Source organism: Gadus morhua, chromosome 9 (assembly GCF_902167405.1).
Source record: "Gadus morhua chromosome 9, gadMor3.0, whole genome shotgun sequence".
Taxonomy (NCBI): domain Eukaryota; kingdom Metazoa; phylum Chordata; class Actinopteri; order Gadiformes; family Gadidae; genus Gadus; species Gadus morhua.
Window position 1 is genome coordinate 21,848,028 of NC_044056.1, and position 125,000 is coordinate 21,973,027.

Sequence of the window (125,000 nt, forward strand, 5' to 3'; positions counted from 1 at the left end):
ATTTGAGAACCGTGAAGGCCTACAGCATTTGTGTTGTATGCATTAGAATTACAAACAGTGACTCATCAGTCACAGGTTTGGTAGCTTAGCCCAAATATTTGAGGGTAAAGTCATTGTGTACACACGTGTAACTGCTGGTCTTTAACGGTTTCTAAAGGGGCAGTATTGCGATTGTCAAGGAGGATCAAATGCTCCCATTCGTTCACAACGACCTCGGTTGAAAGGATATTACACAGACGTGGTACAGTGTGTGAGCGGTTCCGAATAGAACATTCTGAAACGCTTCTATAGGACTGTTTCACATGGAACACAGACACGCAGACAGACAGATAGACGCCTGCCGATCCCAACCTACTTTGTTACGTTCTGCAGTCTTATATAACCTGGGCAGCGTTCCATCTGCCCCCACCCCTCCCTGGTGCTGATAGGACTTGCTTCCATCAAATCTACTTCTCCATTATTTTAATGGCAGCCATTAAGTAGTATCATTTTATTCAGCTCCAAAAGAAACAGGCTCCGGGGTACTTGTTTGTACAAAAGCATCATGAGGTATACATCTAAAAATACAGCATACATATATAAATTAAACATCTCGGATATTCTTTGATTTTTTTCTTTTATGAGTAAAAAATTGGTGTCAAAGTCATGTGTACAAATACAAAGTTCGTACAATCCAATACGATAAAAAAACAAAATACATTACAAGAAGCATTTGTATTATAAAAAACAACCATCAACAATGAACCTGAAAGAGAACCTTGCACTCTGGTATCCGCAGTAAGTAAACTGAGGGAAAGCATCAAGTAGATTGATTGTAAACGTATTTCCATGTTTCATGTTTCTCCCAAGCCGTAATGCTGTCAGTCTAAAGAGAATGGCCTGAAGCCCCCATACATTGAGCTGCATCCTTTCCCTCTCTGCTCCCTCCCACCCTATATTTCTCCCCAACCAATCAAGGAAGAGATATCCTAATTGGTGAGAAATGAGCTTGGAGCGGTCTAAATCCTCAAAGGGCTCACACAGAGGCAGGCCCATCCCACAAACAGGAGATGGACCTTCAAGCTGCTCTTTAAAGCGGAGTTCTCCTTTGTGGACCTAGTTGAGGTACCCCTGGTGGAGATCCCCCAAGTGGAGGTCCCTCCAGTGGAGGTCGCCCTAGTGGAGGTCCATAGTGGAGCTCCCCCTAGTGGAGCTCCCCCTAGTAGAGGTACCCCTGGTGGAGGTCCCCGTAGTGGAGGTCCCCCTAGTGGAGGTCCCCCTAGTGCCGGTCCCCCTAGTCGCGGAGGTCCCTCTGGTGGAGGTCCTCCTAGTCGAGGTCCCCCTAGTAAAGGTCTCCCTAGTGGGTGTCCCCCTGGTGGCGTTCAGGAGAACTGCAGCAGCTTCTGCAGCGTGGTGCTGAACGTCAGGCCCTCCTCCGGCCTGCTGTCGGGGACCATGCTCCCGCTGCGGTCGGCGCTGAGCGACACACCGGGCCGCCGCTCCCGGACCAGCCGCAGCCCCGCCCGCGTCACGTTGCGGCAGAAGTCCACCCGCAGCTCGGCCAGGCAGCCACCGTGCTCCGCCACGGCGTGGAGCACCTCGTCCGTGAGGCGGCAGCAGTTCTCCAGGCGCAGGCGCCGCAGGCCGCCGCAGCTCCGCAGCACGGCCGTCACGTCCCCGTCGGTGATGTGGGCGCAGCCGGACAGCGTCAGGGAGTGCAGGTGGGGGCACCTGCAGCAGAGCGGGGGGGGGGGGGGGGGTTACGTCAGGGTAGGGGACCTTGAAGGGTGGGGCCCATGGGGCACGCTGTCACAGTCCCGGATGATACTGTTTGGTGCAAGCTGTGTGTGTGTGTGTGTGTGTGTGTGTGTGTGTGTTTGTGTGTTTGTTTTTGTGTGTGAACGTGTGTTTGTATGTGATTGTACGTGTGTGTGCGTGTGTGTGTGTGTGTGTGATGCGTGTGTGATGTGTCATGCACGATTTACTTTGTATAGAATCGGCTGACGGGTGCCTTCCAGCCTGTTGCCATACGCCCGTGCATTGAGTGTGACACTAGTTCAGACAGAGGCAGTAATCTGACACAGCAGGCTCTTATGTAATCCAGTTTATTCACGTGTTGCACACCATCTCCCTTATGGCCATACAGTTGGAACATCAAGGCTTTGAGAACAAAGAAGGATTCAGACCCTAGGAGAACAATGGCAGGGTGAGTCGGAGCACAGCACCGCCAGCAATGTTCACCACTGATCTCTCTCTCTCTCTCTCTCTCTCACTCTCTCTCACTCTCTCTCTCTCTGTTCACCACTGATCTCTCTCTCTCTCTCTCTCTCTCTCTCTCTCTCTCTCTCTCTCTCTCTCTCTCTCTCTCTCTCTCTCTCTGTTCACCACTGCTCTCTCTCTCTCTTTTCACCACTGATCTCTCTCTCGCTCTCTCTCTCTCTCTCTCTCTCTCTCTCTCTCTGTTCACCACTGCTCCCTCTCTCTCTCTCTCTGTTCACCACTGCTCTCTCTCTCTCTCTCTCTCTCTCTCTCTCTCTCTCTCTCTCTCTCTCTCTCTCTCTCTCTCTCTCTCTCTCTCTCTCTCTCTCTCTCTGTTCACCACTGCTCTCTCTCTCTCTCTCTCTCTCTCTCTCTCTCTCTCTCTCTCTCTCTCTCTCTCTCTCTCTCTCTCTCTCTCTCTCTCTCTCTCTCTCTCTCTCTCTCTCTCTCTCTCTCTCTCTCTCTCTCCCTCTCTCTCTCCCTCTCTCTCTCTCTCTCTCTCTGTTCACCACTGCGCCCCCAGGCGAGCCGTCTCCTCCAAGCCACTCCTAGCAGGGCCCACGCGCCCCTATGGAGAGAGATACAGCTGATGGCAGCAGTGGCTGGGGCGGTGGGTGGTGCACGGCGGGGGAGGGGAGGAGGGGGAAGCGGGGTCATTGCTGTTCACTGATTACGTAAAGACTTACATAATCTTAGCATTCGGCCACATGTGAGCCAAACACATTCCAGTGCTACGGGAGTGTTACGGGCAGCGTCCCAAGAACCTCTGTACATGGGGGCCGGCAGGCGGGACACGTGCAGCGCTGCATTGTTGCACGGAGCGCTGCCGCTGGGCTGGCGGGGAGGGCCGATCGGCGCATGTGATTGCACGGTGTTGACATTTAGAAGAAGGACATTTGTTTTTGCACTGATGGGATTAACATTGTGGCATTCTCATGATTAGTTCCCCTCTGGCGACTGGGAGCTGTTATGATTGGGATGAAAGGTTGGTACACTCTTGCAAACGGAGGGAATCAAAGGCTTAATCGCTGTGTTATGCAAACGCAGTGTCTCTCTGTCCTGGCCTGCCTTGCCCCTTTGTATGTGCGGCATTAACATCCAGGCAGGCTTGACCCACCACACACGGAGTCTGTTTCAATACACTGATCAGGATGGTCCAACAGCAAACACGGTCCATCCGTTTGTTCAAAGGTGTCCAATATTGCCCAAAAGTTATGTCTTTCAAAGCTTGACGCGCATCCCGTTGACTAAACCTGGGTCTAGTGTTTGCTTTCTGATCCCCTCTGTGTATACAAGAGCGGGGATTTGAAAGTGAACAAATGTACAAATATACTGAATGTTGATCCAAAAGCTGACTTCAATATAGGCCTACCAGTATTGAAGTGACTATATATACATGCATATATATATATAAAAAGTTATATACAGCCACCAGAACAATGACCTTATACCGAGCAAATTAAACTGATCCATCGTAACCGGAGGCGGTTTTCCCACAATGAATGAATGAATGAATAAATAGCACAAACAAACATCTGAGCTTGGCATCAAATGGCCGGGTGAGGTCTTATCCGCTGGGAGGCGGGCCCAGACAGATGCACATGTTCATTACTGGCAGCAACAAAGACCTGATTGTAGTCCCCACCTGCCTGTATAAATTAGCAGTCTGCACTAGACTGGGAGGGTTTGCGGTCCAATCGCCGCCTTTATCTCTCCCCCCCCCCCACCACCACCACCACCACAACCCCGCCTGTCCCCACGTGCCGCGTGTCCTCAGTCTCTCTCCCATCAGACCAGTACAGGGCCCCTATCGTACGCCATTCCACGGTGGCGGCGAGGTATGTGATACAGACTTAACAGGGACATTGAGATTTTTCTTGTCTTACTCGCTCAGCACACGGACTCCTCTGCAGGACGGCGAGGAGGAAGGGGGCGGGGCTGGAGTTATACACAGATCTCTTTCAATGAAAAGCCAGCGAGCCAGCCAACTGTCCCAGACAGCTGCGGTGGTGGCCGGGCCAGGCGTAACTGGCTGCCCAGTACCCAGAATCCTTCCTTTCTTTTCTGCTGCACTGCATGCAAACAAGGTGGCCACATTCAAATGAATTGACAGATTTTACATTCGAATTGGAACCAAACATGAGTCTAACTCACTCTGTGGTTGTTGTGACTCGACAAAAACAGTGACTCGACAAAACAGTGACTCGACAAAAACAGTTGTGCCTTATTGACCCCAGATGTCTTTTCTTATTTTTTTTCTGATTAAGCTATGCTCACTTTCCCAGTTGTTGTCCTACAACGTGAGTGACCATTTTCTCATGCATGCCATTCTTGTTGCATTATTGAGTCACAGATTGCTCAACGTTTCCTGGGCTTTGTGTGTGCCTGGCTCCCTCTACATTCCTTAATGCTATCATTCTCCAGGGCAGGGCTGTGATGTGGCTGCATGTTTAAATAAAGCCCCTCTCTCTCTCTCTCTCCGCGTGAGGCTTCAGGTTTGTCATTGTGGCTGATGCCATGTGATTGTGTCTCGTGAACCACAAGCCGGCCTGGGATTCCCCTGCTGCCGATAAGGTCACACACTCAATCCACCACACTGGCGCCGGTCAAGAGATCCATCAACTGCACAGGTGAGAGCGATCAGACACACAGAGAACCACTCACGTGAGGCAGACGCGGGCCAGGAAGTCGCTGACCAGATCCTGGTGTTTAGCGCAGATGTCTCTCTGGAAGGGCGTCTTCATCCAGTCCTCGATGTTACACACGCGCAGCACCCGGCTGGAGTGCCAGCAGACCGACAGCGAGCGCAGAGAGGAGCCCAGCAGGAAATTGTCCCACCTCAGCTGGCTGGGGGAGCAGAAGCTCAGCAGTGTCCACAGACGGGGGTCCAGGAAGACCTGGCGCAGCGGCTCGCAGGTCAGGGAGAGGCTCCGCCTGCTGTCGTTGTCCAGGAAGGAGAAGAGGTGCAGCAGACACTCGCGGTTCAGCTGGGTGAGATGCATGGCCGCGGTGGTGATCGGGAGCAGGGCTCGGAGAAGGAGAGGGCCTCCAGGCTTGTGGCGGGGTCCCCGTGTTACGGAGCTACAGTGTGCCTTCGGTCAGAATATTCTGTGGCCTGGATACACAATACCTCCCCAGCCACACACTGGAGCCTTGCACATATAAGGTGCTGGAGAGGGGGGCTATTTTAGGAAGGCAACTGCCGGTACGGTCACAAGAAGGGAGCCAGACGCTCCCTGTCCAGCTGTCATCGGCCTCTCACAGGGCAGCAAGGAGGCCAGCAGACTGACAGATGTTTAGGCTTGGTCTGGCCTACTTACATGTGTGCATATACAACTTAAGTGATGCTGGTCTTTGTACTTCTGTATATATTCCTAATAGATGTAGATGAGTATGTGACTCAAAGTGGGTTTCTGGTTTAACTGTTGTGTGGTTATTTGGTGGTTAGATAATGCTGTTGCTGGGTTTTTGTATGTTAAAACAATGTATTTCAGAAGGGTTATTAATTCAGTACAAAAGTGCAACAAAAAAATAGGTACACCGACTTGAGTCCAGCACAACTAACCTTCTAACACTTAAGTACAGAATCCAAATTACCCTATGTCTACCAGGCCTCACCAGGAGGATTAATGACTTCCCTCGTTTCTACAATTATTCTGTATTGGGCAGTTAACGTGATCCTATCGGCGGCTGTTGCTCATAACAAAACAAAAAAAATAAGGAACCCCCCCCCCCCCACACACACACACACACACACACACACACAAGCGCGATAAGATTACGCCACTTGTTTCTTTAATGAGAACAGAGTAACATGTCGACCGCCAGCCACCTGCGAGCAGCCCACCGTGAGCAGCTGCTGCTGCTCAGCATACATGAGTGGCTTCTTCCTGCTGCCGCGCCGCCTGGCTGGCACACGTGTCCTGGGGGGGGGGGGGGCTCTTGTTTATATTGTACGCTCGGCCTAAAGCGAGCAGAAATACTAAGTTCAACAGAAAAAAAGCTTATATTTTTTTCTCAGCAGGTGTGGCGAAGGTGCAGCTATAGGTTAACGATGTGCATCTCCCACGTTCATCAGCAGCCAGTGCAAGGAAGGGCTGTTTAATTCTCCGCCGCAATATGAACACATTGGGACCAGTTAATAACCATTTAGTTTATAACAAGACTCTGAAGTTCAACTCTTAACTTATTTGGGAGAATGCACAATATTACTTAACAGTGAATCATATTTCAAGCTCTTTCCACTTGGCCTTTTAAAAAATGACTGTTTTAAATTAGTATTGATATACGTCTGATATTGTTGTAAGCCAAGAGCCTATTGTAACCTATAGTGGTAAACTAATAAAACTTAACGGTGTTAAGGTTATTACGGTTACTACATTGTAACCTACGGATAAAACCATCAGGCCGCTCCTGTTCTGCAGAACCGTAATATAAAATGAAGATAACTTATTCTTTGCTCATAATAACTACATGTATTTAAGCACATATGAATGGGTAGCTAGCTACTAGCCATTGCGCTTAGCTGTGACGATCTACAAAGAAGGAATAAGGATTTGAGGATGTAAAAAAGTAAGGGTAATCAATTGGTTGAACAAGCCATGATTTTAAAACATGATTTTGTCAATTTACATTTCTAGTACAACAACAGTCATTTTTCAAGGCCAGTTTACCAAGTTAGGCCATGGGGGTCAATAGACTAATACATAGGGTTAAAAATGTTTTTTTTTATAAACAATTCTCATATGTTCTAGTTATGGAGTCACATTAACTTCATATTGCTCTAGTTAAGGCTATTCAGTCATGTATTGGTGGAATGCTAATGTAGCCATTCTCTAATTATTGAAAATCTATACCTTTTGACAAATAAAAAGTACAATCTAAAATTGATCGAGCAAAAAATAAATGAAAAGCATGACACAAGACAGTTATGTTCAGTCTTAATCTGGACCTAAACTGTGTGGAGGTAATTACTCAACGTGTGACTCACCGCTATGACAAAAATCTAATTAAAACATAACGCTCAAAAACAATCAAGCAGCACATTGTAAAAAAAATAAAATAATGATCCAATATTTGCCATGAAGACACATTACATAAATCCATACAGCATAGGTAAAAAAGAGAATGAATGAAGTCCACAGCTGGATGTTGAAAAACTCTGTCGGGCCCTTTATTGAGCAGCAGCGGATGCTAAAGTGAGGCTATCACTGTCTGCAGTCACCGTGTCTGAGGTGGCCTCGCATGACTGGTCCCCGTCCAACGCCTCCTCTTCCCAGCCAGCACTGGCCAGCTGGCCGCCAGCAGCATCACCCAGCGCAGCCCGATCCCTTTCCGCCGCTCCGGTGGTGTCCGGGTCAGAACCCGCTCCAGCGGTGACCCCCTGAGGGGAGGGGACCGGGTCAGACCCCGCCCCGGGGGTGACCGCGGAGCCCGCTACGTCCTCCTCCTTCAACTCGTCCCTGACGGAGACCATCTCATCTGCTGACGCCGACGCAGTGTCGACGGCGACGGTTTGGGCGGCGGCGCCTGCGTCTGCGGCGCCGGCCTTGGCGGGACGCTCCACGTAGAAGAGGATGTAGGCCTTGGCCTTCCTCACCGTGTCCTCGCTGCTCACCGTCACCGTGCTGTCGTTGAAGTGGTACCAGCGGCCCTCGTGGCATCCGTACGCCGTGTAGTGCCCCGAGCCAACCCTGCAAACAGCAGCACACGGTTACTTCCCTTAAGGCTTTGAGAGAGGCCACGCCGCAATGCAACACCACCACCTAGTGGTCGCTGATTTAACTCTGTTTAAAGGTCCCATGGCATGAGAATCTCACTTTGAGGTTTTTTAACATAAATATGAGTTCCCCTAGCCTGCCTTCAGTCCCCCAGTGGCTAAAACTTGCGTTCGGTGTAAAACGAGCACTAGGTGTTCTGCTCGCCTTTGAAAAAACGGAGGCTCAAGCGCGCTGATTTGGAATGTGGTCCCATATGTCATCATAAAGGATATAAGCTCCTCCCCTTTCTCTGCCTTGCCTGCCCAGAGAATTTGGCCCGCTAATGAGACACCACCGTGCGAGCACCACATGTGCGTGTGTGTGATTACACACACTGTAACGCATGTGTTTGCTGTTGGTATTATGGCGCATAACACGTCGGTTCTTTGAAGTCTCTTGTATTTCGAAACGAGACTGTAGTTGGGGTTATCTCAGCCATGGTTGAGAAGGAATTGGGGGAAAGGAACTTTGGCTTTGACTCCCTGAAATACATGAACTGCGACATGCTGCCTGCCGCCAGCAGGCAGCGCGCGGTTCAGTCTACTTCAGATTCATGTGGTGTACACATGAATCTGTGATTCTGCACCACGGCTGAATTTCAGGAACGTCTTTAAATACTGTGTTTGGGACCTACCAATATCTATATTAAAGCATCCATAAAGCAGCATGCCATGGGACCTTTAATCATTACCTTCAATGTTGTCCGTGAGATTAGATATATATTTCATCATGAAATGACGTGACATGAAATCGCTGACTCTTCACTAAGGCTCATTTAAATTCGTACGAGTGATATGAGGTGAGGTTTATGAGGTTAATTTACAACCACAGCTTACCCAGATCCGTGGTGGACCACAACAGCAACAAGGTCATAGAGGCAACTCCCAGGCAAAGATTTTTCTGGCTGCAATACAAATCAACAGGTATGAATCACTACAACTAGGTGGAAGACTGCATTATTCATCATCAGTGTGTGTGTGTGCGTGTGTCTTGTCTTGTCCGTCTGTCAGGGAAGAGCAACACTTTGATCCATACTTAATTTGTGTGTTTTATCAAAGAAAAAACGTTCCTACATGCTAAAAGGCCAAAGGCATGTGGAAATGGGAGCATTGGCTGAACCTTAGTGAGGGTGACTGGTGACTCACTAGAATACGTTTCCTGATCCACAACTGAAGCAGACCCTGGCCTCCTTACATACACGACCCACATTCAACTAGATGGCTGCGGACACAGAGGCCCTCTTGGACTGCAGCCCAAGGCCTCTCTGAGGCCACTTATCATTCTGATTTTTTTGGGCTAAATTATAAAAAAAACGGAAAAGTGCCGGAAAGCTTTCAAACCCAATTCATTTCAGACTAAAGTGATTAATTATTGATGTACCATTAATCCCTGTTCACTTAAATGCAATACTATTATGTTTTATTATCATAATGATAAGCTGCACACATTTCTATCCAAAGCCGAAGTCAACCGCTGCCCAGACAGAGCTCCACACGTCCACACACACCACTGTCCGGTGCCCCTTGGTCGTTATGTCTTAGGCCCAATCCCATTTCTACCCCTTACCCCTTCCCCTTACCCCTCCCCCTTGTTTTGAAGGGGTAAGGGGAAGGGGTAAGGGGTAGAAATGGGATTGGGCCTAACTGTATAAAAAAGGGGGCACCACCACTCAGCTCTGAGTCAGTGCAATGCTCTGTGAGAATATCCATCTCAAGAGACTTCACCTGGCTCTGTACGAACCTAATGCGTTTCTTTAGTCTGCCTGTCAATCACATGTGTGTGAAATGAACACTTCTCAATGGAAGAGAAATTAAGGAGCAGAGGGAGGGGACTTATATTTTTGTAAATTAATTTATAAATCTTCGGCTCTTTTCTGCTCACACTCTCAAATTGTACCTACAGAACCTATATGGAGCCGAGCTCATGTTCAAAGGGCAAGACCCTAGACTTATGCTCAGAGTTTAACTGGACCCAACATAGCCTCCCTCCTTATCCCCCACGCCCCTCCTCATCCCTTACTCTCATAAAAACACCCCTAGTACGCATTTATTGTATGTTTGCACGACCTGGCCCTCATGTATGCACTTATTGTATGTTGTACGTCCTGGCAATTAAAAATAGTACTTGGCATCGTTAAGCATCTTATCCTAGCTCCCTTTGTTGTACACGGGAATGGGTTAACCTAGCAATTGTAAGTGTAAGTGGCACATCCTTACCGTACCGACAGCAATATATTGCTTCTCTTTCTTCTGACAAATGTACTTATTGTAAGTAGGGTTGCCGCGGTGTGGACATTTTCACACCAAGTAATACGCTCGTGTCAACACCGGTATTACCGGTATACACGGTATTAACATTGAAACTAGGTCAACCGCCATCTTCTCCGTCAACTCTCCTCTCACACTCGGTGACAGCGGCTGGCAGCGCGCCAATTCTCGACGTCTTATAACGTTCTATATATAATAGCATAATATAATTTTGCATATCATAATATCACGCCCAAAAGCTCTGTGCGCGTCCGGGTGACCGTAGCGCGGGTAGCTCATGTAGGGATTGGGCTTCCCGGCGTTTGTTTACCGGCGTTGCTATGGTTACCGGTCTTGAAGCGCGCCAATTCTTGCGGCAATTCTCTTCCGCACAGAGCAGAACTGTGGCCTATTCTACACATTTTAATTTTCTTAATTATAATTATATTATTCATTTTTACTGAATTTGTTTTTTATTACTGAAAAAAAAAAACTCGGTGTTGCCGGTGTGCAACACTGAGTAATCGGTGTTGGCCTCAACACCGGTAACACCGGTAATACCGCTGCAACACTAATTGTAAGTCACTTTGGATGGATGCGTCTGCTAAATTCCCTAAATGTAAATGTAAACGTAATATTCAGTCGAGATATGTATAAGATATTGGGTGCACGATACGCAAGTCTGAATGAATGTTGACATTCACAGCCTCCCACTTGATCAAGGCATCGTTTTCTGAATCATTTGAGGGTCCCTCGTACCTCCAGCAGGAAGGCCCTCATGTCCAGGCTGTGGAGGGGGAACTCCACGTAGGTGTCCACCTTGTTCCTCAGAAAGGCCGTCCAGTGGAATCTTTTTAGATGGAGACACAAAACCTGAAACAAAACCACACAAAGATAAGATAAGGCCTTACCTCAAGTAAGGTAAGGCCTCCACAGTGAAGCCGTACAAGGGACATTCATTGAAGACAACGCACTTTTGAACGGGAATAATGCTCCTAGAAATGGTAGGTTATTGGTGCCTTATATAGCATCATAACAATTCAATCGCATATAGGTTAATTGTTGCCAAACGAACATGCTTGTAAAATGATAATCAGACCTTTGGCAGCTTCTGGATCCAGAATTTCTTTGTGGATTTCTGTCTCTTTATACACTTATGACACATGTAGAGCTCTGCGTCGTCTAGCTCCTCAAGGTCTGTGAAGCTACGCAGGCAATCTGAAGATGGAGCCACATACGCATTAGCCTACACAATCCCAGCGTATCAAGCCTGAGGGGTCTCCTCAGTTAGCTGTCACAATCAAACTACCCACGCTGAGGTGCTGTGGAATGATGCTCACCACTTAAAGTGCAAGTAGGCCCTGGTTCCTGGTCCTTGCTCTTCTTCTGTCTGAACTGACTTGGGATGTCCAACGACAGATCTAGAAATAAAACAACCCAAGTCTGCTCTAAGGAGATCACTTATAAGAGAGGAGTATTTAGAAAGTATGAAAAAAGCTCTTACCAAGGAACGGGTCAAACTTCCGGGATTCTGTCCCACAAATGAGACAGTTGACTTCATTCTGAAGTATGCCTCCAAAGATGGAAGTCACGACAGTGGTTATTCCATTTCTGCAAGAGGCGACACAAAATAGACTTTTACACATCTGTCCGAACCATTCAAACAAGGAGGCCCAAACGATACAGGGGTGAGAGCCGTTCAGTGAATGAACAATCCCACCCAAGGCAACAGCGCATGTGAGATGCAGCCGTCTATTAGAATAATCAGACAACGTTTTAAACCTTTCTATCCATGTATCCATCTTTTCACTATCCATCTACACCAGGCAGATAGTCTTTCAAATCATCATTTGATATCCTTTAATTTAATAAAAATATTCCAATTCACAAGATAATTTCAGTTATTTCTTCTTTGATTTAGTGAATATCGCGGCTCTCCGCAGATGACCTGATCTAAACATCACACAGCTCATTCTACATCTAATTAGTGATTGGATGCACTTTCCAATAAAAGGATGTGACGGGACTGAAGACTATCATCAAAAAGTCTGCAGGAGCTAGACCGGGCTGAATGGAGTCGCTCGTATTGACGGGTTTTGAAAACAAAAAACCAACAAAGGTTAGTATATCGTACATGCAACATTTGCCTGCGGTGGGGGGCAGCCGGACATGGTCTGGACTGGAGGCTGATGAGGGGACGCCGTTATGATTTCCCTGAAGTTCCCGGTGGAGGTGGTCCAAGAGGTACCGCATGAACTCGTGAGCGTCCTGCTGCTGGTAGCCCCTGGAGGTAACACAGCATGTACTGAGTGGAGCGTTTTAAAGTCATTCTGATCCAAAGGGCACGGTTTGTTGCTCAGAATTCAACCAACACCATTTCTTGAGAACCTATTTTAAATGAAGATCATTTTGAGTTGAAGGAAAACTTTGGGTTTTTTCAACCGGCACCCTATTTTCATATCCAAGGGACTAATGAGGACAGAAATTGTTGAGATTGGTCCAGCGACGAGCAAGAATGATGCAGCATCCTGTTAATGTGTCACCTAAGGTGCTTGTTTTTGCCACCTAAAGGGTCAGATTTTGTTCCATCATTATGGATAGGATGCCATGTCTGTTTGTTCTTGTGTCTAACCAAGTCTCTCTCTAAGAGAAGTCTTGTGAGGGTTGAATTGTTGCAGAAAGAGAAGAGTTGAAAAGTGAGAAGGGCTGGAGAGAGCAGAGTTTGATGTGTTGGCCTACAGAGAGCATAGCTTAGGGTTAACTGAAAGATTCAGGTGGAGAAGATTTGAGAGGGTAATGAATATAGGCAAATATCATGCAACAGCGTGATTTCAGAGCTTCTCCTTGAGCAATACTTGATTAGACAAAAAAACTTCATCAAGTAAAAAGTAAAGAAACAAGTTTGATTCTCTCTAGGGATCCGTTCCATAATGTTAGAATATAATCTGAGCCTGTGAGTGACGAAAACAAGCACCTTAAGAGGAGGTTCATTGACTGGGCGCTATTGCCCCAAAGGATTATATTGGAGTCTGATTACGGCAGCCGCTGTCTCACAATACCGGACCAATCTCAAAAGAACGTGTTTGCATCAGTCGCTTACATCCTAAATGATCAGAGATTTGGGATTTCAGGTTGAAATATCTTGAGGTTTTCCTTTAACTGCCCATTAGTTTGCTGGTTAGGGTTCCAAACATGTTAAGGTAACCTTGCTACTCTGGGGTATGAGCATAACAAAAGGTGAGTTTCAGTCTTTCAGTCCTCGAACAGTACATTAAGGATTAATGGATGGATCCCGGGTAAAAATGAATACATATATAAGTAGAATCGTAATAATAATTAATACAACATTGTTTTATATACATATGGGGAAACTAACAGGCAACTGAATACGAGAGCAGCAGTTTGACAGTGGTGGATGGACTTTAGCCTCTAGATGGCAGCAGAGACAGTCCCTTTCCAACTACACATTGCGTGCCCCTCCAGTATGCAAGTACCTGAAACTTGGCATGATCTTCCATATGGCGTAGAACAGGGAGTCTGGACTGAAGGCTGTCTGATTGCCCTGCCACAGAGAGCACAGCGTCTTCCTCAGCTCCTCCACCAGGGACCTGTTGAACCACACAGAGACGTCACGGTGTCTCTCTTCTCACTGCCAAAAGCACACATAAAGAAATGCAGTACATATCACAGATCCTAGTATCCAAGATGAAAGAAATGCCACTACAGATAAAACCAGGTATCGGTTAAAGCTGGGCAATATGTGGATATGAGCAGATGCCGGACTAGGCGTGAGTGTTTCATGGCATCAGCCCTTTTAAGAAGGAATAACTGACTTAAACTAAAATAAACAATGAATTCCCGTAAAATGTGTTTTTGTTGTCCTTAATAGATGATGCTAAACAACCAAATTGTGCCAAGTGTTTGAGCTACGGTACAAATTGACCAGAGTTGTGAGCAGGCTCAGGACCATGGTAAGCAGGCTGGATGCAGGGTGCCCGGGGGAGCTTACACACTGGTGTCTCCCTGGCTGCGGGTGTGGTACATCCTGCGTCCGGCCGTCTTGCCGCTGCGCAGTGCCACCGCCGGCAGCTCTTTGAAGTAACGGCTGAACTGCTGGATGTTGCTTTTGGGGAAATAAATGTTATGAACAAACATTATCTTAACTACATGATACAGAATATTTAACAATTATTCGCCGTAGAACAGGAGGTGAATAATTGTTTTAGTGTTACTACAAGTGAACACTCACTTTTTGCCGCGGTTTATTAGCGGGACGAGACGACATTTTGCGAGGAAAACAAGAGATAGCGAACCAATCAAATTGCGCCTTCTTAGGAGGTTCACGTGTAGCATATACTTAATCATATTATACATTGATACCACAACTATACCTTCTTCGATCGACACAAAATAAAATAAAAAGCATTAGACAATGCTTACAGTTTATCATGCAGATAATTACAAATGAGGCACGTTAAGTAGATATATCTTATGTTTCAGCACAGGCTGCATTTTATTTATTTGAACTTAAGACACAATAATAATAATTATCATTGAAAGACTCTACAGCATGGAATACAAATGTTTGTTCAAAATTGACATGTCCTGCCTCCATGCCACACCTACTAAATAAGCAGGTTTGTTATTAAATATGCTATATCAAAATCAGGACCAGCTTACTGATTACCTGAGAGACTGCAGAATAGCGTTCATGAAACATGTGTTGCCAAGGTTACGCAGGCCTGTGGCGCACAGAGCCAAGGAGAGACCCTGTCAGGATATAATAACAGTTAGTAGTTAGTTAGTTAGTCATCTCTCCATTTGAAAGCTTAAGATGCACAGATTCTGTTGAAATTAATAAAACATGTCACTTGTGACGCATACATCATCTTTGAACACCTTGCTGGGGAAGGCTAGGTTTTCCAAGTTCTTTCTTTTCCTTTGTCTGTCACCCATCAGTGATGACCTATGAGAAGAACAATGTTTTTAAATAAATCACCCTAAGTGGATAGTATTACCAGTATGGTAAACAATATGGATATGCAAGTTTCTCTTCTTCTCCATACTTACTTTTCCAAACTTTGAAGATGCTCTCTGACTTTTTGCACTTGACCGAGTTTGGTGTCATTAACTACAAAATCATCACACCTGTAACTGCAAAACAAATGTCAGCCAAGCAAACAACTAAATAACGATCACCTAAATAATACTAGTATATAGAGCATAACAAATATTAGTATGCTTAAAATTAGTATGCTGTGTACAGAACTTCAACAAGGAAAAATAACTACCATTAGCTAAATCTAAAAACTAGTTTTCCTCCTCCTGTACACCAGTCCACGCTGGTTATCTTGTGGTTGGGTTTGAAATGCCTGGGGATTTTTTACACCTGTGAGATGCCTAAAAGCTCCAGAGTAGAAACTGGAAAAGTAGACGACTTGTAACCATGACAATACACCTGCCATCCTTTTGTATTACACTATTCTACGAGTGCCCCGTACAGTGACCCATTTCACACTTGTTACCAGCGTTCACAGGGTAGAGCCTCACCAGTATAAGCTGTAGTTGCTGCAGTCCATACAGACTGAGTGATGGACCTTCTCCTGCTTCTCACAGGTCCTCTGGCTATTGCACGGGACTTGGTTCTCCTCAAAGTGTTTCTTTGCATGTCCACTGACATATCTATATGGGGAAAACAAGACATCTACTCATCACATTTGTGTTTGCATTGTTTAAATAGCAATATGTAACTTTTAAAAATGCATACAATGAGTAATCAAAAGAAAAAATATTAAACACACAATTTTGATACTTTAGACAGTTTAGACAAAAAAATAACCAATAGCATTTACCACTAAAACAATGATTAATCTTATATTACTAAAAGGTAAATGCCTTCCGAAATCTGCAAAGCTATGCATCAAAACAAATGACCTAGTTATACGTTATTTATTGAGGATCTGGCGATAGACAAATCGCTTTGTCAGTATATGTCGGCTGTGCATCTAGTTTCAATACGATACAATTGGAGAAAACGTCAGTTTGGGCGTATCCTATGATTAAAAGGATGGAGAAACAGGTCCTTCTCTTCCTCCAATGTGTTTGGTACGTATCTGAAGTCAGCCTAATCTAGGTTCAGGGATCAGCCTGATCTAGGTTCAGGGGTCAGCCTGATCTAGGTTCAGGGGTCAGCCTGATCTAGGTTCAGGGGTCAACCTGATCTTGGTTCAGGGGTCAACCTGATGTCGGTCCAGGTGTACTTGCCTTCCACAATGCACCAGCAGACAGGTCAGGCAGACCCAGGGGCTTTTGTTCGATCTGCAGACTGAAAACAACGCGACACGTCAAATACATCCAACATCAACTAATTCCGAAGTGACACACAAACACATCGCTCCATGCTTTTATCATCCTCCCCAAAAACGCCCAACGTTACCAACCTAAGAACTATGCTTTAATAGAGCGTTTGATTAAATGTTAATGTTTATCCTACCGTTGCAGCACCAGGACGACGGGATACCGTTGGGGAACCTGGACGGGTCGACCGTCAGGCACACGTTGGAGTGTATGTGAGGGCACTCCATCAGTGTAGGTAGACAGTACCTCTGTCTATTATAACCTGTTAGCCGAGGCTTATAAGGGGCTATTGGTTCTCCAGCTAACAAACCTACTAAGGGTAACTAACTCGTTGGCGCTACCATATGTGAGCATACTAAATGGTTAATTACATAGTCAACATGTCGAGTAATAACGTGATTGTATGGCATTCCGACATAGATTTGCACTGTTTTTTTCTTTTTAATGAAATTAAGATAGCATTCGGTAACTAGCTAGCGCATCGGGCGTAGCAAACCGTATCGTAGGGAAAAGACGTCACATTGACGGAAATGACGTTGTCATTGAGAGATTGAAACTACACAATAAAAGTCCTTCCAGTGCTACCCATTGTGTTTTAGGCTATGGTTTTAGACTAGGAGAGTCGAGTGTTTGGGTTCGTCTGTGTAATGGCTGCGGCGATTTCACTGCCAAATATGTACCTTGTTTTTCTCTTGAACGGAAAAGATAAACTGGTGTTCATTTGAACTTGTATAACTTTTGTTTGTGTGACATATATAAGGAAATGTACTAATGTTTTGGAGGATAAGCTCAAAATAGGTCCGTAGGTATCATAATCAGCAAGGTTCTGTCTGTATTTTTCCTTTGATCGGCTCAATAAAATGTGTGAAAACAATTATTAACTAGAAAATGCATCTGTGAGTGCTGTAGTAGGGCTACAAAATGAGGTTGAAAATATTTTTAAATAAAGCCACAAAGACATAAAGAAACGTTAAATGGCTTAAATCAAGTGAAGGGATTTAAACAAAAGTTCAAAAGTCTAAATGGAGTAAACAAGCACACCATTTAAGAAAATATAAATGGTTGGAAACAAATAAAGTGACACCTGAATGAAAAGCGCAAAGCAATGCTAAAAATGCAGAAATGTAAAATGAATTGAACTGAAGAATCTGAAAGGTCAAATGTATTACACTGTGTGTGTGTGTGTGTGTGTGTGTGTGTGTGTGTGTGTGTGTGTGTGTGTGTGTGTGTGTGTGTGTGTGTGTGTGTGTGTGTGTGTGTGTGTGTGTGTGTGTGTTTAAAGGGACACTGTGTAAAAATTACTCCCATCTAGTGGTACAATTGTATATTGCATTCAAACTAATAGTGCTCGCTTGTTCAAAAACTACGGTGGGCAGTATGTGCCAAGAAGCTGTGTCATGACATCCAATACAACCTCATCGAGTCATTCGAGTGATGATGAGGTTCGTTATTTCAAACAAATGTCAAACTGCATTGAATCATTATTGTAAGCTAATGATGTATGAGTAATCATTCAGTCATCATTCACGCTGGCTCAGAGTGAAAATGCGTTTGCATTTCCTGTACCACGTAGTGCTTTTTGTCCCTCTCGGCAGTTCATAGACCGGAAGAACATGGAAGCCTCCATGAGGCTTACCGGTCCTATGTTACTTATTAATTATTCTTCGCTCAGGAGGATGAGTGAGATTTTTGGCAGCAATAATTTTATACCAATGAGGACTTATTTATGAATGAATACGTTGATTTTAGGTAATAACTGACATAAAATATTACACAGTGTCCCTTTAAGAGAATAGTGAGCCAGTGCGTGATCAAAAGTAGCCCAATAGAGCGGGAAAAACCGCCCAATCTGGCAACACTGCCTGTACGTCCTCCAAAAGTAGCCAAATCTGGCAACACTGCTGAACGTCCTCACGCGCCAGTGTCAACGAAGCCGGTATGAAATTAAAACTGTGATTTTGAATAAAGTTTAAACGATATCGAAATTCCGTTTAGGTATTATTAAAGTGTGTATTTTTTAAATGGTTTGAACGAAGCTAAACGGTGGAAAATGTATTTAGTTACGATTTAAACAGTTGAAGTAGGCCTACCAGAGCCATCCTCCCTTTGACTCCCATGTTAAAAAATATATAGTATTCTAAAAGTAGATTATCTTAAAAAGTATATATTTTTTCAAAAATCTGAAAAGATGCGCCGATTCCAAGTTATTCTAAACATTTTCTATTAAATGGTGTCTCTCGGTGAAAATTTGAGGAAGGAGATAGGTCCCAAAGTTTGTAGAGAATTATAAAGAGGAAAGAAAGAAAGAAGAAAACTTATGAAGAACAATAGAGCGCTGCATGCAGCACTCACCTATTGATAAAAGTGCTGTCGGACTGCTCTCCCTGTCCCTTCTTTATGTTAATTGCAACATTTGTGCAACTTTTATCATTTTTCTTTACTATTAAGATCTCATCCAATACCTTCAGAAATCATTACAACAGGCCTTCTAGATGTAAACCCACTTTGTTGCTTCTCTATCAATGTTTACTGAACATGTTTTGTTTCAGTTATGATGGCTGTGATTTAGTGTTTTCGAGTTCCTTTGAGGCATTACAATATTCCTGGGTGGGCGACTGTAAACCTAGATTGGCTGGAAGCTCGTCTTGATTCTAAGAAGCATTTGACTCATAGACAATATTTGACGACTGTACATGCAACAGTTTTGTTTTCCACCTGGCTCCGCCCCTTATTAAGCAACAGTTATCCATGGGCCCAAATATACCAACCAATCCAACTGGTAATAACCTGAGCACCGTCTGAGATGATCACCTGGGAATGAGGTTCTCAATGATATACTATCTGTGTTTATAATAAAGAGGACAATAATAAAATATACTATCATATTATGCATTATCATATCATAGCCATATACTTATGTTAACTTAAGTTTTTTAATAAAGTCAATCTTACAAAGACATCCAATACAGAAGGAAGGTCACATATACCAACAACATATTAACCTACAGTACAAGGATTCCTGATGAATTATCCAAATTATGCTCATGATTTAAAGTCAAACCTGCAGTGGTCAGCGATGATATGATGGCAAGATATGACTTATGCAGATGCAGACACACAGGGCATGGGTTTCACAGCTGATAACATCGATGCAAATATCAAAGAGAAAAGTAATACGAACAAATTCCAAATAGTGTAAGTGCTCTACTACAAACCACAGTTCTAGACCTGACACATTTATTTTCAACACCTTTTTAGGACTATAGCACGGTCTAGGTGTTGCTGTAGGAGATGTAGCGATGTCTTCATTCCAATTCAATAGCACTCACTTGAAGAGGGGTCTCCTCACGTTTGGGCTTCTTCGGTCCCTTCTTCTTGGGTTCATCCCTTGAGGACGCAAATATATCAAGAACAATCACTATTGTTCTCCTCGACACACATACGTCCTCATGAAAACGATAGGGTTTCATCTTCACTGTTTTAGGGAAATAGGAACCATGTTGTAAAGTAATGTCTTACTTTGACTTGACCATCAAGACAACCACTACGATGATGATGATGGCTCCGAGGATGCCAAATGAAATCCCGCAAATGAGAGCTAATGTATATGAAAAAAACAGGCATTCTCATATCAGAAACCAAGTTCACACATGATAAAACACTGTTCTGGAGACTCAAAAAGAGAGGATACAGAAATTTATCTACAAGGGCCTACATATTGTAGACCGTGCCACAAGTAAGGGTTATCGAAAAGTCTAGTTATGGAATAACTGTCAAACTTACAAATAAAAAAAGAGGCCGATGATTTAAAGGTACAACAACGACGTGGTTTGTAACCATTTGAATGATCCTCCTGAATACATCTACAATCGTATTTGCCTGTGTATGTTCAACAAAAATATGATTCAGGTTTGATATAATCAATTTTTGTTTGTTTGTGGCTTAGTGCAACGCGACATTGTACAGCAGTTTGGTAAAAACTGGTCAAATGTGATCTATAAATAAATGTGATTTGAATTGAAAAATAATGAATTGTCTTCAACAATACAGTACAGTATATGAGTACAACCATAGGATGCGGGGCAAGCATTGATGATCTGACTTGTCTATACTTACCAACGGGGGTGTCTGATTCAGCCTCCTCCTCACCTTCACCCTCATCTTGGAGATAAGATATTAAACTATTACGGCTGGTCAACCACCAATACGTAGTGTAACACACATAAAGATAGCAATGTGTATGTAATACAATATAATGCAATATGCATCCTCACCATGAATACCATCACAGGTTACATTGCACATTTGCTGGCTCAGGAAACGGTTGCCATTTCCAAGGCATCCCTTCCACAAGAACGGTTTGCATTTGTCATGAATAGAATCATAGAAGAAGCGCAAAGAGTAGCTCGTACATACACTCCCCTTGGCTAAGGGAAGGTGGCAGGCTTCTCTTTCTGTGAAGTAAAATAAAATACACATTTAAATTATGCGACTACTCTAACTACTGCTCCAAACGGCATCACAGCAAAGGACATCTTCAGTATTTTGACAGTGTCACATAATGGCCGTGTAGATACACAGTGTGTCATTGACAAGCGACTCATCAGCCTAACGAGTCACACCTCCACCTGAATTGAGCTGAGACCATTAACCTCTGCTCCACATCACCCTGCCATCCAAAGACCATTCAGAGATTGATACGCAGGCCTCCTAGGTTGCCCAGATTAACTGCTGGACTGTGACTCTTTTAAGTCCGTCTTTAAAATCTTTCCAACCTTTTGGTTGGTCTGTTGGTGGTTGTGGGGGTCGGCTTAGCTCAGGAGGTAGAGCAGTTGTCTTGTAGCCGTTAGGTTACTAGTTCGATCCCCAGCTCCTCCTAGCTGAGTGTTGATGTGTCCCTGAGCAAGACACTTAACCCCAACTGCTCCTGAAGAGCTGGCTGTCGCCTTGCATGGTTGACTCAGCCGTCGGTGTGTCAATGTGTGTATTAACCCATGTAAGTCGCTTTGGATAAAAGTGTCTGCTAAATGCCCTAATTGTAATTCAAGTCAGTTGTCCTTTCTTACCATCCTCAGGGTATCTCTGCTCCGCAATGGCGGAACAGTTTCTCACACAATCTCTCTCGTTGGTGAAGCGGTTCTGGTTCCCGCCTTGGCCTTTGTACATGAAAGGGTAGCAGTTGTCATCGCTGGCATCGTAGAAGATTAACGTCGCCCGGTCGGAGCCTGTGCCTGCATCCGAAGGCAGTTTACAAAAATCTGTGGAAATAAATAAATGCATTTTTCTTTGGTCTGTATTTTAAATTGTATATCTAAATGTTCTCAATATTTATTTTAAATGAGAAAGCTTTTGTTTGTGCGCTTTCAAACATTGGCTGTAGTGCGATATGGCTTCGATGCATAGGTAATATTTAACCCGGTTGGAGGTCCACTCCTATTTATGACTGCAGTAAAATATGTCATTTACGATGTCTTTGCTCACCCACTCTTTATAGATTTAACCGTTGGCTCGGAGTTTCAAACTCTTCCTCTAACAGTGAAGGCTTACAAACTTAACATCAACTTGAATATTTCAATAAAACTAACAATAAAGCCACATTTTTACCATCCAATGCAACATCTTGGTGTTTTTTTTTTTTTTATGTGCCATTAGCTACATTTAGTGTTGAAATAAGTGAGTCTTGCATTGAGTTCACCTTCTCAGAACAATAACACTCAGAAAGCAGTTTCTGTTTTAAGAAGGCAGTTATTATGGAATACGTTCTACATGATCACGGGTACAATTCTTTTTTCAAAGCAGACGACGATCTTTAGTCGAATCTCCATTGCTTAATTGGCTTCAGAATTTCATACAGGAGATTGTAGTAAAGGCTGTACTTTTAAATCCTTCCTAATAATTGAATTAGTTTTTTTCTGCGAATTCATTCATCTAATTAATTATTTAACTGTCAAAATGCATAAAGTATCCACAAAGTATGCTTTTTTTAAAATTAGGAATTTATTGGCTACATAAGGTTTTTCCTTTTAGACGCAAATACAGATTGAACAGGAGTTGACTAAAGGAGTTGTAAAGGGTCTACCTGGAATGTATGAATGGCTGGTGTGGAATGCTGCTAAAAGGATTCCACACAGTAGAAGAAGCTCCATCTTGCTGCTGCTCTAGGCTCGCCTCGCAGAATGAAATGGAGTGCTGGAGAACTATGGCAGTTAGATTTCAGTTATTGACCTTTGGACGTTTAGCTACCTATGTTTTACAGCTTTGGGACAAGCCTATTTCAAGCAAAGTTCATTCTTGTGCATCACCAAATCAAAAGTGGCCGGATATATAGGCCAACATATATGTTTTCGTTTTGTATAATTAAGCACAGAAAATAAAGCGTGAAATTGTACAGCAGTTTTGTAAACACTGGTCAAATGTGATCTATAAATAAATGTGATCTGAATTGAAATATATGAATTGTCTGCTACTATACAATACAGTATATGAGTACAACCATAGGATGCGGGGCAAGCATTGATGATCTGACTTTTTTCTATACTTACCAATGCGGGTGTCTGATTCAGCCTCCTCCTCACCTTCGCCCTCATCTTGGAGATAAGATATGAAACTATTACGGTTGCTCAACCACCAATAGGTATGAGTGTAACACACATTTGCTCACCCAATCTTTATGGATTTAACTGTTGGCTCAGAGTTTCAAACTCCTCCTCTAATAGTGAGTGAGGGGCCTGGCTCCAGACATCCACCCACACATACTTCCGCTGCAGACCTCCACCCACACAAACATCCACCAGCACACCGGAAATTGCAATCCAAACAAATAACAAATAACGTTACACCAACATGAAGCTGTAGAAGTTGTTTTAATCCACACTGATGGTGGCTAACGCTAGCTAGGTTTTATTTTTGCATGATAGGCAAATGTTTTTTGTAAACGTTGTGTAGCCTATAGTCGTTCTTATTAAACGATTTTACAGATTTGTAGATATGTTGCGAGTGTAAACGTTTTTAAGATGTTGACTTTTGACAGTGATCTGTAGTCCAAAAATCAGTTAAGTTGTAATAAAATAATGAGCACGAATTAAATTGACGCAACTCGTTCTGCTTTAACTAGAGTTGCACCTATCAGCTGTGAACATTTACATTTACATTTAGGGCATTTAGCAGACGCTTTATCCAAAGCGACTTACCATAAGTACATTTGTCATAAGAAGTGCATCAATATATCGCTGTCGGTACAGAAAGGATGTTCATAGAACCAAGTGCAAGTACCACAATCGCTAGACTAATCAATTCCCCGTGTTACAGCCATGAGCAGCTACTGCAGTTGCTACACAGTTAAGTACTATAATACAATACAATACAATACAGTGTACAATGGTGGCCAGAAGGGGGAGGGTGGCTATGCAGTGTCGAGGTGGACTCTGAACAGGTGAGTCAGTCTTTTTCGGAAGATAGTGAGCGACTCTGCGGTCCTGAGAGCGGCAGGGAGCTCGTTCAGCCACTGAGGTCCCAAAACCGAGAAAAGTTGTCACTTTGCTGAACGGCCTTTGCTAGCTCTTAGCGATGGCGGTTCCAGACGTCCAGCTGAGGTAGTTGAGCGGAGGGATCGAGCTGGGGTGTGTGGCTTTAGCAATGCTTGGAGGTAGGCAGGGGCAGTTCCATCGACTGCCTTGTATGCCAGTACCATCGTCTTAAATTTGATGCAAGCATGGGAGAACTTCGGTAGGTTGAACACGAGGCGCGCTGCCGCATTCTGGATGCGCTGCAAAGGTTTAATCGCAGAGGCAGGAAGTCCAGCCAGGAGTGAGTTGCAGTAGTCAAGGTGGGAGATGACCAGTGATTGGACTAGAAGCTGAGCTGCTTCCCTTGTGAGGAAGGGCCGGATTCTGCAGATGTTCTAAAGTGCAAATCTGCGGGATCGGCGACCGCAGTGATGTTTGCAGTGCAGGATAACTGATTGTCCAATGCCCCACCGAGGTTTCTGGCAGTTGGAGAGGGAGATACAGTGATGTTCTCGACGGTGACCAGTAAGTCCATGTATGGGCAATCTTTCCCTGAGATTAGGAGGAGCTCGGTTTTGTTGAGGTTAAGCCTCAGGTGATGGGCAGTTGTCCAGGTGCAGACGTCCGCCAGACATTCCGATATGCGTGTTGCACTCAGGATTTTATCAGATGAGGGGAAAGAGAGAAATAGCGTGTCGTCAGCATAGCAGTGATAGGAAAAGCCGTGTGATGTAATTACCGAGCCCAGAGATCTGGTATAGAGGGAGAACAGAAGAGGCCCCAGTACAGAGCCTTGAGGGACACCAGTTTCAAGCGTGCAAGGTTTGGACAAGGAGCCATTCCATGTCACTTGATAGGTGCGGTTCGTCAGGTAGGATGTGAACCAGGAAAGAGCAGATTCAGCGATGCCAAGTTCGGCAAGAGTGGCAAGAAGGATCTGGTGGTTCACCGTGTCAAATGCTGCGGAGAGGTCGAGGAGAATGAGAACCGATGAGAGGGACGAGGCTCTGGCAGCATGGAGGGACTCAGTCACCGTGAGGAGAGCCGTCTCGGTGGAGTGTGCCTTCTTGAAACCTGACTGGTGAGGGTCACCAGTCTGTAAGCCTTCACACCCAGGGGGTGTGAAGGCTTACAAAGTTAACATCAACTTGAATATTTCAATAAAACTAACAGTAAAGCCACATTTTTATCATCCAATGCAACATCTTTGTGTTTGTTGGTTTTTTAATGTGCCATTAGTCATATTTAGTGTTGAAATAAGTTAGTCTTGCATTGTGTTCACCTGCAGAACAATAATACTCTACTCTTCTACATAATTACGGGTACAATTCTTTTTTTGAAGCAGACGACAATCTTAGTCGTATCTCCATTGCTTAAAAAACAAATAACAATAAAACAAAGTTGAACAAGAATCTTTCACAAAATATTTATTTTATGATCTTGATTTTGGGTTACCTTTTTTTGTTCCATATTTTTTGTTATCTAAACAACAGTGGTGTTTACAGCCAGCAACCGGAAGGTCAAGGGTTCACCACTTACCATTGGCGACAGGGTGCTTGTTGTTGCCAACAAGGTGAAAGAGAAAGAAGGAAGGTAGCTGCCAAATGGGAGTCGACAATGTAGAAAGCTGTGGCTGCTAATCCTGACATCAATGTTTACAAGATCAAAGACATAAACTCTGACAAACTGAAGTATCTACTGCTTCCTGTGAACTTCTTACCGATTGACGATGGACAAGAAACCCACACCAGTGGCATTGGTGAGGTGGTTCCTGAAGTTCACCCTTCAGAAGAAGTAGCTCACAATGGCAAGGTGGCGCCTGAAGTCGACCCTTCAGCTGAGATGGATGTCAGTGAAGAGATGGTTCCTGAAGTCAACCTCCCAGATGAGATTGATGGCAGCGTTGACCGGACTGTAAACTGGGTGCTAGCCAGCCCTGATGATTTTGAGATGGAGGATCAGCAGACACGTCTCCATGAAGCCCATCTGAAATGGTGTCAGAGCCGTTTGACTCAGCTAGTGACATCAGGAGTGATCAGAGGATGCAGGACAGGGACGTACCCCCTGCAATCAATGATCAGATGTCCTTACAGTATGCAGTCAACCTCTGGGTTTTAGAACACAGCAGCCCCAACCAGACGAGGCATGGCTGTCAACCCTCTAAAGAGACTCATTTGCAAAATGAATGAGCAAGTGCTCGACACTCCAGAGTGAACTCTTTCATTCTTCTAGTTAAAAGCTTGTTTTGAAATTCAACCATAGGTACTCGATGTCAGTCTGAAGACACAGTTAAAGATAAGGATCAGACTATCAGAGAAATAGCAATATTTGAGGTGTAACAGGCATCTCTAGTCTACTTTTAGTTTTGGGTAAGGCGCCATCCCAATCTTTAAGTACTCCTTAGTTTGAGGTCTCCTTAATCGACAGCTAGTGATTATTTTTTAAGTGACAGCCTATTCTTTCTCTTCTCTTCTTCACAATCTTGTGGCCTAAGAGATATTTCTCTATCTCTCTTCCTCTCGCTTTTAGTGAGTGTTTTACCGGTACGCAATGGCGGTTCTACATGGAGGCCTACGGGGGCCAGTGCCCCTGTAGACATGTCCTTGGCCCCCCCTGTGCCCCCCCCCCGTGCTGACAAAATAAAACAATTATGATTTTACACGGGTAAATTAGAGTGGCGCACCCAAACAACATGCGGCTGCTGCTCGGTAAATGAGAGCTCAACGACTACACTTGGAGAAAGGAGCCACGATTTCTCCTGTTGCAAGAGTCGAAGCTAAGCAAAAACGATTTAATTTCGTAGTGACTTGTTTTTCTTGCACATAACCGTGTTAATTTAGTTCCTTACACAGATGATGAAATAAAGTTTGTAAATGTCTGGTCTCGATATATTTAGAAACTTAATCATATCTAAGCAAACTCATCAAAGCAGAAGCGAGTATACAAATCTCAGTATCCTTGCTAGGTCTAGGCTACACAATGCTGTGATGTTAACCACGCATTTTCATCCGTTTTTGCTGCTGCATTGGGATAACAAATGCATTTGAGTAAAGAGTAGAAGGCTATATGCCTGTGTTAAGTAGGGAGGGATAGCTATGCAACGAAATTGTATGCCTGCCCCGACGTTTTTTTTCTTTAATAGCAGCTATCATGACATGAAGAAACAGTAGAACAGAAGAACCCTTCCTGTAACCAAAGCCTCTTGGGAACACAGGTTCTCCACACTGAAACAGATTAAATAAATAGGAAATGGCACATTGTTTTGGAATTCGTTGTACCCTGGAGATTTTTTTTCACATTGACACACTGTATTTTGTACCCTGTACTGTATTTTCTACTTTCATTTTTTATGGCCCTACCTCTCTTGCACGCTTGTGCAAGAGAGGTAGGACAAATGTTTATATGATTTTGATGATTTAGGGCATAAGCTCCATCAATTTAATATAGTTTGCCAGAAAAATACAGACTGGTGAAGTTATAAACTCTTGTACAATTTTTTTTTTTATGATTTTAAATAAATTAAAGTTTATAATCTTTAAATATCCTTTTTTGCGCCCCTCTGGTTAAACACTGGGCCCTCCTTGGCCCCCCAAAATGTGTCAAGAACTGCCACTGCCGGTACGTCCCCAATTTAGCAGGATTTAAGGGGGTTGTATCATGTTACGGAGTAAATGTCTGCTTGTAGTTATTGTTAAATCCTGTATCATTAGCTCAAGACTCTAAAATATTTGTATACAGTGTTGGATTATGGGTATCCTGCAGCAGGAAAGACAATATAAATAGACGATGAGCAAAGAAACGGGTTAAAATGAAAAGTCATTAAAAGTCATTGTTTATCATTGTATTCTAAATGTGATTTATTTCTAGACTTTTGATAAATGCCATCCTATAAATAAATAAATACATATAAAAAAGTGATATTTGGCACATTATTGTAACACTTTTATTTGATTTTCTATTTTCGTTTAACCTTGAAGCTATTTAAATTGTTGTCGTGCAACTCGTAATATTACATTATTTTATGTCTAGGCGGTTGCTCATGCTCTGTATTAATATCTGACGAACCACATTGTGCAGGTAACCAATTCGATTTGTTGTTTAAAGGTTGGGTAGGTGATTTGCGAAACGCCAGCAGATTTTGAAAATACACAACTCAAATGGTCCTACCCCCTCTCCTTCAACGCTGACTCTGACTCCACCCATTCCAAGTACCTGGACGCGCAATCATGCACGAGCGCGAACAGAGATGCGCGAGAGCGAGCCAGGCTAGCGTAGGTTTTCGTTTAACAACATGGCACTACATTCAGCTGTAAGTTGCACCCAGTACCGCAGGAAGTAGGGGTGCTGGGGGTGCTGCAACACCCCCTGTCCGAGGCCCTGTCTTATCACAGAAAACGATCATTTCTAAAAACTCCGGCCAAAGTGGAGATTTCTGAAAACGCCGGTTATGTGTTGTCGTGTCAACGGGGAGAAACAGGATTTTAGGTTCTGAAGCGTCACATTATACACCAGGAAATGCTTAACGTCATGTGAGCGCCCGCTGTACCGTATTGGTCCGAATATAAACACAAACCCCATTGTAAGACGACCTATATTTGGAAAAAAGATTTGAAGACCAGATCCGGTTTTTATGAATAAATAAATTGTATTAATTGAAATAATATACGAAAATAAAAAGGCATCGAATAAAACACTGCATTGCCACTAAACAGTAGTGCAAATAGGCCGTACTGATGTGTACACCAAAGACTATTCCTGACACTCCTCTGCCCCGCTGTGTTCGCTCTGGCTGTGGTCGCTCCGAACTGTTTCGGCCCGTGGCAAAGCGAGTCATCCTCGCTGCCGTCCAAGGCATTTTGAGACGCAGCATTTATTTAATGCTCATATGACCTAGTGCTGAAAAAAGGTTATATGAAAAAGTGTGAGGGTAGCGGTGGTGCGCTAAACTTGTTCTGTGAGCAGCTGGATGTGAACAATCGATTTTCAACTGTGCGCGCATGCACTGGTGTAATTGAGCTGCGCTGCTATACATCTTTTTTATCAATGTAACGAGTTGCGAGTCTAGTGCAGGCTGAGTTATTTTTTTCCCAGCACCCCCTGCTGAGAATACGTTCTCGCTGCTATGGTTGCACCAGATGTTATAAACATTAAACGGTCACATAAATCATTACTATTTTTAGAAAATGTATGTTTGTTTCATATAATTGTATTGGAAGTCCTGGTTTTCACTAGGGTTGCCGCGGTGTGGACATTTTCACACCGAGTAATACACTCGTCTCCACACCGGTATTACCGAGTATAAACGGTATAAACTTTGAAACTAGGTCAACCGCCACACAAGCATCGGTTTTTAGAACCTTCTCGTCCTTCAGTTGCCGCCAACGTTCGAAAGCAGCGCCTAGAATTATTCTTGATTTCAGTTTTTCTCTTTCAGCGTTTTTATTATCAATTACTCTCTGAAAAAGAGTTTTCCTTCTCTTTGCTGGTGGTGGTGGTGGTGGTGGGGATGGTGGCGTCTTGTCTGCCATGGAAATTGTCTTCTACTGCTAGGTCCAAATGTGGATTAACTAGTTCCAGTAGCTACCGCAGGATAACAACAAACAGGAGAGTGCTCTGGGTCACGAGCTCTGGGTCACGAGCAGGGCCGTAGCACCAAATCCTGGGCCCCTATACTATAGGTACTAGGGGGGGGGGGGGGGGGGGGCCGGTACGTAATTGTTATGATCATAATTTTTTTTTTTTTTTTCTTTTTTTTCATGGGCCCCCCCTCTGCCTTGGGCCCCCCCACAACTGTCCCCTTTGTCCCCGCAGTCCGTCGGCCCTGGTCACGAGTACTGCACGAAGGGGTCGCGCGCGGGGCGCGGGGGAGGGGGAGTGCAGTACGACCGTTTGATTGACGTACTTACTGTCCAATGCAATTCGGTGGCAATGGAAATGATTGGCTGGAGTTTTTCGAGCCCTGCCCGTTCCACAGATGATTGACTTGTTTAATTTTCATGTCAGTACTTCTAACTCAGTGGCTGTAAGCGGGTTATGATAAGGATTTCAAGTAATTTTGCAAAAATGGCCAAAAAAGCGAATCACCTACCCAACCTTTAAGTGCCATGTCTCGTGTAGGCTATGTTTTAAAATTCCAATCAATGGCTAGCCGTTCACGTCATTGTTCCATTCTACGCGCAGTAGGTCTACCGTTTGTCGCCACACGACATGAGTGGAGTGTTTACCTTTTTATTAGCGCCGTTGAGCGCGACAATCATTGAATGATAATGGATGGAGTAATGTTCTTATTCGTATGCTGTATGACAGATTGACATAGTAATTAAATATTTTTGATATGTTATTGGTTTTATACAACACTATGATCACCTTATTGTAATGCGCAGGATAAGAAAGACGATATGCTGCAGGCGGATCAGAATCATTCTCATGCTCTGTATTTGTATATCTGTCTGATGACCAGTGTTGGGCGTAACGCGTTACAAAAGTAACGCGTTACCGTAATATATTACATTTAGTCAGTAACGGAGTAATATAACGAGTTACTAACTATATTTCGGTAATATTATTAGTTACTGAGTCTGGTAACGCGTTACAATCATGGACATAATAAAGGATCGACCACGGACTGGAAAGTGGCCGCCAATTCATTCCTATACAAACTGCTCAGTGGCGCAGGGTAACATACAGGAGCGATTCGCTTCCGCGTTATGGGGCCAAGACACGTGGCCTAGTCCGTGACGTACCGGATGCAGAAATATAGAACGCATGCGTGCCCATCCCCCCACTCCGGTCCAACAACAATATAAAATGATACCGTAATGCACCTGTTCTTTGTCTTTGGATCTTTTGAATAAATGGATCAATACATGATGAATCACAATGATCGCAAGCAGAGGACCGTGAGAGTTATTGAGCAGCAGATGAACAGTCCAAAAATCGAACACGTTAACGGAGCACTGAACTAGGCCCTCTCGGATGCCATTTGTTTCACTACGACTCCTTTCAGCTGCACACCCCTCTTCCCCAGCGAGATAAGCAGTGGTGTAGTCTACGTGATACGCAGGTATACGCCGTATACCCACTAGGAACGCACCAGGATTTGCGTATACCCACTTAAAAATGTGCACGGATACGTATCAATCGTCTTGTGACAGATCTTTCACTTCTGTGTTTATTTTTCGGAAATATCGGTTGGGTATAACTGCAATAAAATACTTTAAGCAGGGGAAGTTATCTCCTACATTCACCATTCATAAAATTCCCGCTGCGCGCTCGCGCTCTGCCCTGTCTCTGTTACGAAGCGCGAAGCTGCCCCTGCTTGGCGGGCCAAGCCCCTCCTTCTCGCGTGTGCGTGTGTGTGCGTGTGTGTGTGTGTGTCCAGTCCTCCCGTATTAATGTGTAAACCACATAATAAGTAGTCAACAGAAGACAATGTTTTAATCCCACTTTATATCTCCTTGTTACTTTTAGATGAGAACCCCTGGCCAGCCTTTCAGACTGGGTGTCAGGCTAGGGAATTTAAAAACAGGCATCCTTGGTTAGAGTGGAGGGAAAAAAAGTTAGCTAAATGTCAGCCAACATACAGTTGGTATGCACAATTGAAATTCATAATGTTAATCACTATGCAAATGAGAGTATAGCTAATTCATGGTCATTTTTAAGGTGCAGTAATTTCACACTTTTACACAATTCAATTACTGTATGGTATGTTAGATAACAACAGTAAGAGCTCAAATTAGAGCGAAACATTAGTCTCCTGTCATCTCCTTCTCATGCACTGGTTAGCCATGGATGTAAACAGTTCATTAAATTATTTTGAGTAGATTTTGTCCTTGTTTAGCATGTGCTATTGCTACTATAGATATACAAAGGACAACTTGTAATTTTTGTGTTCTATTTGTTCAGACTGTTATTAAAACTGGTTCTTTCCATGATTGTTGATAATCGTTATACTCTTAAATCAGCGGGTTGTAGACCCCTGCGTTGGTGAGTGTGGTGCGACACCCCATAAGTGCCACACACGTACACGTACCGGTCGGATGGGTTTGTACGAGGCTGGGAGGGAATCATCACAGTATACCCACTACAATGAAATAGACTACACCACTGGAGATAAGGGTTAATAAAACGCTTGAGGTGGCGTTTTGAGGACATGGCATGAAGGTAATTATTAGCCTTTGATTGATATCCAGACATTTTTTGCGGAGACACATTCCTGTTCCCCACTTGTATTGGAGTGAACGGAGATATCTACTTCTGGGTCCCATGATTTGAGGGACCCGTCCACAGCCCGCTTAAACAGCTGCAATACCAGGCTTGGCCGCTGAGCACTGGTGGATTGCGGAAGTATGCAGTGTTCCTGGGGGCTTGGTTACAATCCGAGCCACACAGACTCCAGCCCTTGTTTGGCTGTATATTTTGTCTATTAAGACTTTGTTGTTTGGTCCTAACCAAAACATTAATAGGCTCTAAGCATAAGTTCCTTGTAAAGTCTCTGTGGGACTGAAATGTTGAATGTGTTTCATTATTTATGCTGTTCTCATGCTCTTTTTTATTACTGCTATTTACTGCTATTTCAGGGCAGGATATATGCTCAGGTTCTAAAATACTTAATTACAAAACATGCCCTGTCTGGTGGCTGTTAGACGTCATTCTTGAAGTGCACTTTTATTTTATTATTGAAATAGTATAAACTATTAACATGTTTGATTTCATGGAAATGCAACTTTTTTTGTTAAATGTTTGTGTGGCTGCACTTTGTAACTAAGGAGCTAATAAATGAGGCATAGAAAAAGAGTTTGTGTCATGTCGTGTAAAGGTTTTGGTTGTAAGTAACTTATTACTTATTACTCTACACAGAAGGTAATATTGTAAAGAAACTTATTACTTTCAAATGCAAGTAACTAGTAATATGAAATATATTACATTTTGGAAGTAACTTGCCCAACACTGCTGATGACTCATTCTGCAGGCAATAAAACTGCTTCATCCACAATGCAGTGTATCCCAGTCCATCCAGTACAAGCCAAACAGAACGCAGGATACACCTACCTTAAATGGAGAACACCTGTAACATATCAACTATTAAGTTGTCAAATTTAGGCACATTAACATGTAATCAATTGGGGTTGTCCCACGTAAAACAGGCACATGTGCCAAGCACAATCGCCTGAGCCCATTGGCCTACTATATACAGCGACTTTGTGCCAGGCCTATTTCCACCCCATTCGGTCACTGCATGGAACATCTGCCCACACCAATGTCAGCCACCTCGTGTGCAAGTCGCTCCGTGATGCAGGAACCCTCAGCAAGGCCCCATGCATACGTTGACCGCTCGGGTTGGCGGGCAGGACTACAGCCTTCTGTTCGCTCCTCGTTGGGTCGTTGACGTCCCAGCAGCGCCCAAGTGGTTGGTCTTGAGGTTGCGCGCAACTATTATTCTGCTACGATGCGGTGCGCAGCGTTGAGCTGTCACTCCACCAAGTCCTGATGGAGTCTGGAGGCTGGTTTGTAATTGGTGTGACGTTAGTCTTAACAGCGGTGGAACTGACATGATTGCTATAAAAGCAGGGTGTGCATGCAATTCAAACCCTGTTCCAGTGGCTTGCGTTTGACTGTGAGACAACCGGAGTCATTAAGATGCAGGTCCGGAGCGTCACACTTGCTGCTGTCCTTCAAGTGACTCTCTTTGGAGTTTTGCACGGTAAGATGCTTTTATTACATTTAGCATAAACGTGGGGCATAATCTGGGAATCATTTTAACACATTTCATAAAAAAAAAACATAGTTTAATATAACAAATAAGACCATTTATTTTAAGTTTGTGTCCAGATAGCAGCCACAAATTATACTTTGTGGTATTGATGATCCTAAAAGTAAAAAATAAAAATAGCTTATAAGCTATTTTTATTTTTTTTACTTTTGAAAACTATACTGAGACAGCTCCTGGTGTACTGATATAATTGGACTGGTGTTATTTATTTTACCTTGAGAAAATCACGTGATCCACTAACCTAAGCATGCATTATTGGTCTGTTTCAGCGGACAAGTGGACATACAATGGTAAGTGTTTGATAGTTGTATGTTATATAGGCCTATAATTGAAATTGTATGGCTTATAGCAAGCATACTGCATCTTCCATTTGCCCAGGTTTCCAATACTTCTGATGCAATACTCAATTAAAATATCATTAATTGCAATGCAAGCCATTAATGGTTTCAAAGTTAAAAACCTTTAGCATGACAGTACTGTCAGTTGTACACATGGAGGCCCTACTTCAAGTAATGTGTCCTTTTGGAACCGAGAGGAGAAGGAGGAAACAGTGACAGTTTTGAGATCTACAAGCACACCTGTTGAACTTTCCCTTCACCACATGCACAGATCAAGGACCAAGTAAAATAGGAAGGTTTGAAAGACTGATCCCTCTCTTTGGAACCCAGTAATTTATGGTTACACAAAAGACAGAAGCACGGTACACTTGGTGGCTGACCCTTGTGGTTGAAGGTAGGGTTTGTAGTTTACAAGACAAATTTACTTTTGATTCTATACTTTTGTGAGGAAACTTCCCAGAAGTAAATATTTGGCCCCCAACTGTGCTAAGGTACATGGTATTATTCAGCCTGGCACAAAAGGGTTGGTTCTGTTGGTTCTCTGTTTTCACCTTGACATGTGAGATATACACATATTTCCCAGCATGATTTACAGCCTGGACCCCTTAAAATAAATGACCATCTATGCTTCTAAAGATCTTAATGCCACTGTAATTAAAACCCACTTTATTTCAGGTTAAACTGAACATATATTGAAGTTACTTTAAACGGAACGGCTATTCCCAACCATCATTGGGTTCCTTCCTCATGCAGCGTGGTAGATTTCATCTACGGCTATAATCAAACAATAGAGGAGTCACAGCAGTCACTGTGATGGGGTCAGAGCTGAGTCATGTAACACTCCTTCACCCTCCCTAGGGGGGAGTGGGGAAGTGCTCCTTGGATCAACAAACAGTGCTTTTCTGTTGTTGTCCTTTTTATTTATATATTTGTCAGGAATGATGTAGAATACATTATTATACGTTTAGAGATGGGACTGCATTGAGGGTTTTAAGCCAAGGCTAATTCATGACCCCTCTCCAAAACGGTTAGTACAAATTAGCATTCCAATAAAGATGAATATCGTACAATTCCAGTTAGAACAAAAATGAATGTACAATAAATTAGCTACCAAAAAGTTATATTGTGATAAGAAAGATCAGAGAACCACTGGTGCCCAGAGGTACATCAGCCCTCTGTTATTAGGACCACTGATGGCCCAGTATTCAGGATACCGCCTTTAGTTCCCCCCACCCAGCTAGAGGGTAGTACCAAGATGGCCGCCAGTTGAACCTTGCCCTTGGGTATGTTCTTTACTTCTAGTGAACCCTTGAGAAGAGCTGTCCAACACCTGAAAGCTTTGTTTTCAATCCTCCCAAGTAAAATCGAACTATCCCTGAAACCCAGACAAAATTATCCCTTCTGTTTTTTGTTGGTGACCGATGTGCGAGAGTTCATGGCTTTCCCACCGACAGTCCCTCGACTGAGGTCACATGACGTCCGTCTGCGAACGACTTGACGTGCATGCAGCAGTGTCCATTTCTGGTGTTGTGCTTTAGAGTAAACCTCTCATTTAGACCAGGCGGCGTTCATTCTGTGTCTGGTCTAGCTAGAGGCAGTCTGGATTTGAGTCACGATCTCACACACACGCACACTCACACCTAGACACACTAACACATACTCACACACACACACACACACACAAACACAAACTCTCACACACACACACACACACACACACACACACACACACACACACACACACACACACACACACACACACACACACTTACACTAACACTCACAATCGACACACACTCACACACATTCACACACACACACACACACACACATTAACACACACTCGTGCACACAAACTCACAAACACCCACATACACTTTCTCACATACACATACACGCACCCACACACAGACACATTAACACACACTCCCGCACACAAACTCACACACACACACACACACACACATACACACACATGCACTTTCTCACACACACTCGCTGACACTAACAGGCGCACACACAGACACACACACACTAACACACTCAGACACACACACACACACACACACACACACACACACACACACACACACACACATACACACATATACACAGACACACACACTCTCGCACACTAACACTCGCACACACAAACACACACACACTGAACCACTTATACAGACACACGCGCGCACACACACACACACACACCCACACACACACACACACACACACACACACACACACACACACACACACACACAGAGACACACACACACACACACATACACACGCACACACAATCCACAACATGTTTCTCCCAGTCAGACAGCGGTCTAAAGAGAGGCATCAAACGGTAATCTGTAATCCACTCTGATAACAGAAAAAGTCCCCATTAGAGCAGGGACCAACTCTGGCCCTTCTGTCTTCTCATCCTTCTCTTCCTCTTTCACTGAATATATCTTTTTACTCACCCTTTAAGATGGCAATTTAAAAAGGTCACTAATCAAATTGCATTTATTTTTTAATCAATTATTTCTAGGACAATTTGAATATTGTGTCTGTAATCTCTTGACTTCTCCGGACTCATTAACGCTGTGTGACCTTCTTCTTCTTGCAGGACCAGAGGGAGAGCACCACTGGTCCAGGCATTATCCTTTCTGCGGTGGAGCGTTTCAGTCCCCAATAGACATCCAGACTGACCTGCTGAGGTTCGACCCCACGCTGCGTCCAATCGAGCTTCACGACTACAACCTCTCAGCCAATGAGCATCTTACTCTTGGAAACAATGGGCATTCAGGTGAGTAGGATATAAAAGAATATAAAAGTGGGAAGAATTGACAGTTTCCCCAGTTGTAAAACGTAAGCAGGTATACTAAACCACTTAATTTGTTAGCTCTCACTTACCATGGAAAATATTGTATTCATATTTTTCTTTGTTTCACAGTTCATATAAATGAGCTATACAAAATATAGCTGTGAGAATATATATTGACATTTAACGCGTAAATACAGTGTTAAATGTTTCATGCCTATATCATAAACCAAATCAAAACTATATTTTTAGCGCTTTAGCTGTGGCTTGCCTACAATAAAAAGATAGAAAAGTAAACCTGTTAAAGTCGGAGGAGTTGCCTATTCTCATCTTACTGACCTAATTTCTGGATCAAATTGAAGGAAAATTATGAGGCTCCATTTTCTGCATCAACCCCTGCAATCTTCTATAATCACTGTCTCACTGGCTCAGCTCTGCTTTCAGCCCAGAGTAGAAGTCTTTTCTGGGAAGCTGAACACTAAGGGGTTACTGACTGTGTTGCACCAGAATCTGTAAGAACCAGCCACAGCCTTTATCTCCTCTAATTATATTTGATAGAACCTGCATTTGGTACCAATGTGTACTTTCACATTTCATCGTCGACACAGTAAAAGTCCCACGCCAAGACTTATCATCTCTGATTGCTTCTGTCACAACAAGGTAAATATTTCCCCCAAAATGTTTGAAAGTGAGAGAAACAGTCGCTCTAATGACACAGTGGTCTAGAACGTGGCTCCACACAGCACCCTAAATACTTAGTTTGTTCAGTTCTTCTCTACACAATGTTTCTCTCAGGCAGGTCAAACCATGAGGCACGGCGCAGGAACATGTTATACACAGTACACATTCAAATGACGCGTTTGTAGCCACTTACACATACATAATGTCAGCTCTGAGATGCTCATGCTGACGTCATGCCCTCAGGGTGACGTCCACACAACACCGCTACCCGCTGGTCCTCCATGTCTTTCAGATGGCACACTGCACAGACCAAACAGATGCTGAGGGTTGCATTGTCTGCTGGCCTATATCATCCCCATAGAGGCATTATCAATGTGACTGACGTGACTGATGCAGGCTTAAGCAGCCGTTTCTATCCTCTTCGCATCTCTTCTAAGTCAGAGATGCAAGCATCTCTGACTTAATGATAAGCGTCCAGAGAGGTGTATACTCTACGCCACTTATCTAAAGCCATACCATATCTCAAGTAGAGGGTTGGAGAGCCTTTGAGAGACTATGGACGGCCTTCTGGCTTTTCAACAGCTTAACTCTCATGACGGCGGAAGCTGACCTAGAATTAAAAGAAATTACGCTTGGTTACGCCAGGTTACACTCCATTGTTAAGTTGTTGTCCCATACTGTCCTGTTGGATTTAGACGTGCAGGGAAAGGTGAAATCAAGTTCAATCGATGACGATCTTTTGAGGACTTTGCATCTCTGTATATGCAGTGCATACACTTCCTTCTCTTGTAACTTATTGACTTTTATTGTTCTTTATTGATCCCCCTTTAAATGTAGGTCATTCAAAATTCGATTTCAGCAAATGCTAATTCCTGCCCTCAGAATGGAAAACTCGAATGATGCCACGATAACACGCATGCCTTGTCTTCATATGGGTGAGAGTTGGTTGTCTCCTCTGTCGGTGGGCCTACAGTGCAGCTGTCCCTGCCCTCCAGGATGTTCCTCTCCAGCCTGCCTCACCGCTACTCTGCAGCTCAGCTTCACTTCCACTGGGGCTCCACCAGCACCCCCACCGGCTCCGAACACCTGGTGAACGGCAAGCGCTTTGCGGCAGAGGTAACCAGCGGACCATCAGTCCTGGATGGCCTTTATCTATAACCCCATATTCAATCAAGCTTTATTATTACAGCACCGCTCGAGCACACCGTCAAGAGAGGGCGCTTAACAAGGGAAGAGACATGAGAACAAAAAGTTATTGTTCAACATAATATGAAGATTGAAATAAAATATCTTCTTCATTAGCATTAAGATAATCCTAAAGCTTTTAAGGTTGAGTAATAAATATATTGAAAAATATTGATAGACAGAAGTGATCTTAAAGGTTGGGTATCACATGTGTGTGTGAGAGAGAAAGAACTGAATAGAGAGAGACCATGGTTGTTCATTAGTCTATGTACCTAAGCTAAGAGCAGCCTAATAATACTTGTTGTGTGAGTGAGCCACACGTTGTTGGCTCATTGTCGGAGGTGTTTGACTGGCAGAGGATCTGTCAGAGGGACCGGTGATTGTAATTTCATGTTAGGTCAACCGGTAGGTAAGATGAAGAAGTCAAGATGATGTCGTATACAAAAAAATAATTGTGATAATAATATTTTCATATTCGTAGCCCTAATTTACAAAAACAAAATGTTTGACCCATTTTTAATTAATAACTTGTTTTTCAATAACGATTTGTGCTGATGTATAAAGCATCAAATGCTCTAAGCAGTTTTTGCACACCCGAGAGACAGCAGATTATTTCATTTATCAGAGAGAAGGAATTACAATACATTTGGATAAATCCTTTCATAAAGATGAAAGGATTTTATGTCTGTATCCGTTCTCGCTTGTACTTCACTGAGAGAAGAAACTGGAATACTGTGTGTAACAACCTGTGCCTTTTACGGGACCAATGCCTCTTCTACGGACTCGCCGTAGAAGGTGCTGTGGTTTGAACGGAACATGTAAGTGGACACGTCCATGCTTGCATCTTTTAAAGTTTTCCCCCCTGAAACCACAGTCTCATGCTTTCCCTTGATGACATGCTTTCATGGATGGATGGAATGATGGAACATCAAGAATTCTTCCCAGAATTCACACATTTCTGGGAAGAGTTCACATTGTAACCCCTTTTTATCCCAAGACATGGCATTCTCTTTAAATACAATTCCCGTACATACTCTCTCTTGTATGCTGCCCTTGTGGTGCACATGCTTCATGTACAATACCATAAAGACCTGACAGATGTCTATTTCTGTGCCTGATTGGACTGCCTACTGTTATATACTGCAAGTACTGGCCTGTATGTATTGAACTGAACACAACTACTTGCCATTAGGGGTAGCTTCTTTGGCATGTCTTCTGTGAAAAATCATTTCCAAAAAAAAAATATATATATATATATCAAGAAATCAATATATATAATATATTTTAAATCTTTGATACCAATTTAACAAATGTGTATTATTCAGATTAATATGTGCCCTAATCACTTACTGAGAACAAGGAGACGTATGTGCAGGTATCAAATCAAATCTTGCCATAGCAGTTTCCCAAACTATGTCTCAAATGGAGGGAAGAAGAAGACCTGAAGAACACCAAAGAGAAACTGTTGAAACTGTTGATGTCTAGACGAAGGTCTCCTTGTCGTTTACAGATGCACATCGTACACTTCAACTCTGACAAGTACGCCAACGTTTCCATGGCTGTAGACAAATCCGATGGCCTCGCTGTCCTGGGAGTTCTGGTTGAGGTAAGACACCATGCCACGAGCCAGAGCCATGGCCGCTATACCAAACTGCCGTGATACTAAATGGTTGTGGTGAAAAATGCCTGTGATGCTGACCCACTCCACTACTCTCCTCAGGTGGGCGAGTTCAATCCAGCCTTCGACCAGTTTCTAAAGTTCATCAACGGTATCAAATACAGGAGTGAGTTCTAAGTCCCACTGGACAGTTGACTGGAACATTGACAACATATACATGTTCATGAAACACGAATAAACATATCAAATGTTTATTCTTGGGTGGCAGTGCCTCAGGAGTTAGAATGGGCTGACTGACGCTAGTTCAATCCCAGGCTCCTCCTAGCTTGTTTCGAGGTGTCCCTGAGCAAGACACCTAACCCAAGCTGCTCCAAACAAGCTGGCAGTTGCCTTGCAAGGTTGACATTGCTTTGGGTTTGTGAATGTATGTAGGAATGGGTGAATGTTAGGCAATTAATGTAAAGCCACTGGTTAGAAATGCCGTCAATTTACCATTTATGACATCTCAAGATACCTCTGTGATTGTTTACTACTCCTGATAGTCTGAGTGTTTCCATATTACATTTCTATGTGCTGGCTCCTTTTGGTCTTACAGAGTGACATTAATATTGTGAGCAATTCAACTTGCAGATCAGAGAGTGAAAGTGCCTGGTTTCAACATCCGTTCGCTGCTGCCTGCTCGTTTGGACGAGTACTACCGCTATGACGGCTCCCTGACCACCCCTCCGTGTTACCCCAGCGTGCTCTGGACGCTGTTCAGGAGCCCCATACAGATCTCCCCAAAGCAGGTGGTCCAACACAACCCACACCTCCAAATACTATTTACTCTTCCGTAATTAAGCAGACAATTTTATCCAAAGATATGTACAGGGGATTTAGGGACGTGTCATCAGGAGCAGGTCGGTGAAGAATGCCTTGCTCTATCCGTGATATCGGATATATAGCGTGATATAAGGACAACCATCTTGTTTGACACAGTCTTCTCTGTCTTCTATCGGCAGTTCCTATCCCTGGCTTCGGCTGTGTACTCATCCCGGGCCCAGGAGTCCAACTCTGTCCCTATGAACGGCAACTACAGGAGGCCCCAGCTCCCGGACCACCGAGTGGTCCTTGTCTCCTTCCAGGAGGGTAAGGAGAAGCACGCTTCTGTCTTTGGCTTTGCTTTGGATTTTACGAGGGGAACCTTGATTGCTGGAATGTTCTGCCTGCACCTCCTTAGCATGTGGGTTACTGGGATTGCCAGTGTGGCTGTCTGTGATTGCTTCTTCTCCTGCAGAAAGCTGTCAATCATCTTTTATTTTCTGCATGCAAAATTTAAAAGATTTGGGATTTCTTTGTCATATCTTTGTTATTCCTAACCCTTGATAATGATCACTGGCTTGATGAACCTGTTCAACATGTTTCAATACATTTCAATTAATCATTTCTGGCTGGTAATAGAGCAGAACATGAGGCTCACCAAATGTTTCCTTTATTGGCTATTTGGGAAGCTGCATGCTGTCATCGTCTTGTGAATATTCCTACTGGGAATAGGCTTTGCTGGTGGCAGGTTTGGACCGGGTAGTATGGCAATACTGCACGCTTTCTGGGGGATATGGCGTGTGCTTCACAGTAGTTTTTCATTTGTATTCACCACCACCGCTGGCCTCCCTGTTGCTTTCTTGGCCTGTGGGACAGAGGACCTGGAATGCCTTCATGTGGGCTTACTTTAACAAGTGCTGTGGTTGACCCTGTGTCTGCGGCAGGCAGAGGGCTGCATGGCATCCAAACTGTCACGTCTCCACTCGTGAGGAAGCAAATCATTCAGCAGCTGCTGGTGGGAGACCTGGCAGACCTGGCTGATGAAGGCCTGTACAAGCTGCTGCCAAGCGGCCCAGAGAAGCGGCTGGTCGCTGACAAGAAGAGGAAAGCCTTCAACAACCAACACGGACCCAGGACCCAGCATACCAACCCCAAGAAACAGCTGCTGCATCCTCCTCCTCCTCCTCCTCCTCCTCCTCCTCCTCCGAAGAAGAAGAGCCGCAGCCACAACCACCTCGGCGGAGGCATGGGGCTGACGGAGGAGGCGCTGTGCTACGTCTCACTGGAGCACCAAGTCCTCCATCAGGCCAGGCAGTCGCACACTGAGGCCAAGGTGGTTCACACCCTGAGAGACCTGGTGTTCCCTGACCTGAACCTCAGGAGCTACCTGGGCTGTAAGTCGGAGCTGGATTTCTCCACAATCAGACACATCGTCCGTGGGCGGCCAACCGACGAGGTTTTGGAGCTGGACGGCTCTCTGAGGAGGGCCAGTGTGGGGGTGATGAAGAAGTTCCCTTCCTTTGCCTCAAAGCAAGGCGTACCGGCGACTAAGTATGAGGGTGTCTCCAATGTGGCCGGGCAAGCCAAGACCCAGCCTCAGGGTTTCCCACACCCATGGCTCCTGCCCATGGAGTGGGAAGACTAGAGAGGAGATTGTGACCGTGTAATGCCCATGCTGACACTGTTTAGCCAGCCGGCCTCTCAGTGCGCTCAATCCCCGCCAGTAGCACCAGAAGTAGACCTATGTTTTAAATGCAGCTATTTGAGATGTTCTTTGGACCACGGTTTTGCCCAAACGATTGATTAAGTTATAACTTTGAGTGTGTGTACAAAATGATCATCTTTATTTATGTTTGAAACTGACTGACTGAAGATTGTAAACTTGGTAGCAGGAATCAGTTTCCCTTAATGATTACATTAAACATTACATAAATCAGACTGGGGCCCACCATGCAAGGCTGGGATGCACTCAAGGTATTAACAAACACTTTTTTGATAGCATCCACAAAATGGCATATTGTTTAGATTTGGCAAAAGCCTAGAACTGCTTTGTGTAAAATATTTTGATTCTGTTCACAAGACCTATGAGGAGATCCATTTTGCACATCCGGCTTGTATATTTATTCAGGTTTTCTAGCTAGCAATACAGCTTGCACCAGCACAATTTCCAGAGGACGGGTTTGAACGCAATATTAAAGCATTAGGTACAGCAGTAGTGCCTTGCTTAAGAAATGTTTATGTGTGAGTCTGCTGATTCCCTTAGAGAGATACTCAAGGGCTTGTCCCTGCTGTTTGGACTGCTATTCTATTGCTTGGATTGTACTTTTAAATGAGCAACATTTTAATAAAATACATATTAGTATGCGATACAATTTATTTCTTTGTTTGTATATTGTACTATTATAATAATAGAAAAATAATTAGTAGGAGTGATAGTGGTGGAAGTAGTGATATTAGTATTAATAGTAATAGCGTATTAGTATATAATATATGAATACATCATATATATTGATTACTGCATAGTAGATATAAGTACAATAAGCAATTTAGATGAGTTATTAAACAATGATCTGAACCTTAAAATCCACCTGACGGAGGCCTAGATGTAAATCATTAGCTAATGATTATAGATTCTAACAGTCATAGACAAAAATAAATAATTGCATTATTAAGTATATTATAATGTAGTGATGGAATTGTATACCTATTTTTTTAATACAGTCCCATGAGACTGGGCAGGCTCGCTAGACTGTTGCTGAGAATATAATGCACAGATGGATAAAAGGGTCTTAGAGGGCCATATATCATGTCTTCTAATTCTGTGCATCAAATGTAAAACTGAAGTGGGAGGATGCAAGCAAGTGTATCATAGAGTTTTTAACAGGACAAAGGCTCAAGAAGAGGGGTGGGGGATTGTGACAGACTGAGGAGCTTCATTCTGGGAGACGGGGAGCAGGGAAGTTCAAATGCAGAGCAAGCTGCATTGATGCTTTCCCTCTCTCTCTTGTTTTCTTTGGGCTGAGTATCAAGTACAAACTGTTGTTCTCTCTCTCTCTTGTTTTCTCTCTATTGCTCAGATGGATGGTCATGGATGAACCTCGGTATGCCTCGCTCTCTTGTGTGTTTAAACATACTTTCATATAATCTTCCGTGATGAATCCCCATATTGTGCAACTTTGTCATAACTAAAACCCTCCATCCCTAATCTCTACATGATGCTGATTCTAATCATTTGCTCATTAATGGTTTGTCTGTACTTTTGCAGGAGTTCTCGTTGTCAGTTTTACTCTGACACTGGGATCTGTTATGATTGCGTCTTTAATTTGCTGTAAATTAAACCGCAGAAGGTAGGTAACAAAGGACCACAGGGGTCTACTGTATGTTGTATAGGTGCTTCATCACAATATACACATAAAGTCAAGAAACGTCAAAACACACTAGCAACACTAGATGTTGGTTTCTTAAAATGTGAAGACAGTTTACTAATAAAAGCATTACTGTCCAATAGGATACTGCTAATAGCATTGACAAAAATAATAACACTAATAATAATAATAATAATAATACTTACTAATTATAATTTTGATTCGAATTAGATCACAACGGAAAAATGCAGAATTAAGCAGAGAAAGATGGGCTAGCATGATGAAGGCTGAATCCTGTTTGCCAAGAGTCCCTTGATAATTGCAGGAAAGTTTCAGGAAAGTGTGCTTCAACAGCTAGCTGCAAAACCACATCAGAAGTCTTAAACTCAGACTCATGGAAAAGATATTAAGCTTGATTTTTAGGGACATGCCAATGTTAGTTGAGCACTTTTAGCATATAGAGCTCTGAAAGAAGCCAGTCAGACTAGACATTGTTCCACTGTTTGATTTAAGAGCACATCATGCAGAAAGACCTGCCCCATCAGGAACTCACTGGGGGTTGAGTTTCTATTTGAAAATGATCAATGAAGAGATTGTAGTTCAAAGTCAGTAGGATAATCAGACAATTTTTATAATTTGTATTAAAACGTCTGAATGAGCGTCCTGTTTAGAAATTGTACGATTAATTTGGTGCCTAAAATGAAAAAAATAGTTATCACTTATCATGAAAAGGTATAATGTAGGCCTATCACAAAATCTATAGGAGAATGTAAATTTAAATGTAAATGTAAAGAGTAGTTAATAAATTATACGATGTTGAAATAGCAATCAAAAGTATGTACGCACTGAGGAAGTCATATCATTAGATATAAGATTCTTTTAAATTACATATAGAACTATATCTAAATAAAAATATCTACACTTTAAATGAGGGAATAAGCTGAACATGTAATTTCAGCAAAGGTTGCTTGGATAACATAAAGAAACATGAGATAATTGATGCATTTACAGGTCTGGGACTACCTCAGAGGAGAACAAAGAGGCCGGCTGCAAGCCAGGAGACATGGACGAGTACGGCTCAACGGTGTAGATGGTTGTGGTTATGAATCAAATTGCACCTTGGGGTTGGCTTAGCTCAGGAGGTAGAGCAGTTGTCTTGTAACCAAAAGGTTGCTAGTTCAATCCCTAGCTCCTCCTAGCTGAGTATTGATGCGTCCCTGAGCAAAACACTTAAACCCAACTGCTCCTGAAGAGCTGGCTGTCGCCTTGCATGGTTGATTCTGCCGTCGGTGTGTCAATGTGTGTATTAACCGATGTAAGTCGCTTTGGATAAAAGCGTCTGCTAAATGCCCTAATTGTAAATTCCACCCAACACAAGCCTCCGACACTCCGTCATGTCTCCCAACTTTCCTTTTAAGATGTGATGAATGAATGATCATAAATGTCTGTTTGGAATCAATATGCCACATTCAAATCAAAAGTCCAAAGCTGCAATTGTAGTAAACCCTCTTTGTCGCGCCAAAAACTTGTCTGGCTTTCTTTTCGTTTTACTGCAGTTCAAACCCTTTGTTGGCTGTTCATGGACGGAGCGTTCATGAGGTTGATTACGTCTTCTTGACTTACGGGAAACGCTGTTCCCCCGGTTCATGAGACACGGAACGTTGAGTTTCTCAAGGACATCTCTTTCATGGGAGAATGACCCGCAGAAGGGCCAACGGCTGAAACAGTAGCCAGCGCTTAGGTCAGGAGCCAAGCAGACATGGTGGAAAGCACGACCGCTGTCCAAACAATAGGGGGATAAGAGTCGACAGACATCCAATAATAGTAGGGTGGCTTAAGAGGGATGGGCTTTGCCACAGTTTTGCAAACCCTGTACTTAGCGCGGCTCTATGGATCGCATAATAAAAGGGCGCTTAGAAGCATTCAAACACAGAACCACACAGCTCCTTCCTGGGCGCTGAGAACAAGGCTTTTGTTTCTCCGGTGGAGAAATGTGGGATTGACCTCTGACGGGGGGTCATGCCAGCCCGGATCACAAGATCTCCTCCCCCTCCCATAGCACTTATGGAACCTCTGGCTCAGTCCCACAGCCCCCAGCATCCCCCCCAGTAGATGGAGCCTCTTATCGGCCCATCACCATGCTGCTTTGCTGTGCTGTGTTCGAGATTTATTCCGGAGGATAACTGACATTCCTTGTTGGGCTCGGTATGAATGCATAGGGAGGAGACGCAGATGATTGAGCATCAACACTGTTTTATCACATCACATTCAATGCTCGTTATTGCTGCTTGATGCTATCCTGTTTGAGTATCATGTGTTTTGGCACCATATTTAGCTATATCACTGTAAAGCAATACAGTGATGCCCTTCTAAACTATGTTTGCATAGATGTCGCAATAATGCATTTATTTTTGTCATGCACTATGTTCTTGAAGTAATAATCCAGGTGTTTTATGATTAAATGTGTCCGAATAAATATGCAATGCAGAATCTAATAATAAAGAATAATGGTCAAACAAACCCCTACGTTTGCTCTATTTTGATATGTTGAAATAGTTACTGATAATGAAATTACACGATGTGTCACCTTATGTTAAATAACCAGAATAGATAAGCACACACATACCTAAAGCGTTAAATGATTCTTATTTTATTTATTTATTTAATGGTCAATATCAGTCGACCACGAATAATTGATGAGCAGAGACATCTAGCGGCAGATTTACGCCATTACATTAATAGTGGAGCGATCCCTCTGGCTAGACGCTAGTGATGAGATAGAGAAATAGAAGATAGAAATTCTAAAGGCAGATTTAAATTCAGAGTAAGTTTTACTAACAGATAAATACATGCTGTAGGATTAATTAAAATAATTTTGTATTCATTGCATTTTAAAAACCAAAAGTAAACCATATCCATTTTCAAACCTTGTTGTATATACACGAATATTTGCGATCCGTATACTTATTTCAACATACCTTATGCTTTCAATTAAAATTTGGGTTTTCTAATAGTATCGGGAATATATTAAAGAGCTACCACAAATAACTATAAACAAAAAAGTAATTTGACCAACAACTCGTTATACAAATGTCCTGCTTGAGTATCCGTACGCAATACGTGTGTTTTGGTTTGGAGTCCGTCAGTATTGTGTGTGCCAGCTAGCAGCAGCTCATCATGTACCATCAACCTGTCTTTAAAAACAGAAGAACTCTGCTAGAGAGAGCAGAGAAGTTCATATCAGAGATCTATTTTACAGACTGCAATCTCCGGGGACGGTATGGTTCTCCTTAGTTCATGTCTCACCACTCTTTACCTGCTGCAGAATATTATTGATCTGATCTGAGCATAAATCTGAACAATAACCCCAATTAAATCCATTGTGTTTGATGCATGGACTGTGCAATAATTCTATGTTTAATCTTAGTTTGTGACTCTTCTCTGCAGACTCTATGGGGACTCGTATCCACTTGAATTTCTGACTTCATTCCTGTCCTCTAAACGGATTCCCTTCTCAGAAGCTGTCAGTCAGAACTTTGCTCCTTACAAGATTGGCGATACCTTTGGACCAACGTAAGTCGTTTACACATGGCTGTTTATTGCTCTCTCTTAAAATGTTTGCACGGATAAAATAAGTAGGTTTACAACCACACCTCTTTTAGATGGTGCACTTGCTGGTTCAAAGTGATATTGAGAATACCCGAATCCTGGAGGGGGAAGGAAGTCCATCTTCTGTGGGAGAGTGATGGAGAAGCGATGGTTTGGAGGGATGAGCAACCAGTCCAGGTAGATATACACACACAGAACAATAGTGTATCACTGTGGAGTTCAACAGTTCACTGACATCTTAAGATGACTTGCAGGGATTAACTAAAGAGGGTGAAAAGACCAGTTACATCCTATCTGAGTGTCTGGGAGATGATGACCCACACAGGTGAGATGTCCCCCACTCACAATAGGGCTACCCTGCTATTTTGAGAGGACTTAAGGATTGTACTACTGTAGAATCTTAAAACAACATCAATATAGCTAGGCTAAAGAAAATGTTGTTTGGCCACGTCTCACATGTGAAACACCGTGACCAACGGTCCACAATATCCTCCAATGAAGCCAAATCATTTCACGATAATTGAATGATCGTCATTAATCAATAAACTGAAAAAAGTTAATTAAAAATCACTAACTCACATTTCAATGCCCCCATGCTTCCAAAATAGTTAATTGCGATGTGGCGTCACGATGTACACGCCCTATACTATTTTGTTTCTGGCTGAAGCAAGGGTTCAGCCTAACGTCCAGTCACGAGAGCACCATGGTTCTGTTTCCTTGTTGCAGCATCACCCTCTACGTGGAGATGGCCTGTAATGGTCTTTTCGGAGCTGGACAGGGGTCCATGATTGCAGCTCCGGATCCCAACAGGAAGTACTCCGTTCATAAGGCGGAGCTGGTGGTGCTCCACCGGGACGTCAGGGAAACGCTCACTGACTTTGAGATGATGGTTGATATCGTGAAGGTAGACTCCCGATACGATAATTAGTCACAGTATGATGAATACAAAGTCATGGTACCTAGAAACCCATATCAGCTGCTCTGTGTTCATCGAATCCTCCCCCCCCACGTCCGCAGCACCTGGGGGAAGGAGAGCAGCGGGGCTACCAAGCCCTGTTCACCGTCAACCAGATGGTGAACCTCTGTGATCCCGCCCAGCCGGACTCCTTCCCCAAAGCCCGCGCTCTAGCAGAGAGCTTCTTCACCCAGCGCAACGGAGGCAGCCAGCACACCGTCCATGCCATGGGTCACTGCCACATCGACACAGGTCTGAATTCATGTGTCTCCTGGAAGTTGTCATAGAACAGTCATGGCTGATAGTATCTTTAAACCGACGGGTGAGAGTGACTGTGTGTGTGGCGGTGTCCCCGCAGCGTGGCTCTGGCCCTACGAGGAGACCATCCGCAAATGCGGCCGGAGCTGGGTGACGGCCGTACGTCTCATGGAGAAGAATCCTGATTTTAGGTTCACGTGCTCTCAGGTAGTGCATTTATAAATGAGTGGGTCATTTTCTTAAAGGTTTCCGCATGCCACCAGTTATTTCAGGCCGTTTATGAAAGAGCAGAACTTGGACCGTGGTTTTTTGTCTGAATGGATTTCCAGGCCCAGCAGTTCCAGTGGGTGAAGAGCTGGTACCCCGGACTCTACGCGCAAATCCAGCACTTTGTCAAGAAAGGCCAGTTCATTCCGGTTGGAGGCACATGGGTGGAAATGGCAAGTATCATTTACAAAATAACCACGCCTCTGCCTCTTTATCAGAGTAGTCTGAGTCATGAGGCAGGCGGCCTTCCAGTGCGGTGTTCCTAGTCGAACTTCCCGGCTCGAGGCCACGTTCTTTCTGATTGTTTGAAAGCATACTAAGACACAAGCAGGCAATGATAGATCCTTGGAAAGTTTGGAAAATAAATAACGTAGTTGCTGAGGGAAATGCTGTGAAAGTAATGTCAGCATTGTCAGCATATTACATAATAATGTTATACATTCAATTTATAGTGTCTTCTTCATCCTAAAGGATGGCAATCTTCCGTCCGGTGAGTCCATGGTCCGTCAGTTCCTGGAAGGCCAGCGCTTCTTTCACCAGGAGTTTGGGATCTACTGCAAAGAGGTTAGGCGCCCTTCCACTGTTCCATCCTCCTGCTGTGGTGACATAGAGATTATGCGTACACAATAGTATGTTGGTGCTTTCCCATTGGCACTTTCGGCCGTACTGAACCTTACTGTGCCCCGCTTATTGTGCTTTCATCACTGTGCTGTTCTACCAAGCACACTGTGTGCTGGGGAAATATATGTGAAACATGTAACAATGTGTATCCATGACTAACATGAAATCTATCTTCTCTCAATGATGAATTGAGCTTAGGAAGCAGGAAAGAGAACGTCAAACTGAATTCATCATAGCGGATATCGGTGATTAATTTGTGTGTCACCACCGTCCGTCGGAAACAACCCAAATATATTAAATGAGTATTAAAACAAATCATTATACATCTGATGAGGCAATACAAGTGTGAGTGCTGTTGTATCATCAGCTCATCACTCAAAGACAAACCTCGAAGCGGGATGCCCAGTTGTAACGGAAATGCAAATCCGAGTCGGGCCAGTATGGTCTAGTGGTAAAACGCTTTGTGTGTGTGTGTCTGTGTAAGAATACCCCTCCTTGCTCTCCAGTTCTGGCTTCCAGATACTTTTGGATACTCAGCACAACTCCCTCAGATCATGCAGGGGTGCGGCATCTCCCGGTTCCTCACCCAGAAGCTGAGCTGGAACCTGGTTAACACATTCCCTGTGAGTAACCCCCCACTGCACCCCCAACCGCAGAACACACAGCGGGCCCAGAGAGTTCCTTTAGGAAACCTGTTTCCTTCCCCCTTATTCAGCATGTTCTTTTCTCGATTCACCAGGGGGCCCACAGAGGTATTAAGAGCCTTTAAAGAGTCTTTCATTTCAAATGTACATTTTTTTTCTTGTATTTTTTTCTCTTTTCGCCTGAAGCACAACACTTTTTTCTGGGAGGGTCTGGACGGCTCCCAAGTCCTCACCCACTTCCCGCCAGGGAACTCCTACGAGATGAAGGGCAGGGTCGATGAAGTAAGCGGGCAGTTTACACATGCTTTCACCGGGGTGCAATATGGGGAAACAGTTGGTGTGGGAGAAACATTTCAAATGGTTTTATTTTCTTGTGTCTCTATCCTCCTTCCCTAGTTGGTTAACACTGTGAAGAATAACAAAGACAAAGGCAGAGCCAATCACAGTGCAGCTCTGTTTGGCTTCGGCGACGGAGGCGGTGGACCCACGCAGCTCATGCTAGACAGACTGACGCGGGTTCAGGATACAGATGGTCTTCCAAAGTCAGTTCCTGTTATACCCTGCCTCCCCCTCTGAACCCTAACACAGGCTGCTCCAGACAAAACAATGTCTAATCTCTGGAAAACCATGTCATTAAATACGTAATGGGGTTTTGAGTCCTGTGGTTCCATGAGTGACCTCTCCATACAAATGGGTGTGGTCCAACTCCTGACTAGTGGTGGATTTAATGATTTGTTTCCTTGACTCAGTTCGCGTGAGTCAGTTCGCCAAGAGGAGTCGTTCGTGAATTGCACGGTTCTCAGCTGAGTCAGTCAGACTCAGTGCTACCGGAAACTCGACTGAACTGGGAGGAGTCGTTCGTGAATCGTTTGTTTGTTCAGCCTGGTTTCCGGTAGCGGTAAATCGCATCATGGAATGCACGCCATTGCACGGTTGTCAGCTGAGTCAGTCAGACTCAGTGGAGTCAGTGCTGCCAGAAACACGTTCGTTCGTTCGTTCAGCCGAGTTTCCGGTGAATCGAATGGCGAACGACACGAACGAGAGAAACGAACCGGTTCGGTTTGTTCGTTCTAAAGACTCGTTCATTCGAACCGGTTCGCGAACAAACGAGTCAACAGTACTCCTGACCACTCAATAGAAGTGGGTGTGGTTCCATGAGTGACCTCTCCCATGTCCCCCAGGGTCCGAATGTCAACTCCTGACCAGTTGTTCTCTGAGCTCCTGGCCGACTCCGCCCTGCTGTGCACGTGGTCCGGGGAGTTGTTCCTGGAGCTTCACAACGGCACCTACACCACCCAGGCCAAGGTCAGCGACACCACACTCCTTACAGCAAAGCACTTGAATGCTGCTGAATGAGTTTGAATGCTATTGCTATTGTTGTTACAAATGATATTGGCAACGGATATTTAAGGGGAGCCAAGAGATGCGAGGGTGACGGATGTTAGAAATTGGTTCAATCAGCCAGACCGGTAATATCATTCTAAAGTTCTAAAGACATTGTTGTTGATGTGAATGCTTGTAGATAAAGCGAGGGAACCGGCAGTGCGAGTCTTTGCTCCATGACATCGAGGTGGCCAGCAGCTTGGCTCTGGGCCAGGACAAGGCCTTCCACTACCCTCTGGAACAGCTGCAGGAGCTCTGGAGGTACCGGCCCGTCTCTACTCCTCACCTCCGAATGGACCCAGCGGCTCCAACGTTCACTCTGTTCTCACATGTGCACCCTTTTCTCTTTTCCCCTTCCAGGCTGCTCCTTCTCAACCAGTTCCACGACGTCATTCCCGGGAGCTGCATTGAGATGGTGGTGGAAGATGCGCTCCGATATTATCAAGGTACGTTATTTTAGGGATGAGTTTGGCGCTTGTTTCCTCACCGCGTCAGCAGCCCACTTGGGGAAATGGAAAAGTTGAATGGTTCATCGTCCGTCTTAGATATCCTCCGTGTTGGAAGCGGTCTTCTGGGCGATGCCTGTAGACACCTCGGCCAGAGGGACCAGAAGGGGGACGCCCCCGCTGTGTTCAACTCCCTGCCCTGGGAGCGTAATGAGGTGGTCCAGCTCCAGGAGGCCACTGGTCCACCATCGCTAGGTATGTTCCCATCATGACTAATATCATTGTTGTCATCGTTGTTTTGGTCCAGCTTTGAGATTACAGCAAACAAGGAAGCACCCATGACGGATTCAACAAAAGAAAGGAATAACTGGATAACAAAATGTAACCAAAAGATCAATATGCAGTATGAGGTCAACTAAACTAAACGGCAGTCAGAGTGGACTCCCCACCCTGCGTTTCAGGGCGAGGGGGATTCTCGACTGCTCAGATCGGGCTTTATGCATTCCTGGCGAAAGTGGCCAGCTCTTCCCAATTCCAGTCCAACCCAGCTCCACTACAGCAGCAGTGGCGCCTCCAGAAGATTATTCCAGGGGTGGGCCAATGGAGGCCACTGCAAGTTACGCAGTTACGTCCCAGGCGGCGATTGTTGACGGGGGGGGGGGGGGGGGGGGGGTTGTATCATACACCTACGAACTTCAGTGAGGGGGTTTCGTTCTGACAACCACTACGCAGCGCATTTACTACATTTACTGCTCGTTTTCACATTACCAACTATTGTGAATTCAACAAAATCTAGACTACATTATATATTTCAAATACATATGCATAATAAAAATTGTCTTAGGGGTGGCAAGTGGGGTGGCAAAGGATGATTTTGGGGTGGCATTAGCCACCCCTCGCCACCCCATGGTGGCGCCACTGTACAGCAGGAACCATGACACTGAAAGACAACACAACAAACACGCCCTGGGCCGTCTGACCCCTGAGAGACAGACTTAAAATATTGAACCAAATACTGGCATCTGGCTCTGGACTAGATGCCCTCAACTATATCGTCCTTTCCTTCAATCTTCGCCTTTTAAACTAATTTCTTAGAGTCAAACCCATCACTCTTTCCAAATCCTCCACCAGCAGCCATACTCCACCAGTCCCCACGAGACGGGCGTCCACCTGCAGTTTACACGATGTGTCCCGGCATGGAGCAGCCAGGAGCATCGTAGAGGATCTCCATCACAGTTCAAAAGCAGTACCTCCAAACCTTTAGGTCGACCTTTTAACGACTCGAGTCATGATGAAGAAAACCATCCTCCCAAACTGTTCCCTACCAGATAGTACTGTGTAACAACACACACACAGGTGAGAGCTATCTACCAATGTGCTCTGCAATGGGACGCACGGGTGTAACACAGGTGATTTCATCCGGTTCACCCTCTATTCTCTCAATCAGCCGGCATATGGACACAGCATACACGCATCAAGGACGTTTGCATTTGTTGCAATATTTGCTTAGTGTGTGGTACGCAATTGACTGGTATGTCCTGATGTGCCCCGACTCATCGTGAGACTCTCGCAACACCTTATTGTGAAATCAGTAGGGCAAAACAATCTGGAAACTAGGATCTCCCATGAAAACTCTGCCATGTGGCACGCACTTCCTGACCAGTACCTCGTCCTGAATGAAATATCCCTGTGCACGATTCTTCACCTCCTCTGTGGCAAGAACAGACTTGAACCGACCTTCAGCTCTTCGCTCACCTACCAGCTCACTATGCAAGACAAACAAGGGACAGTGTTGGACAAGGACAGTACAAACAACTCTGTCGCACCATTCTCGGCCTTTACCCTCTCCACAGAATCAGCACTGGCCCTTTTCATGTCCCGCGTCACAACGCACACCTTGGAACACTTCAGGGAAGTGTTTACCTTTTTCCTCAGGACCACCACTGCCCAGCGGCAATGGGGCACCAGACAATTGTGCAGACCGATACGATCACACACTTCCTCAACCCACAATATTCCCCACCAGAGTCTGGCCCGGGAGGAGCCAGACTCTTTTAAACCTTTTAAACCTCCCCATCAAATATTTCAACAACACACAACAAACACACGCCCTGGGCCGTCTCACCCCTCCCATAAAGACAGTTTCCCGACTTGAACTCTAAACACCAACCATCTTAAACTCAAACAATATACATGATACATTTAGCATACTGCATAAAGACTCGCCATAAAAACTAAACGATTAAGGCTGCATGAATAAATCAGCACAAGTTTATCTACCCACACAAGAATCACAGACAGGCCCATTCCCAGCACAGGTATAAAATATCCTGTGTCCCTTTCCTCAGAAAAAGGCAGAGCATGTGTCATGATAAACAAATCCTGGCATCTGCTCTGTGTCACGTACTATGGTCACTGGCACCTTCCCGACACTATCAAAAATATCATTTAGAAATAAACCGAAAGTAGGACCTTAAATCCGGCTTCTAAACGACGGATGGTACACTACTCGGCCAGTAAGCGACCAAACCGGGAAATGTTGCAGCTGAAGCAACCAGCTTCACATGCTCTCATTCATACGTTTTTTGCGACTCTAGCACAGCACAGTCTCTCCCGGAAACCAAGATAAACTCTCTGGTCAGAGTGTAAATGTTTAAACGGAAGGCCCAGAGAAATACACCCCCACGGCAGGGCCATTTTCTTCCATAACAGCACAGGCATAACCACAGGCCTCCAAATACTACCTCTGTAGAGTCAACTGATAATCATCTGCCAGCGCAGAAGCCTCCGCTGCAGTCTTTAGCTCCTTCTCACTTATGTGCCCTGCAATTTGCTCCGGGACTATGTTTAGAAACTGATCTTCCTTTTTAAACTAAGTCACACAGATCATCAAAACCCTTCACATCTGATGCAGAACACGTCTATTAAAGTGGATTATCAAACCGCGCCCAAAGTAAAGATCTTGTTTATCACCCGTTCTCGAGTTTCTATCCGTTGGCGGTAAGCCTTGGGTACTAGTTCATATGCCTTCAGCACAGCTACTTTAACCTTTCGATAAACGCTACTGTGACCTGCAGTCAGCGAGGAAATAGCCTCCTGAATGCGCCCACTCAGAACACACTGTAACAAGCCTATAGGGTCAGACTCAAGCCAGGCCCTCACCTCTGCAACACTCTCAAAATAAGTGAAGAAAGCTCAACCTCTTTGACATGAAATTAGGCACAAAGCGTCAACTATTCAAAATATCGCTGGAATTATCACAGCCTTGAAAAGACTCCCCGCTCTGACATATCACACAATTTCCGTTCCTTAATTAGATTCTGCCTCTCTCTTTCTAAGCCCAAATTTACAAATTCTGCTTGCTGTCGAACCCTTTCCAATTCTAATTCCTTATTTTTTGCTCAAACTGCATCCGTAAATTGAATTTGTCCCAGCGTACGTTCTACATAATCCCATCTCCTTCCCTCTGTGCGTTCCAGCTTTAGTGAAGGTTCCCAGCGTTGGCAGGGCCCTGGTCACGGACACACAACCAGCTATTCCAGTTTCTGTCACGGTTCAGGTCAGTGGGGTCACACGGTATTCAGTGGGGTTGATTTGGTTGAAGCGATTATTAAAGAGTTCACTGGTCAGTTAAACCTCTGACCCATCACAGGCCGATGGAACGGTCCTCATGGAGAATGGGATTTTGAAAACGATCATAAACAAGGACGGCAGTTTGGCATCACTTTGTTTGATGGAGAGCAACAGGTAAGATTATCATATATATTTTTTGTGCGTACTTGCATATTTGTGTGTACGTGCCATCACGCATTGACTCATTGTCCTCCGCGACACTCGACATTTACAGAGAGGCCCTCTCTGACGGCTGCCATGGCAACCAGTTTGTGATGTTTGACGACGTGCCGCTGTACTGGGACGCCTGGGACGTGATGGACTACCACCTCCAGACCAGGTGCCAGTCCCCCCTGTCCACCCTGTGTGATGGCTGCTGAGCCCGGCGGGGGACGGAGCCTTAACGCCAGTGTGTGGCCCCCTACAGGAGGCCAGTGACGGAGGTGGTGGAGCCCGTTCAGGTGGTGTCCCCCGGGGGCCTCCGGGGCAGCGTGAGGTTCACCCTCCGGATCAGCCCCAAGAGCACCGTCACCCAGGAGGTGGTGCTGGACGCCATGAGTCCCTACGTCAGGTTCAACACGCAGGTGAGCTGCACTGCAGAGGGGCGCTGGAGTGTCCCAACCCTCCCCTCTGAGAGAAGAGCACCAGCGTTTCAAGTTCAATGCCATGAACAAAAAAAGGTTTATCCATTGAAATAGGGGTCAAAGGTCAACTCTAACCAATGGCTGCACTGCAGGTGGAGTGGGGGGAGTCACACAAGTTCCTGAAGGTGGAGTTCCCGGTGCTCGTGCGCAGCTCCAACGCTACATACGAGATCCAGTTTGGCCACCTCCAGAGACCCACCCACAGGAACACGTCCTGGGACTGGGCCCGCTTCGAGGTGACCGGAGGGTGGGGGCGGATCAAAGACCGGCACTGAATGGTTGACCGCAGTTTGACTCCACTGTGTGTGCGTAGGGGTTAGGGAGTGTTGAGCCAAGTTCTTTGAGGCTGCAAGAGGGACTGCTGGCCATGTGTCAAGTGTCGCAAGGTCCGGGCTCCTCCAGACAAAAGGATGAAAGGTTTTGGGTATTAAACCCGGGCAGACTGATTGCTTAATGTGCAACAGGCCTCACCCAGCCCCAGAGTCCAATCAGACACAGACAGCTGAGGCTGCTTAAACCAGCCTCAACCGCACACACTCCCACAACAATGTTTATGTCCATCGTCAACTGCTCGTTAATGTTCAATCCAGAAGGACATTGGAGCAAATGTCTGTAGTATATATCATAACGCTTGGTTGAAATAGAATATGATGAAATGTTATTTCTGTTATTACATTTGTATGATTGTTTTTCTGTTTAAAAGGTATGGGGTCACAAATGGGCTGATCTGTCTGAACACAACTTTGGAGTTTCTCTGCTGAACGACTGCAAATATGGTTATTCCATACATAAGAACCTCATGGCTCTGTCTCTGTGAGTTGTCCATAATCATCACACATACCAGCATCACAAAAAGCTTTTCAATGATGGTACTAAATGGGCTGTTAAATGTCTTTCAAGCATCCACTATCTAATCAGTAGTGTATTTCCCTCATATCGAACACATCTGGATAGGATATAGCAAAACAAGTCAAACCCGGTCATTTAAAGTTAAAGAACTAGCTCTTAAGTGACAGGTCAATGTATTTTCTAGACTTCGAGCACCCAAGGCCCCTGATGCCAACGCTGATATGGGCGCTCATCTCTTTACATACGCCATCATGCCACATGCAGGTAAGTTGAATGAAATGTAACTTTTGTCCAATACTGCAATGCATTGATCACTGCATACGGTTACAGGCTCTGTGTCAGGCTTTTGCTCTAATAGTGGAACTGCGTTGGTTTGAAGAATTAATGAACAAGTGCTCCTTATGTTATGTTGTATCTTTCCCTTCCTTGACACAGCGATAGTTGCGTGGCACTAATCAAATGAAGCTGGATGCATGTCCAATATGTTTGAGAGTTTTGAGTTAGAAGTCATCCAAAGTGATGCTCATAATAACTGAACATAATCACAAGTCTATCCTAGCCTCCTGCTCACTAGTGAACCCAAACCCGATCCCTTGAATGTTTAAACTGAATTGAAGCGGCCCCTCGGAGTGAAGTGGTGTTCTGCTGTCTCACAGGATCCTTCCAGACGGCCGGCGTCATCCAGAGTGCCTACAACCTCAACTACCCTCTGAGGCTCTTCAAGACCAGCACTGACACGGCCCCGTGGAGCGCCTTCTCCGTGGACGCCGCCGCCGTTGTCCTGGAGACCATCAAGCAGGTAGAGGTGCTGCGCTCCCTCTTTCCCCAAGGACACAGTTAAATAAAGGCTAATTGAATACTCTTGATTGCGACCCAATTAACACAGCGTAAATCCATCATTGGATCAGACATGGTGTTGGACGGGTAACTCTTGTAGGTGTGTAATGTGTTAAGACCGAATATGGCTCGTGTTTTTTTGCATCATCCACCTGTCTCAGGGTCGAAGAGGATGAGATGAGAATCTCTGACCTTTGAGCCTGTGTGCAGAATTAATACACTGATCATAATGAGATTAAGATCAATACATATAGATGCATACCAGATCAATGTATGGGTTAATGTCTAATTAGTGTCCGGCCCTGTAATAACTGCTCCACCTCTCCCTAGGCTGAGGACTCAAGAGGCACTCTACTGGTTCGCTTGTATGAGTCCCACGGCAGCAGTGTGACCACAATGCTCCGTACAGACCTTCCCCTCCAACAGGCCTGGCAGTAAGTATTCCTAATGCTCCTATATGATGATGGGTCACACGCTTTAGACACATGCGTAGGTAGATGAAGCACTAGCTTCTGAAAGTACCACATGACCCAGAATAAAAATGTGCCCGGACCAGTGAAACGCCGTAGCATTGAGCCAGAGTACGGCTTCACTGATACTGTTGCCTATTCTCAACTCTTTCCAGTTGTGATCTTCTGGAGCGTCCGGATCACACTCAGCCAGCCCAGATGACCTCAGAAGGAATCACTCTGGGGTTCGGTCCTCATCAAATAAGATCACTCCTCCTTGTTCTAAAATAAGCACGGCTGGGAGTGACTCAAAGAATGAATCAATAAAAAACCTACTTATTTTGACACAGTTGTGATTGTAAGTCCTTTAAAGGCCGTTACGTTCGGACTGGAATTCCATTAATTCATCATGTTCATTTCCTGAGAGGACTTATCTTGTTTTGTTCCCTAAACACTGCAAAAAGTACTCTGAATCAAAGGCTTTTTGTAAAAGTGAAAAAGTTTTAATGTTTATGAACGTGTTTCAGAAGGAAAAAAGTCATGGTCCCATTTTTTCCCTGGTCCATTTGGGTCAGCTTATTGTCTGGTTCTGCCTCTTTGTTTCTCTGTAAAAGAAGAGTACCGAACGCATCATACTTAATGTGTCCTCGCATTTTGATTTTGATCCAACACCACATACATATATACAATCTATTAATGGATGCCTTTTAGCTATGCTTGTTCTGACTCAAGTTTTCTTACCAGCGATACTTAAAATAGTGAATGACCGCTCTTCCCGCCTTAGCGGGCCTCACTGGTCTTGTTACTACGCAAACATCTTGTGTTGTCACAGGTGCGCGTCACTTCCCCCTCTTGTTTAACCTTCCGTTTCCTCAAGCCAGTCTTGCCATTTCGGGCTTCCTGCTTGACACACTTTTCCGTCTTGACTTTAGGGACAATTTCAGCAACCTGGAAAAAAGGACTTTGTTTAAGAACAGATCTTTTTTTTTTTTAACACACGTAAACAAAGGGTTTGCCTTTTCTCCTGACCATGGCAGCATCGTTGTCTTCTTTCTTCACTCTCTTCTTTGCTTTTGTTGATTTGCACTCTAATGAGGGAGAAGGCAACTATGGTTTCTCATTCAACTCCAAGAATAACCGCCCCAAAAAAGATGACAAGTATTATACAATAGAGTTTTGTTTGCCTCTCTTACCTTTGGGTACCATGGGGCCCGAGTCACCCTGAAATTAAAAAAAAACACAATTCATTAGTTAAACGTTCTCCTTGAATTGTTCCATCAAGGACAGCCAGCCATGATTTCACCCCACTCACACTGAACCACATGGTTCTGCCATTGTGGTCTCTGGTGCTTTTCATTCCGGCCACATAGTAACACCGCAGCCAAGCCTGGAAGTCGGAGTAGTCGGCCTTCTGGGGGTCGTAACCTTTCCCACCTTAGAGAAGTGACGGTATAACGGCAGTCAATCAAACTGAGGCACACTGACCATATTTGACTTTGCATCGATAAATTCGTTACCACATACATTTTGGTGATGGGTGAATTAATTTGTTCGTAACCTGAGAGACAATGCGGCAAAACAAAAGCTACATACCCATATTCACGACCTCCAGAGGAACGGTGTGGCACAACCTCAGTAGATCAGCAGGTTGAGACGTGCGTTTCGACTCCCTGTCGGAGGTCTTTGAAAACAAAAGCGTTGTCAATAGTTAGTTATTGGTGGATCTTGGCGATCAGAGACTGCGAGTTTACCTTTTGGTCATCAAGCTCTTCTTTCTCAGGGGTAGTATCTGCAGCCAGATCCTCTAGCTCAAGGCTTTCCAACACAGTCCTTGCCTGCACAAAGGGTGGAATGCTCAGCCTGACAAAAGAAAAGGGACACTTATGTTTAGTTAACATTCTTAACTAAATTCTATCCTGTTCTTAAGCCGCGAACACACCAAGCGCGTACCTCGCGTACCATGTACGCGCGTAACGCAGCTAAAATGTTGCTTGACCATTTTGTGTCAAAAATGGTCAGATACGCGCGTAACGCGCGTAGATGAGACCGCCCAAAACTCCCCCCCCCCCCCCAGCCTGTGGCTGCGCTGGATTTAGGAGTCCGAGGAAGGAAACCCAAACGCCGCCGTGTTTGGGTGGATGATAGAGCTTGGATCGGGTTAGATTAAATAATCTCGGATATAAATAACAATAATCGGGTTAAATAACTTCACATGGTGTGTCTGGTGTGTTTCCAGCATTCGTAGTGTTGATCAGCAGAGAAATAGTCCGCCAAGACGTTGAGGTTGCTTAGCAATCAGAGACTCTGTCCATGCAAGTGAACGGAGCGTTCACTCTTCGTCATAACTATCAAACCAAACATCCTTCACATTCACCGAGCGAACCTTATGAAAGTAAAATGCACATTTCTCGCTAGAAATGTTTCCATAAACGCATTTAATGGCGTAACTATGTTACTATTTCCACCCAGAATAAAGAAAGTTGCCGGCCGTGGCTGCCATGGACATGGCTGCGCTGGAGTCCGAGGTAGGAAACCCAAACGCCGCCGTGTTTGGGTGATAGAGTTTAGATCGGGTTAGATTAAATAATCTCGGATACAAATAACAATAATCGGCTTAAATAACTTCACATGGTGTGTCTGGTGTGTTTCCAGCATTCGTAGTGTTGATCAGCAGATATATAGTCCGCCAAGACGTTGAGGTTGCTTAGTAACCAGAGACTCTGTCCATGCAAGTGAACGGAGCGTTCCCTCTTCGTCATAACTATCAAACCAAACATCCTTCACATTCACCGAGCGAACATTATGAAAGTAAAATCCACATTTCTCGCTAAAAATGTTTCCATAAAAGCATTTAATGGCGTAACTATGTTACTATTTCCACACAGAATAAAGAAAGATGTCGGCCGTATGCTTCTGTCCAAGCTCACTACTCTCTGCCAGTGACGTCGGGTCAAGCTCAACGCTGATTGGCTATTGCGGCGCGTATGAGCGTAAAAAGTTCAATTTTTTGAACTCCTCGTACGCGCGTATATGTACGCGCGTATATGTACGCGCGTGTATATATACGCGCCTCATACGCGCCTAAAGGCCGATTTATGCTCAGTTACGTAAGCGCAAGCGCAAGAGGCCCTTGCGCACCTTCTCACGTCTTGCGTGCGTCGGGCGATTTTTCTAGACTTGCGTCATTTTTTACGCGAGCCGCGCAGCCTGCAAGGCTGTGATTGGTCTGCTCGTCTGGTTACTACTTCCTGTCTGGAGTATCACATTTCCTGTTCTCATACCGCCACCCAGATGTCTATGCCGCCACCTACCACCCGATCTGGCACATAATTATGCGAACCCTTTATGCGAACCCTTCCACAGGGGCAAAGTGCTATTTTGATGCGCGACATCAAACAGCTGATGCGGGATTGTGAGCCATTTTAATGATCTTGTCACCCGATATTCGTTCTATTAGGCCTACTGGCCTTATTTGATTTAGTGTTAGCCTATTTGAAATAATTACGTAATGTTTTGTGTTCACGTTCAATGTGAAACATAAGTGTTCATGTTCTGTGTGAAACATAAGTTCAGTAGCCTCTTTGAGTGAATGAAATTTGAAAGCGTGAGTGTGTAGTGAATGAAAAATGTGTGCGTGTATGGCGGGACTATTTTCTGTATTTGATAAATAAACCCCATTTCTCTAATAATGCTGCCTATCATATAATTTATGTGGACATTATGCGCTATAGCTTAAAGCCTTTGGCTATAGGCCTACACTTAAATAATTCATTCATCTGTCAAGGCAGTAGCTGTTGTATAAACATTTTATATGGATATGAATTAATGAGTTTGACGTAAACCAAATTAGGTAACTTGTGTAACATGATAACTAATGAATCAAAAGTCATGCTTCCAAGTGACCAATGTATATATATTTATTGGTCAGTGCGCATACCCAATCGTAGCACATTGTACTGGTGGGGAAACACGCCAGCATCTGACAAAAAATGATCTGCCAGCTGCTCCCTGACAAGGGCCGGTTTTGGTGAGAGTCGGGAAGATATCGGATGACTCGCGAAAGGAGATCATCAAACTTTGGCACATAAACAAACCAACGACTCCCACAGACAAAGACGTCATTCTCGAGGTCGTCTTCAACGAAAAACTTTACTCCACATATTACTCCACCTACTGTTCTGGCGGTAAATTGCTTGGCAACACGCGCAACCTAAAAGGGAGCATGAATTGCTTTGAGTAAATTTTGCGCAACAACGTAACACCAACGCTGAAGCATGCAGCCGCCTTAACGCGAGTAAAATGTTGCTTATACGCGTGTAACGCGTGTACGCGTCTCATACGCGCGTAAACCAATGGTTCCCTATGGAAAAATTGCCGATTTTATACGCGTGATACGCGGGTAACGCTTTTGGTGTGGCCGTACCTTAAGTCATGTATTAATAGCAGTGGCCCCTGGAGGATTTGGAGAGGAAGCTAAACACAATGTTGTAATCTTGTTTATTGTTTTCAACCTTGTGAAACGAATCATGCATGCCCAATACCTGAAAAGGATCTCTGCCCGCAAGTAGTTTCCAATGCCGTTGAAGTAGTTCTGGTTAAGCAGGGCCTCACAGATGGGCCTTTCGAAAGCCCGGTTAGACAGATTGGAGAGCACCTTTTTTCTGAAAGTATAAAAACACTGTTAAGGTCACAATAAAAAGATCAGCTGAATGGCTTTTGATCTTCATATGATGTATTCATCAGTCCACATCCGCTGACCTGAAGCTCTCATACTCGAACATGACGCAGGGCCCCCGGCCACGCTGCCAGCTTCCATTGGGCTGCCAACTGCCAAACCTGCGTGTGTCCACAAAGCTCAGCACTCGGCAGGGCTTTTCGTTGGAAAAGAAACGCAAATGGGCATGTTTCGGCAGCTCATCCTCGGATGTGAATCGGAAATAGCCGGACATACCGAAGCGGAAAACGATGTCCATGGGTTGCTCTGTGCTCCTCTCTTTGACATCGCTCTTTATAGGTGTTAACGTGAGCTTCACTTCCTTCCCTCTGGAAGAAGCTTGGATCCTGTAAGCCTCGCAGATGAAGGACACATCGCAGTTCTTGCTCACTGCAGATTTTGTGACTGGGCCTGTGAACAATACTCCCTCGCAGACTTTGTTAACAAACAGACTGGCCAAGTGCAGCTCTGGCCCTTCAGGCATGTTGATAAAACAATGACGGTGAATGAGCTGAGAAGTTTTCTGTAATGGACACAGAAAGAAGGATACCCATTAATCACCATAACCACAGCTCTGGCTGTTGTTGTCCAGTGGAAGTGTGTGTGTGTGTGTGTGTGTGTGTGTGTGTGTGTGTGTGTGTGTGTGTGTGTGTGTGTGTGTGTGTGTGTGTGTGTGTGTGTGTGTGTGTGTGTGTGTGTGTGTGTTCTACCACACAAAACTAGGGTAAACATGGTCTGCAAATACGCATTAATATGTGGTATCGAACACCATAAACCGAACTTGTATTTAACTGTTTGGAAACGTGAACAGAAATGGGAGAGTTGAAACCCTAACATTTATATGCAGATCATCAATAAGTAGAAAAAAATATTATAACAAACAACGTACCGTGCATTGCAAATGTCCAAGACACTTATGGGGAGATTAACACAGGACTCGTGAAATAAGTATCAGGAAGTTCTGGCACACGTTATAAAAACATGCTTGCATAAGCCGCAACTCGATTAGTGGGCGACACTGGTGCTTAACAGATCTCGCGGAAAGATCGCGACAATATGTTAATATGTGCTGTGATCATAGAAACAGGAAGTAACCGGGTAGCATTATTCTATTAATATGTCCATAGCCGTGTTCCGATGTCCATACTTCAATGTGTACAATTAAACGAAGTAAACTATCCACACTCACTAAGTGCGCTAATTTTCAGATGTCAGTGTTGTTCCAAATCGAATACTGCGTGGTGCACTAACCGGAAATTACGATCGCAATCACAACGGAGCGCTATGAATAATGCTATGAATGCTCGGAGACCGGAAGTGTGGCGTTCGTCACGTTCCATGCAACTCGGAAGGCTGGCGTCCGAGGATTCAAGAACACACCATGAATACTAAATAATGTAAATATAAAGTTATTGCCTGCCCTAAGTGACAAATATTTTCACGATTAACAAATCAATAACCAAATCACCATTGCTACAAAAAGGCTTGTACATCATAATGCATCATGGGATTTTTTTTGTTGCCGACACTAGAGTACTCAAGATTAGTAGTTGTACTAAAGTTGTAGCTATGTAAATTCTAAATAAATGTAAACAATCCATATGCTAGGCTTATCAAAACTTTGTTTAGCCACAACTCACAGGAGAAACACTGGCAGTTTCAAACACAACTATATCGATCCATGATGGCATAATCCAAGATTAATTAGGCCTACTAAACAATGCCAAAACACTATTACTACCATAAACATCCTTATTACACTACAAATGCTGTCGAACTTTTTACCATCCCTATAACATTTTTCTGCTCCTATAGGCTACTTCCGGAATGAAGGCAACATCATAGCAATGTGACGTGACGATGTACAAGCCCTGCAAAACTCTAAATACATATTATAGTATGGCGAAAGGATGGTGCATGCTCTTCACTAAGAAAGGGGTTCTGACAGAGGGTTTCATCTTTTCTGCCTATTATATTATAACGCCACAGTGTTGGGTCATAGCCATTTGTAGACACACCACCCCTTGTTCCTAGAACTGTTGGTCCATTCTGGGATTCAGTAGAAACATGGCAGCCCCTATGGAAGAGGCTTGCTCCCTATATATGCAGACGTAAAAGCCTCATTCTAGGGAAACAAAAACGCTATTCTTAATTTCATGTGACAATACATTAATTAAAACATACTTACGAATAATGTATTCCCTCTCTGCAATGTTCTTTCCACTAAATGGCACTAAATACTACACACTTCAACTGTAAGCATAGTTTTATTTTCAAATGTCAAATATTAATTAAAAAAAAACATTTACAATGTTAGTTCAAGCATGAAATGACTGACAATTGACAGAGATAGGCAATAATGGCAAAGAGAAGAATACAATTTGCAATTTATGAACAAAAGATGATCATTCATTATTAATGGATATAATGAAATTGTATCCAATATTTCAGGCAATCTTTCTTCATTGTAGTGCATTCATCATAGCTTGTGCTTGTTTTAGCTCTATGGAAAGAGACACAGACCCACACATCAGATTAAGCTCAAACCTCTAAAAACAAAATATATAAAAATAGAGACAAGAGCTTATGTAAGCCATAACAAAACAAACCTGTAAGCAAGACCCTGAACTTCTCAGCAGAAACCGACACAACAGTGGTCTCTGCAGAGCCGGACTCTGCTCCCTGCGCCTGCAGTTTGAGATGCACAGTTGGCTCGTTGACCTCCTTCAGCTCACTGGAGCTGAGTATGCAGTCCACCCGCCAGGACACGGAGTTCAGTCGGCTCACTGAAACACACGGTGCCGTGTGAAAAAACACACAGGGCCCCATCATGTAACTCGGGACGAAAAGTCTTTTTTTGTTATCGTCCCCTTTCTCCCGAGGGCCCGAACACTCACATCTAAGGCTCTTCTCACGAAGTTTGTCCTGCAGTGCACTGTGCTTGTCTTCATAGGATTTACAAAGGCCTGATGTGTGCTCTGAGGACAAGGACAAGGAGAAGAAAATGAATAACTGCGATTCACCCATCCTTCTTTGATAGGAGCAGTGGGCTGCCACTAAGTGTGCAGACTGGGAACCAACTCCAGTTTTTCACAATGTGAAAATGATTTATAATACATCACATTATAATTAATACATAGAGGTAGTAATGTACATTGCTATTTTTTCTATTTATTACATTTCCCCAAAATAATCGTGTGCATTATTTTCTCAGTCCGGCAAATACGTAGATGATTTTATCCGACTCACCTTTTGGCAGGCCTAGTTGCTGGAGCTCACTTGATAGACTTTCACTCTCAACGTTGTGTTTTGCTGCACTGGATAGAATGAAGCTGAGCACTGCAACGCTGGCTTTGATGTCCCCACTCTCTGCAATGTGGACGGATGCATGCAGTGTAATTACTGAATGGGGTAGGCCTACTTTTGCTTTGCTGGTAAAGCGCACAAAATAACGCAAGAAGGTGACTTACCAAACTTTGCATCTGCAGTGAGCTTTGAAACCTTTTCATACTGAAACGATAAGACAGGACTCGAGTTATCGACGCCAATAATGCGTATTTATTTTAAGAGTAAAACGATTTGTATTTACTTACATCAATGCCCTCTTCAAGCAGATCTTTCAGTACTTGAGCACAGAGGAGTTTCATCTTTACACTTGACTATAATATCGGGAGGCATGGAACATTTTAGATTTATGCCCAAAACATAAAGAACCAGTGAAAGCTGACATGTCCTCCCTATCAATTAGCACTTACACCAGCACTTACAATTTTCGCCAACGTGCTGATCTCCGCAAGAACCCAGTCCGGGCAATCCAAATCGCCACAGAAACGAAATCGCTAAAACAAATAAACCAAATAGACAATGAAAAGGTCTTTCCTAGCAAAAGCGTGTATTCAGACACATCGTTCGTCTTGCAGTTACAAGTAGGGATGGCTCCCCTTTTATTAAATGGAGAAGCGGTAACACATACAAATATAAATGACAGTTTATCATTGGATATATAGATATATATATAGATTTCCGAAGAAATAACGATTATTATGATAAACTACAACGTTACTTGCCATGGTGGTTGTTTTTATGTCAGCTGATTCAAACTCCGGAAGTAAAAAGGCACATTCTTTGATTGGTGGGTTGCAGGGAAGGCGGGTCTTGATGACACCAATGGTTGGTCGATGCGTACAATCGATATTTCATTCATTATCAGGAACCACTATTATGCCTCTTGTGAAAGTGTCTATTTTAAATATAAATAAAACTCACTTTATGGGTAAAACATCGGTGGAAAACTGCATGCTGAGCAAGGGGAAATGGACAGACCTGACTGTAAGGGCTGATTATGTGGTGGATTCTTTAGATGTTATAATTCATAATTCATTTATAGATATAACCAGGGCTGTAGTGGACGCTAAACGCAAGTAAACGCAGTTTACCCACCTCTGAAATTTGAGAAACAGAGTTTATCCACTTCTCACTTCAGAGTTTAGCTACCTCCCAATACAGTAAATGTACTACCATTGGTTGCGAATCACATTGAAGTATTCATAGTTTACCCACCTCTTATTTCACCACTACACCCTTGGATATAACGCTATATAAAATGAGTTGAATACCATTTATCATAATATTAATACTAGTACAAAATGAAAAGCTGCTTTGTGCTAAGGAGCTCCGCCTTGAATTCGGGATCAGAGCTACCCCTCAGCGCCTCGGCAGTGTATTGTGTCGGAGTAATATGTAGAGTCGTTTTGTGCTCCTTGTTGTCATGGCGAAGAACAGGATATAGCGCAACATGCGCAATAAAAAAATAACAAAAAGATGCAATGATGCCTCTTATTGACCTCTCCATCGTATTATTATTGAACTTCCATCTGACTCGTGTGATTCTGACGGACATACCAAATCTGGGACAAGATAAGCCGAGACTTTTCCTGAACGGAGGTAAGGTCCATATAGCCTTTTACAATTTGAAACACACCTCATCCAGTATCCTATTTCTAGTAGGCTAATGGATTTAAGCATCTGAGGTTAAGCTCTGTTAATCTATTTCAACCATGTAGGCTACAGTGCCCGTATGCTCTCACTTGTTAAAATGAGTTTTTTATTTGAAAAATATTGTTCTGTTTAACCCTAATCTTTTCTTCTACATTCTTTATAGATACAATTCCTATTCAACTTCAGCATCCAACCGATCAGAACTTTACCGTATTATTTCTACAAGACACCAAAGATGTTCTATATTTGGGAGGCACTGATTTTGTGCTAAAGATTGATGTGGATAGTAATTATGTTATGGAGGTAGGAATAATTAATTATTCTTTATATGTTTTATTTTTTAAGCACTATATCTACTTTAGTGTCCTTTATGTTATCCTCATACACTAAATATACCAATGTCAGTATAATGTATATTTTATTAACCATCCCATCCTGTTTGGAACAAAGGTGTGTTTGGTCAACAAGCTCCAATGCAGGCAATACTAAAAAGGGCTGTTGACAATGGCCTTTATGTCAGTATGGCAAGGTCCCGGTCACGAACAGCTGTTGGTGAAAAGAATAACAAAGATGTCTATTTGCACAAATTCTTATGAAGATAATGTGTGTGTTCACAAAATTTCATGTTTGATTTGTTGTCATCATTTGCAGACATTTCAATTGAATAAATCAGCCAATGAGGTGTGTTCACAGGTTAGTAGGACTAGATATTACTAAAAGAGGGACATTTCCAAAGTTCTGAATAATGCTCCCAATAAACCTTAATTATCAGCTTAATTCTGGTATAACTGTTCTATACAGGGACCCTGCAGAAATGTCATTACTGTCATCGAAGAATTTCAAGATAGCTTGTTTGTCTGTGGAACCAACGGATACAAGCCACAGTGTTGGAAGCTGGTCAGTATCTTTGATGATGACGATGTGTTCTGTTAAATGTCTGGGTGGGCCTTTTTTGTTTGCTCTTTTAATTAGCGTGATTTTCCCTGTCGTCGGCGGGAGTTAAGTATTTTCTGTGTGGTTGATAGTATTCCCAGGTGGGCAATCGGTCAAGTGAAATAGTAGAGAGCTACGATGGAACAGGGATTTCACCATATGTTTATACACAGAACCGGCTCTCCCTGACAGTAGGTATGTGTACAACTCCCTTTGCATCAACACAAAACATTCAACGTAAACAAAACTGGTATTATTGTGGATTTATTTATATTTTGTTATTTGCACAAACTCACATACTGTCACAACAGAAGTATATCATTTGAAAACAGAGGTAATGAATATCTGGTGTTCCTAGAGGGGGACTTATACGCTGCGGCCCCTTTGGAATACGATGGTAGTTCTCTGCAGTTCAGAAGAAAAGCCGGCAGTAGAACTAACGTATGGATGTATGACAACTGGGTGTCAGGTCAGTATACAGCATGACTAATATAGGCCTATTTATACTTTCCTTTTATTGTCCCATCAAAGATTCATACAACATTACCCACCTTTTATGGGTTGGGCAGTCGAATGTACTTCAACCCATCTGATTGGAGACAACTTAAAACTGACATCTTCATCTCCTCATTTCTTCTTTCACTTTAAAAGTTACTTGTAAACAGAGTGGAACTTTCTCCCCCTCCCCCTCCCCATCCCCCGTCCGTCTCAACAGAGCCCACCTTTGTTGCCGCATCCTGGGTGAGGCGGAAAGAAGACCGAGAGAATGAGAAGATTTACATTTTTTTCCGGGAAAAGAATTCGGACAGCAGTCCCGAAGCGGACCCTTGGGTCACGAGGGTAGCCAGAGTTTGCAAGGTAATGGACCATCACAGTTAGACATAATCAAACATAACTAAAGCAATCATCCTGATGGGGACCCAAGGCGATAGTCTGGAAACAGTAATGTTTTTACTGAAACCATTGCACACCATTTTTGTACTATTTTAGTATTTTTAAATAATTAGGTTCTTATGTTATCAATCCTAATTATTATAATGTCATATATTTAAATATGAACACCATTAAGGCAACATTATACGGCACGATATCTGCACACTTTTCTTCTTATTTTGATTTAAATTTCTTTTTTTTGCACTATTATTGCATTCTGGGATCTTCTGGAAGGTGCTTTAGAGTGCCCCATACCTGTTTTTTTTTTTTTTTGCCCCATCTCCCTCCCTGCATTGTTTATTTTATCGTGCAGTTTTTAAATCGTCATCATGTAATGTGAGACGAGCTGGGAGGTTGTTATTTATTCATCTGATCTAACCGGAAAGCTGGGAGGGCATCGAGAGCCGAAGAGGACACTGATACGGAGTATAAATCAGCCTCATTGTCTTCATGAGAACCTTCTGCTGCCCTTGAAGCTCAGTTGTCTTTGCTGATAGAGGCGTCTTTCCACTCCCACCACCTGTGCAAACAGAACTACGGCTGTTTTTCAGTGGGCTGCTGCTAACACAGCACCTTTTCAATTCCACTTGTTAGACATGGAGTCTGGTCTCAAACTGCTTTCGCCTCCATCACGGCAACTAAAAACTACTACCTATCTATGTATGTATGTATATATATATATATATATATATATATATATATATATATATATATATATATATATATGTATATATGTATATCCACACACACATGCACACACATTTGAAAAGGCACCGTTACTACCCTGATGGAGCTGGGGAGCTGGGGCTTCAGAGGGCTAGCAAACAGACATGTGAAGCGGAAGTTGGAGCTAGAGCTGGAGCTAGGGAGGCTAGGGCAAGCAAAGGACCGGCAGGATCTGTGTGATGGCCTGATAGCGTGGTACGCCCTAAGGGAGAGAGACAGGTGGAAGGTGTTGGACTGACCTTGTACTGTAGCAAATAAGATATTCTGATATTCTGATGACCCTTTTCCCACCCTGGTTTGGTTTACTCAGTAAATAAACCATTCGGCTTTGGACCTGCTCTCGATGTTGTGTCATTTTATCTATCCGAACTGGTAGCATGGAAACCCCACACCCACAGGCCCGCTACAATATTTATATATATATATATATATATATATATATATATATGGGGTTAATTACGAGTTGCTTGGATATAAATATTTAAGTAACAAGAACCCTTTTAGGTATGGAAGTTTCCACCATTATTCTTCCTCATTCCTTGGTGTGGTTTGCGCAGTGCAATAATTAAATGATATATATAGATATTATAAATATATAACTATTAACATGTTCCTTTGCCATCTGCTGCTGTTCCTTCAGGTGGATGAAGGCGGCTCAAAGAGATTCTTCCAGAACACGTGGACGTCTTTCCTGAAGGCTCGGCTGGTGTGTGGCTATCCAAAGGAGTCGCTCTACTTCAACCACCTCCTAGACGTGTATGTGTTGCACGCAGACAACTGGCGTGACAGCAGGGTCTATGCACTCTTCACAAGCAGCTGGTGAGAGAATCCCCCGACCCCCTGACACTGACGCGCAACACACTGACGCGCAACACACCTCAAGCTGAAGCAATTCTTGTCTCACTAAAGTGACACTATAGTCTGTAGTATAGGCTATATAATGTCACTTTAGTGTGACTAGAAGCCGTGCTATAGACTCTATAGCATGGCTGAGATGCAGTATTGCATCCGGCAAATGCGTAACACTTCAGAACTATTTCATGGTCTGCTCGCTAACTCATGGAATCAATTAATCTTTCAGGAATTCTACAGCAGTTTGTGTATATTCGATGGCAGATATTGATGACGTATTTGAGAAGTCGAACTTCAAGGGTTATGAAGGAGACATTCCCGACCCAAGGCCAGGAACTGTAAGGTTATTTTACTCTTTGGATTTTGTTTATTTCCGGGTTACCGCCAATATTTACTCTTTTGGGAATTATTGCACTGAAAAAAATTAAGTTGGGACTTTCATATCTAAAGGGTTCTGTTACATGAGTAATTATATCCTAGCTACTCATATGTAAACCTATAAAAAGTAGTTCCTAATTTAGTTCTGAATCTTCTTGTGTCTAAACAAAGTCCTGCCTAAGGAAATGGTATCTAGTGTAGTCTAAGCAGGGTTATAACCCTCATCTCAGTAAAATGAGTCAGGATTAATCAGAATGTCATCAAGGTTGTTTGCAAGAATTAATTCAAGGAGGACACAACCACAAAGTATTTTCCCCTGTCTCGATTGGTCGACAGCACCATTCATGCCCAATGTAATCAGTTAGACTGAGTGAAACAGTAAACAGGTTTTACCCTTGAGTCTTCCTGGTTTCTTTCCTGTTTATCGTTTGCATGCTGCCCCTCTAAACTACGACTATCCTGTGCCCACGTTGTATTCCAGTGTGTAAAAAACAGCCGGGGCCTACCGTATGCAACGTTAAACGTGGTGAAGGACCACTCTGAAATGAGCGAGTGGCTCCACTCCTCCATACACCCACTGGCTCCCTTCTACGTCAGCAGCTACAACTACACAAAGCTGGCCGTGGACCGCGTGAGAGCCGCTGACCAGCACACATACAACGTTCTGCTTCTGGCCACCGGTAGGTCGCCTCAGTGCGGATGGACAGCATGGAAATGACTGACTATGGTCCAGAACATTCCTCCGCACATCATCTTAAGTCCTGGTGATTGAGAGTGCTTCCCAGACTTATTATTTTCACATTTTAAGTTATTGTTGTGTGTTTGTGTTTTATTTCTACAGACACCGGTAAAATCCATAAGTGCTTAGAGCTTGGTTCGGATACTTTCATCATTTCAGAAACCCATCTCTCCAACCACTCATCCGTTCAGTCAATGATACTTTCCTCCAAGAAGGTGTTTTTTTTTTTTTTTGTTTTTTTAATAGCTGCTTTATTTAAGAGGGCTGTCTCATTTATTGAAAATGTCTTTATTTCCTGCCTACAGAAAAAGCTGATAGTAAGTTTTGCAGAGGAGGTCTTTATCCTTGACCTCCCACAGTGTCACCACTACAACAGCTCCTGTGCAGAGTGTGTCCTCTCCAGGGACCCCTACTGCGCTTGGACTCAGAATCGATGCACATCAACCATCATGTGTGTAGAGTAGGAACTTTACTGACAGCTTAATCAAATTTCCACTTGTGAATTTGTCCCACATTATTCTAAGTAAAGTTATCCCTGTTGAACAAGACAAGCAGGACTATGTCTGATGAAAGCCTTTACTTCCACAGGGGGGGTATTCAAAATATAATTGAGCAAACAACGGGTGTTTGTACAACAGCGTTTGATGGTAAGCTCTAATACCATATCATCACATCAAGGAGTTATAATCTTATGATATATCAAGGGCATCCTGACACACACACACACACACACACACACACACACACACACACACACACACACACACACACACACACACACACACACACACACACACCACACACACACACACACACACACACACACACACTCACACACACACACACACACACACCCCAACCAACCAAAGGGTCTCTTCCACCCCCCTCCATGTTCTTTCTCATCTAGAGCCAAAGACCCTCGACAAGAACAGACAGGAAACGGTGCGCCCCACCCAAGCAGTCTCCAGGGCGGCCCACGTGGTCCCGCTGGGCGTTCCCTTCTACTTGTCCTGCCCAATAGACTCGTACCACGCCACCTACGTGTGGAAGCACGTAGGTGGCGACACCAGCTCCTGTCAGCAGATGGGGTCCCAATGCCTGCACCTCATCCCGGCCCTGAAGTCCGGCAGCTACGGCCGCCACCAGTGCTTCTCCCAGGAGCGAGGCTACACCAGACTGGTGGCAGAATACCTGCTCACCATGCCACCCGCGCCGGACCCCAGAAACCACAGTGAACGCATTTCTGTGTGGCGTGTCGATTGGGTCGTCCTGATTTCAGCCACTGCGGTGGTTGTTGCATGGCTTGGCGATTAGGAGGTGCCCCAGAATAGCAACGCAATCGCTTGGTTGGATCGCTTCACTTCTAACAAGCTGTGCACACTCATTAGAGGTGGCTGTCTGGGAATAAGGGATCAAGCTGTTTAGTGTCTTGCCACACACTTTAAGGTCAGAGAGAGAGAGAGAGAGAGAGAGAGAACTAACTGCTTTTGTTCTTCACAAGCACTTTACATTGTTGTTATTAATAGAGAAATATCAAAGAGTGTGTGTGGTGCGTGCGTGTATGCATAATATGAGAATAACTTATTTATTTGGTCGTCTCTTGGAAACAAGGTTAAAAAAGGGCTTCCCAAGATCTTTTTTTCTTTATAACATTCTCAGGCAAGTCATTCCAGAGCTGAATGAATTTTCCTAAGGACAACATGCATTTTGTATGACCATTTTTGAATTCCCAACTTGCTGATTGTGTTTTCCCTGCTACTCTTTAATCTTAAAAGCCCACTGCCTATGATACAATCTTTGTGGTCCGTTGAGGTTGAGAACAGGATTTAGATCTTTGACTTAATTGGCTTTCAACCCAGCCCTGTCTGTATTTTTCACAGAATAGTAAATACCAGTTAATGAAAACATCCAAACATTCATTCTCGTTCTAAATTTTAACTGTGAACATGCTTTAAAATGAATTCATCATTTATCTGTAAATTATACTATATTTAGTTTATTATATTTTAGTTTATTTATTAGCAAACGATGAGAATCAAACAGCTTTATGTGGGTAGCCTACTCCAACCTCATTGCTGATCGATATGTTGCCCTTTATTCGTATATAAATTATTGATTGCATTTTTAGTAAATAGTTGGAAGGAATCTGTTTCGCAATAACATTGAACTGTATTTTTTTCTAGGCCTTCATAGATTTACTATGTTGTTGGTGTTATAGGCCTATGTTGTATGGAGCAATCTTTCATATTTATAAAGTTAACTTACACTTCCATGCAGGGTTATGATTCCATCTTTGTGGGGGTCTCTTGAAGTTGTTGAGGGGGGTGGGGGGGGGTGGGGGGGGGGGGGGGGGGAGAAGACCTAACCCTACAAACCCTAACCCTTATTGACTCTAGAGCCCCAAAACTTGTTCCATATAGGCACGGCCTCTATATGGAACTCACACACTCATGCACGCTCCAACAATGCTCCCCAAAGCTAATCCCCCCCCCCCCTACTTTCTATTTGTATTTTGACTGGAGGAGCATCTCAGCCAATCAAGCTTCTTGCTTTGACCGTTGCTGCGCATCGTGCGCGTCGCCGCCATGTTTGATAAGGTCAAGGCTGGCCTGTAAATAAATACAAGACAGCAATACAGCATATTCATTCATCGACCGAATTCATGAGTCGTTTCATTATTCATATGAAATTATATTCTATAGGCCTATAAGATATATATATATATTTTAAATACAAAACTTTAGGAAGTACCTATTAAACAAACGGTAGTATTAGTTGTAATACAGGGTTGGAACGTTCTGTATGTAACCTAGGTTACGAGTAGCGGAAACCATTAAAGGAACAGAGTTCATATCATGCAGTCACTTCTCTACGAGTCTCCTTGATATTTGAATATATGTTGCAAGGCCAACTGAACATGTTGTCAGAAGTTAAGATAGTAAGCTGCAAAGTGGTAGTGTAGAGTCAACTGCTTGGTACACAAGTATAGATGCATTGTTTGAGTGAGTATTCGCCGAGTTTGGTTAGGCAAGCCAGTCAGTGAGTTAGCGTTAGTATCTTAACGGCGGGAGCAACGATGGCCCAGTACCAAGTTAAGCCTCCGGATCCGTTTTCGTTCAAGGCAGAAGAGTGGACGAAATGGATAAAACGATTAGACAGATTTCGCATCGCGTCTGGAATGGACGCTCAGGATGAGGAAAATCAGGTCAATGCGTTTATTTACTCAATGGGAGAACAGGCATTTAAACGCAGACGAGGCGGGAGACTATATGGTACTGTAAAAGATAAGCTGGAAGCACATTTCGTAACATGCAGGAACATTATATTCGAACGGGCTAAATTCAACCAGAGGCAACAAGAAGTCGGCGAGTCAGCGGACAGCTTTCACACCTCGCTGCATTGCCTTGCTGAGTACTGCGGATACGGCGCTCTGCGCGACGAAATGGTGAGAGATCGTCTAGTCGTGGCCCTGAGGGATAAACACCTTTCAGAACAGTTGCAGATGGACCCTGAATTGACGTTGGAGAAGTCAATTAACAAGGCAGGACAAAGTGAGCAGGTAAAGAAGCAACTTGAAATGCTAAAAACAAACTTTAAAGCAGAAGCCAGTAGCACTCAGCTAGACAGTATGCAATCGTGGCAGCGCAGCGGCTCAAAGCAAAGCAAGCAGCGAGATAGGAAGACATCTCATAAAGAGACACTGGAAAGACAAACACAATGTAACAGATGCGTGGACACATGAGGGCATCATCCGCGGCAGTGTCCAGCTAGAGAGGCTGTGTGTAACCAGTGCCGAAAGAAAGGACATTATGCTAGAGTCTGCCAAATAAAAAAAAACTGGGAGTTCATGTAGCTGCAGTGACTGAGGAAGACAGCGATGAGGAATACAGCGATGAGGACATTGCGTTTTGGGGCTCTGTGGATTCCACAGGTGCCTGCCCATGGAAGACAAAGGTAAAAGTGGACAATCACAAATCAGTGTTTAAGATGCACTGGAGCAGTGCATCTTAAACACTGCAATCCCAGCCAAGTTGTACACCCAGGACCAGTTCAGCAAACTGTCCAGAGCCACAAAGAATATTTATGGACCAGGAGGGACAGCATTAAAGGTGAATGGAAAATGTACAGCTACTCTCAGTAAGGGTAACAAAAGCACACAAGAGGAAGTGTATGTTGTTGATGGGCTACGTACGCCACTCCTGGGTGAACTAGCCGCCATGAGCCTTCAACTGGTTGCTCGCGGGAATAACATAAGCCTGGATACAAAAGAGACTGTGAAAAGAGAGTTTCCAAAGCTTTTCTCTGGACTAGGGAAAATGGAGGGAGAGTAAACCAGTAAACCATTGTGCTGAAGCCAGGAGCAAAGCCCTTTTCTCTCTCGACCCCGAGACGCATATCTCTCCCACTCATGCCAAATGTGAGACAAGAGCTCACTCGCATGGAGCAGCAAGGAGTGATTTCAAAGGTGGAGGAGCCTACAGCATGGTGTACAGCCATGGTTGTGGTGCCCAAGAGCACTGGCCGAGTCAGGATTTGCACCGACCTCACGGAGCTGAACAGGTCAGTGATGAGGGAGAAGCATCCACTACCATCTGTCAAGCACACTTAAGGACAGCCTCCAGAGCACTTCCAAAAACTCATGTCTCGTATCCTGGAGGGCCTGGAATGTGTTGTATGTCAGGTGGACGTTTTGCTCATATGGGGTGCCACGCAATGTGAGCAAGATGAGAGGCTAAGGAAGACATTGACACGTCTGCAGGAGGCAGGGGTGACACTCAATGACAAATGTGACTTCTCAAAGAGCAGGATAAAGTTCCTGGGACAACTTATCGACGCCACTGGAGTCAGTGAAGACCCTGACAAGGTGGGTGCTGTGAAAGCCATGGCAGAGCCCAGTAACGTCAGTGAGGTGAGGCGCTTCTTGGGAATGACCAATCATCTGGGAAAATTCCTGCCTCACCTGGCTGAGAAAACGCGCCCTCTCTGAGATCTATTGAGGAAATCAAAAATGTGGGCCTGGGGTCCATAACAGCAGCAAGCCTTTGAACAGATTAAGGCTGAGCTTACAACACCGCTGGGTCTTGCCTTGTACGACCCAAATGCAGACACACCTTCACAGCAGATTCATCTTCACACGGCATGGGTGCTGTTCTCCTCCAGCGACGAAATGAAAAAGACTGGAAGCCGGTGGCATATGCTTCGAGAGCCCTGAACAACGCCGAACAGCGGTATGCTCAAATCGAAAAAGAAGCTTTGGCCACAACAAGGGCCTGTGAGAGATTTGCTGAGTTCCTTATAGGAAAGGACTTCCACGTAGAGACAGATCACAAGCCTTTGGTTCCCCTGCTAGGCTCAAAGAGTCTGGATGAACTGCCACCTTGCATACAGCGTCTATGTATACGGCTGATGAGGTTCTCTTACACCATCTCACATGTGCCAGGCAAGGACATCGCCACTGCTGACGTGCTCTCCAGAGCGCCAATCGAGAACACAGCGGAGGGCTTACAGGAAGAAGAGGTGAGCCTGTACGTGGACACTGTGATGGAAAACCTGCCAGTTACAGACAAAATACTTACTACTACTACACACTAGAGATACAGCAAGGAGGGCTGGCCCGATAAATTCTCCATGCAAAGAGCATTCCATCCCTACCTGCCGTTCTCAGGTGAGCTAACAGTTAATGAGGGTTTGCTACTTTACGGCTGTAGAATAGTTATTATTCAGTGTCACAGTGTCACGCAGATATGCTGAACAAACGGCATGAGGGCCACCAGGGACTCACTAAATGCAGAGATAGGGCCAAGCAATCTGTGTGGTGGCCAGGCCTTAGCAAAGACCTGACACAGCTGATGTTTGCAGTCGGGAGAGAACCAACTTTAGAGAAACACTGCAACCCCCTGAGTTCCCAGCAAGACCATGGTCCACTGTGGGGGCAGATCTATTGCAGACAGAAAATAATGAGCACTATCTGGTCATTGTAGACTACTTTTCCAGATTCTTTGAAGTAGCCAAACTCACTGATACAACATCTGAGGCGGTGGTGGAGCACTTCAAATCCATATTTGCACGTCATGGCATACCAGATGTGGTGCGCTCAGACAATGGGCCACAATTTGCATCCGAGTACTTCAGAAAGTTTGTTCGAGAGTGGGGTTTCAGCCATGTCACATCCAGCCCCCACTTCCCCAAAGCAAAGATGAGGCAGAGCGGGCCGTTAGGACAATCAAAGTCATCCTATAGAAATCCAGTGACCCTTACCTTGGCCTCATGGCCTAACGCGCCGCTCCTTTGGCGAATGGACACAGTCCAGCAGAGCTCCTCATGGGCAGAAACATTAGAACACCTGTCCCTGTCATCCCATCTCAGCTAAACCCTGGATGGACAGACATGAACAGTCTAAAAAGAACTGAACAGGCAAACTGAACTACGACCGTCATCACAGAGCTCGAAACATGCCACTCCTCCGACAAGGTGACCATGTGTGGGTCAAGGACATACTTGAGAGAGCCACAGTGGTGTCAAATGCAAGCACTCCACAATCCTACATTGTGGAGACCCTAGGGGCACTCTGCGGAGAAACAGGTACCATCTCTCGCCCACCCCCATTGCACCAGCAACACACACCGACTTACCTGAGGATGGTGCATCCACTGCGGTGAACCCACCTGTCACACCTGAAGATCCCTGTGACTCGGGGCAGCAGACACCAGTAAAAGAAGGACTTGTGCCTTCCAGAATGAGAGTACCTCCAGTGTACCTAAAAGACTATGACTGTTCGTAAAAAAAAAAAGAGAGAAAGGGATTTGCAAATGTTGTTAAAGTAAATGTTGTTGAAAAGCGTGTCATGGTCAGTTCCTTGTCTTGTTTGGTGTTTCCTGTTTTACTTTGGTATCTCTGTCTTGTTTCTCCCCATGTCCGGTCAAGTTTCCCTCCTGTGTGATTACTGCTCCCTCCCCTAATGTGTTTCAGCTGTTACTCGTGGCGTGCCTGCCCTGTGTGTGTTTGGTATTTAAGCCCTTATCTTTCCTTTGTTCCTTGTCGGATCATTTTAGTTTGTGGTGAGTTGTGTCCTGTGTGTTCCCTGTGTTCCCTGTGTTCCCTGTGTTCCCTGTGTCACCCGCGTCACCCGTGTTCCTTGCCTTTTGCGTTAATAAATTATCATTTTATTGAACTGTCTGCTATTGGGTCCTACCAGCCTGCCTGCCACCCGCTAACCGTGACAGAATGATCCGACCATCATTGGACCCAGCGGACGCTCTTTTTGTTGGAGGCTGTGTTGGGGCGTAAGTGCAGCGCTGTCTCTTCAAGGCCCGGGTTGGAGGGTGCCTTACGGACTATCAGAGTGGGGGTGTTGAGTGTGGAGTGCCATCCGGTTCAACATTTCTCTCCAGCCCCTGAGCTGACTCCGGTCCCCGAGCCCTGTCCGGTTCCTGAACCCTACTCCTTCCTGAGGGTGCCCCTCTTCCAGAACTTCCAGACCTTCCAGAAGGGGCCCGCCCTCTACCTTGCCTTCCAGAGGGGTCCCGCCTTCTAAACCTTCCAGAAGGGTCCCGCCCTCTACCTTGCCTTCCAGAGGGGTCCCGCCTTCTAAACCTTCCAGAAGGGGCCCGCCCTCTACCTTGCCTTCCAGAGGGGTCCCGCCTTCTAAACCTTCCAGAAGGGGCCCGCCCTCTACCTTGCCTTCCAGAGGAGTCCCTCCTTCTAAACCTTCCAGAAGGGGCCCGCCCTCTACCTTGCCTTCCAGAGGGGTCCTGCCTTCTAAACCTTCCAGAAGGGGCCCGCCCTCTACCTTGCCTTCCAGAGGGGTCCCGCCTTCCAGTAACAAACCATGGCAAAGTTTTCTTAACAGAAGTTTTATTTTTTAGTTATGCATCTTCTTAGACAGCATCCTTAAGTCAGAAAGGGGGATGTAGTATATGAGTTGTAATACGGGGTTAGAACTTTCTGTATGTAACCTAGGCAACGAGTAGCGGAAGCCATTAAAGGAACAGAGTTCATACCATGCAGTCACGTCTTTACGAGTCTCCTTGATATTTTAATATATGTTGCAAGGCCAACTGAACACAAACTGCCTTAATAGGTGTGAGGTTGTAGGAAGCCTCCTCTCAAGTTTGACACAGCATGCATCATAGACCCCACGGAGATTAACTTGAGTTGAGAACGAGAATCAACCCCCACCCCTCCCAGTTAATTGGGTTTTCTGGTTGTCTTACCCCTATTATAATTTTCAGGTTTACCTTGTATCTAGTTTGCATCTATTGACCGGTGCATCTATTGATATCGCCAAATGCTTCATCGCCTGTAATGTCCGGATGAGAGCACTAGGGGACGTAAGAGTGCTTTTCTTTACCTTAAAATGCCTTTACAAGAACTCAATAGAGACAAAACGAAAGAAAGATGCACGTTTGTCTACCAGAGGATGGCAGTAGAGACATACAGAATATTAGGATTGCGTTTAGAAAGACACTTTCAGGGATGCGGGCTTCAATTGGTTTTCATGAATAATCATGAAGTCTACTTGGATGACCATATCATCATTTTGACTGGCATTTATTTTAAAGTTAAACTATTGTTGTATTGGTAGCCAACGAAACCGCCACATCAAAAACAAGTAGGAAATGTTTTTCACTAACTAGACCAGATGATTCTTCAGATTTTTATTGATTTAAAATGTGGCATCTGAGAATTGTTTTAATATCGCGTGACAAAAATGTTTTTTAGGCCTATAGGTTTTCATCATATGGACCATTTGAGTGTTTGAAATACTCAATCAAGCTTTCACTTCCTACTTTATTTTTTTGTTGGAGGGTGTCCAAATAACGCTGAACCGACAACTACAACAGATGCCCATCTTTGAAACCATTCACATATTTAAAGTAGCGCACATTAACGTCTGTTTGATTGTGTTGTATGAACATTGGATTTCCAAACCAAATGAGGTCAAAGATTAGACTTGGGTGATCGGTGAATACATTAAACAAACGTCTGAATTATGAATTTTCTTTGAGGGTGGGTTATCCGGAGCTTCTGTATCTTTAATACTGAGGATGAAGGGTGGGAGAGGCTGCGCGTTCACGATATCCTCTCTTCCTGCGCGGTGGCGGGAGCGCGCAGTGGAGCTGACTCTGCAGAGAGGAGAAGAGGCGTCCGACCGCGCATCACCGGGAGGAAAATGTTTCTTCAAGCGCCTTTTATGCATACTACCGTGGTCTTCAAAAGTAATTCAATAGGACCTATCAAATCCGAGGATACGGTGTTTTACAACCATTAAAGTTATTGTAATAAAGACCTACTTTAACTTCCACAGTGTGCTTTTAGACGCTGGAACTGAAGTACATCAGGTAAGACGATTCACTAAGTTACCGCAGTGACATATCAGTCGGAATTACTATGAAGTAGTCCTATCCCCTTTTTCTTAGCAGGCATGAAATGTCTCTGTGTTTGTATTTTAAATGATGGCAACACGGAGCATTTTCGAATGCATATGATGCTCGACGTGCACCCGCTTCACCGGCGGACAGGTCCGTATCTTTTCGGATCACTTTCAGATCACTTTGGAGCACAACCGCTTCCTGACACTGGGTGTTGTCTGTATCCTTGATTTGTGCGCCTAATTGTAGTGAAACCAAAAACCTTTGCTTTGTTCGGTGGCCATATAGATTCAGTTTTGTGCTGACGTCGACAGTAGTATTTGACATTGAAGTCTGTCCGATGCATTTGTCATTATTGTCTGAAAACGTATTTTAATCAGTTATAAACTTTGACACACCCCTTCTATTATGTCCAGTGGGTTATTTCTCCCTGCAGAAATGTGATTTATTCATGAGGGTTCACAAAGGGTGCTTTCTACACTGCACGGTCCACATTGCATTTGAAGCATATTGGTCTCCCACCTTGGCTGCACATGTTCTTAAATCTAGACATGTCCTATTTACAGGTGGTGAAAATGGCGTTGAGGCTCCTGCAGCTCGTGGCTCTGTGGACGACACTGGTTGGCTCGGCGAGGGCTTGTCCAGAACTGTGTACGTGCGTGGATAAATTCGGGAACCTGCAGTTTGCGGATTGTGCGTACAAAGACCTACTACTGGTACCGGTCGGACTGCCTCCCAACACGACCACCCTCAGCCTCTCCGCCAACAAGATCAAACTGCTGAAGGCAAAAAGCTTTGTGAATGTCACCCAGGTCACGTCCCTGTGGCTGGCCCATAACGAGATCGTCACCATAGAGACCAACACCTTGGCCCCTCTGGTGCAGCTGCGTAACCTAGATGTCAGCCATAACAAAATAGTCAACTTTCCATGGGGTGATCTGCAGAACCTCACAGGCCTGCAGCTCCTGAAGATGAACAACAACGAGATGACTCACCTGCCAAAGGACGCCTTCTCCACGCTCAAGGAGCTGCGGTCCCTGCGCATCAACCACAACAAGCTCACCAGCATCGTGGAGGACACCTTCAGCGGCCTCACCCCCATGTCCCACCTCCAGATCTTCGACAACCCCTTCACCTGCTCCTGTCGCCTGGAATGGGTTAGAGACTGGCTGGCCAACACCAAGATATCCGTCCCCGACCAGAAACTGATCTTGTGTGGGGCGCCTGAGGACCTGAAGGGGATCATGGTGTCCAATATGCCCAAACTGGACTGTAAGCCCCCCACCGCCGTCCTCAGCTACCAGCCCAACCTGGAGACCACTCAGATCTACGAAGGCGTGATGGTCGTCCTGAACTGTGAGGCCAAGGGGAACCCCAAACCTGAGGTCACCTGGGAGGTCAACGCTGGAAGCCCCAAGTTTGAGTTCACCATCCCCTCTGCCGGGGAGGAGAGCGACCAGCCCATCAATGAACAAGCCACCAGGTCTCGCTTCCACGTCTTTCAAAATGGCACCCTTATCATCCCCAGTATGAGCAAGAAAGAGGATGGGAACTACAGCTGCTCAGCAGCCAACGAGCTAGGGAGGGCTGAAAGCAGCGTGAAGCTCGCTCTGACTGGAACACAAAAGCACACCATGAACTCCGTCCACGAGACGGCAGGGCCGAAAACCGCCACCATGGCCAAGCCATCACGCCCTAAAGAGTCCGGAAACAACGTGATCAACTGGCCGAAATCTGAAGGCAAGGCCAACGTTTCTCCAACGGGAACCTCAGGGAAACATGGTGCAACGGACCATGTGGTCGGCAACGGAAAGCAGCTGACGTTTGCCGGCAAGTGTGGAGTAAACGATGGCAGTGAATACATCTCCAACCATGCCTTCAACCTCAGCCTGGACGACCTCAAGCAGTATACGTTTGATTTTGGCGTTATTGCCTTGGAGGTTTCTGAGACGGAGGCCAAAGTACAGCTCAACCCTCTTCAGCTGCCAAGCAGCAAGTCCAACCTACACCTCAGTCAAACGCAAAACCTGGAAACTGTCAATAAAGAAATATTCAGCCTTTTCCAAACGGCAGCACAAAAGGCACCTCTCGACATGTTGTACCTTTGTGTGAAATCTGGCAACGGACACTCAATGGTTCAATGGTCCAAAATAGAGGAGGGCGTTAATGCCTATCGTTTCCATGGTTTGCAACCTGGTACCAATTACACTCTCTGTCTCACCTATGGAGGCCAGGACTGTCAAGTTCAAGTTGTCTTCACCACGAGGAAGAAAATCCCATCTCTGCTGATTATCGTGATCGTCAGCACTTTCCTGTTGGCTTTGGCCACCGTTCCCTTGCTGGGAGCCACCTGCTGCCATTTATTATACAAGTATCAAGGGAAGACGTACAAGTTAATCATGAAGGCTCAGAATCCAGATCAGATGGAGAAACAGATAGCGGGGGACTTTGATCCTCGGGCCTCTTTTGTGGAGTCCGAGAAAAACCTGGACCCCAGCGAGCTGGGAGAGGGAGAGGGAGAGGCGGACGGAGAAGACATCGACGGAGAGGGGGAGCTTGAGGGAAGCGTGGCGGCCACGGAATCCATCCCTGGCTCCTCATCCAAAACGAACCCGGAGGAGTTTGAGATGGGCTCGGAGTACAGCGACAGACTGCCGCTCGGCGCCGAGGCGGTCAACATCTCCGAGGAGATCAACGGTAACTACAAGCAGCCGAGTCGCTGAACCCGTGTCCCGTCACTGGTGAAATGTAAAACTATCACTTTTAGATATCGCACATTTATGGAAGCCAAGTGTACCATTACTTTACGTAATATCTATCAAAGCCCTGGAAAGATGGCTATAGCCTTGTTTAATTTACCTCAAAGTAGACCTACCGGGATAGGAGACGGGATTCATTGGTGTAACATTCGTAAATCATGACATAAGCACATGTGTTAATTACAAGACATCAGAAAGGAAAAGGCACAGCCGCATTGTGTTTTACAGACACATTTCACGTGTTTTGTGGTCCGTCCGCCCGCGCGTCGTCAGTGCGTCCTGGCGCGTCGTCAGTGCGCTCGTGGCGCGTCAGGCGCGGCTGCTGTCGGCTCCTTTGTTCTGTCCAAAAGGAAAACCAGTTATAGTTCAGGCATGTGATGTTCTTATTAAATCCCAGGTATTATCCCGAAAATGTTCAGTGTAACGTGCAGCTTTAAGATGTTGACTTTAACCTCTTACTTAACCGGTGCTCCAACTATTCTATACATTTGTACATTATTTCTAAACCCTGTGTCCTTTCTCTTGTGGCGACGTGTCAATGGCATGTTTCCATGTGTGGTTTTAATTAGTGTAGTCTAGGACTGTAGACCTGATTGTCAAACCTGTGATGTAAGCCATTTGAACTGGATTATCTCTTTTTTACGACGGTGCCGTTTATATTGGTGAAGTATCAGCAAATAGGTGCGGCCGAGCATCTGGATTCACTGACATGTGATTTTATGCATTAGTGAGTTTTTGTGAAATGTTGTAACAAAAAAAGTCCATTGACCTTTTAAGATTTTTGATATAATTTTCTGTAGGTGGAAATAATAAAACATGACAAATTATTGTTTTGTGTTATTTAACTGAGTGCAAGGGAAGGGAAACAACATAGGCGTTGGTAGGCCTGACTCTTTTTACAGTTCGGCCTATTTAAACAATTCTATTTAAAAGGTAATCTTTTATCTGAGAGAAAGGCAGAATATGAAGAATATGAAGGCGGAAACGAAGGATTTGGCTTTAGTAGGCCTAATCTAAATAGGTCCAATCGCCCAAGCAAAAGGAACGCTTTCGTCTGCTTTTCGCTTTCTAATTTTATTATAATTTCTAGGTCTTTTATTTGGCTTCGACAGATAAATATACACAATGCCTAGTAAAACGAAAGTGAACCCTTTCTGTCCGGCTAATGATTAAGGTTATGTAGAATAATGTGAAGCTGGGGCCGGGATAAACGTTGCTCGTTATTGAATAGACCTGGTTCTAACAGAATGATCGGCTTAAATGTATCGCTTGATTTATTAAACACAAATACAAGTCTAGAGGAGGGCATGAAAAATAATTTATTATTTTACTGTAGGCCTTCATACAATTTACACATAATATAAGTTTGATGTAAATAACAAATAGAGGCCTACTCTAATAACACAATGAAAATGATTTATTTGTCTCCCAAAATAATATTCTGTTAATTTATAAATAGTCACTCATCACAGTTGCGCTCTGGAAAAGGATGTAGGCTAATTTTAACCCCTTTTTCTTTTGTTAAGGAATCCATACACCATTAGATCAAAATACACCTCAAGCCACACTAATGGATATGTTCATGTTTTAAAAGGTGACACCCCTAACTAAATGCACAAGGTCAGATAGAACGATGCATCCTTTCAAATAGCGTGGACTGCGGAAGAATTCCGTCACACACACGCTGGTCTTCTGCTCTGCTGGAGACGCGGCAGTCACACAGTCAGACAGTCACAGAGTAAGACACAGTCGGACAGTCAGACACACGGACCGTGGGACCAGAGACCTCGCAAGATTAAACTGGAAACATTAAAGCACTACCTGAGGCACGTTGCTATAAGTGCACTTATTTCTCTCTTCTTTTTTTTTTTAGCAAAATATAGATCAGAAATCTATGCATGCATAAAGCCTGCACCCATTTGATCCACGGACATAAACCCCTTGAAAAAAGAAGAAGAAGAAGCCTTAGCGAATGAAGTCTCTACTCTCCAAAGGAAAAGGGAACTGGAAAAGGGGAAGTGACACGCTCAGTTCCCGGTTGCGGGCACTGCCGGCTCCTTGGTCGCCGCCTCCCTCTTGCTGCCCTTCGTGGAAGCGGTGGGCTTCAGGCTCCCGTTCAGGAAGCCCTCGGCGGCGCGGTGCTTGAAGTGCTTCCTGCTGCCCACCAGGGAGGGGTTGTTGACCAGCGTGTAGAGCAGCCGCCAGTGAGCCCTGGCCCTCTTGGCCGCAGACACCTTCTGCAGTTTCTTCTCCTGCTGGACCAGCTGGATCCCTGGGGACAACCACACACGCACACGCACACACGCACGCACACGCACACACGCACGCACACACACACACACGCACACGCACACATTCACACAAAACACACACACACACACACACACACACACACACACACACACACACACACACACACACACACACACACACACACACACACACACACTCTTAGGACCTGTCCACCGTGACAGAGAGGCCCACCCAGCGCTAGTTATCACTACTGTTACTGAGTCGTTTAGTGGACGCAGTTATCCAGAAGGACGTCCAGTGAATCCAGACGCATGAGTCAATCATCAGTCAGTATGAGCAGGTGGCGGGGGAGGGTGGGCTTTTTTCTCCATGGTGCCTGCAGATAGACGGCGAACATTGGGGATCGAACCCAGCAACTTTGCGCTGGGAATCAACGGCACTATGTCAGCTGATCAACGGCGCGCAAACGTAATGGTAGTCATCTTTTGTGCAACCAAACGGTTTGGGCGATAGCCCCCGGGCAGCGGCTATAGTGAGACAGTAATAATAGAAAGCAATTGTATCATAATCTTCTGAGCATGGTTGGAGCATATTGAGCCACACATTAACATGCTGAACACACCCCCCCCCCCCCCCTGGGCTGCATGAATATGAAACAGTCAATTAAAGCGGTACATCTGTAAAAGCAGCCAGTCTAAAATGACTCTTTATGGTATAATTCCTCCATCCATTGCTACGGTTGTCTTGGAACACACACTCATCCTGGCTGTACTCTTCATAGCTATTAGCCATTGAGTAAGGGTTTTGCACAGCCAATAAACAGGATGCATTTTACTGCTAATTGCAATCAATAATTCACATATATGCTCTGCATTGGTTATACTCTCTTGCTGGTATGTATCATGTACGCCACTGGTAGAATACCAGTGGAAAATGCCTTACATGTAAGTGAGTCATAGACACACTTACAGACATATATATATATATTTAAAAATTATAATATATATATATATATATATATATATATATATATATATATATATATATATATATATATATATATATATATATATATATATCAATATGTAAATATCTCCAGCAAGCATGGCTATGGCTGATTGGTTTATGACAGGTTTGATTGAGGCAGCAGGCACACCATTGCTGTAAATTATTCCTCACCAGGACTCAATTTGCTGTGACAAATTAAATCAGGGCCGCTAAGCTATCATTGCTGTTGTACGTGAGGCACAACATTATGATTCAATTAGTTTTTAGTGGCCTGCCAGGAGCCGGCGCCTCCGTCCTCAATTCCTCTGGCGACTGTCACCCCCCTTTGAGCAGCCCTTCCAAGCCCCTCCACCCGGACATCCGCCCATCCGGACCCCCGGACATCCGGACACGCTACTAGCTCAGGCTAAAGACCTGATGTGGCGTGGACACTCAGACCCATGTCCTTAGGGAGCATGTCCGGGCTGGGGGGCTCCTGAAGGAGGCCTTCATGTGGACTTTGGAGATCGGGGGCTGACCCTGGAACGTTTTGAATACCCTGACCCCGACGAGACTGTCCTGAACCCTACGTGACACCCTGCACCCATACAGCTATCAACAGCATTTCATATGACCAGGAATAAGCAGAAAATATATGGGAGACAATAGAAAAATCTCAATGAATAAATCCATAAATAAGTCCATTCCATTGAATAGACAGACGTTGGGGCGTTGCCTGGAGGAGGGGGGGGGGGGGGGGGGGGGTCTACGGACCTTCCTCGGCATCCCGCTCTCTCTGGGTGGGGTCGGGGTCCTGGCCGGCACCCTGGAGCAGAAGGCCGCAGAAGGCCTTCATCACCGGGTGGGACTGGCTCACCTCAATCTTCAGATAATGAGCGTAACAGCGGTAGGCTGCGGGGAGAGACACACACACACAAGGCGGGGGGGGGGGGGGGGGGGGGGTAAAGCAATAAACACGTCGCTCTGCTGTTGGAGGGGGGAGGGGGCTGCTGAAAAGTGGTGAGGCAATCTCAAATAATGACCACGCAATCATGGACTCGAGGACTTTTTTTCCTATTCCTCCACCCGACTGCTTGTCCCACAACAGATGTCTGGTGCCCGCGCCGATCGCTGTAATTGTTGTGTGCTTAGGGCCCTGTGAAGCGTAGAATACACAGAGCCTATGACCTGCGCTGGGCTTCCTACATGACTCGGCTTTTCAGGCCTCCATCTTTGGGATTTTTGAATCACGGATGGAGGAATGTGGATGTTAATTTAGTGCTGCTGTTGTGAACGGGGCAAGAGCAGAAACTCAAGCATACACAGTACGTGTTGTGAACATCATACTCCTTTTCAATTGTTCTGTATTTAAATCGCTTGTGCCAAGGACAGATAAACAAAACATTTAACGAGGGAAACAAAGCTATAATAATGAGACGAATAATTACAGCTCTATACCGATGCCTTCACGGTACAGTGGTCCTGACGGTCCGCCACAGTGGGGGCATGTCGCCGACCATCTGTGTGTGTGTGTGTGTGTGTGTGAGCAGAGCGCGGGGCCCACCTGGGGGCGGGGCTCACCTGGGTCAAAGGCCTCCACGCTGCGGTTCAGGAGGCTGATGTCCGTGCGGCCCAAGTGCACGATGTTGAAGAGGGCGGTGATGGCCATGCGCCACACCCCCAGCAGGACGCCCAGCAGCACGTTGACCGGGAACAGCAGGTAGGTCATCAGGAACAGACCGCCCCTGGGTGACCGGGGAGACGGAGGAAGTGAACACACCAAAATGGCGGAGGACGTGCCCTAGCCGGCGTCTCAGTCTCAGAAGCGTGGGTGATTACCTGTTGTCGAGGTCTCTGGTTCCCGCTGTTTTCTTGATGAAGAAACACCTGGCTGAGATGTGTTGGATCAGCACCGCCAGGAGAAGCATCAACCAGAAAGGCCTGATAGAGATGGGAACACGGTGACGGATCAATACATGTGCAACAAGCCCCTCACTAGACCACAGGCAGAGGCCGTGTGCAGAGCGGTGCATTGATTTGTAAATGAAGGAGTAGTAGATGCCGTTTCAGAGAGGATCACTTACCACATGCTCCATAGAAGCTTGAAGAGGATCAGGTTCTCTCCATGCAGGACAGGGACAATGATGAGGAAGACTGCAACCAACAGGCAGAGGAAGAACACCAGGGTTTGGATGATCATGCCTGAGAGAGAGAGAGAGAGAGAGAGAGAGAGAGAGAGAGAGAGAGAGAGAGAGAGAGAGAGAGAGAGAGAGAGAGAGGAGAGGGAGAGGGAGAGGGAGAGGGAGAGGGAGAGGGAGAGGGAGAGGAGAGAGAGAGAGAGAGAGAGAGAGAGAGAAGGAGAGAGGGAGAGAGGGGAGGGGGGGGAGAGAGAGGGGGGGGGGGGAGAGAGGGGGGGGGAGAGGGGGGGGAGAGAGAGGGGTGGGAGTTATACCTTGTCTAGAAACAGATTCTGTGTATTTAATAATTTATATATTATCTTTATATAATAGTCATTGACAAACTAGGTAGGATGTTTAAGGGGGATTCAGCAATTATATAATCATCGTACGTCATCATATTCTAAGAAGATACACTGGGCATTTCTCTTATTTTATTAAAGACAGAAAATATAACATGTTGGAACTTCGATTGGCTTGACAATTCATATCAATTATCGAGGGTTGATTGATGAAAAGTTCCCATCATCATGGTGCTTCATGCGAGGTATGGTTCTTGTTCTTGTCCCGGGCCAGCTCTGGGCCAGCTCCCTACCTAAGCAGAGGTGGGCGGCCGTGAAGCTGGTGTAGCCCATCCAGCAGACCAGTGCCGGGCGGGACGGCCTGACGCTCCTCTGGCAGTGGTAGACGCTGTAGATGTCTCCTCGGTACAAGCCCTTCAGGTTGGACCTGGGGACAGGGGAGCACACCATCCAGTCAGTCTCCTCCAGTCAAAATCAACCACGTGCTACACTGACGGTCTACCATATTACCGGTGTTATCAATGCGGCACAGAAAATGCTTTTTCAAAATTGTTCATGGATTCGCCACTACGTCATTCCCCATCTCAGGAGAAAGACGGACACTCATAACTCTGATATCTGCGACTCCAGTATTGTCAAAACGTTTCAGGTTATAACTGAACACAAATCAAAAATGTCAGCAGTGTTTGTATTATGAACATTTAAAAATGATGAGGACTTGACAGGATATCTAAAACATTTATTTGGAATGGTAAACGTGCCCGTCTCCACCATAGTAAATTGCAAAGACCAGCTGGTAGAGGAGAATTGGGATTGCCAAATATGTTGTTTTACTACTATGCTTTTAGTTTGAGACACCTGGCTCACTGGTGTATGCCTCCTGAGCCCCCCCCAACCCCCCCCCCCCCCCCCGTGGTATTGTACTGAACAATCTGTCCTGGCCCCGTTATCACCCTCGCAAACCTTGTTTGTCCAGTTGAGTAAAGAAGCAAAAACACACCCAGTAATCTCTCACTTAAAATTAATTTGGACTAAAGTAGCTTGGACGTTTAGTTTGGACCCCTTTCTAAATATATCTTCGAGTATCTCGCTGAACCCAAAATGATGTATAGGTAAATCCCCCTTGAACTTTAGGGGATCTATATAGTAGTAGTGCTCAAATCTTTTGACGATTTGGTGCAACAATTTAAAATTCCCAGGTCTCGACTTTTTAGATATCTGCAAAACCGTCATCTGTTTGTGGTCTTTGGATCCAGCTCGTCAGCTCCCAAATATGCAGTGCTCCTGGATAAGTTACATAAGAGTTATGGAAGATGCCATCTGTCTATTACACCATGTTGATGCAGAGGCTAGGTAATGGTGCTCTATCAGCTCTGAAGAAGACATGGGAAAAGGATCTGAATATTACCCTGGATGACGGGGAATGGGATATGATTTGTAAAAATGTTAAAACAGTGTCGAGGGTACGCCTCATCCAATTTAAGATTATACAACGCTTTTACTGGACACCCTCCAGATTGTATAGACTGGGACTAAAGCCTAATCAAATTGTTCGTGATGTAAATCTGAGGAAGGTCATTTAGTTCACGTATTGTAGTCCTGTGACAAGGTTCAACAATTCTGGACATGGATCTATAGTAATATATGTGACATTAGAGGGACCCAAATTCCATTCACTCCCAGATTTTTTATTTTAGGTGACCGATCAGTTCTAGTGGGAGGGGATAAACACATTAAAAGTTGGGTCCAAACTAGCATTATGATAGGCAGGCAGATTCTTCTCAGGGGATGGAAGACTGAGGGAGTGCCATCAACGCAAGAATGGGTTGTAGAAATGGTGAAAGTTGCAGCATTTGAAAAAATGTCTTACAAACGACTTGGTATATTAGATCTGTATTCTAGGAAGTGGGACAAATACATAACCTTCTTAGAAGGCCCCTGAAACGGATGATACAGTGAGTGGAGGGATGCAAATTCTGAGTGTTTGTGAAAAATTGCGTACCTATTCAGTTTATTTATTATTTATTATTTTTTTCTACAGATTCTACTTTTGTATGGTTATGCATATTTGCTAATTTATATCTTAAAGGCACCCAGTGCAACTTTCGAGGCTTAAAAATAAACATTCAATTTCTAGTCTTTTTTACACGTAGTAAGTTTCAATAACTCCATACCATTACATACCGACATTTAAGCAGCAAAGATGAGACGTCGATTGTGTGGTGAGAACTGATACAAAATCGATAACAACAACAATGCCGCCATTTTCTTTATTTTTTGTAACCTACAATAAATAAAGCAGGCTTCCAGTCAATGGAAAAATGGCTTCTCCCCACCGGCGATTGTTGTTGTTTACGATTTTCTATCCTCAAAACATACCTTTTCACACTAGCCTTCCCCACCTAACTCCCACCTTATTCTTCATGTTTAACCTCTGTTTTTCTTTTATTCCTAGTCTGTCTTACATAGTTTTGATAGGCCAATATGTAAAGCGTCTTAGAGTACCAGATTAAGCGCTATATAAATTTCATTTATTATTATTATTATTATTATTATCTTTGCTCCTTGAATGTCGATATGTAATGGTATGGAGTTATTGAAACTTACTACGTGTAAAAAAGACTAGAAATTGAATGTTTATTTTTCATTGAATGTTTACATAAAGTTGCACTGGGTGCCTTTAAATTGTCCATGCGATGGGTACATCTTTCATGTATATGGGCAGAAGTATTTAATTTAAGTTTTTTTCATCGATTTGGTTATTCTCTCCTTTTTATTATTATTATTTTTTTATACATATACAAGGATTTATTATTTTATTTATCTTTTTTTTTTTTTTTTTTTACTATTGCTGAAACCTGTTTTATAAGTAATGTGGTAGGCTTTTGTCATTGGTACTGACTTGTGTTACTTATGGCTCCAGTTATTAAGGATATGTCCACTAAAGATCAAGGACCGTTATTGCACATTAACAACAAACGACAGAGGGGTGCAGGGTGATGACTGCTTGTTTTGTTTTGTTTGATTTTCTTGTCTGCTTGTTCTATGTGAATGTTTGGTGGGCGTTGTTTGCCTATGTTGTCATGTCATGGCTTGAAGAAGGAAAAAAAGAAAAACAATAAAAAAAAAAATCACGAAAAGAAAATGATGATGACTAAAGTAACACAAGAAAGGGGAACTCACCGATGCAGGACCATGGACCTCATGAGCATTGCGAGGTTGACCAAGCAGACCAGGGTCAGCGCTGAGACGTAGCACACTGCAGGGAACAAGGATATTCTGTAGCAGAGAGTCTCAAGCACTGACGTGTAACTTTGTAACTTTTAGTGTGTGAAGGTATACCCCCGCAGGACCTAAACAAGATCATAGGGATTCCGTTATGATCCCAGCAGGGGGACTAAGGTGGGAGGTGGGGCCGAGGGTGACCTGGGACATGGGCTCACCTTCCACACACCAGATGTAGTACACCACGATCCGGACGACCTCTGCGTTGTCCGAGGACAGGTGAATCTTGAAGCCTGCCAGCAGGTATGCGATCTCCTCGGTGACACCCATACGGGCGATTTGAAGCGCTGGCACCACTGCCAAAACCAGTAGCAGGGCAACCTATTCACAGGAAGGGATTTTTAATGTGGCAATACTTTTTAAACAACATTAAAAGCATTTGCACAAATCTGTCACCGGTGAGATAGCTAAGATTGCTGTTTAAAGGTAATGCTATCCTAGTTGTCATAATAGTAAGGAATGATAAGGAATATGGAAGAAAAACATGTGGCTGCTTTCCATGTTTATTCTCTCATTATGTTTGATATGCATGTTGGTGTTGAAATATTTACCTGGTAAAGGGCAATAAAGGAAACCACACCAGATATGGCCAACTTCATAGGAAAACGGAAAACTGGAACAAAGAACATTGGAAATTATGAGATAAAACTAAAGAAAACATGCAAATGAAATCTGACAGAACAAAAGGTTAAAAGGCAAATCACTGTTGAATGCTTACCATCCTCAGGTGTATAAATGTAAGACTTCACCGCCTCTTCCATCCTCCGGAGGAGGTGGGGCTTCTCTGTGCTTGATGCTCTGCAGACACAGAAAGGACTTGAGGTTTTAAACTGTTAAACTCCTTTATGAAGCCAGTGGGATCCAACCTTGGGCCTCTCCCACATCATACATCCTACATAAGTCTACGGCATAAAAATCAACAGGTTCATTATTTACCCCCACCGTCCCAATAGACGTACAAGTTATTAGCATCTAGCCAAAATGATCTATTAACATATTTATATTTTAACTGATTAAGCAGGTTCATGCAGGTGAGGAGCCCGTCCTAGTTCTTTATTTTCACACACACACACACACACACACACACACACACACACACACACACACACACACACACACACACACACACACACAGACACACGCGCACGCACACGCACACGCACACGCACACGCACACACACACACACACACACACACACACACACACACACACACACAGTCCCTTCCAATCACAAATGTGTCAAAAGAGCTATTTATCATGTCCATATCTTTATCTCACAATCTATCTATGCACCACTACGGTAGGCAGAGTATAACAATAACCTTACAGCCAGCCGTCCCTGTTTAGCTGAACAGTATATAAATCAAACAAGTGAATTGTGAATATCAACAGTTATTACTGTATTGAATGAGTGGGGGAGACACACACACACCGATCTGCCACACACACAGCAGACTTCATTATGTTAAAAAAAATCCTGTGCAACTCAATATTACAAATATGAATCATTCACTTGACCTTAGTAGTAAGAGAGAATTAAAATAATTTCATTTAAGGTGAGATCAATGACTTTTTTCCAGTCACACATAGTAACATATATTGCCAAATCGAGGTTACCAACTGGATAACCATGTAGCATGTTAACAGTAGAGTAGCATTAATTTCTCACCCAACACTGGACGGCTTCTTCTTCTGGAGGATTCTCTTCACATAGTCTCTGTAGTAGCTGCTGTCCAGATCCTAGGGAAGGAGCAGAAATCAAAAAATATCTACCAAATATATAAAGATTTGCTTGCATGTCACACATTTTATGATGGCATTCACAAATTAATAACCGTACTTCAGTTAGCAAAACAATGTTTTACACGATCTTATCATGTGCATTAGCATTCCTATTTTTTTCAGATTGCAACTACCGGTACTCCTTATAAAATAATCTTTCCCATTGAACAAACATGAGAGTGGATTTTAAAGTTGTGGATCATCATTCAATAACAATATAACCAGAGCCGGACAGTAACGGAGTACATTTACTTGAGTACAGTACTTAAGTACAATTTTGAGGGATCTGTACTTTACTCGAGTATCATTTTTTGGGAGTACTCATGACTTTACTCAAGTACATTTGAGAGGCAAATATTGTACTCTTTACTCCGTTACATTTCTATCCATAACCGTGAGTACCCGTTACTCCTTCTGAAAAATAAAAGGAGAAAAGAAAAATCACGGAAACCCTCAATTTGTTGTTTCCCTCTCAAACGTGATTCCCTCTCAAACTGATTAGGACAGCCTTCAGCCTATCAGCAATCACCTTCGCTTTCCGCCAAAGCCAACTCCATGGTCAGAATTAGATGAGAGACGATTGTTGATTTGATTGATAAAAAAACGGAGAAACTCACGCATACATAGAATTGTTAGCTGAATTTTCTTTTCTGATATTGCATATTTATGTAAGCTGAGCAATTGTTTTTATGTTCTTGAGTATACTGTTATACTGTATACTATTGTGCTATTGCCATGGTAAAAAGATGAAAATTACTTTATTTTACTTTCAATTCCTTTTACATTCTCCAAGGTGTTAACATTTTTCATAACTCCATGTAGGACGTTTCTATACATAAATGTAAGCACTGTGGCAGTAGTAATGCAATATTTAGAAAACATACTCTTGTACTCTTGATACTCAAGTACTTTTAAAAACAAGTACTTCAGTACTTTTACTTAAGTAGACATCTGACTGTAGTACTTTTACTTGTACTTGAGTAAAATTTAGCAAGGGGTATCTGTACTTTTACTCAAGTAAGGAAGCTGTGTACTCTGTCCGCCTCTGAATATAACCAAGCGGCCCGGATATTACCAAAGACGACAAAAATAATTAGGTTATCTGTGTAAATATGAATCCAAGCTGCCTTAAAACAGCTAAATATGTCGTCCAGCATATCTGAACCAATCGCTCGGTGGCAGGACGTTTAAACCCTGTGTCGTTGATGAGCCTGCCTCCACGCACAGGCCTCAGCCTTGCTTTGTTTCCCCGCGGTTGGAGATTAGTGGAATAATCAGCGCATTGTGCCTCCTTGGCCTCCAACACTGCACCCTTGTCATAATCTGCTCAGCAACATAACGTAAACGAATTAGATCAAATCTGCTTACGATGATCAGGTCCAACGCGGGCTGTGGTGGGAGCCCCACTCTCTCCCCATACTCATGCTGCCACCATCCTAAACCCCCTGACTGCTAGGCTGCTTACGGTTGTCCCTCACATGTACAGAATCACAAGAAACTAGTGTTTCTTCTAAGTCAGGGCTATTTAAAGTTACACAAGTAGGGGCTATTTAGGTAACAACACAAATGAAGGGAAAGAGAGGCATTCCGATGCGAGCCAGTTGCATAGTCAAGACCGCACAACGAACAAATGTGTTTCCTTGGGCAACCCATTCACCCTCGGGACAGACTGGGTTCACCTGGACAGACGTACCTCTCCACCATTATTCTTCTCTGTGCCCTTTAAGCCCTTGAAGAGGAGGAGCGGATACTGGAAACTGAGGAATGCCAAGCAGGCTATTTGTGGAAGGCTGGCGAAGAGGTCGTAATACTTGTGGATCTGAAAAGTAGAACAGAGAATTAGCATTAAGGAGCTATTTTGAGTGCTTTGTTTGGGTCGGGGGGAATATAAGGAATTCACTGTGTTTTTAATTAGCCATTAGGCACATATCTTTCATGATTTAGCTTTAATTAAGTAGTATTAAGTACTCATTATTGGCACCACACTTGTAAATTAACATATTTCTACCTAATCCTTAAACCGTCTCAATGAGTGCCATGGGTCTGAGACTCTCTATAGTCATAGATTCCCCACAGGGACTCAAAGCAGTACACCACACCATGCAGGGTGTGGTCGGCTCCCTTCACCCGGAGGTGAATGGCCGGTCGGGTGGCCGTGCCAATCAGACACGAGGTGATGACAGCCGCACAATGCAGAGCCCGGGAGCATCTTCAATGGATTGGTACTAAACTGATTAACTGTGGCAAAGCCTCTTCATCAAGAGCAGACACTAAGACCGATTCATGTGGACGCTCTTGGCCATTCAGTGTGGAGGCCGTCCGCACAATGTGTCCTTTCTGCGGTTGCCCGGGCCCTGAGAGGCATCGGGAGCGGAGACACCGGCGACTAAAGGCCTTAACCGTGCCATCGCAAATGCAACCTGACAGCTCCATCCGGATCCGTTCAGGACCCTGGCTTTGATCAGGCCCTCTAGTCTGAGTAACCAGTGGGTCTCCAGCACACCCACAGACCTCAGACACACGGCCCACCAGAGGCTGTACCTCGTTCGTGTTCACCGCAACAACGTCCACCCAGTGTACATTCCTGTCCTCACCTGGGGTGTCGCGGGGCAGTCGATTTTCTGCCACACCAGGACGCTAAAGTGTGTCCATGACAACAGGCTACCGAGCACATAGCCCACTTTGTTATGTAAGGTCCCACATGCCAGGAGCGGGTAGCACAGCGCCGGGTAGTACAGCAGGGCCAGGATCATCCAGTTCTCTGTGAGCACACAGGGCCGGGGACAAAACATCAAAAGACTGCCAGGGGAGGCTCCGATATCAAACAGGAGAGCCGCCCGGCCCGGCGATGAGGTTTTTGACGTCCACAAAACCTGATTTTTTTGTGATTCATAGGTCACTAGAAAGTGGTGAATGGTGTGGGATTTTCAAACCGCCACGGAATTTCCTGCAATGCTAGCATAGTAGTGATTTGGGATTAAGTGGAATCACAGAAGACTGACTTCTTTAAACCTTATGTAATCATGCCACGTTATTGCATAAGGTCATTATATACATAGAGTTATGAACATGATCTAGTCCATTGTCCTATGAATCAAAGCTTTGTTTCTGGACGAATGCCAGCTTTTTCAAAGGGGAAAGAAGTTCACATTCATGCAATACATTTTGAAGAAAAGTGTCAGATATGCCAGACTATCAACTTCTCGGACACGAGGCATTTGAAGAGATCGGAACTTCAAGCTGCCGTTGGAAGTTATTTGGAAAAATAACAACCGATAATAAAAAAGTACAAATCTCCATGTGATGCATATTCAGGAAGAAAACAAATAGGTAAAATGTAAAGAAAGGCCTGTGAAGCCGACCGGTGATTGAGAGGAACGTTAACTGAGGCGAGGCGACCAGCTTACGTTTGTTCTCTGGGTCTGTGATGAAGGGCAGGGGGTTCGGGGAGACCACCAGACCGCAGAGTTTACAGAAGAGCACGCCGAACACCGCCACGCCCAGGCCCTTGTGCTGGGTGTGGTCCAGGAAGTTGACCGGACTGTGGATACAAGCAGCGGGCGTTTAGGTATTTAGAGCTGGGGTGTGAGCAGCTGCGGAACAGAGCGTTATCAAACCTCAAGCAACGCACTGAAGAGCAATCATCTGTTAACATATGCTAAGACATTTTGGAGATCCTTCACTTGGTTCCAGAGGAAGGAGGTGGAACGCACCTGAGCAGCCCTGGCAGTCCTCTCTGTCCGTCGGCCAGCTTGGTCCGCCTCGCTAGAATGGCCAGGATCAGCATGACGACAAGCTACAACACACGCACACACACACACACACAAACCCCAACACACACACACACACACACACACACACACACACACACACACACACACACACACACACACACACACACACACACACACACACACACACACACACACACACACACACACACACACACACACACACAGAAACACACAGAAACACACACAGACACCACAATTGATGACCATCTGACCTGAGACCAAACCCCCCCCCGGGTTTGAGACCTCCATCAGTGTAGCCTCCTCGCTCATTAGGACGCTCCAGGGGTCAAATGTGAGGGATGCTTAATCATTCAGGGCGGAGGACTATTGAAAGGGAGTTCCATGACCGGTCATGACCTCAAGACTTTGAGGAAACAAGGCCCTAGACCGCTGTCTCCGGCCCTGCCACGCTGGGGACAACGAGGGCTGCTTAGAGGAATCCAAAGTTAAATACGACTCCAATGTGTTCCACCTGCAAAGGCCAGAGTTATGTACCTAACAAATAAGGCCTACATGAAGGAGGGTGTGGAGTTGTGTCGACAGTGTTGCTGCTAGCTTTGTTCTGCAACACACGAGGGATGTCCTGGTGCGCTGGAGTCCCATGCGGTGTCATGTTATATACGTTATGTTATACATGTTTTATACTCACAGACACAGCAGTGATGCAAATGTGGTAGAGTCTGTCGTCAGCCGTGGGGTCACACGGGGAGATTATTCTTGAAATGAGAAGGAAAGACGGAAAGAAAGAAACACGGACAACGGTTATAATCTGTCGGAACTTTAAAACTTTAAAGCTCGGCTAAACCTCTCACGCCTCGGCGTCAGGAGACCATTTGTGGCCGTTGAAATCGCATACCAGAGATTTGCATGTCGACGAATTGCAGTCGACGCCGTGTCACGGGGTAGAACAACAAAAACACCTGAGCTCTGTTTCACGTTCGCCTGAGGAACCTGAGGACCGGAGGACGCCGGCGGGGAGATGAACATAACTCTGATAGCATATTCATTCAGACGACGCCATCAGATACTGGGTGACTTCACAGCTAGTTCTGGTCGGGCCGGTTTGGGCCTTTAACAATAACGGACGACAAACTCAGTGGAAATAAGTGAAAGTGTTTTCATGACTGGATGGCTGTCTCTTCTCTGTCCTGATTGTGGATTGTTTGTGTATCTTATCTTAGGGCACCAAAAAATTTGCCAGTGTACACGGCGCAAGCAAAGCAGACTGTTGTGAGATTTAAGGCTCTGTCGGGACTCACATTTGTATAATCTGGGAGCTGAAAGCACAAAGCTTTCAGGCCCTGAACTCCCCGGGTCTAAGCAATGAACAGCGGGACGTTTGGTTGCTTGGAGTGGGAGCCACATATTATCAGGCTTACAGACTAAGCACATTTAGTGAGAAGAAATGATCCTTTGATGTCCCTTTTTAGTAGGTAGTCACCAAACAAATGATTGACTATAAATTAACATGAACATAAACAAATGAATTCCATCGCTCCTCTGTTGGTTCAGCCCTCAGAAGCCATTTTCTAAATCCCCATGAAAGCCCTACCCTGTGGTCTGTCGGTCTGCGCAACAGTGCCTCTGTAATAAGGAATTCAAATACGAGTATTGATGAGCAGAAACTATTGAATGGAAGCCATGAAACGTGTTATTCGCTCGACATGGCTCACAGGTCTGGTTTTAACCTCAGGTCCAGCTGGGTTCCCCATTGATGGTGACTTTCCCTGACTAAGCAACACTTTCCATTGTATCTTCTCAGTTATACCTTGATTTGACGAGTTTTGCAGCAAAATATTAACACTTAACGACATGAATGCAAGCCTTATATGCCCCAAAGTGACCCCGACTGTGACTGGGTGAACTCTGTGAGCTGTTTTGCTGCTCATTCTCAATGGGTTACCTGCAGAACACATGGTCCAGAAACACCTCTCCATCGGACGAGATGGAGGATCACCTAAGAGGACAGCGCAACAGCGCTACAGTACTCTTTATACAGGTTTATACAGGTTTGATAAAGACAGGTCAAGTCAAGCTAAATTGGTTTGCTATGAACATATTTCCGGAGGGGATTTGTAACAATGCTGTGATGCATCTTGCATCGTGAGCATTGCAAAGGGACCACCACCTTACCAAACTGTTCTTTAAGCACGTTGAACTTGTTCACATGGATGTTTTACTAGGGAATTGCCTGAATGGCCGCCAGCACTGCAGCTATTCCAGCTGATAATAATGCTCAGGTTGAACCAGAGACTAGAGCATGTTTATTCAACAGATAGGCTCCATGTGCCAGAGGCAACTAATATCACTGTAAAAACGAAGAGTTGTGGTTCAATAAGAGCTTAAGAGATTAAAACACACATACAAAGCATCAATGAATGTGATTTAGTTTAAACTGTAAAAAAGGGAAGTTCTTACAAAGGTTAAACAAAGTTGAAACTCTATGTCAGAGAGAGATGGGAGTGCTTAACACATCATGGATTTAGCACACTTTACACACATTTAACCCTTTTAATACTTACTCAAGCTGTACCCTTGGCGGTACGGGCTCCAGCACCGGGTACTCGTAATCGAGCAGAGCATCCTCATCCATAGCGCCGCTGACCGTCTGAGACAAATCCAGAGTCCTTAAGGTTCACCGTCCCGGCTGTCTAGAGCTGGACTGATAGGATAGCCCTTCTGTGGAGAGAGACCGGCAGACCAAAAAGAGAAAGTTTCTCCCAAGTTAGTCAGTGCTGTGGCAATATCAATGCTGTCCCCGACTCCCTGTTTTGTTCCCCTCTCTTTCACTCCCTCTCTCTCTCTCTCTCTCTCTCTCTCTCTCTCTCTCCCCCGCCCTCTCTGTCTGGTAACTCTTCCACCGAGCCTGTGTTCAGGTGACCAACAAGTCTTACTGTGGAGCTGAGAGTGACGTGACAGGTCCTGGCTGCAGGGTGCCAGCCAGCCACCCCCCCAACCCCCTCCCCCCGTCACACCCCCACACACACACCCACACCCCCACAACCACTCACACAAACACTTCAGATGAGGATTACCATGGTGGAAAACTGGGAAACGGTTGAGAGGAAGAGTGTGTGTAAGAGGAAGGTGAGGCGGGGGGGAGATTACTGTGTCATGGACAGCCAATCTGCAAGGCCACAGGCAGCTCTGTTTTGGTTTCTATCCACCCCAAACGTACTTGATTACCTACCCACCGATTAAGGGGCCAAGACCTTTATAAAGCACAGGCTAACATCGGCAGCAGGGCCGGCGGACATTGCAAAGCCCTTCCCGCACAGCTCGCTGTGTCAGTAAAAGGGAAGTTCTCCATCTTTTCCTTTTAGTCATCGTCTTCAGTTTCTTCATTCAGAATAGGATGCCAAATCCCCCCCTATCAAATGCATCCAACGTGGCCACTAGGAAACCCACAGCAGATGTACTTTCTCCCTGTTGCCGTGTAACGCTACCCCCTCATCCTGATAAAGAGTTCAGCCTGCAGTACTTTTGTCTGCTCAAGACAAAACAGCGACAAGATGCAGACTTGAATAGGAAAATAAATATGGCTCCATTTCTTATAATGTGCCAGTTATGAATAGCTGTGTGTGAATGAAGAGTGTGTCCCTTTCATATGACTATTGAAAAGAAATAGGAAAGATGAAATCTGATGGTGGGTGTTGTGAATGAGTCGTGTCACCAAATACGAGCTAAATAAACGTGACATTTATTTAACAGCCACTCATTATGGGCACGAGTCAATGACTAACATGGAGTACTTAGTCTATGCTCGAAGAAACATACGAGAAAAAGCCGTACTTAGGGAGAGCTGTTAAATGTCCATAGAATATTTTTCCTGCAAGGTGTAAGCATGTGATGAGACGCCTCCACCACAGTGGCCTTCTGGCTGCGGCCTCAGAACAGAAGGACCTAATCTGACCAGGGATTAGTTCTGCATCCAGGTTCAGCGTGCCGAGACTAAGGCTGTGTTGCAATCCAGCCTGCTTGTCAGAATACACTCATTATGCCGGGATTACGGTCAAAGGTTGTTGAAAGAACAACAAAAAGCCACGCTAAAACTCCTGAGAAAACAGAACATCCACGGAATAATAATAAGCCAACAAATCATGTCGACCGACACAAAAAAGCGGCCAGGAAAATAAAGGGGTCACTGGACAAAGAATGCTTTGAAGAGTTATAATTGCATCAGTGGGACGGCGGTTTGATTATAACGGACAGTTTGTTGCTGATTTAGCAGTGGGTGTTGTTAACCTACTAAAAACCCGGGGTCCTAACAAGCCTGTTGACAGGAAACGTTGAGATTTGTTAACGTTACTCATTATTTATTATTTTAATGGAGGCTGAGATCGAAATGCACTGCCTTAGAGTGATGTCAATTGTTGAATGATAATTAAAACACTCTAACCCTCTAAAACAGACTAACCCATCACTGTTTTGCGAAATAAGCCGACCAACACACACTACTTCACACAGGTCCATTTCGTCAAGATTGATGCTCTTCCTAATGACTTTCATATCCGCCATCATCATTCAGTCCGTGGGGAGCCTGTACCTCCGTGCTGGAGACTCTAATTGTGTTCACCCCGCACGGATTCAATTGATTAAAATAACCCAGTCCACATTCGTCTTCTGCATGACACATTTGGCCATTTATCCGATCAATGCCAACATGCTAATTTCGTTTTTTATACTTTCATCCATTTTTCGTAAAGAAGCAAACAGCCTACAAAGAAAGATTATTCCCAGGCTGCTGACAAAATGCCAATCATAACACATGTTCCCTCCTCATTGGGTCACACGATGGCGGGAACTATCTCTGCCTTAACAAGTCGGCCACATCAACTGAGACTCTCATCGGGTGCAGGTGGGTGTCGATTATTCCAGAGTAACTCAAATGAAATGTATTCATATATTCTTCTCTCCTTAGCATATTCAATCACTTTGTTAAAATGGTTCAGTGCAGCCAAAGCAATGTGTGTGCATGGCGTCTGGAAGATCTCACCATGACCAGTCCCTGATAAACTTGGCCTCCTCCTGGCCGCGGAGCACCCAGCAGCACACGAGGTACGCAACACCTCACCTCAGGAGCACACCGGTGAATATCAGTGCTCGTGTGGTTTTCATGGACCCCCCATTTCAGATAGCTTAACTATTTACTAAAAACATAAGCTACGTTTTGTATGAGCTTACCTACTGCCAAACGTTGCTCAGGGTAGCATGAGCCTGGTGTAGAAATGAACTGGAAGAGTTTTGGAGTTGGGTTTGCCAACTTCGGTAATTTGTGATAGGCCTGCAAGGAAAACACTGGCGAGCCACTCTGCAGTGTTTTAAACAGAGCTCAACACCTTCTGCAACAAGTTGAGAGGACTTTGACCTCATTGTATCTATACAAGGTCAACATCGTAAACATTTAGAGGGCTTGGCCAAACAAAGAAAATCTATAAAAACATAAAGCAATGGTCTCTGACAACATGACTATCTCCCTATTAACGATTATTACGTTATCGTAAGCGTGTGTTTTATTGGAGTCGAGTGTAGAACTAGTGTATGCCATATATACTGTATCATGAGCTCTGTTGTATTGATCCCAAGGTTTGTTCAAGACCCCCCTGGTTATTGGTGACAAATGCATCACGGTTCTGTGCTAGAACCTGGTTGAAGAAGGCTGCTACACCTAGGCACCTGAACATATAACGGATATATTTCTGTTCATATTATGCTTTTGTCTAGATTGAGCAGCTCTTGATTTAAAATAAAGGATTTAAACCAGCTAAACCAATATCTTAAATGTGTTGAATCCACTCGAAAGTGTCTGGAATGTTTCATTATGAAGCATACTTTCAGATGCAATAAAGTGTCGCTGTAGTTATATTTCAGTAATTTATTAATTTAGTTAAAAACAAATAGAAAACAAATATTTAGGTTTTTGTTAAAGTCACAATGGGTAACATTTCTACTAGCTCATAGTTTAAAATCAGCCAGCTATATCTGTCAATGCTCATCGACAGTGATTTCCATAATGCTATCAATAAAAACACATCCTAACTGATATATTCTACAAATAACAAATGCTGGCCAGCCCGTCCCACCTTCTTTGTTTGTTCTATTGACATTCCCCAAATCCCTCCCCCTTACACCAGCCAGCCAATCTAGTTAATCTAGTTCAGTTCAGACAGTAGCACAGCCAGTAGGATTGGACAGAACACCATTATTTAGTTTTTTTATTCTGAAAGTCTTCTGCAAACAGATAGGGGGGGCTCAATCTTACACATTTCAACTATATATATTTATTTCAAAAAGAATAATTATTATAATTGAACCAATATGCTGAATCTTTCAAAATCATCTGATCCAAAATTTGAGTTAAAGTGACAGAATGGATTCCCTTGGCTGACACCTGTAATGAAGAAACAGATATCAGTAAATTTAGCTCATTGTAGTCTTCTTGAGATCTCACCTTTTCAGAAATGCCTCTATACCTTATATAATAAAATATGTAGACAATAAGAAAAATGTGGGCTCTGTGGTGCAAAAATATACTTGAGCTGAAAAGAATACTAATAATGGGATCTTATAAACCACACAGCATCGGACAACGAAACGCTGGTAGCAGTAGCCAGTGGCCTCAAATACACGCCTCAGCCAACAAGGCAGGTTGAATTTAGAAATGTCTTTAGTTGAAGCTTCTTCGGTACACAGAATATCAGTGCACTAATCATGGCAGCGGTGTCTGAAAACGTCAAGCTGGAGCAGAGTAGAGCCGTAGGGAATTAGATCTATTATCATCAGGAGAACCCAAGGAGAGAACTGCTGGACACTGGACACACCGGTACAGAGAGAACTGCCACGAGGAGCAGCTAGAGCACCGGTTACATACAGAAGGAGGGAGAGAGGACACAAGTGGGCCGGGGCAGGGGATCACACAGGAGGGAGACAACATGGGGGCAGGAAGTGAGGAATCCTGAAACGAGACATTAGGTGAGGAAATAATACCAACAGCTAATAAAACATCATCTTAGGTTCAACCCTCCTGTATATTAATCAAAAGGCAGTAATCCCATTCCAGCAGACAGTGCTGTACTCCTTCTGTCTCAGGCGCATTGTGATTGGCCAGCCCGTGCTCTAGATGGATGATGAGGAGACTCAGTGGATGCTGATACATAGATCTCATCCATCCAGTCCTGTTCAGAGAGCCCTATTTAACCATTCTGTCAGTGGTAATGCAATTGTTTCCCCTCAAATGTCCTTCGGGCGCTTCGGGTACATTAACGGAGCTTGACAGGAAGTTACTGAGGATTTGTTTGTTTAGAAATGATGTGAGTGTGAGCAGCATATCAGTTCTAGGGTTCATTAGTACTGGAATACATTTAAAGACATGTGTTTTTTGGCATCAGAGTTTGTTTTTCTAGTAATCGGGTACAAAGTGCTAGTGTATTGATTTGTTTTCCACGTTTCGTGCTATCAATATAGCGATTATTATTCTGTTTGAACGAATTGAGCAGCTGGTGCATATTTTGCATAATGTATATTTTGAGCATTACCTAAAAGAGAAATGTCAACCTCCACGATATAAGAGATGTAATTGATTAAACGTACTGTGTATGTGAGCCTACTGTCAGTCTCTCAGGGAATTTGCTTTTCAAAATCGTAAGAGTTCCAAACAATGAAATGAATCCCCACATGCAGAGCATAATTGCTATCAAAATGCGGAATTTGCCAAACAAATTTCCCAAATGAGCGATTCAAGGGCGGAGAATACTAATACGCTGTTAATGTCTCGTGTGTGAGCCCCCTGACAGCCATATATTTGAAAGCACTGTTTTCGTTCAGCAGATCTCATACCAATATGAACGGTAGACCCAAATGGGGAATAATGAATAGCTGGTTTTCATAAGATGAACCATATGTATTGATGCAAACACTTTGTAATCTTACAAATACTATATGAGCTGACGTTCTGCTGTTTTTGTTTGCATGTTTCTCAGTTGCTCTCCATTTGACAGCGTCTCATCAATGGAGCATCTCTCTTGTTATTCATTTTCTCCATGAGATATTTCTGATGAATAATGTAGTGGTGGGTTGGGGCTGCAGACGTCTTTTCTCGGTCCAGAGGTGCTGGGGGCTCACACATCTCAAGAGCCATGGAAGTAGAAGCCAAATCAAAAGCATTGCATGGTTTCCACTGGCGGGGTGAAATATCCTCTGATACACAGGGGGGTATGATTTCAGAAGGATAAAAATGGATTTTTGCAGTGTCCTTACTAATTAATGCATCTTCCAAGGTACATACTATCTTTCCCCTTATGAATTTCAACATATTTTTCTGCATGTAACCCTTTTTGCAAGGGTTCATATAGTAAATCATGGCACTTTTAAAGGATTTTATTAAGCCATTATCCTTATTCAAGTTATATTTAAACTGAGGGAATATGTTGATATCAAGCTACGGAATAGATTAAAATTGTAAGTATATGGATCCTTAAAAATCACAGCGTTTTGTAGACATAAAACCATACTTGAATGTTTATTAGCTTTAATACAACTGGTCCATTGACTCAGATCTGTTGTTCGTTCATTCTACAGGTTAGCTTAGTTAGGCTATCTTTAAATCTTTATGGGATTTGACCTATTGGGTCTCCTGTTACGACAGAATTTGGACCGCCAGTCATAAACTCCAACTATTGTTTATTTATTCAAACCAAAACCTTGTAGGGAGGGAGATGCATATTGGTTTGCTTTTGATAAATCGGTCGGCACATGAGATGTGCTGCAATGCTATAACACAGCACACACACTTCCCGTTTCAGGAACTTAGACTTGGTTTGGGCTCTGAACAGCTACCAAAGAAAGTAGCTTATATTATGTATCATAAATATTTGGGGGCATTTGTCTTTGCGCAAGAGCCTTTTTGATGTCTATCGTGTTTCTGAGGAAGCTCTTGCAAAACAAACCGCACCATTTGTTTCTTTGATGACACAGCGAAGATGATTTGTAAATGTCACAACTGACCAGTTGACGTGGTGTTGGGTGGCCAGAGACACCCACATGGTGAAGTCCGTCCCCCCCCCCCCCCCCCCCCCCCCCCCCGGCCACCAGCCCCTGCTGTGATCTCGCAGTACGTGGCAGCAGCAAAAGGCTTCTCACCCATTGCCCTGCAGACCAAACCAAGACCCACCGTGTTCTCCAAACACTTCTCCAAACACTCAGGGCTCGACCCCCGCACTCATAAATTAGGTTTTGTCAACAATCCAACCAGGTCCTTCTCGTGTGTGTGACACTCATAATACACGTGTGATTGCCATGCTGTTTAACACTTACGAAGAGAGTAGTTGTTAATGGAAACGCTGACTGCTGTAAGAGAAGATCACACTGTTCTGGTGTTATCTTAAAGATCAGGGAAAATCTAATTAGAGCAGATCCAATTAAATGTGGATTATCCACCATCTCTCTCTCTCTGTCTCTCTCCCTCTCTCTCTCTCTCTCTCTCTCTCTCTCTCTCTCTCTCTCTCTCTCTCTCTCTCTCTCTCTCTCTATTTCTATATGCATATATATACATATATATATATATACATATATATATATATGTATATATACATATAAATATATATATATATATATATATATATATATATATATATATATATATATATATATATATATATATATATATATATATACACACAGAGGCATATACACACACATGCATAAACACACGCTCAATAAATGAATACATATTTAGTTCATAGGTGTACTGCAGATCTTCCCATCCCCAGTGGGACTGTGGTGTAGCGTTGATATTTGCATTTGGGTTTAAATTGGAAATGTTTCAAAGCGTGCCTGGTGGAATGACCCACCGGTGTTATAATAATAATAATAATGCATTTTATTTAGAAAAGCGCCTTTCAGGTCACTCAAGGACACTGTACATCACACACAATAAAACACACAATGAAATATACAAAAAACGTGATAAAATAGACATAGAAAGGACAACATAATAAGTTAAAATACATAGGGCAGAATGGCAGGAAGCATGGAGGTAAGAGAGAGTAGGCAGTCCGAAACAGGTGGGATGTTATGGGATGTGAAGGCTCCGGTCTGCGCTCCTCCACTGTGCTCTGATGAAAGATGGAGGTGATGTTTGGAGACAGGAGCACATCGTCGGAGAAAGGCCCCCTGTCGCTTTCTGCTGTTGTTGAGGTGGAGGACTACGTCTCTCATCTTAGTCTACGCAGAAATGACTCTTGAAAAGATTAGTCACGGTGTTGCATTACTGAAACAGCCATTTTTTCCTCCTAGATGTAATTGTACTTTTGATATTCCTCACTAGCTTTTAAGGTGACATCATGCTATTGATTCCTTGTATGGTTAAGATGGCACACTGGGTCATATTTCACCCCCACGGGGGGGGGGGGGGGGGGGGGGGGGGGGGCAGAATACATTGCATTATCTCCCCCACACGCTGCACACGCCTCCAAGTCCACTTCAAAGCTGCTGCTTCAAAGACACATGTGCGGTTCACCTCTCCACCCGGACTCCCCGACGGCCGACAGTCAGTCCCCGGCAGAGAGGAGCCGCTCCACGGAGGAGGCGGGAGACGACACCTGCCTGGGCTCCAGCAGCCACTCGGGTCACTCCTGCTCATGCCCTCGTTAGGTCTTCATCAGTGCAGGAACGTATCATCATGTCCGTGCCTCAGTGAGGGGGTGGGAGGGGGAGTATGTATCTAGACGAGGCCCTTAAAGGAGGGTCTGCTCAGCAGAGCCTGAAGCCCTTTACAGAGGGAGGGCTCTTTGTTGTCGTTGCTGATTATGATGTTGCACTGCAATTATCCTGTTTTCATGTCTAAAGTGCCTTCAGAGTGATGTGATTGTGTGCGATGCTTTGTGAGAGCATCATGATTATCCTTCAGAGGAATATGAGGCGGTATTAAAGGAGGCATTCCACATCAATCCTGACGTTAGAACAGTCCTGCTCTTTGGCTGTCCATTTATTTTAGAATTATTAGAAATACGTTTAATTAACGTATACAAATATAATTATATACATTATTTACACAAAAGGAATTGTGTAAAAGTAATGCACTGATATGTGCACCACATGATTATGAAACATTTGACAAAACAATAAGTTCATAATCCATTATTTCTAGTGGTCTATTTAATAATGCTACATTTCATAATAGAAAAAGTCTGGTGGTCCCTCGGGAGACAGATTGCACAAGAGTGTGAGCTGTGGTCTGGTGGTTACAGAAGAACATCTCACTGTGTTGGCCTGAAGGCCCTCTGAATCATGCTCAGCTTGAACTAAAGCTTGGTTTCCATCCAGTTTGCTCATTAGCTCCTCGCCAATGTCCATTTGGTCCCTGACCGCGGTTGACACCACTTTGTTTAAATGATCTACCCGTCTTAAAATGACTTCTGTAGCAGGATTGTCAACATCAGTTTGGTCAGTTTTGGTCCAATGTCAACTATGCATATTTTTATAACCCCATTTATCATTTGCTACCAAGCCATTTAGTATCATGATAAAAGACAAACTACTGATCAAATGATCTCTTGTTCCATACGATTAGCCAATCAGTAGCTCCGGAACACTGACACACATCATGGTGAAAGGCTGCATTATGAAATACTGCATTGTGTAATAGACCATTTCGTTAGTTATTGTTAGTTATTGTTGCGTAACTGCGGTGATAAAACCACTACTCAAAAAGCCTGCCCTAGATCCTGAATTAGTCAGCAACTATCGGCCTATATCGAACCTGCTCTTTCTGTCCAAGGTACAGGAAAGGATTGTAGCAAAGCAAATCGTCGAGTATCTGACGGGGAACAATCTCTTCATACCCTTCCAGTGGGGATTCAGGAATTTCCACTCAACTGAAGCTGCTGTGACAAGAGTGGTAAATGATATCCTTCTTGCTTTGGATAAAAATGCGAGCTCGATGCTTGTGTTGCTGGACCTCAGTGCTGCGTTCAACACGATCGACCACAGCATTCTTCTTCGCTGTCTATAGCACTTTGTTGGCTTCGGGGGCATGGCTCTTCGCTGGCTTGAATCTTACCTCACAGATAGAACACAATTTGTGCTCCATGAGGGTTCAGAATCGAAGCAGGGCAAACTATGCTTTGGTGTACACAAGGGTCGGTCCTTGGTCCATTGCTTTTTGCAATCTACATGCTTCCCTTGCGACGTTATCCGCAGTTTTGGAATTAGCTTCCACTGCGACGCGGATGACACCCAACTCTTTATTCCTGTAGAACCGAGGGACTCGGTTGAAACCTGTCGTGCTGCGGTGAAGAGTTGGATGCCATAGAACTTCCTGCAGCTTAACACTGGGAAGACAGAGCTGATAGTTATCGGCTCAAAACGGGACCAGAGAGAATTTCAGAATGTCTCACTGTGGTTGGATGGCTTCGCCATCCCACAGAGTGCATCTGTCAGAAATCTTGGTGTCTGGTTCGACCCTCAGGTGTACCAACATTTGACCAACATGCTAGAAGTATAACTAGAATTGCATTTTTCCATATGAGAAACATTGAAAAAAAATCGGACCAATGTTATCTGCAGAAGATTCAGAGACACCGATTCATGCATTTATAGCATCAAGACTGGATTATTGTAATTCATTGTTCTCGGGTCTACCTAACTCTACCACGAGAAGTCTACAGCTTCTACAGAATGCTGCAGCTAGACTGCTGACTAGAACGAGAAAGTTTAATCACATCACTCCTATTCTCGCCTCCTTGCACTGGCTACCAATAACTTCCAGATCGGATTTTAAGATTCTACTGCTAACCTATAAAGCCTTGCATGGAATAGCTCCATCCTACCTGAAGGACCTCATCATTCCTTATAGTCCTTCTCGGTCCCTCCGGTCTTCGGGAGCTGGCCTTCTTTCACTACCGAAGGTTAAAAAGAAATCGTCTGGACAGAGAGCGTTTGCCTATCGAGCCCCCTTCCGGTGGAATAGGCTGCCACCGGTGATCAGGGAAGCTGACTCTGTGGAGCTATTCAAGGAAAGCTTAAAACGCACGCCTACTCTTCTGTTTGAAACCTAGGGGTGGAAAACGATACAGATGCGATGTGAAGACCACTGCGTGTTTGTTTGTGCTTTTCTTAATAAAGTTACTAAACTAATAGAAGAATACATTTCCACTATGCACTTTTCCGTTCTAGTTCACTATTCTGTCTGTTCTAGCGTGTTACGGTGACTGGACTGGATGCCTGGACTCTCCTCATGGTTAACAGGCATGCACCACATCATCAATGTACAGTAATATGATTTGCATGTATTTACTTGTATGTAAATTATGGCACCCATTGCACTCCTGACTATCCCTGGAAGAAGGGATCCCATACTAAGTGTTTCTTCTCAAGATTTCTTCCATGCTTATTCTAAGGAGTTTTTTCTTGCCCTTGAGGGGGCTTGGGTAAAGGGGGGTGTCATTCATATTTGGCCTGTTAAGCCCTTTGAGACTGTAATGGTGATTAAGGGCTATACAAATAAAGCTGAATTGAATTGTTATGAAATATGTTTAATAGTATTTTTTATATCATTACATATAACATTAAAACAATACCTTTCTATATATAATTATGCAATTATATATTTATTAAATTTATAATCAGTATTTTATGTATTACATTTTGAGTGCCTCGGTCCTCAATATATTGAGAGCTCTATTAAGGTTTTAAAGAATCAGGGAAAATAACTGACATGGAAAACCAAATAAATCTATATGATCATCTTTATGTTTTTTTCTTTGTTGTTTACTCAGGAGATCACACAGCGTATTGGTTTAAAAGTGTTTAAAACAGTGTACTAGCCTACTTTTTAAGAACTGCATCGCTAGTCCTCTTCTTGCTGGCTAATGCATTCAGGGCCTTCGGCTGTTGAATGTAGTTGATACAGAAACCTTGTCTGCATCGCGGGGGGACTCATGCTTTGTTCTAACATTGACATTCAATCCATTATGCATAGGATTTTGTGTTTTTATTGAACCGTGTATGGTTCATTACGTTTGTAAGCTGTGCTTACGTATTTCAATTGGTATTTCAAAAAATGGTTTGGTAAGGGAGTACTACAAAAAATCCTGCAATTCAAGGACCACATATGACCCCTTGATCCATATCCATATCTCTATTCAATAATGTGGTCATCAGTATTGATGCTGCTGATGATAATGACGATGATGATAACGATGATGGTGACGATTATGCCTATCAGACCAGCAATGCTCAGCGTCCATGTGTGCATGGACAGTGATGTGTTACCCCTGACTCCTGGGTTAAATCCAGGTTATCTGAGTTGCTGAGTGCTGCACAAGCTGGTTGTTTTTAGGAACATGGTGGACGATCGCTGCTGAATGGGCCAAGCGGTCCTGCAATGATGAGCGTTTGCTCTGCAGGTTATTGAGGCGCTCTGCTGGGATGTTGAACAAGGCTTCCTGCGTACCCTTTTCTGTCTTTAATAACATACGTTAAACACTGATAGCCAACAGACAGAAGGAGGCTTGTTTGCTTCTTTCCTTCACTCCTCCGCATGTACTGTCTCTGTATCCAAGGCCTGATTGATTGACAGCTAGAATCCATGAGATCCTCTGTGGACGTGTTATTGCTCTGGGTCATAGGTAACCTATCTCAAATAGGCCTCGGAATCCAACACACATACACATGCACACATACACACACACACACACACACACACACACACACACAAAAACGCACACAAACACACACACGCATAGAGACACACACACACACACACACATACACACACACACACACACACACACACACACACACACACACACACACACACACACACACACACACACACACACACACACACACAAACGCACACAAACACACACACGCATAGAGACACACACACACACACAAAACACACACACACACACGCACCTTCCCATATTTTTCAGTCCACTGTATTTTTTGCTTCTGGTTAAACAATTTCGAGCCGAGGATGAATTATTGACCAGTCTGGGGTCCGGGGAGACGTTCTTCACGCTGTTGTTATCCGTCCTCACGTGCACAGAGGTCTTCCTGAGACCAGCACAAAGGGAGCACGTGCCTGGGCTTATGGCGTGCCGTGCTAACTAGAAATGGTCTCGTGTGTGTATCCAGGTTCTTCTTACAGTCTTATGGTGTATTTTCCTTCATTTTTCATTTCCGTTTTTTCAGTGAATGTTTTTTTGGTAACCTTTTACCGGAATCCAAACACGATGTAAACAAGACAACATATTTTTGTAGACCTGTGACTTTCAGTATTTACTGATTTGATTGTTTTGTATTGATTTGCCTTTTAACATTCAAGGTCATTTTACTGATGGGAATGGACTTTAGAGATTATTGGCTTTGTGAGTCACGATGCCTACGTCTACACACACCGCCTGCTGTGGTCATTTTGAAATGGGGAAGAACACTTACACTATAATTTTGAATTGATTTGTTTCATGTGAATACATTTTCTTCAAACTATTTTGATGGTTAAACATGACCAAAAAGGGATAGGTGTATCCTGAAAGTTGACTAATTTAGCCTCGCAATTTGCCATGTGTTCGCCAGTTTAGATAACAACATTGTGTTAATAAGTTCCAAATAAAACGCCTCAAACTAAATATATGTATATCTATAGGCTTCTTATAGGTATTTAATTTCAGGGCTTGCCTAGTCTCTCTCCTTCAAACCAAGAGGTAACTGGAGGTCAACGTGGATTAAACTCATCCTTAAAGGAAGTCATAATGGGCTTGCTCTGGGAAACCGACTTTGTGTGGGGGAATGTAGATTCCTGCCGTGGTGCAGAAGGCCTCGGGGTCAAGATGGATGCTGTCTCTTTGTCCTGGAATAATCATTGGATTCAAAGTTTGACACGCACCCGAGCGCTCAGCCGTTGTTTCGGCTGAAGGTTACCGCTGGACGTGACTCTAGGCTGACTTTTTCTCAGAATGCCGAGGAAACCATGAAAGCCTGTTGCGTGCATAACACTGCGCAAATGATGAGATCCGCTGTTGCTTAGGAACCAAAGTGGCTGAATACATATGAAACCACTTCACAGAGGTGTTTGTCTCAAGTATGGTATGGCTTTATGCCAAGAAGCTCCTGCCAACATTGCATTGTATATTTGCATTGTGCCATGCTCCTTATCCCTTAGAGGTTTCTATGTAACCTTTAATTAGCTTTATACTAAATAAATTGCCAAACTAGAACCAAAAAAACGCAATTTAACGGGGTTTTGATTACTTCTGTGTAATAAGCAGCAATACACCTGCTTCTCTTTGAGATTCGGTTGAGTCTTGTTGATTCTCCCTTTTGTCCTACTTTACATTTAAAATACTTTCAAATGGTGCAAAAACACTGTGTCACACGTCCTAATTCTGCCGTGTGTGTGTGTGTGTGTGTGTGTGTGTGTGTGTGTGTGTGTGTGTGTGTGTGTGTGTGTGTGTGTGTGTGTGTGTGTGTGTGTGTGTGTGTGTGTGTGTGTGTGTGTGTGTTGCTCTGTTTGCTTCTGTGTTTCTCATAGCGCATGCACACCAGGTAGCAGATTATCGCTCAGCCGAGGGAAGGAGAGGCGTTGATGGCATCAGCGCGTCAAGGTCGGCCACAGCGGCTGTCGGAGTCGGCCTGTATGCTGCAGTCTGCCCTCACACAAAGACAACACAAGGACTGCACACACACTTACTTCAACCGTTGGAAACATCAAGGCCACTTTAAAAGGGAGAAATGCTAATCTTTTGGGACGTAATGATTGTCAGTTAAGCAGCGCGTTAAGAGTGAATTACCGACTCAATTTGTGTATTTAAATTCAGACATGATTAATTGGTTTTCTCGAATGGAAACGCCAACCTAAACCCCCACCCACGAGCCCTCTCCTAAATGTCTTAAGGAGAACAGCATATGCCTGCTGCTGTTCGTGTCTGAAGTCAGGCAATAATCAACGTCAGCAGAGATTTTGAGGAACTCATTTTAGTGGAATACATATTCGCTGGGGAATTTGAAAATATAGTTCATGGTTGCAAATGAAATGCAATAGTCTACTGCAAAATAAATGTAACATGCATTGTCTTTAGAGAACCCATTCATCTAAGTTTGATGCAAAGGTCTCAGACGTCTTGGGAAATTGGGTTTTCCAATGTTTTTCTATTATATAGAATATAGTTTGATTTGCTCGTACATTAGCCAAGTGTTATTTATCATGTTTTATGGATACATTGATATTTTCTTTCTCCCAAGATATGGCAACTCATTTGACCAGAGAAAGAAAACTGTAAACCCTTCTCTCAAGGTTGATATCTTAGTCATGTAGAAATTACCCTCATGTTGACAAGAAGTATCACCTTATACTTAAATTGGAAGAAAAATTCAAAACACAACAAAATACATCAGCAAGAACTGTGTGATTTAGCACACATTCGTTGGGAGCCACGTTTGTCTTCTGTGGCTGTAGAATCCCGCTAAATATCCCGGTATGGCACTCACAATCCCAGACAAAGTAGTGAATGCTAAGGACCAGGAGCTATGAACCAGCCCTTCGACCCCAACCCATTCCCCCTGATTAGCCTCCCCGCTGTGGGGAACCGGCTGAACGGTGAAGGGGGGCTGCAGACACTGCCTCCATCCGCGGGGGCAGCATCTGAGGAACGGCAGCACTTCAAATGGAATGCGAGTGGTTCTCAAGGCAACAGTCATACATTTTTCATCGGACAACTGGCTTTGAGGTAGCATAGGAACCGGGAACAGTCAGTCAGTCAGTCAGTCAGTCAGTCGGGCTGCTGTCTAAAGCTACCAACAACACCAGGGCTTCCTGAGACAAAAGGGATACACATGGGGGAGGAAGGGCACCTGAGAGAGAACAGGAGGTATTGGTGTACTGGCTCATTGTCTGCGCTCTGACGACTTTATACATGCGCCAGGGACGCTGAGCGAATACTCATTTGTTGATTTACATTAGCATATGTTAGCAGCACGGCCCCTGTTGGTAGCACAGCTTGCACTGCTCCGGTTCGCAGACCCAGCCGGGGGTCCGTGGTGGAGGGCTGGACAGATTGAAATGCTAAATTTGAGGGTACAATTTATTTTTGGATGAAAAGTAAGAATCTAGATTCATATTAAATCATTCATGATTTTGTAGCACCATATGGGAAATGCATTTGATTACAAAAAAAACAAACAAAAAAAAAAAGCTTTGAGTTTATGTTTTAGTATATATATTTTATTCATCACCAGAATTTCTAATTTCTATTGTATCAACAATTTGGTCAAAACACACAAACCAAATTGTTAGACGTTCGACTGAGTCTGCTGACGATGCAACGAAGAAGCAGGAAAATGTGTGTTTTCGTGTTAGAAGCTTGTATCTTGTATGTTGTAAATATTTCATGACCGCTCTTTAGACCCAACAGTCTTACTTAAGTCTCCAAAACCTTAACCTATTTCTTATACAACTGGAATCCCCAGAAACCCTCTTATAAAAGGTAGCCTCCCACTTCCATATTATTTCCGGTCATCTCTTTATCAATTTGGGGGATCAGAAACCTGAACCTAAGTGTGGCCCCTCCCCCCCAGACACAGGGCCAGAACGCTGCAGAACGGCTGCACATTTAATGGCCGGCTTCCCGGCACCGCAGGATGGGTGCAGCGCCCGGAGGTTAATGCAGGCTGACATCTCCAGCCTCCTTTACCAGCCCCGCCGTCCTGGGACGCCCTGCGATGGGGAACCTATCGCACCTAACGGAGAGACGTCTGTGTCCTGTCCTCCTTCTGAAACCTTTAGCCTTTCAACTTTGACCCCCATATTTGAATCAGGTTGTCAAGTGCCCATGAAGTGATACTAGTTTAATTGTTTAATCCATCTCTTCTTGATGCAACTCCTTCCAGCTAAATTATGTTTTATTCAAGAAAGAGTCCGCCATTTTTTTTGTTTATGTGGAATACGTTTGTGCGGAGTACGTTTGGTTTGAATTTAACGCGGATGGTAGACATTTCCTTAAGTGTGATCTAAAGTAGATTTCCCAACGAAAGTCACCTAGGTGGCGTGTACCATTTGGCTTTGTTACTACCTATAGCTGAAAGTTAGCAGTATCAGTGACACAAAATGTCATTTTTTTGTGTGTTTAATCCCACCACCTACGAGCTCTGCATCGAAGCCATATTGAAGGGTGTTTAAGCAAGGATGATATAGTAAGCGATCTCAATGGCATATTGTACGTATGGAATGAGGACAGGACAAAGATGCCTTTGTACGCTCCTGTGAGATGGGACGGGGTTTGACAGTGATCCCCGGTGACTCCTACACACAGCCGTGCATTTGTTCGTAAGATTAAAGGCAGGTTGGTGTCAGCAGGCCAGACGGCAGGAAGCAGGTGGCTAGTTTGAAACCTCCCAGTAAAGAGGCACTGGGCTTCTTGTTTTATTTTGGTTCATTTAGTGATGCATCTGATATATCGCAATGGCCATTGATTAGCTAAGGCATAATGTACGGATGTCCTCCGTCCCCCTTCCCGGGAACATGTCTGCACGGCTCTCAAGTCTCAGTCTCACGCATTCAGACTGAGACGCACGCAATTCAACCCATGCTCACACTCACACACCACACTTCGTATTTCTCACTCAGAGAAATTACCAGTAGGCCTATAGCGCCCACCAATTTGCGCCGCTATTTAACAGTGGAACAGGTAGGAATCAAATGGGTTCCCCGTACGTAGGGTAACCAGAAGTAAAAAAAATTGTGTTTTTTTTTATTACCATTATTGTTTTATAGGGACAAACATAACAAATTTCTCCTACAGGGGATTGATAAAGTTCTATCTATTGAACAGAAAGAAACACTTGTTCATACTTTACACACTTTACCACAGCATTTATTTGGCCTACTGAATGCGACAGATATATTTTAAGCATTGGACTGAATGCCACATAAATTTTTGCACGTTTGCAATGTTTAAAATTTCACTGAGCGGAGAACTGCTTCTATTCCATATTGATTTCAGTAGAAAAAAAGCATTATTTATTCCCGAATGGAGCCAAATAATTGTAATAATTGTAACCGGAGTTGCTCCTCCAATATTGCAGAGGTTGCTGTGGTTTTGTCTCTGCAGTAATTGTTTGTATGTGCAGGAAGAATGAATGAATAATGGAGAGGAGTCAGGGGTCACCCGCAGCACCCGGCAGCCCACACGCTGCCCACCCTCCTGGGAGGGGGGTCTCAGGCGAGCAGCAGGATGTGTAGGCCCAGAGAGAGGGAGACCTTCAAATAGGTTCAGGTTGGTGGGTGGTGCTCAAGTTATACTGGTCCATTAGGAAGAACGAAGGGCACCCTCTCAGGAGAGGAAGGGGTCATAAGTCAGAGTGATGCTGTGGTGTGTTTAGTCTATCTGGAAAAATACCCGTCTGCAAAAGTACAAAATAAACACATACAAGCCAATATTGAGAATATAACTAGAATATACTACGTTTGCTGAACATGTAAGGCATTGACAGATAAGATGGATGGTTTAGAAAGAGATGTGGGTCGTATGTGTTGTATGGCAAGGCCATCACACATACAGGCACGCGGTTGGTTGGTTGCCTATAAGGTTGTGCCATGGAAATATGTAAACAGGAAATAGCGATATTGATCTAGAAGGATATTCGTGTGGTCGACTAACTTCATGCTGTGCTGTAAGAAAGGACAGCTAATTACAACACTTTTTTTTACTAACTACAGCTTTCAAAGCGCACAAAAATGCTATTCTTTATTCTGTATAAATGTCTGGTGCCATTTTGCTGTTGGGATCAATTGTGCGTATAAGTGCAAGCTATTAAGTGAGGAATCGAGAGAGAGAGGGAGAGAGGGATAGATAGAGGAAGGGGGGAGGGAGTGAGGGATAGATAGAGATAGAAATAGAGGTAGGGAGGGAGGGACAGATAGAGAGAGACAGGCAGACAGATAAAGAAGAAGAGAAAAAAATCAATTGTTGCACATGACCGGCTGCTATCAGAATGCAAATCCACCCTGGATCTTTGTTCTCCATGCTTCAGTAACACCACTGACACCGGCAGCAGTGTGTGTGTCTCTGAAGCGGGCTGGTCGGCCCGGTGGAAGAGCCGGTGTCGGGGATAATGGAGGTGCGTGGGCCGGGCTGACGCCTGCCTGTTAAGTGACAGGCTAATTACCCATGAGCTTTAATGGCAGCGCCAGCGAGTGGACGGAATGATTGGAGCCGATGTACGCAGAATACTTAGGCGGGGAGCGAGTGGCGACACAGGGCACCTCTGAATCAAGCCCCTTTGTTCGAGTTGTTGTTTTAGTGTTGTTTCTGTGTGTTTTCCCTCTCTGCAACAAAGCCCGCTCAGCGAGAGGGGGGGTCCGGTCGATGGGTGGGCGGGATTCTAACTGTTGCCATGGTGTTACCGATGAGATGACGCCAGTCTCTGTTATACCTGCATAGGAAGGGGCGAGGAATGAGCCTCAGGTGTTGGAGTCACAGCAGCAACCAGTTGTTCATCTGTGATTCAGACTCCATACACCGGTCACCTGAGGTGTCCGGCGTTTAGTCCCAAGGGTGTTTCTTCAGCTTAACCACCTGGAATATAGACGAGAACCCTTTAAATATGAAAAAAAAAAAGGGTTCATTGATAGGTGAGGGCTTTTGGCGGACTAGTCAGAGTGTAACCCTGAAATATTGCCTCAGACTGATCATTTATTCATCATCGTATGATCACACATTCTACAGACAAATTCTGCTTTTTGTGATGTTGTTTGTTTGTATGGAACTGGTTTTATTCAAATGAAATCCAGAAGATGCCAGATACTGATGGCCGTACGTGACATGATAGAGCAGACATCTTGATGACCTTCTTGTTGTTTTTGGCGGGAGGAATGACGATAGGGAACAGCTTACAGACATAGCCGACGCTAACTGTTAGCTTGAGCTCTTTCTCTCCGCCTGTGTTCGGCATCACCCCCCAGACCACACAGCATATTATCCGGCGCGGTTGTAGAAGCCGCTGGCTCTGCCTGCCGTTGTGGGGGAGCCAATCACGGCGGCGGCTACGAGGAACAGCATGGGACGCGTTCCCTTGGATTGTTGGTATTGAGCAGGAAGAAGGGCTGCGGGCGCTAGCCATCAAAGTGCTGCTGTTTGCACTGTGGGAATAGGCATGAATAATCTATAGTTTCTTTGCCCTTCCTCGTATCACCATTCACTATTCACTGTCTGCTGTTACGCCTCACTGTTTGCCTTTTGTTCACACAACCGTCTGCTCCATTTGTATTCATCCGGTCAAAATGTGTTCTTTCTCTTTTATATTACATTCTGGGTGGTTGAAGGTACAGTTTGTTGTTAAAGGCAAGATTGAATCTTGCTGATTATGGTGAGATTTTATGGATTAATCGGGCTTCGGTGTCTTGCTTGGCGGTTTTCTTTTGTTTTATGGGGTGCCATAAACATTGATCGGCCATGTGTTGTTTTAATGGAAGAGTCTCTGGAGGAGTGGGAGCTGTAATCACGTTGGGTGAAACCCTGCGGTTGTTATCATTAACACGTCCAACTTTTGGGGGGAACCAGGGAGTAAAGGCAGCCATGTGCATTGCAGACTGTGGGGGAAACCAGGTAGTGGAGGCAGCCATGGGCTGAACAGACTATTGGACTGCTGCCCCTCTGTGGACGAGAGGCTGCAGTGGGTTTGTCTCGCAAAACTTTGGCTTATAGGTGTCTTTGTCAATATAATGAAGCATTATCGTTTTTCGGATAAGCTTTTACATTTGTTACTTTTACAATTATTAAAGAATAACCATACTTATGCCTTCTGTTCCCTAAGGCATGGTTACAATCAGTTACAATCACGCTCACTTTTAATTTATTTTAATGCCATCAGAAGGGATCTTGATATACTGTTTCAGACTGCAGGGAACCAAAGCAGAGAGTTATAATTCAACACATTTCTAAATCACATTCTGAATTACCTTAAGATAAGACGGCTAATCTTCCCTTCCTCGAAGCCCTTCCAATTACCTGAATGAGTTCCTAACGTAATCAAAGCAGGCAATCATTTGGTATCAACTCCATCTCCCCATTGATCCCACGCGTGCCAAGAGGGATTGAATAGCACATGAGTTTAAATGTCTGAATGTGGAGCGGCATAACTTATCCAGACTAGCGCCGAGGCGGGGATGTGTTCTGTTTACCAATGGGACAATGTACCCTCCATCCTCCTCCCTCCATACATCATCCCTGTACAAACAGACGCCTGCCTCTGTTGGGAATGAGAGATTCCCTCCATAGCCAGGGTAATTGGCTGTCGAGATTGGCAACTTTTAGGGCCATGCTCAGTGCTTCTGCTGCTTCAGCTGATGGTGGATTGCAAACTCTCTAGTTGAATCATATTCAGATAAATGTCATGATGTGTGTTGATAGGAAATCATCGTTGATTGGATACGCACACACAGGTCTTGAGAATGGTGCTGCGCCGTGGAGACCGAAGCTATCGCCCGCATTCCCAGCGTCAGGCTGGCCAGCCTACCTTCCTCCCAGACCGGTTGGACCTTGACTGTCCCCAGATTTGATCCCCCCCCCCATTTAGACGTTCTGCTAATTTGAATATTAATACAGAGAAGCCTGTGTGACCTCCTCCTGCTCTGAGATCCCACCACAGTAGACGAAGATTTGTTCATTAATGATTGCAATGCATTTACCGATGATATCTTCAGCAGCAGCTAAATCCCTGTGAATAACAGCATCTGTGCCTGTGTCACCCGTTGGCGTTGATGAAGCCAAACGCGTACTTGACAAAGGTCAGGGGAGCTCTTCAAGCCTTGTCCCGTGTCAGTGGATGGGCGTTTAGCAGCTGATTGGGCATACGGTCGTCATAGTAATGGGTGTGCTGCAGCCGTAGCGTGGGACGGACAGGATCCGCACCGAGAGGGTAAATGCATGTCAAGATGGACACATCCTGTGGCACACTAATGCACGGCAGAGCCGGGCCGTCGATTACAGGGAGCGAGGCGGGTGCAGGAAACCCTGCTCGCTGAAATCACAGTGGACAGGGTGGAGGAGAGAGGGTGGAGGAGACAGAGGAGACAGGGTGGAGGAGAGAGGGTGGAGGAGATAGGGGGAGGCGAGGCGGTGGATGAGACAGGGTGGAGGAGACAGGGGGAGGAGAGGCAGTGGATGAGACAGGGGGAGGAGAGGCGGTGGATGAGACAGGGTGGAGGAGATAGGGTGGAGGAGACAGGGGGAGGAGAAGCAGTGGATGAGATAGGGTGGAGGAGACAGGGGGAGGAGAGGCAGTGGATGAGACAGGGCCGCTGTCGATGAGTCATAAGACGAGTGTGATGGTCTTTTCCCAACAGGGTTCTGACTCAGCCACGGCCTCACCCAGCGCGGCTGTGATGGGACAGTCCCCGTCAGGACGTTGGTCACCCACCTTCTCTGTCATGGTCTTCTTAATTACATCTAGTCATTGACGAGAACATGATGTTTAATGCTTAACGCCTTATCTAATTTATCATCATGTTCATTCATATTCCCGGTCGTTGACAGAAATGGCAGCTGTTGATTATGATCTCTCTCCTTTTATCAAAATGCCATTATTGGTACGGGTGTGTGTGTGTATGTATGGATCATATCTCTATATCATAGTGTATTCACCAACGAGGAGTTGGTGTCTGGTGGTGCAGGAGGGTCTGTTCAGAGCCTGAGTGGGAGTAGAGCACAGGAGAGTGTTTGGAACAGACAGCAGTAGCGGGCAGCCTTGGAGAGTAGACCA

At 44.4% G+C, this 125,000-nt stretch overlaps 10 protein-coding genes and 2 long non-coding RNA genes across 16 annotated transcripts; 6 read left to right on the top strand and 6 right to left on the bottom strand.

The window, feature by feature from the left end:
- Positions 1-475: 475 nt before the first annotated feature.
- fbxl22 (F-box and leucine-rich repeat protein 22) lies at positions 476-5,311 on the bottom strand. The gene is made up of 2 exons (XM_030366349.1): positions 4,903-5,311; positions 476-1,710 (listed from the first exon to the last, which is right to left on the bottom strand). The coding sequence occupies exons 1-2, from the start codon at positions 5,238-5,240 to the stop codon at positions 1,362-1,364; spliced, it is 687 nt and encodes a 228-aa protein (XP_030222209.1). The 5' UTR covers positions 5,241-5,311; the 3' UTR covers positions 476-1,361.
- A 1,513-nt stretch (positions 5,312-6,824) lies between these two features.
- Positions 6,825-17,130, bottom strand: usp3 (ubiquitin specific peptidase 3). Of its 2 annotated transcripts, none has more exons than XM_030366348.1 (15): positions 16,737-17,130; positions 16,508-16,568; positions 15,794-15,925; positions 15,314-15,397; positions 15,143-15,209; positions 14,931-15,013; positions 14,253-14,366; positions 13,738-13,851; positions 12,378-12,527; positions 11,748-11,854; positions 11,584-11,664; positions 11,343-11,461; positions 11,003-11,116; positions 8,834-8,901; positions 6,825-7,931 (listed from the first exon to the last, which is right to left on the bottom strand). In XM_030366348.1, exons 1-15 carry the CDS (start codon positions 16,825-16,827, stop codon positions 7,412-7,414), a joined length of 1,905 nt encoding a protein of 634 aa, XP_030222208.1. In that variant the 5' UTR covers positions 16,828-17,130; the 3' UTR covers positions 6,825-7,411. The 2 variants fall into 2 exon arrangements, with proteins under 2 accessions (XP_030222208.1, XP_030222207.1); XM_030366347.1 differs by having other exon boundaries at positions 15,128-15,209.
- A 2,384-nt stretch (positions 17,131-19,514) lies between these two features.
- Positions 19,515-23,249, bottom strand: si:dkeyp-73b11.8 (kunitz-type U19-barytoxin-Tl1a). Its single transcript, XM_030367260.1, has 7 exons — positions 23,143-23,249; positions 22,680-22,797; positions 21,667-21,858; positions 20,875-21,054; positions 20,717-20,761; positions 20,120-20,198; positions 19,515-19,987 (listed from the first exon to the last, which is right to left on the bottom strand). The coding sequence occupies exons 2-7, from the start codon at positions 22,744-22,746 to the stop codon at positions 19,906-19,908; spliced, it is 645 nt and encodes a 214-aa protein (XP_030223120.1). The 5' UTR covers positions 22,747-22,797; positions 23,143-23,249; the 3' UTR covers positions 19,515-19,905.
- Positions 23,250-33,180: 9,931 nt separating this feature from the next.
- On the top strand, positions 33,181-43,691 carry ca12 (carbonic anhydrase XII). Its single transcript, XM_030365098.1, has 9 exons — positions 33,181-33,808; positions 34,147-34,167; positions 36,836-37,015; positions 38,685-38,827; positions 40,407-40,502; positions 40,617-40,680; positions 41,145-41,302; positions 41,516-41,642; positions 42,260-43,691. The coding sequence occupies exons 1-9, from the start codon at positions 33,745-33,747 to the stop codon at positions 42,958-42,960; spliced, it is 1,554 nt and encodes a 517-aa protein (XP_030220958.1). The 5' UTR covers positions 33,181-33,744; the 3' UTR covers positions 42,961-43,691.
- A 4,166-nt stretch (positions 43,692-47,857) lies between these two features.
- On the top strand, positions 47,858-59,599 carry man2c1 (mannosidase, alpha, class 2C, member 1). The gene is made up of 26 exons (XM_030365414.1): positions 47,858-47,958; positions 48,128-48,253; positions 48,343-48,466; positions 48,544-48,614; positions 49,016-49,193; positions 49,307-49,496; positions 49,603-49,709; positions 49,832-49,942; positions 50,241-50,333; positions 50,897-51,013; positions 51,221-51,316; positions 51,431-51,576; positions 52,216-52,339; positions 52,557-52,678; positions 52,778-52,863; positions 52,963-53,118; positions 56,343-56,422; positions 56,516-56,610; positions 56,711-56,815; positions 56,903-57,059; positions 57,212-57,355; positions 57,823-57,932; positions 58,153-58,232; positions 58,625-58,767; positions 59,136-59,239; positions 59,431-59,599. Exons 1-26 carry the CDS (start codon positions 47,858-47,860, stop codon positions 59,543-59,545), a joined length of 3,081 nt encoding a protein of 1,026 aa, XP_030221274.1. The 3' UTR covers positions 59,546-59,599.
- A 136-nt stretch (positions 59,600-59,735) lies between these two features.
- On the bottom strand, positions 59,736-65,142 carry neil1 (nei-like DNA glycosylase 1). Of its 2 annotated transcripts, none has more exons than XM_030365417.1 (10): positions 64,858-65,142; positions 64,013-64,491; positions 63,796-63,915; positions 61,006-61,114; positions 60,848-60,935; positions 60,567-60,688; positions 60,448-60,475; positions 60,284-60,342; positions 59,996-60,202; positions 59,736-59,859 (listed from the first exon to the last, which is right to left on the bottom strand). In XM_030365417.1, exons 2-9 carry the CDS (start codon positions 64,450-64,452, stop codon positions 60,035-60,037), a joined length of 1,134 nt encoding a protein of 377 aa, XP_030221277.1. In that variant the 5' UTR covers positions 64,453-64,491; positions 64,858-65,142; the 3' UTR covers positions 59,736-59,859; positions 59,996-60,034. The 2 variants fall into 2 exon arrangements, with proteins under 2 accessions (XP_030221277.1, XP_030221278.1); XM_030365418.1 differs by lacking the exon at positions 64,858-65,142 and having other exon boundaries at positions 64,013-64,090; positions 64,206-64,494.
- Positions 65,143-65,236: 94 nt separating this feature from the next.
- LOC115550420 (uncharacterized) lies at positions 65,237-66,164 on the top strand. The gene is made up of 2 exons (XR_003977896.1): positions 65,237-65,365; positions 65,784-66,164. It is a non-coding gene; the product is annotated as an uncharacterized LOC115550420 (long non-coding RNA).
- A 55-nt stretch (positions 66,165-66,219) lies between these two features.
- Positions 66,220-68,105, bottom strand: commd4 (COMM domain containing 4). Its single transcript, XM_030365419.1, has 8 exons — positions 68,036-68,105; positions 67,736-67,807; positions 67,562-67,627; positions 67,439-67,478; positions 67,218-67,337; positions 66,866-66,946; positions 66,578-66,754; positions 66,220-66,471 (listed from the first exon to the last, which is right to left on the bottom strand). The coding sequence occupies exons 1-8, from the start codon at positions 68,036-68,038 to the stop codon at positions 66,431-66,433; spliced, it is 600 nt and encodes a 199-aa protein (XP_030221279.1). The 5' UTR covers positions 68,039-68,105; the 3' UTR covers positions 66,220-66,430.
- A 109-nt stretch (positions 68,106-68,214) lies between these two features.
- On the top strand, positions 68,215-75,799 carry sema7a (semaphorin 7A (JohnMiltonHagen blood group)). The gene is made up of 14 exons (XM_030365416.1): positions 68,215-68,912; positions 69,130-69,269; positions 69,618-69,659; positions 69,768-69,863; positions 69,992-70,094; positions 70,258-70,368; positions 70,615-70,757; positions 72,199-72,377; positions 72,640-72,748; positions 73,270-73,468; positions 73,630-73,742; positions 73,833-73,978; positions 74,116-74,174; positions 74,435-75,799. Exons 1-14 carry the CDS (start codon positions 68,795-68,797, stop codon positions 74,839-74,841), a joined length of 1,965 nt encoding a protein of 654 aa, XP_030221276.1. The 5' UTR covers positions 68,215-68,794; the 3' UTR covers positions 74,842-75,799.
- Positions 75,800-82,581: 6,782 nt separating this feature from the next.
- Positions 82,582-86,484, top strand: islr2 (immunoglobulin superfamily containing leucine-rich repeat 2). The gene is made up of 2 exons (XM_030365420.1): positions 82,582-82,868; positions 83,465-86,484. Exon 2 carries the CDS (start codon positions 83,474-83,476, stop codon positions 85,619-85,621), a length of 2,148 nt encoding a protein of 715 aa, XP_030221280.1. The 5' UTR covers positions 82,582-82,868; positions 83,465-83,473; the 3' UTR covers positions 85,622-86,484.
- A 469-nt stretch (positions 86,485-86,953) lies between these two features.
- stra6 (signaling receptor and transporter of retinol STRA6) lies at positions 86,954-105,589 on the bottom strand. Of its 3 annotated transcripts, none has more exons than XM_030365422.1 (18): positions 105,427-105,589; positions 102,761-102,917; positions 100,888-100,954; positions 100,158-100,240; positions 99,852-99,985; positions 99,039-99,205; positions 98,138-98,263; positions 96,332-96,402; positions 95,380-95,459; positions 95,213-95,274; positions 94,820-94,982; positions 94,560-94,635; positions 91,670-91,803; positions 90,982-91,099; positions 90,737-90,838; positions 90,479-90,642; positions 89,672-89,809; positions 86,954-87,929 (listed from the first exon to the last, which is right to left on the bottom strand). In XM_030365422.1, the coding sequence occupies exons 2-18, from the start codon at positions 102,829-102,831 to the stop codon at positions 87,685-87,687; spliced, it is 2,001 nt and encodes a 666-aa protein (XP_030221282.1). In that variant the 5' UTR covers positions 102,832-102,917; positions 105,427-105,589; the 3' UTR covers positions 86,954-87,684. The 3 variants fall into 3 exon arrangements, with proteins under 3 accessions (XP_030221282.1, XP_030221281.1, XP_030221283.1); XM_030365421.1 differs by having other exon boundaries at positions 105,423-105,589; XM_030365423.1 differs by lacking the exon at positions 105,427-105,589 and adding an exon at positions 105,235-105,398.
- Positions 105,590-111,967: 6,378 nt separating this feature from the next.
- On the top strand, positions 111,968-117,317 carry LOC115550247 (uncharacterized). Its single transcript, XR_003977873.1, has 2 exons — positions 111,968-112,134; positions 116,776-117,317. It is a non-coding gene; the product is annotated as an uncharacterized LOC115550247 (long non-coding RNA).
- The last annotated feature ends 7,683 nt before the right edge of the window (positions 117,318-125,000 follow it).

Coding starts and splice junctions, on each gene's coding strand:
- man2c1 (XM_030365414.1), top strand. CDS start 47,858: ATGTACCATCAACCTGTCTTTAAAAACAGAAGAACTCTGCTAGAGAGA. Junction 49,497..49,602: donor TCACTGCCACATCGACACAG/GTCTGAATTCAT, acceptor GTGTCCCCGCAG/CGTGGCTCTGGCCCTACGAG. Junction 51,014..51,220: donor ACCTGGTTAACACATTCCCT/GTGAGTAACCCC, acceptor TTTCGCCTGAAG/CACAACACTTTTTTCTGGGA.
- neil1 (XM_030365417.1), bottom strand. CDS start 64,452: ATGCCTGAAGGGCCAGAGCTGCACTTGGCCAGTCTGTTTGTTAACAAA. Junction 60,936..61,005: donor AAGAGCTTGATGACCAAAAG/GTAAACTCGCAG, acceptor TTGTTTTCAAAG/ACCTCCGACAGGGAGTCGAA. Junction 60,689..60,847: donor TCTGGAGGTCGTGAATATGG/GTATGTAGCTTT, acceptor CACTTCTCTAAG/GTGGGAAAGGTTACGACCCC.
- islr2 (XM_030365420.1), top strand. CDS start 83,474: ATGGCGTTGAGGCTCCTGCAGCTCGTGGCTCTGTGGACGACACTGGTT.
- si:dkeyp-73b11.8 (XM_030367260.1), bottom strand. CDS start 22,746: ATGGAGCTTCTTCTACTGTGTGGAATCCTTTTAGCAGCATTCCACACC. Junction 20,762..20,874: donor AACCTGTGATGGTATTCATG/GTGAGGATGCAT, acceptor CTTATCTCCAAG/ATGAGGGTGAAGGTGAGGAG. Junction 20,199..20,716: donor TGAATCAGACACCCCCGTTG/GTAAGTATAGAC, acceptor CATATACATTAG/CTCTCATTTGCGGGATTTCA.
- fbxl22 (XM_030366349.1), bottom strand. CDS start 5,240: ATGCATCTCACCCAGCTGAACCGCGAGTGTCTGCTGCACCTCTTCTCC. Junction 1,711..4,902: donor CTGGCCCGCGTCTGCCTCAC/GTGAGTGGTTCT, acceptor GCTCTGCTGCAG/GTGCCCCCACCTGCACTCCC.
- usp3 (XM_030366347.1), bottom strand. CDS start 16,827: ATGGAGTGCCCTCACATACACTCCAACGTGTGCCTGACGGTCGACCCG. Junction 15,014..15,127: donor GCAAGGTGTTCAAAGATGAT/GTATGCGTCACA, acceptor ATATCCTGACAG/GGTCTCTCCTTGGCTCTGTG. Junction 14,367..14,930: donor GCTATTCTGCAGTCTCTCAG/GTAATCAGTAAG, acceptor TTTCCCCAAAAG/CAACATCCAGCAGTTCAGCC.
- ca12 (XM_030365098.1), top strand. CDS start 33,745: ATGCAGGTCCGGAGCGTCACACTTGCTGCTGTCCTTCAAGTGACTCTC. Junction 38,828..40,406: donor GCAAGCGCTTTGCGGCAGAG/GTAACCAGCGGA, acceptor TGTCGTTTACAG/ATGCACATCGTACACTTCAA. Junction 40,503..40,616: donor TCCTGGGAGTTCTGGTTGAG/GTAAGACACCAT, acceptor TACTCTCCTCAG/GTGGGCGAGTTCAATCCAGC.
- sema7a (XM_030365416.1), top strand. CDS start 68,795: ATGATGCCTCTTATTGACCTCTCCATCGTATTATTATTGAACTTCCAT. Junction 70,095..70,257: donor CCGGCTCTCCCTGACAGTAG/GTATGTGTACAA, acceptor TGGTGTTCCTAG/AGGGGGACTTATACGCTGCG. Junction 72,749..73,269: donor CCGACCCAAGGCCAGGAACT/GTAAGGTTATTT, acceptor GTTGTATTCCAG/TGTGTAAAAAACAGCCGGGG.
- commd4 (XM_030365419.1), bottom strand. Junction 67,338..67,438: donor CACTGCAGATGCAAAGTTTG/GTAAGTCACCTT, acceptor TCCACATTGCAG/AGAGTGGGGACATCAAAGCC. Junction 66,472..66,577: donor GTTCAGGGTCTTGCTTACAG/GTTTGTTTTGTT, acceptor CTCTTTCCATAG/AGCTAAAACAAGCACAAGCT.
- stra6 (XM_030365422.1), bottom strand. CDS start 102,831: ATGGATGAGGATGCTCTGCTCGATTACGAGTACCCGGTGCTGGAGCCC. Junction 100,241..100,887: donor TTTGCATCACTGCTGTGTCT/GTGAGTATAAAA, acceptor CGTGTGTTGTAG/CTTGTCGTCATGCTGATCCT. Junction 91,804..94,559: donor AGGTCCATGGTCCTGCATCG/GTGAGTTCCCCT, acceptor CCCTGTCCCCAG/GTCCAACCTGAAGGGCTTGT.